We start from the raw sequence: 140,645 nt of genomic DNA, 5'->3' as shown, positions 1-140,645 counted from the left end.
ACTGAAAATGGATATGTTAAAAAAGAGGGGAAGTGGCAAAACACCAATTAAAAAAAAAAAAAAAAAAAAGTGGAATTGTTACACTTATTACATACCTGCGTTGAACTGCAAAAAGCATATGGATTAAAACAGCTAGTTGACGAGTCCGATCCCTATCAAGCTTCACTTCCATATTTTCATGTGATAGGGTCATTCAGGTTATCCAATGAACTATATTTATCTTGAAACAATTATTGACACATACAAGTAATATCTGAGGTCCAGATCAGATTCAAATGTAAGGTAGAATAATTTGACTAAAACCTGTGAGTCTGAAAATTAACAAAGTTGTTTAGTTCTGTTCAATCATCAAAGAGTCGTAAACATCTTGGGATTCCTACAATGCAGCGATCACTGTCATAAAAATAACATATTATTTTTCCCAGTAAGAGAAGCATTCAGACTTAGAGAGAGAGAGAGAGAGAGAGAGAGAGAGAGAGACGTATCTCAAACAACCTTTCGTATTTAAAAGAGGTATGATTTCAATCCCCATGATGATAATGATAAAAATTAGCAACCCCGCAGGTAGGAGAAATAAATTCAAAGAACCCAAGTGTTATTAAAAAGATAAGCTTCCCACTGAATGATAACAGAAACAATTTTTTATTGCTAACTATCTTAGAAATCACTGACAGCCAGAATAACATGCTAGTTTCTTCAGGTGGATAAATGATGAATTCATATATTGAATAGAAAAGCAGAAAGCCTAAAAATAAATCATTGGAAATCATATTTCGGTAATCAGTAATCCTTGAAAGATGATGGAACTCACGCATTATTGAAGAGGTATGCTTTTCCCCTGCGGCAATGAAAACCCTGACCAAATCACAAGGGAAAAATGAGACTAAAAAGAGTTTAACATCCTGCAAAGCATTTTGGAACAGATAATGCATGTGTGACATTGAACCAAGAAGAATCAATAATTTAGAAAAAAACCGATGCAACTGAAACGGATGAAGTGGATTATAAGTTGTTCCCCTAAAAGACTCAATTGATATTTCCTCTTTTCAACAAGTAATGATTCGATCAAATAGGATAACACAAAGGAATGCAGCCTCAGAACACGCAAAGTATAGGAGAGAAAACAATCCCCAGAAAAGGAGAAATCAAAACTTAAATAACAAGCCATCCAGAAAAACATGAGCAAGCCTGACTGCCAAAGTTTTTTAAACAGCACTTTAGCTCCATGTTATAATAAGTTATAAACAATGAAAGCAACTCAACATTATATCATTCCTGTAGGCGATAAATATACTCAAAAATTGTCTATCAAGCACTAAGCATAATCCATTTATAACAAGAAATTTGTCCATTTGTTATGTATACTGCTCCAAAGAGCCCTAGGAACTAATTTGCTATCTGATCAATGTATTATTCAATCCATATTCAGTGTAACATTGATAAGGTGAATTGGCACATATCCTTAATATACTAAGCCCCCTTGAGAATGATATATAATATTCATATGATAAGAAAGTGACTTCTTAAATTAGCCAGATAAAAGCAAGCCTCCAAACAATATAAACCTGACAATTTCATTTTCGAATCACAAGTACGAATCATTTTCTCATGTTAAATTGCTGATTACGAACACAAAGTATCTATTCCCCACTATCGTAATCGAAATACCCATACTATATTGAGGACCCATGATAGAAAACACAGTGATTTTTCACATACTTCCATCAACATAGCTTGAAGAACAATAGCATAAACTTGATAATATATCAACATATGACTACATACCACACAAGTCCAGGATCAATTTAGAAGCAACAGAAACTACTCTCATGTCTTATGATTATTAATTGCCAGAAATTAGCAACAAAAACAAAAAACAAAAAAGTTCTTTGTTAAAAAATGTGAAAAAAAAGAGGAAGAAGGGAATAAAAGTACCCGAGAGACAAGATCGTCAGCGAGAGCCAAGTGGGTCTTGCAGAATTTGCATCTGTATGACCTTCCTTCCAACTCCACCACAAATAGCCTACCCATTTCTCCCTCCGCCTCCTCCTCCTCCTTACCTGTTACCCACCTCCACAAGTGGCAAATCCAGTAAATTTTTTAGAGAGAGAGAAAGAGAGAGATAAAGAGAATGGATTAGCTCCAGCCTACAGAGAACAGTGCACTGCCACATATGCCTTCGCTTGGTAAGCCAGTTTCCCAGCGCCAAACGTGTACAATGGATGTCTGCCCCTCACCTCACGTGCTGTGTGTGTTTTAAAATTTTGCAAAGTGGACACCAAATTTTTTTATGTTAAAAAACTCCTAAGCCAAGCTAAGTGTACATATTTCATTCAAGTTGGAACTGTAAAATGAAAAGATATGGTAACTTTGGCTTTGTTTGTTGGAATTATTTGTGGGTTCGGTTTGTTTATCCAATTATTGATGATATACTTGCAATACAAATAATGTTGGTGCACATGATTGTTCACCATGGTGGATTTGTTCAACATAATCCATTTGCTTATATTGGGGGTCAAAAGGATGAGATTAGAGACTATGATGTGAACTTTCTTTTAGTGTGGAAGATTAAGGATATGGTTGGAGATCTAGGATATCTAAATGAGTTAGCATAATGGTATAAGCTTGATGAGGGTAATTTGGAGGAAGTGGTGAAACCATTAAGAGGTGATACTCCGAATGGTGAAACCATTAATAGGTAATGCAGATAAGATATGGTGGACTTAGTAGCCACGAGAGAATAGGCAGGATGTTCATATCTATGTTGAACATAGGGTTGATAAACCAATAGTAATTGGTCAAGACACTAATGGACCAAGTGATAATGTTGTGAGGGCTAGGGATGAGAAACCACGATTGACAAAAGATCATTTAGTGTCTGTTTTTTTTTTTTTTTTTTTTTTTCAAAGCGGGAGGGGAAAAGGGAAATTTTTATGGTATGTTTGAGTGTGCGTTTGAGAGGCATTTTAACACCCAACAAGTCTGTTTGAATAAAAAAGTATCTGTTTGGTTAAAAAAAAAAAAAAAATTGAAAGCACTTTTAAGGGTCCAAAAAGCCTCAAAATGCACTTTTGACAAAAACTTAAAAATGAAGTTTTTGTTAAAAAAACGTTTTTTTGACTTCAAAGCTCTATTTCTCAAACACAATCCAAAACATGCTATTAGTGGATCTAAAAAAAATCACCTAGGGTTGGTAAATGCAGCGACCTAGATTTTAAAACTCTTATTTAAATAATATTAAATAGATAAAAGAATAATAAATAAATTAGACAATGATATTGAATAACTATTTAGTGTTAAAGGTATATTACATTGATTTTTTACATTTTTTTGTATATCACTTTAATTCTACAATTAAGCTTCACAAATATGTTTATGGGCATAATTAAACCTAATTTAGTAAATAAATTATTTATATTGGTGTTTAGTGAAGTCGAAAATTAATTTGAAGCTTTTCAGTTTTTGGCCTAAAAAGCAGTATCTTAATATTGTCTGATGAAATTAAAACTGCTAAGGAAAGATACCAAAACTAGCCACATTTGTTCTGCACACGTAGCAGCTATGAAAGCTTAAAGCCATCTAGTATTGATGATTATGAAAATAATCATTTAATAAGGCAAGCGGGTATGGAAGTAGGTAAGGTCTAAATTGAATCGAAAACTTTGTACAGGCTAAAAATAGAGTCAAATGAACTCGGATGAAGTTGAACCAACTCAAAATTTCATGTCGATCGGAGTATGGTTGGACATCGAAAAATTGATTGGGATATATTGCCCATAATTTGGACGAAAATGCTAATTGGAATAGATCATGAAAGATGGACTAGGTTAACTCCTTTGGTTAAATATTAAAAAACGCTTAACAGATAATTATCATAGTTTTATGCGGAATTAAGGGATATTTAAATCTAAGCAAACAATCACCAAAAATAAGAACAATCACATTTTGGTGACGAAGAGGAAACCTTTTAGAAAACAATCTAAAAGTAAAACCTCTCCGGGACAGTCAAACTCAGGAAATCACTATCAAAAGTTGTTCAGAAATTACAGACACTAGGAACACTTACAAACCGATGCAAGACCTTGACTTTGTAAGATCGACAAGCCTCTAACTCGTCTCCTCGCTCACAATCTTCTTCAACGTGATTCTCCTTTACCGGATCCTTCCAATAGACTTCTCAATGAAGCGCACAATCAAACTAACAAAATCCTCTACGAGAAACAATTAGGCTCTCAACAAATATTCTCTCTCAGTATAGCCTCTCACGCCTCTAATTTCATACATCTCTCTCTTAAATTAGATGTATATATATCGCACACCAAAACGCTAGACAGCAACACACTTAAAATCACGTCTTAGGGCGTAACACTTACGGGGTGTCCGGACAGGTTAGTGGGTTGTTCGGACAGGGCCTTGCATATGACAGAAACTGAGTTTCTGGAACTTCTGTCCAGACAGGGGGAGGGCCTGTCCGGATAGGGCATGCAGTGGGTGAAACCTGCATTCTGGAAATGTTGTCCAACCTTTATTAACAGCTCCGATCGATGAGCGATTGTGGTCCGAATGAGCTGAAACTTTGTAAGGATGTTCATGACACGTGAATCCTCATTGTGAATGGTGGAAATTGGATTCTGAGCGTTATATATCAGTGTTTGAGCCCATAGGTAGTAGCCTTTGCATTTTGGAAGAGAATTAAGCCAATAAAAATACTAACAAATACATCTTAGCCCTTGGATCAAAAGTGTTAGAATGAATCACATCCATTCATTCTCTTATAAATAGAAGCCTAAGTTAATTCATTTTCACTTGAGCTCTTCATTTACAATCTTAGAACAAATGAAATTGCTTGCTCCTCCTTTCATTTTATTTCTTAGTTCTAAGTCAATACTATATGGCCTAGAGCTTACTTCTAGTGATCAAGTATTCTTGCTTTTCCAAACTAGCTACCTAGAAAAGATTTGGTAGAGTTTTAATTCTAAGGATTATCATGTATGTGTTTCTTGTATAAATATTATGAGTTATTGTTTGTATCATTTGTTCTCATCTAATTGTTTATGACCCAATAAGCTTATGATATAAAATAAATTAATGGATACAAGTGAATTAATAATAATGAGTTAGTGGCCAAAATCGATTAATAGACTTATGATACTATCTATATTTATTACATATAGTATTTACTTTACAGCTTTTACAATCAGTCATTTCTTTTATTGTCATTTAAATTGTAGTTCATATTTTTGGTGGTACGGACCATTGGTCTCATCCCCAAAACATGAATCATGCTTATTATATATATATATATATATATATATATATATATATATATATATACTGGTTTGTATCTAGTGGTATTGGCCATTAGCCTCGTCACCAAATACGAATTCGGGCATAAAACTATTTATAAGTGACCATCTCAGATTAATATAATAAAATGAGTAAGGAAAGATACCAAAGCTAGCCACCACATATAGAAGTTATGAAAGCTTAAAGACATCTAGTATTGATGATTATGAAAATAATCATTTAATAAAGCAAGTGGGAACGCAAGTGGGTAAGGTCTAAATTGAATTGAAAACTATGTACAGGCCAAAAACAGAGAAATGAACTCGGATGAAGTCGAACCAAAAATATAAAATGTTTGTCTCGGAGTCCTCTATCTACTCTCAAAATTTCATGTCAATCGGAGTACGTTTGGATATTGAAAAATGGATTGGGATATACTGCCCTTAATTTGGACGAAAATGCTAATTGGAATAGATGATGAAAGATGGACTAGGTTCATTCATTTGGTTAAATACATCTCAACCCTTGGATCAAAAGTGTATGAATGAATTCTAGCCATTCATTCTCTTATAAATAGAAGCTTAAGCTAATTCATTTTCACTTGAGCTCTTCATTTACAATCTTAGAATAAGTGAAATTGCTTGCTCCTCCTTTCATTTTATTTCTTAATTCAAATATCAGGGTGTTACAAAATGAAATAAAATAAACCCTAATATTTGAACTAAGAAATAAAATGAAAGGATAAGCAAACAATTTCACTTGTTCTAAGATTGTAAATGAAGAGCTCAAGTGAAAATGAATTAGCTTAAGCTTCTATTTATAAGAGAATGAATGGCTAGGATTCATTCATGCACTTTTGATCCAAGGGTTGAGATGTATTTAACCAAATGAATGAACCTAGTCCATCTTTCATCATCTATTCCAATTAGCATTTTCGTCCAAATTAAAGGCAGTATATCCCAATCCATTTTTCAATATCCAAACGTACTCCGATTGACATGAAATTTTGAGAGTAGATAGAGGACTCCGAGACAAACATTTTATATTTTTGGTTTGACTTCATCCAAGTTCGTTTGACTCTGTTTTTGGCTTGTACAAAGTTTTCAATTCAATTTAGACCTTACCCACTTGCATTCCCACTTGCTTTATTAAATGATTATTTTCATAATCATCAATACTAGATGTCTTTAAGCTTTCATAACTTCTATATGTGGTGGCTAGCTTTGGTATCTTTCCTTACTCATTTTATTATATTAATCTGAGATGGTCACTTATAAATAGTTTTATGCCTGAATTCGTATTTGGTGACGAGGCTAATGGCCAGTACCACTAGATACAAACCAGTATATATATATAATAAGCATGATTCATGTTTTGGGGATGAGACCAATGGTTTGTATCTAGTGGTACTGTCCATTAGCCTCGTCACCAAATATGAGTTCAGGCATAAAACTATTTATAAGTGACAATCTCAAATTAATATAATAAAATGACTAAGTAAAGATACCAAAGCTAGCCACCTTTGTTATGCACACATAGCAGCTATGAAAGCTTAAAGCCATCTAGTATTGATGATTATGAAAACAATCATTTAATAAGGCAAGTGGGAATGCAAGTGGGTAAGGTCTAAATTGAATCGAAAACTTTGTACATGCCAAAAACAGAGTCAAATGAACTCAGATGAAATCGAACCAAAAATATAAAATGTTTGACTCGGAGTCCTCTATCTACTCTCAAAATTTCATATCAATTGGAGTACATTTGGACATCGAAACATGGATTGGATATACAACCTTTAATTTGGACGAAAATGCTAATTGGAATAGATCATGAAAGATGGACTAGGTTCATTCCTTTGATTAAATACATTTCAACCTTTGGATCAAAAGTGGTAGAATGAATCCTAGCCATTCATTCTCTTATAAATAGAAAGCTAAGCTAATTCATTTTTACTTGAGCTCTTCATTTACAATCTTAGAACAAGTGAAATTGCTTGCTCCTCTTTTCATTTTATTTCTTAGTTTAAATATCAGGGTGTTACAAAATGAAATAAAATAAACCTTGATATTTGAACTAAGAAATAAAATGAAAGGATGAGCAAACAATTTCACTTGTTCTAAGATGGTAAATGAAGAGCTCAATTGAAAATGAATTAGCTTAGGCTTTTAGCTTAGGTTTCTATTTATAAGAGAATGAATGGCTAGGATTCATTCATACACTTTTGATCCAAGGGTTGAGATGTATTTAACCAAATGAATGAACCTAGTCAATCTTTCATGATCTATTCCAATTAGCATTTTCGTCCAAATTAAGGGCAGTATATCCTAATCCATTTTTCGATATCCAAACGTACTCCGATTGATATGAAATTTTGAAAGTAGATAGAGAACTCCGAGACAAACATTTTATATTTTTGGTTCGACTTCATCTGAGTTCGTTTGACTCTGTTTTTGGCTTGTACAAAGTTCTCAATTCAATTTAGACCTTACCCACTTGCTTTATTAAATGATTATTTTCATAATCATCAATACTAGATGTCTTTAAGCTTTCATAGCTTCTACGTGTGGTGGCTAGCTTTGGTATCTTTCCTTACTCATTTCATTATATTAATATGAGATGGTCACTTATAAATAGTTTTATGCCTAAATTTGTATTTGGTGACGAGGCTAATGGCCAGTACCACTAAATACAAACCAGTATATATATATATATATATATATATATAATAGGGTAATGATACAGGTTACGCGGCGTGCATGAACAGTAACGCACGCCACTGACGTGGCATGTGCCATGTCGTAACCTCTTTTTTTTTTAAAAAAAAAAAAAAATCCAAAATCCTGCGTCAAAAACCCCCACCCCCGTCCATTTGATTTCCCCCCAAAATTTTCCCCAAACCATTCTCCCTCCAAACCAACCATTTCTCCCCCCACCGGCACCGTCACCGGCGCCGTCATCTCCTCTCCCCACCGTTACTGCCGCTGACGACCCCAAACCCTTTCTCCCGAGAATCACATTTCATTTCCCCCCCTTTTTCTCCCCAACCCATTTTCTTCCCCCACCGGCACCGTGAGTCTTCTCCTCTCCCCACCGTCACTGCCGCCGATGAGCCCAAAACCACCCCACCGTGCGATGACCAGCTCTACCATGCCTGGGACCCTCACCGACCCGGCCCATTGGCACTGCCGTTAAGGTCAACAGCGCAGACTCCGATATCGCCTTCAATTGCGCCAGGCGACCTCCACCACGCCAAGAAGGTCAAGGCCTCTTGAGACCCTCGGGCTCTTTGAGACTTTTACAAGGTTGAAAAACCAAGGCAAAGTTAGAAAGCCATTTCATTTTGATTTTATTTCCACATCTGTCACTTTCTGCTTTGTCTATTACGTTTAATTTCGTTCTCAAATTTTTCATGGGTTATTTTCTATTTCAAATATAATGGTGAAATATCTGTCCTGGAGTTTTCTATTGCTTAGTTCTTCTTATCCTTTGCCCTTCCAGAAATCTCCTCTTCATCAATGTCTCTCTCAGGTACTCTCTCTTTATCTCTCTCTCACATTAGATTTGACTGATTGGTTAGCTTCTAGTGCTTGTTTTACTTAGTGACTTATGGAGCTTTGTTGGAAAAAGATTTGCTGAAGAAGAAAAGAAGTGGGTTTATCTCAGTGTTTTATTTCCTTTTTACCAACGCGATGATATGTTCGGCTTAGCATCTTGCGGACCCAGTTCATAATTTTCTGTTGTTTGCATTGTGATGGCTGATCAGATGGTTACAAATTGTAAATTTTAATGTATTTTCATTTATTGGGTGCTGGAATTTAGACTACTGGGCATACATTGAATAAGGTACAAATATGAGAAATTATCATTTTGCTAGAATTTTTTTTTTTTTTTTTGTGTTTCTATTTGGACCTTTGTAATTGGTCTCTGGGTTATTTTTTCTGCATAGGATGAGAAGGTCTATAGTAATTTATAATTAATCACTGAGAAGATAACTTTTATGATGTTGGAAAATTTTATTTCAGTACTAAAATCTTGCTTTCTTACTTCTAATTTTTAGTGGTGTTGTAGCTTAAAATCTTCTTGTGGTGTTGAATAAGGCCAATGTAATCAATATATGAATTTGTACCATAGAGTTCTTAAGGCCAGTTAAAACTTCTTAAGAGCTTTTTTGACCGAGGGGTTACTCGAGTAATGAGTGCTTTTATCAAGAGTAGAAGATGATTTAGCCTCTAATTTTGTGTCTCAAAAGTGCATGCTAGGATTTATCAATAAATTTTCTGGCATTTTCTTTTAAGAAGCAAAACTCTACATTTCTTCTATACTGGCTGAGGAGTGCTTGTAATTGGATAGTAAATGATATTATTATATCGATTTTGATGTTGAAATATGTTGTTCATATGATTGCTAAGATTTTATGCTAAGCTTTACTTTGTTAACCTAATTGATGATTGATACTTGATCCATATGTATGTGTGCTAGTGTGAGGGACTTTCCTAACGCAATTGCATTTCTTGATGACAGGCATTGCCTCTTTCCTGATGATGTTAAAAGATCATGTTCTACAATATGGTTGAGAAAAGACAGCAATTATTTCCTTCATGTGACTAAACATAAGATTCTTTTGTTCTTCTGTTTTTATCCCTCTTGATTCACTGTGTATTTGGTAGGTTGTAGGTACCTAGTGATTTGTACATAAAATTGATTATTGGAATGCTCCCAACTCTTGGCCTTATGTAAAATTAATTACTCTATGTGTAAGTTTGTTTCATCTCATTTGATTCTTTTAGCAAGTGTTGTTTGCAAGAATTTATGATGGAATTAAACATTCTCAAAAAATCGTGAAGGATTGGTTGTTTGTTTGACAAAAAATGGTTAAGCTGAAGGAAAATATTGAATTAAAAAACGGATGCAGTATAATCTTATGTCTTGATAGAGAAACATGCAGCCGATTGATGGCTAAATTTGCACATGTTTTGGCCACCTCACAATGCTAATGTGTGCTGAAGGTTGCAAGCATAGCAAGGGCATTGTTGATAACCATATAGCTTTATTCCTTTCTGTTTTGCAAGTGAAAGATATATTTGTTGTCAAAGTTTCAAGCTTGAAAAGCAAGTAGAAAATCACACAAGACTTTTTCGACAACACATCATGACTTCGACAAAACAAAACCAACAAAGTACATTTAATTTCCACGAACTAAAAGATTCTATGCTTCAATAGTATGAAAATATTGAAGGATGTAGCAAAACAGAACAAAGAGAATTTTACAAGCTTGCAACATTAGTTTACAGTTGACCCATAAAAGGAAAAATGTAACCTCTTCCTTTTGGCAAACATGCGAAATACTTGCAAAATAATAAAATAAGCCTATTTAGGGTATCACTTGAATACATTTTAGTAATGAATTTGTACACCAATAATTTACAATAAGCAACCAAGCAACTCATCATAGAAAACGTTGAGAACCTGCGATCCCATGAGTCTGATTACATTAAGGGGTTTTGTGCAACCAGAACATGCAAAGGGATATATTGAATATACAAGAAGTTGAGGCCCATCATGGCTATGCCGAAGACTACAACTGATGCAATACAGCATGAATGGCCTTCAGATGAAGCTACATCAAAATCAAGTAGTCAATAAGAAAAGGACCAATAAGTCAAACATTTAAAAACACATGCATTTTAGCGAAAGCAAATTTGGATATATTTTAGACAGCCATGTGAGAATGAACTAAATGGAAAGGTCGTAGTGGGCTAGTTTTAGTCAACCTGAGTGGTTCTTTCTTAATAGCATGGATTTATAAGAGTCAAGCATAATGTTAAAAATGTTCATGCTAAAAGAGGACTTCCTATTCTAAGTTAATCCCATTGTTCTTATGTGTCACAATTATCCAAACATGCTTTTGACTCTTCCTTCGTAGCACATCTACATATTGGAGATACTTTCTGCAACTGAAAGAAACAATTCACTTCACCTTCCCTAGGTTTAGAAGTGATGGTGGCATAATTGGAACAACAGTAGGTAACTATATGTTTCCTTTGGCTCCATTGAGGCCAGAACTTTGGTCTTGGTGTTGCATCACAATTCAAGAGAAGTTAGCAATGAGATGGTACAAAACAACCACCAGCCCTTCTTTCTAATTTTGTGCCAAAAATTCACCAAATTAAACTTCAAGAGGAGAATTTTATAAAAAAAATTGATGTCTTCTCAAGAGTTTTGTAGAATATCATCATATAAATTATAGACCAATTGCATGCCACCATTTTTTTTTTTTTTTGGATAGGTAATTACATGCCACCATTTACATAGTATTACCTACTAGGTAACGCATCTGAAATGTATAAAAAGATTGGAAGCACAAGTAGCAAGCCATGAAAACAGCATAACTTCAACTCATTTGGTGGCATCTTCAGTAATTTTGATGGTTCCAACTCTCCATTTAGAAGACGCTGGACTAATAATGCATTTTTCTACCAAGAAACAAAAGAAAGTGACTTCTTTTTTCTTTTTCTTTTTTTCTTTTTGAAAAAGGAAGTTAATAAAAGTAGCAAGACAAATGTGACTACTTTTGCAGCAAAATGTACTCATATCTAAAGCTACGTGCTGTTTCCTCAAACCAATTTAATATGCTTTGTTTATTATGGACCCTAAGAGCAACAAACCTTACATATTGAAGGACTCGAGTCCTCAACTATGAACACAAACTATGCCCAAAAAAAGTAAAGGATTCATCTCATCAAGCAAAGGCATAACACTGTCTCTCTTTCATTCAAATGCTTATAGCATTTGCTATTTACATGCTTGCAAATTCTTATAAAGAGAACCATGCCATCATTTTCTATTTACTCTCGCTTAGAATTTGATTGTTCAAAGATAACATACTTCATGCAATAAACTAAATTATCAACATCAAAAGAAGAGCAACTCACATAATGGTGGAACATCTCCACAACCTTCTCAGCTTCTTCTACAGTACTCATAGTGATAAACCCAAACCCTCTACTTTGATATGTTCCCCTCTTGTAATTCACCTATAACAAAATTAGTAAATTAGCAGAATTTCATGACAGAAAATTCCCCATCTTCCAGTTTTACTCTCTCACACACACAAAAACCAACAAAAATGCAAACTTTACCTCATCAATCTCAACAATTCCAACAAGATGATGTCATGTGAATGAATTCTCCAAAAAAAAAAAAAAAAAAGGCTTCTCACAAGCCCAAAGATCTGGAGAGCGCATTGGAAGATGTTCACCCCCAATGTTGCTGCATTCACTTATTTTTGTATTAATGGACACAAAATCAATTAATAGCTTACACAAGTTGAAAAACCATAAGCAACAAGTATGCATAAGAAGCTACGAATCAACAGCAATGAGGGAAAGGTTAAAAAGAGACCAAAAAGAAAGAAAGGAAAAAAAAAAAAAGAGTTGGGGATTTCAAAATTAAGCTCTAGCCTCAATTATAACATGTTGCAGGCCACTTTTGAATCAGCACAAGTTCATTATCCATTTTACATTGATGGTTCATTAAATCCGTACAAATTTCAACTTTGCAAACAAGTTTAAGGAGAGCTTAAGGTCTTAGGTCCATGGCGGGGACACTCTAAAAACAAAACATTTGACAACAACACAACTCCACTAGAATAGACAGCGATATCTTAGAATGGGAACTTGAGAGAGTTTATAGGTGCTCCAAATGAACCAATAGCTATTCATATACTTTTCTAATGACCACCAAATGGCTTTTTGCCTTCTTAATGAGGTGTATAAGAGAATGTGCTTTTTGGAAGGTATTCACATAGAATTGACCCACATAAACAAAACAAAGGTGTTCATATAGAATTAGTATTGGTGGGATCTTTTTTGGCTTTTTTCCTTCATATATTCAGAGGCGTCATAAAAGTTATCATCTGAGTGATGAAGTAGATTTTGCTAGAGACCTTATCATCATACGCAAATAACATTGAGACCAATTACAATGATCAAAAAAAAAAAAAAAAAAACTCAATTTTCTAACAATATTATTCTTCTCAGGTCTGTACCTTATTCAATGTATGCCCAGCAATATAAATTCCAGCACCCAACCAATGAAAATATATTGAAATTTACAATTTTTTAACCATCTAATCAGCCACCACAATGCAAACAACATAAAATCATGAATTGGGCCCGTAAGAAACTAAGCTGATCATGTCATCGCATTGGGCAAAAGGAAATAAAACAATGAGATAAACCCAGCAAATCTATTTCGAACAAAGCTCCATAAATCACTAAGTAAAACAAGCACTAGAAGCTAACCAATTAGTCAAATCTAAAGCGAGAGAGAGAGAGTACCTGAGAGAGACATTGATGAAGAGGAGATTTTTGGAACAGGTGAAAGGATAAGAAGAGCTAAGCACTAGAAAACTCCAGGACATATATTTTATCATTAATTCTCACTCGGTCTTTCTCAGAAACGAAGCTTCCTTTTCACAAAGAAAATACCAACAACCCATTTGAAATAGAGAATAAGCAATGAAAAATTTGAGAGCCCATGAAAAATTTGAGAACGAAATTGAAACGTAATAGACAAAGCAGAAAGTGACAGATGTGGAAATAAAATCAAAATGAAATGGCTCTCTAACTTTGCCTTGGTTTTTCAACCTTGTAAAAGTCTCAAAGAGCAAGAGGCCTTGGCCTTCTTGGCGTGGTGGAGGCCGCCTGGCGCAATTGAAGGCGATATCGGAGTCTGCGCTGTTGACCTTAACGGCAATGCCAATGGGCCGGGTCGGTGAGGGTCCCAGGCGTGGTAGAGCTGGTCATCGCACTGTGGGGTGGTTTTGGGCTCATCGGCGGCAGTGACGGTGGGGAGAGGAGAAGACTCACGGTGCCGGTGGGGGAAGAAAATGGGTTGGGGAGAAAAAGGGGGGGAAATGAAATGTGATTCTCGGGAGAAAGGGTTTGGGGTCGTCAGCGGCAGTAACGGTGGGGAGAGGAGATGACGGCGCCGGCGACGGCGACGGTGCCGGTGGGGGGAGAAATGGTTGGTTTGGAGGGAGAATGGGAGGGAGAATGGTTTGGGGAAAATTTTGGGGGGAAATCAAATGGACGGGGGTGGGGGTTTTTGACGCAGGATTTTAGATTTTTTTTTTAAATAGTGGTTACGACGTAGCACATGCCACGTCAGTGGCGTGCGTTACTGTTCACGTACGCCGCGTAACCTGTATCATTACTCTATATAATAAGCATGATTCATGTTTCAGGGATGAGACCAATAGTCCGTACCCCAAAAATATGAACTAAAATTTAAATGACAATAAAAGAAATATTATATATATATAATAAGCATGATTCATGTTTCGGGGATGAGACCAATGGTCCGTACCACCAAAAATATGAACTAAAATTTAAATGACAATAAAAGAAATGACTGAATGTAAAAGCTGTAAAGTAAATACTATATATAATAAATATAGATAATATCATAAGTCCATTAATCGATTTTGGCCACTAACTCATTATTATTCATTCACTTGTATCCATTAATTTATTTTATATCATAAGCTTATTGGGTCATAAACAGTTAAATGATAACAAATGATACAAACAATAACTCATAATATTTATACAAGAAACACATACCCGATAATCTTTAGAAGTAAAACTCCACAAAATCTCCTCTAGGTAGCTAGTTTGGAAAAGCAAGAATACTTGATCACTATAAGTAAGCTCTAAGCCATATAGTATTGGCTTAGAACTAAGAAATAAAATGAAAGGAGGAGCAAGCAATTTCACTTGTTCTAAGATTGTAAATGAAGAGCTCAAGTGAAAATGAATTAGCTTAGGCTTCTATTTATAAGAGAATGAATGGTTAGGATTCATTCTAACACTTTTGATCCAAGGGTTGAGATGTATTTAACGAAAGGAATGAACCTAGTCCATTTTTCATGATCTATTCCAATTAGCATTTTCGTCCAAATTAAGGGCAGTATATCCCAATCCATTTTTCAATGTCTAAAAATACTCTGATTGACATGAAATTTTGAGAGTAGATAGAGGACTCCGAGACAAACATTTTATATTTTTGGTTCGACTTCATCCGAGTTCGTTTGACTTTGTTTTTGGCCTGTACAAAGTTTTTGATTTAATTTAGACCTTACTCACTTGCATTCCCACTTGCCTTATTAAATGATTAGTTTCATAATCATCAATACTAGATGGCTTTAAGTTTTCAGAACTGCTACGTGTGCAGAACAAAGGTGGTTAGTTTTGGTATATTTCCTTACCAGTTTTAATTTCATCTAACTTTTATGCCAAAAACTGAAAAGTTTTAAATTAATTTCTGACTTTGCTAAACACCAATATAAATAATTTATTTACTAAATTAGGTTTAAGTATACCCATAAACATATTTGTTAAGCTCGATTTTAGAATTAAAGTGATATACAAAAAGATGTCAAAAATCAATGTAATATACCTTTAATACTAAATAGTTATTCAATATCATTCATCCACATATCATTGTTCTAATTTATTTATTATTCTTTTAATCTATTTAGTATAATTTAAATAAGAGTTTTAAAATCTAGATTGTTACAGTAAATCTTCTTCGGGTCAAAAATCACCTAGGGCTAGTAGAGGTTCTTCAAGGGTGAAAAATCCCATGTTGTTGCTTGTATGGTTCATGTTAATGTGTTAGTTGTGTAATTGTATCTTGTTAAGATTTAAATTTGAGGAATTCTGAGTTGTAATTCTTAGGATTAGATTTTGTATGTGTTAGCTTAATGAATGGACATAATTGATATCTAGGGCTGCTCAAACAACCGCCCCGCTAACCATTAACTACTAACCGCTAATCGCATAGAGCGGTTGCGGTTAGCGGTTTTAGGGGGTAGGGCAAGTCGGTTATAACCGCTAAACCGCCTTCATTTATATATAATAATATAAATATAAATATTAAATATTTTATATTAATAAAGTATATTAATTTTTTCATTTGTATTTGGATTAATGGATTTGGGTTATTTATGACTATGTACTTGAAATATATAATGTAGTATGTGATGTTTTGGGCTAAGCCTTATTCAAAAACATTGGCCGGCCCAAAAAACACATTTTTTTTTCATCTTTTTTTTTTTGAACAGTTTGGCCTTAAACCCTTAAAATAAGCTAAAAAGATAGGTCAATTAAAGGTCCAAAACATTTAAAAAGCCCAAAATCCCATATAAAAAAAAAAGGTTATAAAACCACAAATTATTGGATTGAATGACTGCTAACCGCCGGTTATAAAATAACCGCTAACTGCCTTGGCAATTGCGTTTACGGTTATTAAAAATCGATAACCACCCAAGACCATTGCGATTGCAATTATAACCAATAACTATGGATTATAACCATTTGAGCACCCATAATCAGTGCATTAAAAATGAGGGGCATACACCAAACCCGAATACCACTCAACAACGACCTCCCCTTCACTTTGTGACTTGTGAGGCTGTAAACACAAAGCACAACCAAATTGGTCGTCAAACAGTCACACCCTTTAATGTGTGTAATAGGTCTAATGAAAGAATCCCAACCCGACCAACTCTTTCATTCAATCCCCACCAAAATAAACGAGCATAAATAAGAATTTTTCTAACCTCAGAAAACTACACCAAACTGTGGATCCAAGCAAACCCAATTCAGATCAAACATGGGCATCGTTTGATAAACGATTTTGCCTGTTTTTGGCTCTACACTATTCAACACACTTTTTTATTTTTTTAATATTCTCTTACTTTTTTACATCATATTAATTATTTTTTTTTATTATTCAAATAAAAAAATTATTACAAAATAAATTTTTTTTATTTTTTTATACTAAATATTCTTATGTTTTCACTTTAAAAAAAAAAAAAAAAAAAATCTTACTTTTTTTTTACTTCAATCACTTTCTGCTGCTAGAGTATCGAACTAAAACTAAAACAAAATCGTTTATCAGGCCCGGCATAAATCGAGCCAACAAAGCTGATTTAGTTTTCAGTGTAGATTCAGAACCACCGATTTTCTTCCTCAATTAATGCCCGTATAGCTTTGACTTGACCCGGTTAGACCCTACTGAGCTTCACCCATATGTTTTCCCCCAAATAAAACAAAAAGGGGGTCATATTGTGCACCAAGACCAAGGCTGCATTTAATTGAAATTCACGATTATTATTTGTCCAAATTATATTAGAAGAGATCCGACTTTTGCCTGTTCATTTTAAGATAGGTAGTTCCCATTTAAAATCTATCTCATTATTTGTTTTAATTTTTAATTTTAAAAAACAATTTAACCTTTAAAATTATGCATTTTTAAAAAAAATAAAAACACTTTTTTTTTTTTTTACATATCCGCATTAGAATGAGAAGAAGAACTCGAACTATTGACCTCCGCTTCATTAAGCGTGGTCAAAATCAATTGAGCTATTTCTTAAAGACAAAAAATACACATACTAACCTGTGATTTAAAAATTCTAATTTTTTACGTTTAAAATTATAATTCCAAATAATCTATTTAAATTTACACTTTTATGTATGATAAATACATTTTAAATTACTAAAGAATTCAGAAAAATGATTACAATAAATACTTATTCCAAAACTAGAATATAAATATCCCAACAGCCAAAAAAGGCAGATTTAAAGGGAGGGGTGGGTGGGTACCGGGTACCCTGACAGACCAACAAACTGCGGCTTTAAAGGCCGTCAGAGAGCAGCCGCCCAAACCCTAACAACCCCTATAATATATTTTTTTATTATAGTATTGAATCAACTTCTTTTGGCGGTTGCTTTTAGCCTCTCGTTCCGATACCCCACACGTGGCTCGCAGCCGCGCACTCACGCACTCTTGCCCCCACCTCACCCGCGGGCCCCGCAATAGCGTCACGCACTCCTAAGCCAAAACCCCGCCGACGCGCTGGGTTAACTATTTGTCGTCTTTAAAACACGTCACCACCCACATCCGTCAGATCCGTACATTCCTCCACGTGAAGTTTAGCACGTGGAGATGCGCGAGTGGGTGGGGGTCGGTTTCATAGTGCAACTGCATGAGGGAGTAGCAGATCTCGGTTCACGAATCTCAGACAGCAAGACGACCGGGTCCCACCAAAAGCGGCCGCCGCTCCTCCATCCACCTACTAGGGCCGTATTCACACGTGGAGCGTTGCTGTCTCTCGAAACAAATTGAAGATAATAATTTAACAAATGAAAGAAAATGAAAACGACAAAGAAAGAGGGAATTGGTCTCAGCTTTTTCAACATCAGCCCAACTGTCTTTGCGTCTTCTCGCTTTTCCCTACTTTTTTCTCATCTTTTTCCAATTTTTATTGACATTATTTAAAAAAAAAAATCTAAGATACGAATCATGATTTTAGAATAATTAACTTAAAAGCAAGATTTAGAGCAATTCTTTACTTAAAGGGTCTTGCCGGCGGCTCACTGTGTATGTGGAAACTAATTCTAATTATGCGGATTATATTATAATTAATAATCAAAGCTCGTATATCACCTGGTTAGAATTTTTTTTTTTTTTTTTTTAATTCAGTACAATTATCATCTATTTATACAGCGTCTTCTTGTCACGAAGATTGGGTGGCCACAGATCATTCATTCAGCTAACACTATTTAATATTTATTAATGAAAAGGACCAATCAATCTATAGCTCTCTAGCATTAGAATTATCAAGGCTAAACGCGTAGAGTTTGACTCCGTTGTACTTGGTTGTAATCAGGTGCGGTTAATTTTCGTGAGTTCAGTTACGAGTTTCACGTGTTTTTTTTTTTTTTTAATGAATGAATAAATTAAGTAATTGATATTATACTCATTTTATCTTTATTTGGAATTAAATTCAACCGAACGATTCTTTAGATGTTGCGTGCTACTTTAAACTGACCCACTACTATTACTTCTTGGTGTCATCACCTTGCATGCTGAAACCAAACAACAAAAACAAAAAAAAAGGAAAAACCATAATTATCGGACGGTGGAGGTCCACGTGACGACACCCAGAATCCCGACATGTACCTCGTCAACACGGAATTAATCCGGGTGGGCCCCTACCTGTAAACCCGGCCGCGTCTGATTGGATCTCTTTTTAATTAAATCACCAGCGGTTTTCGCCGTCGGTGCCGCCTCTAATAATAATAAAGTGGGGAAGCAAAACCACATCTATCGCAACCCAGTGACCGAGTCGTCGCGGGACCCACCGGCCTAAGTCTCGGCCGTTGGATTTGACAGGTGACATCGAGATTGGCGCCCAGAAGGACAAACATGTACGCGAATCACGAGGAGGAGGTGGGAGGCCTGAGGCTCTGGGTTGATCGCGTAGTCAAAGACAGAGGGAGCCCCATGCCTTTCTCATCATGATGCCGCGCCGTGTGTGTCCACCGCTTTTTCTCCGCACAATATGTTTGATTTTAAAGCAATCCAATGAGTGCGCCTCCGTACGTTTTGTGGGGCCTCGGAAGGTGACGCAAGCATGGAGATTTTCCCATCTATATCTAATCCGTCTGAACCCATCCACACCACGCGACACAGTTCACCGAAGAAGTACCGGCGACATGTCCGTTGGTTGGATCTTAATTTGGTTAAACAAGTAACAGAGTGAATTTTAAAAAAAAAAAAAAGAAAAAGAAAAAGTAATAGCATGAGAAAGTGTTTGGTTACAGAGAATGAAGAAAGAAAAGGATTTTGTTTCTTTCTCTATTTTTTTTTTTTTTGGGAAGCTGGAAAACGAGAACTTCGCCATGCCTGTCGCGTCAAGTTGAATGAGTGCAGGTTTGTGATTTCGATTTGAGGTTTCCCGGTAGCCAAACAAATGAGAAAAAACAAATAGTTGGTTTTCATTTCAAAGATTTGAACATATGATACTAACAATAATGGTAGAAACAACGATGAGAGAGTCTAGATAGATTTCTCAGTTGCAAAAATAAGGAGATCTTGGTTATCTATGTACATATATGTCGTCATCATCAGAAAATCCGTACAACACGTCAGCTTAGCCTTCTCTTAAAGGATTCATTCTCAGTTTCGATCGGATCCACCCAAAAAAAAAAAAGGAAAAGAAAGGCCAACAGTGAAGCTAAACGATAGGGAAAACTCGGATCTTCGCCGGCGATCTTGAAAATCCGGCAAGATCAAGCAACCTCCGGACGGGGAGGGAGGTTGAGGTCAATATCCAGCAGTCCTCGAGCTGGAATACGATCACAATCAACTACAGAGGATGAATCGGAGTCGCTGTGGGCCCCAGCGCCCAGGATCTGGTGAAAATCTGCAACCGTCCGATCGAACCTGCAAAAATCGCGGTGGTTCCCGCTCATGTTCGCAAACCCGTTGAAGAAGTAAACCGGACGCGCAGCCGCAGCGACGACGGGGAACCCGAACTGGGCCGTGGGGGCGGTGAAATGAGAAGCGCCGCCGAGAGTGAGGTCGAGTGGCGGAGGCTGCGGTGGAGGCGGGGACGAGGAGTCCACGGTGCTGCTCTGGCTGGGGCTGCGAGTGGAGTTGTTAGCGATGGGGGCGAGTTGTGTGGAGGAAGAGGAAGGGTTTGGGAAGTTGGTCTTCGCCTTAGCGCCGCGGAACTCGCGGGCGGCGGTGTCGTAAGCACGCGCGGCCTCCTCAGCGGTGTCAAACGTGCCAAGCCAAACACGTGTCTTCTTCCCCGGGTCCCGGATCTCGGCAGCGTACCGGCCCCAGGGTCGCTTCCTCACGCCTCTGAATCGGATCTCCTTCGAGGCCGAGGTCGATGCCGGGTTAACGGGTCCGGGTCTTTCCCTGGGAGCCATAATCGGTTCGCTTGAGATGTTGGTTAATTTAAGGTTATGTCTGGAAAGTGGGAGAGTGGGAGGGTGGGGAGGGAGCCAAAGACGATGGATGTTTGAGGAGAGGAAAGTAACGAAGGTGCGGCTTTTATAGGGGTGGAAAGAGAGAGAGAAAAGGGAGAGTGTTTAAAGCTACGCTCCTTTTGGGCGCTTGTTGTGTACAGTCTAAGCAGGATGTGGCTTCTCTAGCACGAGCCACCATTCATATCTGGCCTAGACCCATTTCATCCACACCTTCTCTTCCATCTCTTTGTCTTTCATCAAAGTTTCAATTTAATCATTGTTTATCAATTTATTTTTATTAATAATTTCTGTTTTGAATGTTAAAGAATAGCCTAGCCTACCCTTGCCTATTTATTACAATTCCCAACTTACCTTTTGGTCCCGCTTATTTGGTTTTTTATTATTTACGTTGAGAAAAATATAATTATTATTTTTATTATTTTTTTGACATGTCCACATAAGAGGGGAGGAAGGATTTGAATTAGTGATTTTCACTTCATAAGGCGTGGTCTCTAATAAACTGTGTTATATAACTATTATTGTTAAATTTGTACGACAATTATATAATGGTATATTAAATATGAGGATAATGATGTTGACTTTGTACTCCGAACACTCTCAACGTTTCACATTTAAATGTAAAAATAAGAATTGTAGAGTAATGGGGAACATGAAAAGTATGGGTAAGATTAGTCGTCTAAAGCTTAGTTTACATAATAGAAGACTTTGCTCCTTAATTAATCATTATAGGTTTTCTTTCCGTCCGCAATTGTTTGAATGTGGTACGCCTTTGTGGGTCTTGCCGTTGAATCATTCTCTTATATTCAGATTCAATATGTTATTTCTCCCCTTGTATTGTGTACGAAAAAAAAAAAAAAATTACACCTACATGCTAATTAACTTGATTAACCCAATCAAATGATATCAATTACGATTCATTTTGATGGATTATGTGGATATAGAGATTCTTAGATTGTTAACAATTCAGATATTAAATATAAAAGAGTATTTTTATGGAGAATAAGTAGACGGTTGTTGGAAACTTATTTGGGCAGATAGGCCTCATAACAATTATCTCATGTTTGTTGTTATAATTAAAATTTATACAACAAAATTGAAAGATGTTTTCTCTTGTTCATATTTACCTTCATGCTGCTGCTATAATTGCTATTAATACAACGTTTTTTTAAAAAAATTATTATGGTAAGCAATTAACAACAAAAAAAAAAACCAACACGACTTGAACACAATCTTTCACTATTTGTTTCTCTGGGGGTGATCTTAAGGATATGCAAGGGACCTTATTAAATATTCAAGAGGCAGTTGAGGGACGTGTCCCGATGCCATACAAGTTATCTTATGCACCAGTTTCTATGACCTGAATTCAAGCCCAAATTTTGTTGTCATTTAAATAATGCTCAACTCTAATCATAACGTTATTATCAACTAAATTTTGTCCTTTTCCCATCATAAAATGAGCTTCAACGTAATGCTATAATTCCGTCCTATAACCGGACGATGATCATTTCTCGTTCATTTGGACTGAAAAATAGCACATCCTCTAAAATTAGAAGACAAAATTATCATTTCATAATTTTTGTTGGGACAATTTTACCCTCTAATTGTAGAGGATCCTATTGCCCAATAACGCCCATCTTTCTTAAAAGTTTATAATTATTTTAATGCTTTTAAAAAAATTATTTACTTGGGGATTTAATAAAAATAGTAGATAAACTATCTTGAGATTGACATTTATAAGACAGACATCAACTTGTAAGGTATTGATTCTTACTCTCCTACTAATATATTGAAATTAATATCAATAGGTATATTAAAATTCATCATTTAATAGCTTTCCCTTCAATTCTAACCATAAGATAGGGATTTGACATTACAACAAGTTATTAAAATGACTGGACATCTCCAAATATTCAACGGTTAAATTTAATTTTTATAAAATTAAGATCAAAATTCAACTATGCGACTTCCTATATAAATTGAATAAATTTTTGTTTTTTTCTCTAAAAACATTATAGTTAATTTAAGTTAATTTATATTAATTTTATTATAAATGAGCAAATCCAGTAAAATTACTTTTTATTACTTTATAAATACTAGTAGTACAAATTTGATATGTGATGTCCTACCACCGGCAACTCTTGAGTGAGGAGTCGAAACCGGGAGAGTTTGTTGAACAACACAAATACCCCACACACACATAAAAATAAAAATAAAAAATAATAATGATTGGTATAAAAAAGTAAAAAAAATGGTATTGAAAAGTGTAAATGTTTTTTTTTGTAGTGATTTTTTTATTTGCATAGTAGTAAAAAGTAAATGACGTGATATAAAAGTGAGAATGATTTGATATTTATTTTTTTATGAATGAAGTGAATAGTGTTTGAGGATGGTCAAACAACCCCCAAATCTAAATCCAATGTAAACTCTAAAGCCAGCCGCGACACCTACAACACACTGACAAAGAAGCGCATCAAGAGCGTGTATTCACCTCGACGCACACGCTCGAGTGCCTTGTACCACCTATTATTGAGCCTCATGATATTTGGCTCGATCAACAAGGCCATTGACCACTCTGTCATACACGCAACATGACAAAACTAGTTCCGCCGTCCAACAGTGATGGGGTGGAGCCCACATATTTATTTAAATTCTTGCAACGTGTCATGCGCATCGGAAGCCACACGGAGAGTGGTGGACCGAGGGGTGACGGAGGTAAGGTTGATGGAAATCAAGACTACGCGCTCTGTCGTTAAGCTTTTGTTGATTCCCATAAACCAAAACTTTTGCTGACAGCAAAGTTGCTTTATTATTATTATTATTATTAGGTTTACTTCGATAGTTATGCTTCCTTGCAGCGTGGGATGGCCCATTGCGTGCAAGGGCGGAACCATGAATTTTTGTATGGGGGTCCAAACTTATATAAATAAATAAATACGTAAATACATATACTTATATAAAAAAAAATGTGTACGCATGTATTTATGTAAATAAAAGCTAACAAGTTTTAGACTTAATTTCATACTAAGTCATAAGTTGATACAAAAATTATATGTCTATGAAATCATCTTTAAAAATAAATTGGCTTTCAAATATAAAAGTTTTCTAATTTTTTATAGACATAAAAACTAAAAATAAAAAATAAAAAACTTTGGCATCTCCATTGCTATGCCATGACATGAAATGAACCCATTCAATCTGTAAATCAAGGGCTCAGGGTGAGATTAGAGATTGCATAAAAAGGTTTGAGAATTGAGATTGAACAACCTATGCAAGTAGTATGCAAGTATGAAATTGCAAGTATAAAACAATAAAAATTTAAGAAAATTACGTATGTAGGTCCACTTTTGATAACATTAGATTTGTAAGAAGATGGACAAATTTGTCTTTACAAGCTCAATACCCATACATAAGTCAACTATTCCCCAACCCCCCAAGAAAAAGAAAAAGAAAATACAGCAAAGGAAAAGATTTCAGTTGAGAGTGACGTGAGGAGGGTAATTTGTCAGTGAGGTGGAAAGTTTTAGGGGTGCCATACTTATAAAAACCAAATTTTCATGGGGCTAAAAATCAAATTTTACAAAGCTTTGAGGCTGGCGAAGCCCCCCCTATGCATGCACACATGTCCGCCCCTGATTGCGTGCTAGCAAAAAATCTATTGGGAAGTGCCATTTTACGCTGAATTTGAAAAAATAAACAAATGAAATCAATATATTGTTTGTATTTAATCCATTTGAAATTTAATTATATATATTTTTATAATATAGCTAAAATATAAAATAATTATTACACGAGTTTCTACATTTTAAAGGATGAATCGAGTAATCGACCAAAAGTTAAGTAGATAAATCGTAAGTCCATGTATTCATATAAATCTTTCAGACGAAGCTGGATTTCACGTGTGAGACTTTAATAATTCTTTCCGCACGTGTGGAGTAGAAGTAATCATTCATTGATTCACATTTTTAACCGGATAATATTTCCATCGATTCCAGTCCAACAAAGAAAAATTTACTTTCCACGTGTAATTTTGGGTTTGGATTAAGTAGAAATGGAGTTAATTAATTAAGGAGAAATGCTAGAATCTAATAAAATTTCTATATTTTACTCATCAAAATCTTAGGTGGCAAAGTGTCAATTGCCCACGTTGATGGCAAATGACACTTTACCACCTAAGACTTTGATGGGCAAAATGTGGGAGTTTTATTAGATTTTAGAATATCTCTTAAGTAAGGACAAAACTCTTATCAATTGAAACAATTGGCAGCTAATAAATTCTTAAGAGCCTGTTTGAAATTACGTTTGAGAAATAGAATGTTTAAGTCAAAAAATACTTTTGGACAAAAGCTTCACTGAGACAATTGACAGCTACTAAATCCTTAAGAGCTTATCTGTGATTGCGTTTGAAAAATATAACTTTTAAGTCAAAAAATATTTTTTTGCCAATAGTTTCATTTTTAAGCTTTTTGGATCATTAAAAACGCTTTTAATTTTTTTACTAAATAAATACCTTTTTATTCAAATCGACTTTTTGATTATTAAAAGTACTTTTAAGCAACTCAAACGTAAAAGAGTTTGCCAAACACTCTCTTAAAATTTGACTTTGCTTTTTAACTTTTGTGGATTTCATTTCATTCCCCAGTTGGGACTCTTCAGATTAAATAAAATAGAATTCTTAAAAATGGTATGGATCATTATAATTATATGTGAGCCTCTTTTACTGATGGGCTGGAGAATATTCGGGCTTCTTTTGAAGCCGTTGGATTTGTCTTTGCCACCGCGAAAGATCACTAGTTTAGATTTGGTATATAGGCCCCCATATGGATCATTGGTCCAGTAAACATATTGTGTGTCATGACTCACCAACCCTCCTCCATGATGTGGACAATCGGTTCGATAAAAACAATAATCAGGCTATCAGTTTTCCATGATATGAACCATCGGCTTGATAAATATTGGCCGAACCATTAGCCTTTCCTGATATAGACCATCGGTTCGATAAAAAAATTTATTGGGCTATCAGTTCTTTATGATATGAAGCATCAGCTTGATAAATATCAGTCGAACCCTTAGCCCTCTATGATATAAATCATCGATTCGATAAAGACATTGATTGGGCTATCAGTTTTCCATGACATGAACCATCGGCTTGATAAATATCAGTTAGACCATTAGCTTTCCCTGATATAGACCATTGGTTCGATAAAAAAATTTATTGGGCTATCAGTTTTTTATGATATGAAGCATCAGCTTATAAATATCAGTCGGACCATTAGCCCTCTATGATATGAATCATTGATTCGATAAAAACATTGATTGGGCTATCAGTTCTCCATGATATGAACCATCGGCTTGATAAATATTGGTTGGACCATTAGCCCTCCATGATATAGACCATCGGTTCGATAAAATATTGGCTAGGCCATTAGAGGAGATCTTATGGCCCTTTTTTGTTGACATTTTGGCCTAAAATAGTGGCTCAATCAAGAATGAACGTTTTGATTGCATGTTCTATTGTAAGATTAGCAATCCAATCATTTAACTCTTTATGATTAAACTAAAAAATAAAAATAAAGCAATGAAAATAAGGATTGGTGTCTTAGCTTTTTGTAAAAAATAATAAAATAAAAATTATATGCATCCACACCAAGGAGTCAAAAAGAAAAAATTGTCGATAAGGAAACTCATGATTCACGTTATTTATATTAAATAACGTGAATCATGAAATATCAAATAGAATTTGTGAACACATAATGTGAAATTTTTTTTTTTTTTTATGATGTAATAAAAAAAAATATTACTTCAAAAATGAGATAAAATTATAAAGACTAAACCTCGAAACCATATTTTTATCACACCAATATCACATTCCACTAACGTGCCAATGCCAATCAATATTTGTAAAAAAAAAATAAAAATGAATTGACATTACCACGTAAGCTAAATAGAATAATAATAATAAGATAAAAATATAATTTATAATATTATTCAATTATAAATCTATCTCCTCCACCCATTTTCCTCCGTGTTTTTTTTTTTTTTTTGGAACAAAAATGATAGGCCAGGGAGGCCAATTATGGCTATTTTACCTGGGCGTGACCATAATAAAAACTATCAATTGGGAGCCGCATAGGAGGAATTTAAACTGTAAAAACCGCAAGCATTTCTTCAAATCCAACTGAACCATATCCTTCGTGCATGTTTTGCTTCATATAGGAATGGATTGAAAAGCGTGAACCCATGTGGAAACACCCTCATCCTCCTTCTCTCCTTCCACACATCTTTTATAACCAAAAGGAATAATAAAGTTCCATCCTCTCTATTTGAGGTGCAATAGGTTTTAATTGTCACTATCATTCTACAAATACCTACCGTAATCTTGTAGTATTATTGTTATTATTACTCTTATATGATCTTGTAGTATTAAGTTCTACTTTTAGATGTCACAGCACAAAAAAAAAAAAGGGTCCTACTTTTAGATGTACCTTTCATATTGCCATTAAATGTGATTGAACAAAATGAATTGACTGGTTGTGAGTTGGGAAAGTTTACATTACACCTACCAAAATAAAATCTTACTCATTTCACCATTCTAGCTCCCTATCAATGGCCTACCTATATAGGAATGAGAAAGTCTAATTGTCCTTCTCTTGTCATTTTCTTATATAGTATTTAGAAAAAAAAAAAAAAAAAAAAAAGCCGTTAAATTTGGACTCACATGACAAATTTAATGGTTAATTTTTAAAACCGTTGTATGAAAAAATGACAAATAGCAGTTCTCATTAGGTATACTTTTGAGGAATGGCAAATTAATCTGGTTTTTGTTATGTGGTTAGTAAATTGATTTTTTTTTTTTTTTTAATAAACGGGGTACATCTTAGATCTAATGCGTCATAAAATTCAAGGACCAACTGACCTACCACTTGAGCCAACTTCTTGAAGTTAGGAAATTGAAAATTTCTTATGACGCTTTTCAAATTCAAAACTGTCTTGTAGGGATCATAGGTCGAGGACTAGACGTGATGTACCAACAAAAACAAAACAAGCTAAACCCTTAATCTCAAGGCACCCGTGGTTCCTCGAGTATTATATGAAAATGAATGCCGGTGAAAAGTCTTATTGACGTTAAAAGAATTAATTGTAAAAAAGAAAAGAAAAGAGAATATAGAGCAAATAATATTGTTATTTTTTAACAAGTTATCTCTTCATTGATATAACAATCAAATGCGACAAAATACTCCGTACAATCCCAAAGATACAAAATACAAACAAGGTACATAAATTTTAGCCGAAGACAAGCACACCAAAGGTTTTTATATTCTAGCAGCTTGATTCCAATCTAGCTAGCCCACCAACGTTTTTGGGTAAATAAAGATTTTGCCCATCCATAAGCCCATTCTGAACGTATTGCTTCATTCATATGAGAAATCTTTATACTTTTTCAAAGATTTTCGAGCTTTGAAAGACTTGGAGCTTGATTAGGATATTTAGCCCATTAAGTGTTAAGTAGGCTGGGCTAGCTTCTCGACATTTCCTGACCCAAAAAGAAACATCAAACAAAACTTTACTTTGGGCTTGGGCTGGGTTCAAGCCCACCTCCCTCTGTCTCTCTCTGTCTCGGAATTTTAGCTTGCTCAAATGTTTCTATCTAACCTCATAGTGGTAAGTATTTTTGTGTAATTAAAATAATAGCTTACTAAATTATTAAAATATAACTAATTTCACATTCTAATCCAACTCAATACTCAATTAGTTGTTTTTGATATTATGATATTTTTCTGTATTTGCATTATTTATTTAGTTGAAAGGCTAAAAAAGTTTGTAGGAGTGCTAACTTTAGAGTACATTGTTTTGCTAAATGGGCCGCTTCCCTCCTAGTGTTTGAAAGTATTCTCATAGGATCATTTATTTTCTCATTCATCCGGATTAAGAGTGGAAAAAATCCCCTCGTAACCTTTTCCAACTTTCAATTAAAAAAAAAAATTAGCTCATGCTTTCGTTTGCAGAATGTTATGTTTAGCCCATAAGTGTTTTTTATTTTCTTTTTCTAATTAAATCGTGACCAATTCTTCTTTGCAAACGTAAGTTATTCATTTTTTTTTGTTTTTTTACAAAGTAAGATAAGATAAAAATTTATATCTGAAATTTGTGTTTTTGGTCAAAATGTGTGCAGCTTCAATAAATTATTATAATAAGACGGTTTTAAAAATAGGGGTGCTTATGTTTAGAAGATCTTTTGTGCTCCATTAGTATCCGATTAAGCAATAGTTAATTCAATTATTGTTTTTTTTTTTTTTTTCAAGGATAGAAGCGTAGAAGAAATTTAATTATAAAAGAAATAGATAGTTCCTAAGACTGCAAATAAGTCATATTATTGTCAACTTGGAAGGAGCAATTAGACTACGACAAGCTGAAAGGAATACTCCCCAAAGAGTGGTGATATAGAGTACACCAGCATGAGTGAACAGTGTTCACGTTAATGTATTTTTCGATAAAAAAAATATTAAAAATTTAATATTATAAAGTACACCAGTGTGAACACTGTTCACTCACGCTGGTGTACTCTATATCACCACTCCTCCCCAAATTATTTCTAGTATCAGCAATAAACCACTTATTCTTAAGCTACTCTCATTTGCTAGAAATTATACTTTTATCCTATTACTATTAATCTATTTCACTTTGTTAACACGACACTACCATTCAATCTTTAATTATTATTATTATTATTTTAACAATAACTAATTGGCATTGTCACGTCAGTATAATTAGATAATATATTGAATAAAAATCTAATTTTTAACAGTGGTGGAAATCGACATACAACTTGACATGATATGTGAAGGCCATAACTCATGGCCGTCTCAATTAAATGAAGAGTAAGCCTGAGTTCAAACAATAAAGATTTTCTCCAGTTTACTTGAAATTAATATTTTATTTTATTGCATTTAATAGTATATATTGTTAGTACAGTTTTCGGTACAATAAATATAGGGGCAGCTTCACGATCTTCTCCTAAGCTCTCCCGCCAATCTGCAACACAAACAAGCGTTAAGAGAATTCGCCGAGAGTGTTCCGATGGATCCTCTTCCGATTCTTAAGTTAGTTCATTCTCTTAATTCTAATTTCAATAATATAAATATATTGTGCACCTTCATACTTCGTGTGTGAGCATATTTATAGGCTGGGTTGCCTGGAGCCAAAGATGGTAAGTTGGTTGGAATTTCGGGATTCAGGAGTAATTTGAGCGCAATCAAATTAAGGATTCGATTATGTGATTGTTACAGGCAAATTGTATCCGCGTCGGTAGTTATTGTATATCCCGTGAATGACGCCCTGCATATCCCTTGAATAACGCGCCACATATCTTTTCATATTTGTTTTCAGAAATCTTTGTTTGATCGTCTTCCTGACAGGCTTGGTTGCAGTTTATCCTAAGCTGTCTTTCTATGTAATTAGAACTCTACGCCCAGGAAGTATGCGCTCCCAACCACATTTTCCTAAGGCAATACTGGCCTTTGACGGTGCCACCTCCCTTTAGGGTTTTGGGACCTCTAGGATGACTCAGGCCGAGCCCATGGGCTTGGGTTGTCATTTATATGTGTAACATATATGATGTTATATTATTTAAAACTTTTAAATAGCGTGACAATATATTCATTATGCAGCATTATATACACTACCAAATACATCAAAATAAAATATTCATCATAAAATTTGGACTTAGTTATCACTAATTTATGTCACGGGGAGGGAGTGTACAAGAGGAGTTTGAAGTTTGAAGATGGGCAAAAGGTAAAGCTGCACCGTTTTGTTTCTTTTGTGTGGGGGGGGGGAGGGGGGGTGTGTATGACCCCATCAGATTCCTTTCCTTTAAGGGGACTTATAGAATCGCTTTCGCTGGATGATCCACAGTAGGCACTTCCAAAAAGCATAAACGGCATTGGGAGATTGGAAGATGCACAACCCCACAAAAAGAGTAACAATCATACACACACCGTCTTTATCACGCTGAGCGGCGGAATTAGCCTATTTGTTGGTCAATAAGGCATGATGATTGATGAGAATGACGGTATTTTTTAATACATTCTTCCATAGTGCCTTTGTCTTTACTCCTTTCCTAAGTTTCCTTGGCTAAAGCCTAAAGCCTCTCCTCCAAAAGTCCTTATTACCCATACAGCTTGCAGCTACTTTTTGCCATTTTTCCTTCTCAACAAGGGCTTTTTATTTATTTTTTATATTTTAATATGGGGAGGGGAAAGGGTAATTACAGGATAAAATACAAAATGAATGGACCACCGGAACAACAACCCCATAAACAATGCTGACATGTTTTGTTGCCTTACATTATTATTTCGTTTAGAGTGCTCAATAGATAAAAAGGATATTTGAAGGCGATGTTTGTTAATCTTTTTATTTTAAACTATTTCAAGCACACAATGACACGCGTTTGATAAATAAGTGTGAACAGTAATATTATTATTTGTCTTTTGGTTAAGAGCTTCTTTCGTTTTTGGTTTGAAAGAAAAACGCTATAGCTGTCTTCGGTTTTGGTAAGATTGATATTTGAATTTTTTTTAAATTTTATTTTGTGGATACACTTGTTTACTTTGAAAAAACCAAACACATATAAAATTGGCTTTTTTACTTATAAAAAATAATCGTGTAGCTATTCTCAATGAAAAAGAGGGACGTGTAGCTTATTGTAATGGTTGTGTCATCCTTTTCTTACGACTATCCAATACCAATGTTTTTTTTAATAGTAAGTTAGTTTTATACTTAGAAAAATTAAGCACAATTTTGGTTAATAATATTTTAATTAAAACGAGTAAAAAATTGTTTAAAAAAGTATTATTATTTTGAGTTATTTATTAATATTATTAACAACAATTTCTATTCGTCCTAAAACAATTCCAAAACAACCTGTTTTGTTTTTGGTGTGGATGTGATTTGATTAATTCCCGCCGAGATTGGATAATATAAGCTGAGCCGAGCCGACCCAATTCCGAAGGGAATCCTATATCTTAAGCCACTGGACATAAATTCTAAACACCCGCTTAGATTAATATCTTTGTTCTAGTGTCAAAAAGGACGTTTAATAAAAGATATTCCAAATCTAAAAACCCTTTACTTCTTTTTCTCAGCACTCAGCAGTCTTTCACAGTTCACACTCTCCTTGCTTCTGCTCTACTACTGCTACTACAGTGCTTTTACACTAACCCTCTCTCTCTCTTTCTCTCTCTGTGTGTCTCTCTGTGAGTAAAGTTTTGTTCTTTTGAAGCTTGATAGAGTCAGGGTCGGTGGAAATGAGGGGTCCTTTGGGAGCGGTGATAGGGAGGTACCCATCAAGTGATGGGAATGCCCAAATGGGTGGGATCATAAGGCACAACAGGAAATGTAGAGATATTCCCTTTTTTGTGATCTTTATAGCCTTCTGGGTTGCTATGATTGTTAACTCCAGCTTTGGTTTCAACAAAGGAAACCCATTAAGGTAAAGAATCCAACGCTACCCACTTTATCTAGTTGTTCAGTCCTCAAATGGGTCTTCTTTGTTTTGGAATTTTTTTGTTTATGTTTGTTTGTTTATTTATTTTTTTATGTAAGGCTAAGAATCTCTCGAATGGGTTCTTTTTATAGCTCTCATTTGTAATACATGTTATGGGTTTGTCATTAGTTGCTTGTTTTTCTATGTTTGTCTCTTCCTTAGCCGTTGGAAGGAAATCAGAGCAAAGAGTGCATACATCATTTTAATTTTCATGCTTTTTATATATTTTATTGCTCTGCGTAGTAGTAATTTTTTAGGCAAATTAGCGTTTCTCTTCATTTATTTTGGATATACCTTTATACTACTTTTATCTTTGTGGGTTTCATTGCTGAAGAAATAGAGGAAAGACATTAAAAATGAAGTTCCTTTATTTTCTTGTTATTTGCCAGATTTTAAATTTGATGTTAGGAGAATGCGATATTTGTGTTATTTTGATTTTCTTAAGACAATGAATTCAACTCAACATAGTTGAGGAGTTGCTTTATGCAAAATTGGGTTGAGTTTCTTTCTTTCTGCATCACCAAGCTGTTCTGGTTGCTAAGAATAGAAGAGAAGAGGAAAAGTAAAACTCACTGAAACTGAGCTAAATAGTTGTATGAGCAACTTTTAAGGTGAGTTTAATATCAACTTAAGGCTGAGTCACATGTTCCTATTTATGGTTTTAGGAAGATGCTTCCCAATCGGTCATTGGCCTTCTTAGCTATTGAAGGCCTTTAAAAGCAATTAGATTTTTTTTTTCCCCAAATGGTACTGTAATATACGCAGGGCAATAAATGGTTTTCTGTAAAATCAATTCTGACAATCATTTTTACAGAATATCTATGTAGTTGTTAGTTCAACTGTCTGATAGTGGAATTTGTGCTGGTGATGGGGCTTGAAGATTTACCCATGGATCTCCCTATTGACCCAATCACCAAACACTTACTTTGTAGACTTCTCCATAGTCATGGTGAGCTATGTCATCTGTTGCAGTATCTGGCCTGCCTTGATGCTTGAGCATTAGCATGAGAAGAAACTAATTCCTTGGTTTAAAGATTCCCTTCTACTTTTATTAATGATTGTATTGCCTGGTGATGGTATATTCACAAGTGAAGATGACTTAGTCGTGTAAGATTCTCAAGTGATCTTCTTTATAAATGACAACTTAGTAATGTTATTTGGTGGCATCTGCTATTCACAGGTTCACCAAATATGTGTCCCAACATAATTCCCCACAGCAAACAGTCTGAAGGCTCCTTTTTTTTTTTTGGTTTTTTTGTTGGGCTTCAACCTTAGTTTTTATTGAATTTTGTTTTATTGATTGAGATTAATAGTCTATTTTCTCTCTTCAGTGGCCTGCCCATTACTTTTTTCTTTTTAATGATATGAATATGAAGTATCCATCCCACCCGTATTTGTGCAATGAAACAACTAATAAAAGAAGAAGAATGAGGTGTTCCAATTGAAATTTATTTATTGTAGTCCGTCAATAACCTTCTTGGCCCAAGTGGTGAAGGCCTTGGTCGTGAGGGTTTGCTCCCTTCAAGGTCCAAGGTTCAACACCTCATGGGTGCAAACAATCCCTTGGGGTCACACCCCCTGGTGAAAAGTCAGCGATTTAACTAGTTCTGTGTAGGGAAACTTCTGAGGGTGCGGTGCATGGGACCGGGGTTTACTCTACAGGGGTGGGTCCGAAGGGCCCTGCCTTGGAGAGGTTCCCCGACATAAAAAAAAAAAAAAAAAACCTTCTTGCTAGATGATACCCTGGTGGTGGTGTTTCTGTGTCATCCATGTGTCACCTTGCTTTAAATTAAACACTGCCAAATGCAAATTTTATAAGGAACGATTATGAGGACCTTAAACTTCGATTAAAAGTATGTTTATCATAGCATCTTCTAATCCTATTAAAACGCATTGATTAAAAATATATCTGAGTGAGTTCAAATTGACATTGTACTGTTGTATTTCTAACAGCATCCTTCTTGATAGACATTGCCTGGTGGTGATATGTTTGTGTTTTGCATGTAAAGAGACAAATTACTTGAGCAATGATGATAAGAACCTTACACTTTGATTAATCACTCCAAGTTCTATATTATATTTTGCTTTGATTAATATGCTATAAATCTAAACTTATGTATGGCCTTGTAAACTTCCTACAATCAGGAATTTATGTAACATTTGGCCCTACTGTCATTAAAAAGAGTTTTTGCGGACAAACATAGATTGATGCCATCATTACTTTTATAGATTGATGCCATCATTACTTTTCTATGATTCCAGTGTAGGGATCTTTTAATCTGCTCCTTCAGAATTATTATATTTATACCCCATGAAATTTACAAATATCACTAAAATAAAATTATGTCATTAGGTGCATAAAGTTGTAGATGATGCTGCTTCCTTGTTCGAATTTGTGCAGTAGCTTTGTATATATTTCCACATTATGTATTTTCTGTCTTCTTTTATTTATTTATTTATTTTTTATTATTATTTATTTTAATTTTTAAGTTTTGATTAATTGTTTTGTGGCTTAGCAGGCTTACATATGGGCTTGACTATAAAGGACATGTGTGTGGCGAAAAGCGTGAATTGGAACTTAGATATTGGTTAAATCCTAATCAGGTTTATCAAAGTGGTTTGAAAAGCAGCCAATTTAAGTTGGCCAATGCCCGGACTATATGCTTGCTGGATTGCCCTTACCCTTCTGAAGATCAACTAAATTGGGTCTGCGATTATCCAGAAGGAGATATCCATATCTCAATGGCTGATTGGATCGATAGGAGTTATGATTATTTTGAGTTCCTTACTCCTGAAATGAGGAACACCTCTCTTCAACTTCAGGGTCCTTGTTACCCTGTAATATTTCCAAGTGTAAATGGTTTGTGAACTTGATCCCGTTCTGATGCAATCTTGTGTTTCATTTCTTATTTAATGTGTGCATATCTTGTTTAATCACTTTATATTTTACAGTTTATTGGAGCTGCCAGTTTATCGCTCATGCATCAAACATGTCTTTGAGGCATTGGCAGCAGATGGGTGGAGTGAACATCAATGAGGACATCATTATAGACAAATCTATTCACAGGTCCATCAATTCTCGGTCATCTGTCTTGAAGGTTGAGGACCTTTTGTCTCATTAGTTTTTTATATTGACAATGGTTGTGGGATGGAAAGTATATAGATTAACCGTCTACATAGCTTTTTTTACCCTTTTTTTTTTTTTTTTTTTTTTTTTTCCGATTGATATGTTACTTTCGAAGAAAATAATAATGGTTGTGGAATGGAAAGTCTATAGATTAACTGTCTATATAGCTTTTTGCAATTTGTTTCCGGTTGACGTGTTACTTTTAAAAACTAAATCTTGGTATGATTTGTTTAGTTTTAGGACTTCAATACTTTTTGGGGTGACCATTAATGCCTGTTAGTTTGTAAATGGAATTATTAGCTCCCTCCTCTATGCATATTTAAAAGATTTTTTTATTTTATTTTTATTCTTGTATATTTTTTGTGACTTGAGCTTTGCCTCTTTTTTTTTTTTTTTTTTTTTTTTTGTTGGTCTCTTTTGAAACTTATAAAAAAATAGGTTATGAATTGTCCCTGAATAGTTCATTTTGGTATGTTATGCTAGCCATTTTATGATTGTAAGAAAGATTTTTATATGTATATCTGCACACACATACATTTAGTCACAACCAATGGCTATGGTACTTGGACATGTCCCATTCATTGGGCTAGCAGACCGGCCCTATGAACCTTATATTTAATATGTGGAACATAATTTTCTCATAATACCTTTGTGGTTAATATGTATCCTATGTCTTTCAATTGAGCATATATGCTTATTCTGCATCTTAGAATTCAGAACTCATCAATTATGGGCTTTTTGCAGAGATATATGGCTGATGTTGGAAAGGCATGGCCAGTATTGATTGTTTGTGGAGGAATCTTGCCATTGTTTTTATCAGTGATTTGGCTGCTGATGATTCGGCATTTTGTTGCTGCAATGCCTTGGATAACTGTTGCTCTCTTTAATGTTCTCATAGTATCAGTGACAATGTTTTACTACTTAAAAGGTCAGGAGATAATCTTTTAATGTTCTTTCCCAGTCTGTTTGGCAAAAAAAAATTTGTGGTTCATTTGGAAAGAAGCATTTGAAGAGAAGGTTTTGGATTTCAATTTGTAGTGCAAGTGGCTTGAAGTATGAAAAGTATTAAGTTTTTTCTATTGATGAAATTCATTGATGGATTTAGCCTTAAATAATATGTGAATTTGAAATGACTAAGTATGAGATGTTGTTTCAAATTCGTAACATAAGTGATTTGTTCAATCGAACTCTCTTGTTGTCTCATAACTCAAATCCATCATGCATTGCTGGAACTCGTATCAAGCAATTTATTCAAAAAATTACTACTCATCCCTTGATTTTGAATCCTCGCATCCAAATACAATGTTGGATGATTGTGTGTAATAACTTTGAGAGTTGGAATTTACCAGAGGCTTCTTTAGTGGTAAATATAAATTCAGATCTTTGACTATTGTTTGAGATTCATGCATATTTGAATATGGGGTCAAGCTATGAAATTAATTTGCTTGTGTAATTGTATGTTGATCATTTTTAATTGAATATAATGCTGAAGTTATTTTTTTCCGTCTTACTAGCTGGATGGATAGGGAATGATGCCATCTCCCCCATCATTGGTGAGCATGACCCATACATTCGTGTATTTGGAAGGGTTGGTATCATCATCAACTGAAGCCTTCATGCTGAAAGCTCTCTGTATATATATGTCTGTGACTTACTCATTAGTTTTCTTCTTTCAGGAGATTCATCATCTTCGTGCTGTGGCTGTTTTTATGACCTTTATTATGGTTGTTGCCATTCTTACATCCATTGCCATTATCCGCCGCATCCTTATGGCAACATCTGTTCTCAAGGCAAGTCTTATGTCTAAATTTTCATGTGAAATTTAAGATTTAGTAAGTTGCTGTTAAAAGCTACATATGGTGTCCAAAATGGTAGAGGCCTTTTGGTGCTTTAGCAACGATAAAGTTTCTCTAGTACAGTAGTAAAGTTCCAATGAAGCTGAGCTAGTTCAAGGAACTTTGTGGAAATGTACAGATATTTGAAAGGGATCCAACTGATTCCAGTCATACTAGGCTCCAAACTTTGACTTAGGCCAAAGATATGTTCACTTTTGGATTTTCCAGTTGACATTTGAGAAATACTCAAAATGAGAGAAAACCAAATAAGAGTAGCATATAATGGAAGCAGACATATTCTGACATGGTCTCGGTACTACTAAGCTGCAGCTTTTGGATCATAATGGCTTCTAATGCCTTGAAATGCTTCATATCCAGATCATTTTTCATACAAGCCGTAGTAATGTCTCTTTTGAATACTTTAGGTAGGATACCTCTTGTGCCATGACTTTTATAAAAAGATATCTCTTATTCTTTTTTATGACTTAAAAGAAAAGAAAAATCCCAGACTGTCAGGAGCCTGTGTGGAGCAGGATTGAGCTGCATCATCTGCATCAGAGGTTTCCACTAAATTGTGTTTCCTCCATTGTATACATGGATACTCTTATGCTAGGGAGAAAAAACAAATAAAAAAATAAATTGAAATTTAGTGCTGAAATTGCCAATGTTACATTTGATGCCTAAGTGGAGACTCCTTTTAAATGTGCATTTTCCATTCTTGGGCTCATATACTTGATCTTTTTTTCTTAATCAGCCACAGCTTTAGGTAAAATATCTATGAAATCCTGGTGCTCCAGTTTTTATTTTCTTATAAGTAGTTTTTACTTCTTATAAAAGTTAATTACTTTGATGGTTTAATATCTACGCAGGTTGCTGCAAAGGTCATAGGAGAAGTTCAAGCGCTCATAATTTTTCCAATCATACCATATACTGTCCTTGCAATTTTTTACATGTTCTGGTTTTCAGCTGCTCTCCATCTGTTCAGTTCTGGTGAGGTTGTCCAGAATGACTGCGACTCCAACTGCTGTGCTTATGATCTTGTATCAAAGCGGGTTAATTGTGATCGTTGCTGTGGTTATAGCATTCGTTACACTCCTCATATAGGAGTTGCCATCCTTTTCCACCTATTTGGCTGTTACTGGGCTACACAATTTTTAATAGCATGCTCATCAACAGTGATTGCAGGTTCTGTTGCTTCCTATTATTGGGCTCGTGGTGAAACATCAGTAAGTTTCTAAGCCATATGCAAGGATTACAAAACGTGGGATTTTTTTGTGTGTTTTTATGTGTATAAATTACTCTTAATTTTGATTACAAGAATGGAAATACTTTAAACAGGAGACAGACATTGAATTATTGTGTGGAATGATACATATGATTAAACTGAATGATCCTATGGCATTTGCTAATTTAACAAAGTAGGAAATAAAATAAGAAATTGTGTACTTGTAGCATTTGTTCTGTTATGCCTAGAACTAGAACTGTTAAATCCTCCGGATTAAACAGGAGTTTTGGACTCTTAGAGAATGGATTCAAGTCAAACTATTAAAGTTCCTAGTTTTATTCTCTTCGGCTCTTTTTTGGTATCAAAACATTATGCAAGATAGACTATTTGCTAAAACTAATTTTATTCATTTTCTACATGGAGCTTATCTTTTACAATCTGCATTTCAGTTACTTGAGATTTCATTTTTGGTTATTGTAAAATCCTTTGCAGTCCTTTTGTTCATAATTGCTAATTACTTTGCCAATGCAGCCAGAAATTCCATTTCTTCCAGTTTTTTCCTCTATGAAGCGGCTTTTGCGATATGGCCTTGGCTCTGTTGCTCTTGGCTCCCTGATCTTATCATTTGTGGAATCGATCCGCTTTATGCTTGAGTCAATTCGTCGCAAAATGAAAGTTGCTAATACCACACCTGATAGCTGTATAGGAAAAGCGACATCCCATTCGTCACGGTGTTGCCTCAGGGGTATTGAGTGGACTATCAAATCGGTGAACCGCAATGCCTACATTATGGTAATTCAAGCAACACTGGATTCAAACAAATTTACATGTGTGTATGCATGCATTTAATGGGGTTCATTTGCTAATTCGTAACTGTTCTATAATAAGACGAACACATTGGCTGGTATGGAAGGAAAGAAAAATGCATTCTCTGGTACTCTCTTCTAGGTGACTGGCAAGGCTGTCAAACATAATACCACTTGGGATATGTATTCCTAAAAATGATATATTGTAAGAGAGAATAATGCATTTTCAAATTTGTTCTCACTAGTCGTCGTGTGGGTCATTGAATATGACAATGGACCTGCATTTCAGTTGCCAAGTACTTTTAGTGAGAAGGCAGAAACTATAAGTAAAACGAAGAAGAAATAAATATGAAAACGAAAAGAAAGGATTGAAAAGGTTCAAGGAAAAGTGAAGCTAGAATGTAATAAACGTTCTCCATTTTGCTGCTTGTTTGTGGCACCACACGACTGCTAATCCTCATTCCATTAACTTTTCTTTGTCCTCAATTTATGAATTTTCTTTTGGGGTGTTTGGGGAACTCATTCTGGGTCAATGTTTAGAACTTCTCACAATTCATAATATGCTGAAGCCATAATTCTTTTGTGACTTGCAGATTGCTATCACAGGTAAAAGCTTCTGTAAGGCTTCTGCAATTGCAACAGAGCTGATCCTCAACAACATCCTTCGAATAGGGAGAGTAAATGTGATTGGAGATGTTATTCTATTTCTCGGAAAATTGTGTGTCAGCCTTGCTAGCGCTCTTTTTGCTTTCCTCATGTTGGATGTCCACAAGTACAGATCTGGCCATAACAAGATCTCTTCCCCGCTGTTTCCTGTATTGGTATGTTTCTTTTTTTTTTCCCCAATATGATTTACTGATTTAGTTCCATTGAGATACATAAACTGATTTCTGATTGGCAAGACTTATGGATAGGATAGGAGTTAGGGCCTACCTGAATTATGCAAAGCAGTTGAACAAAGTACTAAGTGGTTTTGATGGAGTGCAAGTTGATCATCACCTGGTAAAAACAGTAAAAGACAAAATGATTGGATAGGGAGGGGAGTAGATCTTTGTTACCCCTTACTTTCATTCTCGAGTAATTCGGAAACGAACACGTCTTTCTAGAACCACTTGCACAAATTTGGATGCATAGGTTTTTTGCCACATTGCCTAGCAGCAACGTGGGTATCCGCATCATTTGTTACTAGTGTTTTTGTATTCATGATTGGAAAATCTTCCTAAATAGTCATTGTACTAAATTTGTGCACTTTTATTTGTTTGTATGCAGGTTTCTGGGTGTCTTGGTTATGTTGTTGCCACTCTTTTCTTTGCAGTGGTGGAGATGTCAATTGATACCATCATCCTATCATTCTGCCAGGACTCTGAGGAGCACCAAGGGACAGCCCAATATGCGCCTCCCCTTCTCATTGAAACTCTTAATGACCAAAATGAGATGCAGAGACTCACTCAAGGACCCCAGTAAAAGATCTCAATGTTTAATTTTCCTTTTAAACATTTAGAATCCTTATGTATTATAAGGTGCTCTTATCCTTCCCTTTCCCCCCAGAATTTTGAGTTCCTCACTGTATATGCTTCATTGCTAGAGAAAAGCATGTGGGAAAGCAGCAAAATTCAATGCATCTGAATGCAAGAACTGATGAAAAAATGGGGTTTTGCAGAGAGTATAAAAGTAAATGCAACCTTATACAATGTCCTAGTATGAGAAACTGCTATTTAGGAATTGAAGATTGAGACCTCTTATGGACTGTAGACTACATAATCTAGGACCAGACACGTTGCATTTGACAACCTGATTTGATTCGGCGGTTGAAGATTTTTGCTTTTTGATGTATGTCGGGGCAGAAGTTGGAATTGTGTGTTTGGAAACCTGACATTCCAACACAATTCGACATTAAATTATTAAAGAAAAAGAAAACTCACTGATTAGGCTTAATATATGATGCCATGAAATGGTTCCATTACATAACCTTAAATATACAAGCCTAAAATGAAAAAAATTCCTAACACCCGATCAACCTGAATCGCTTGTCGTCAATTGTGTTAGGGTTTAAAGACTTGGTTCACACTTCACAGTCGTTAGCAATCTGCCGTCGCATATGTAACGATTCTCTCTTACCCTCTCTTCAGTCTCTTGTAGATCTTGTTGACTGACGGCTCCCATAATGAAGTAACTCTCCAATCGCTTCTGGACATTTTCTCTGTTTGTTCTCCTCCTTCACAGTTCACAGCTTTCATAGCTGTCCAACCCGACTTTTTGACTCTACTTTCGACTCCAGGCTATCGGTGTCGATTTGGCTTAAAAACAAAATTCTGCTTCTGACTAGTCGAGGGGAAATTTTCAACGTGATTGGATTGCCATGTGGTCCATGTGGGCCGACTATTGTCTGCTTGTCTAAACGTAACATGCAAATTGCATGCGTTCATTGCTGTTGTCAATTTTTGTAAACAAAATAATTATTCCAACTATGATGTCTGTTAATAGCAGTAGGTTACAAGTTTCGAAAATACTAAGGCCAAGAAGAAAGTAGAGTTAGGGAATAAAAAGTATGAATAAAAAAAAAAAAATTTAAATAGAGAATTTTCGCTTTTAATTAGGCATCTTACCTAACATTGCTGGAGATGCTCATTCATGCACTTTAATAATGCGTTTGGCATTGCAATTTTAAACCAAACCGTAAATAATGTATCGTTTGCAAGTGTTTTTTTTTTAAAAAAAAAAATTACAATTTAAAAACAAAAATAAAATAAAATTGTGTTTTCAAATACAATAGAGCGTTTTTAAAAATGTATGCTATTAAAGGCTAAACTAACTCAAACTGCAATTTTATCAAGCGCTTAATTGTGTTTTTAAAAATAGTACGTTTTGAAATCGTAAACCTAAACAAACCCTAAAGCACGCCAATAGTATCATACTGCATATACCAAAAATTCCAACTATACCATCAGTGACCTCAAACATTATAATTTGAGTGATACAATTGGCCAGTATTAACTATAACTATCACTGTTCAGCTCGAAAAGAAAAGAAAAGGAACTGGAACAAAATTCCACATTTGCCATTCTTCACCCAAGCAGACCAGGAACAATATTTTACTTATGAGAAATATGGTTGTAGAACGTCATATAAATTTCCCACAAGATTTAGTAGCTCAAAAACTTGTCTGACTTCAGTTTTAACACAACGCACACGAAGTTCAGCATCCACCCTTACCATTTTGTGTAAAGCATCTATCTTAACCATTCTTTTAATTCACAAAAGTTCACCTGCAAACTATGATATCCAGATCTCCACAAGCTATATAATGGTTGGACCTCTCTTTTAAGGCATCTCCTGGTTGTCTGCTACTCACTTTTTTGAGAAACTCAAACGTTTTGGGTTGATAACATCCACTCGGATCATAATTGCCCCACCATCATCTACCTCAGTCCATTTGATGGATTCCTTCTCCAGCTGCTTCAGAATCTGTGGAAAAAAATAAAAATAAATAAATGGCAGTTTTTTTTTTTTTTTCGTTACTAAGCAAGGTAATAAAACAATTCAAGAAGCACAAAAATAACTCCCAATCTGTGATCGGTTGCTGTTGAGTTACAAGAAGTTGATGTTATGTGATCAGACAATATGACTGATATGGTAGATGTAAATTTCTAGATTCCTTGCTATAATTCAATATATTCATTTCATATATAAATATAGGAATGTAATGTAAAAGTATCTCGAGCCAAGAAGCCTTCAAAAAACAAAAAAAAAACCTCGAGCCAAGAAAAAAAAAATTGCAGGGATATAGTCCTTTTGATATATTTTTTCAGTCAAAACAAATAAATATTAAAACATGATTACAGCAATGAGTAAAAGAGGAAGCATATCATCTGCAATTCAAACGAGAATCGCATGGATATAGTCCAACAATGAAATAAGTGTCCGAGCCAGAGGGTCCTACACACTTCTATATTTGTTGGGCTTAAATAGCAATTAATTAAAATTTGCTTTGTCTTTCTAGTATCTCCACTCTTGTAAATTTTGAGGAATAATTCTAGAATCCAATTGAATAAAATATATGGAATAAAGCTATTTAGTAGACTTCTATATACCTGCCATACAACTAGGTGACGTGTCATCAGTTATATAGGGGTCTGCCAAATAGAATTACTCAAAAAATATTAGTTGAATTATGTCACGGGAGAAAGACATGTACATGTGATATTGAATATTAATTATTTATATATGAACTAAAGATACATCTCCACTCTATTACTGTGAATTAGATTAGGGATTAGAATATTCCAGAAGTAAGTTCCCCATTTCCTTCACATTCCTAATTCCATTCTTTGCGAGCCAAAAAAACAGAACCATTCTATTAAATAGTGCAAATGAAATGCAACACAAGCTCATTGATAAAAATTGTATATTAGACATGCATGTTGGCATGTCCCATTATGCCTAGCAATACTAAAATATAAGAAATGCTGTTTCAGGGTTTCCAGGAGATGGTATATGCTTTTAACTGAACTTTTACTGATGTCATGTAAATATAAAAAACATTGCCCCAAAAGCAAATAAGAAAGACTTAAATTACTTATATTTGCTTGATAATTTAGTCATACCAGTCGTTTGCGGGCCCCTTTGGTGGTATCTTCATCGCTGGTCCCCACTATGACCCTAAGGTACTTAAAAGCTGATAAGAAGTAAAATACAAAGTATGTCATCCCCTTTTTGTCTTTATTCTTGGCAACTTAACAAATACCTTGAACCAAAGGACTAAGGGGCAAGTCTGAAAATTAGATAACACATGGAGGAAAACATTAACCTACCTAAGATGCCAGAAAAAGAAGTTAAATGAATCCTAAGTAGATGTAGAGCTTCCTTGCGTTCATGGCCACGCAAGTCAAGAGACACTTCATCACCTTGGCTGTCAAATTGAAACTTTTTATGAGATTTACAAGGCAATAAATAGAACGTGCAACTTAAAGAAGAAAAGAATTACACCCTGCACCAACCTGACTTCAAGAAGCATTTGAGCAGATTTCTCGTCTGCTTCCCGGGCCTTTCTGTTAAAAAAGTGTCCCTAGAATTTTCAAACAATTAATAAAACATAAGGGACAAAATTTCTTAAGAATAAATTTCACAGAGGGCACATCAATTTGTAATAATGTTGCCAATGATGAATATTATTCAGACTTGTCTTCTTAGGCATCTGTCAACATACTAGATCATTTCTCATGTATATTCCTAACTTCCATCCGTCTAAGAAAGATGTCACATCCAGGAATAAAATTGCCTCCAATCACAATACCCACAAAACCACCACACTTGTTCCCAAGGGCTGGTACGGAGGCAGAGATTGGTATGGGTAGGGGCTAAGGGTCAAAAATTTTAGTGGATAAGGGTCAATGGGCAAATTTTTTTTTTTTTTTTATATGGACATATAAATCTCCTTCCTTGACTAGTTCGAATCTCCCTCCTTCTTTCTCTCTCCTTGTGCAGACATGTAAAATAAAATAAAAACCACCACCTGCTTACAAGCTTCAGGATGGAGAAAGCAAGTTCGTGTATATAACCATAATGCCATAAGTTATGATCTGGAAAAAAGAAAAAAAAAAAAAATCTTACAACAGTTATTAAATATTGTCAGAGTTTGAATCTAGCATCTTATATTAACATATGTACCTTGTACTGATGACTACTTATTACAGCCTACAGCACCTTAAGCCTTGGTACACAACCGGGGAAGGGTTCAGTATTGGGGACATCCCCCTAAAAATTTGAAAACCCCCTTGCCTTTCTGTAGAAGTATAAATATGGCCCTCCCCAAAAATTATAAAAAACTACCTGCTACTCTAAAAAATATGAAAATACACCATTTGACTCACCCAAATATTAAAAAATTTTCCTTGGCCTTTTCTAAAAATTTCAAAAACTCCTTTAATCTCTTCAATTAAAAAAGAAAAACCACTTTACCTTCCATGGCCCTCCCAAAAAATTTAAAAACCCCCTACCCTGCTCTACAAATATCAAAATACCGTATTTGTCTCTCCCAAATTTTAAGAAAATCCCTCACGCCTCTCTAAAAATATAAAAAACCCTTTAATCTCTTAAAAAAATTGAAAAAGAAGATAAAACTTTGACCTTCCTTAAAAATATGAGAAAAAATATATTTACTTTTTTTTTTTTGTTGGTAAAATCTAAAAATCCTTTCCTCAAAAATATGAAATAATAATAATAATAATAATCCCTAAAAAGTTTTTATAAAGCAAAATGTTTCTTTTTACAAAACCAAGGACATGTGACTTTCCTTCATCCTTCCCTCAATTCTCTTGTCCCTTCTACTTTCTCTCCTCTCCTCAACTTTCAAGCTGTCTTCCAAATCTCCTGCCTCCTCCTTGCAACAATGTTTGGCCCCCAAGTAAAAATTCGCTCTGCCATTGATTGGTACAGGTGGTAAAAGGGTGGGTTGAAGTAGGTCCTAAGTTTTTATATTGTGGATATGAACAATATAGAAAAGGTTTATTGATTTTGGATCTGATAAATACCAATACAACAAATTGTTTTCAAGACTGAACCTAATTGAATTCCCATCCATCACCAATTCAACATGGATCTAAGATATTTCATTGAATCATTGATGAAAAGGTTTTGCTTGTCCCCTAATCTCATTCTTAGAAAATAATGATTTTCAGTAACTTCTTGATCACTATCCCCCTTCTCAGTTTTCCAGGTTTATCATTTCTATAAACCCTTAATTTCTGGGCTGAGTGTAAGCTAGAAGTATGCCTAAAAAAAAGTAACTAATAAAATAAAAGTTGCAGCCTAAGGTTTCTTCAAATTTTTAAACTCAATATTCTTAGCAAAAGTATAATGCCAAAGCCCCAAAGAGGACTTGACAAGAATGCTAAAGCAATTGGCAGTAACAACGTCCCCAAGGGGTAGTTCAATTGGTTGGAGACCACGCCTCATGAAACGGAGGACACTAGTTCGAATCCTCCTCCCCTCTGTCCCTCCCCTTGTGTGGACATATCAATAAAAAAAAAGAAAAGGGAAGGGGTAGTAATAAGCACAATAGATCTTTAACATTCCGACCTTAAGGGAGCCAAAGTTCTATACAATGTATAGTTACAACCAACTCTAAGAAATTAAGAGGTGGAAATCAAATTTAGAGGAATTAAAAAGAAGGGGAAAATACACTTAATACCCCCAAATTATCACCTCTTTGGAACTTGTAAGTACCACCTCTTTGGTACTTCAAACTTTAAAATGTGACACTTGACCTTCTAAATTTTCATGTTACAAGTTACACCCTCTATTAGCATTTGGCATTAAAATTGTCGAAAATGCCACACGTGCGCTACACGTAAATATTTTTTACTTGTACTTCCCAAAATCATCATCAAAATTATAAAAAAGAAAAAAAAAAAAACCTGAAGCAGTGGCTGAACCAAACCACTCCTTAGCCGAACCACCCCTCAAGTGTTTTTTTAATAAGAATTTTTAGGGGCATTTTGAGAATTTCAAGTAAAATATTCACATGTGGTGCATGTACGACAATTTCTGGCCACATTAACACCAAATGCTAATGGATGGTGTAATTTGTAATGGGGTGGTAGTTAGAGGGGGTCCAACATCACATTTTAAAATTTGGTGTTCTAAGTGCAAAAAAGGTGATAATTTGGAGGTGCTAAGTGTATTTTCCCCTAAAAAGAAAGTTTCAAAGCCAAATGAGAATTACTGAAAAATAGGTGAGAACATTTGCAATTATTTATATCTCTAAGCATCAATATCACTGATATGAAATAAAGATATTATACCTGCTCCCTTAGTTTGTTTGCCCGTGCATGATCACCCTTAACATATGCATCAACAGCCTGCAAGCAACTGAAGCTGTTACTAGTAATGACCAAAGCCCAAAGGTGACTGTAGCGATCAACGTAGCAGGTAATTTGCAGACCCAAAAAAGTGCATATCAAACAAAACCATCAGCAAGTAGAGGTTCATGGTCATGCTATACAAGTAGAAAAATTGTGCAGAAAGTAATTGTATTTCTAATATCACCCTTTCATTCTTAAAGAAACATGACCACTAAAAATAATCCCCTTGCCATATCATCCTGTGATATTCTACAGAAATATTCGAAGCAAGACATTATCCAAGAGCAAAAGAAGAATTGAAATAGGAAAAAAGAAAAAAAGAAAAAAGAAGAGGATCTTACAGCTTCGTAGTACTGTTTCATTGTAATCCAATATTCCTTCACAGCTTTGCGTAGGACCTCAAAGCTATTCACATCATCTTCATCTTCTATATGCAAAAGAATGTGTCATAAGCATTAACATTAAAAAAGCTATTTGAGCAAGAAGTTGCAGAGGAAGAAACAATACATATCACAAACATAAATCAAGTATACAAGAAGTAAACACGAGAGACACTTAGCTAGAAGCAAAAAAAAAGATCTTTTAATATTATGAACTTTTATGTTTTTTGTGAAAGCATTGCATAGTGTTAAAATATGAATTAAATAATTATATTCACTATTTCTTATTAACTTAAGTTTTTTTGATACAATTAGTGATTTTTTTTTTTGTTAAGATACAATTAATAATTTAACATAGTATCAAAAGCAAAGGTTTTGAGTTCAAACTCTTTGTCCATGGTATACCCCTATTTTAGTTAAATATTATGTGTAGAATTTAGTTAAACGATTAATTCACCATTTCCTATGAGTTTAAACTTTTGGGACTATCAGTGATTTAACACATGGATATATTAAGTCTCACATTAATTGTATACAACATGGAACTAGATAATATAAGTGATTCTAGAGAGCTCCAATAGTAACTAGTTCTTTTGGGATATCGTGCAGCAAGACTAGTACTTCCTTGTGTCATGGACTAATTGCTTTCCAATATTGTGTTCATGGTTTTAAAAATAATCTTGGAGATAAATTACCCTCATAAAGAAAAATAAAGATAAAATTTCATACCATCTCTTGCAACTTCTAGTGATTTTGCCGTAACAATCTTATGCTCTATGGTTGTGTCTGTCAAAGGTTCAACCTCCAATTTACCAAATTGTCTCCATTTTGATCTCCTAACTTCCCTTGCTTGGGGCCTTCTTTTGGGTGATTCCTCAGATCTGTCAGGAACATTGAACAAGGCTTCTATAACTTCTTTCTGAAGAGCAAATCTGTCTCTGTCTCTTTTAGGTGATTCTGGTAAATGTTTTGTCATGAATCTAGCTCCATCACTGCATGGGTGTAAGCAATAACAGTAATGAGTTTTTGTGCCATGCAAAATGAAAAGGATGACCTAATATAACGTGACCTTTCCAAATCAGATCCTCTCCTTAGTTATCTCTGGTAAGCTAGTATATCATAGAAATGGCAAGAACGCACCTGCCAGCAGAATCTAGGTCTTGGTGCTTCTCTGAAGACTGTTAAAAGAACTTGGATGAGAAGAGAGAACAAGAAAATTAAGAGGTCATTGATGGTAATTTTGTCTTTTCTGTCCAGGTTTAAGTAACCTTTAAAAAGATCTTATCATTGTACAAAGAAGGTAACCATATAAATCTATGCTTAACAAAAAAAAAGGTGCATTGCATTGCATCACAAAGAGAAAAGGAAAGAAACACGAGCAGAGATGCAAATTAGTTGTCCTATCAATGAATTTCAGTATAAGCAATCAGTAAAAGTCACAACCTCATTAGTTAATTATCATACGACTAAACACTGTCATGCTCAAAACAGAAAAATCTGACCTCAACTTTTAAAAATCCAATATCACTTACCAAGAATGACTTTCAAAAAGATTAATGAGTTGGGGGCATTTAACCACTCAACTTAACTAAATTGGTCCTCTTTTCTCACTCTTCTCCCCCAAGGACCATCACATCACATAAGAAATGAAGCTCACAATATTAGATAAACCAAAGTCAAGAATATTGGTCCATCATAAAAATATGCATAGACTAGCTGATAGCGATTATACAGGTCACAGAATAAATAATCTTAGGATTCAAATTTCACAATAGAAAGTTTCCATTGATTTCTTGTTGATTGATGGTACTATTTCTACCAACCGGGCTGAGATCAATGAGCACATTGTCCGGTTTTATCAGAAGTTATAAACCAAAAAATTTAGTTGGAGGCTGATGGTGGATGGCCTTTCCTTTGATTCCATTTATGAGGCCGAGGTTAGTTGGTTGGAAAGAGTTTTTGAGGAAGAGGAACTGACGGGGGTAGTGAAAGATATGAATGGTGACAAGGCGCCACGCCCTGACTATATCTCTATGGCATTCTTCCAAGCTTGTTGGGATGTTTTAAAAGAAGATATCATGAAGGTTTTTTGTGTGCCTTTCATGCTAGAGGCAAGTTTGAGAGGAGCCTTAATACTACGTTTATTGTCCTCATTCCGAAGATTCTAGGGGCTGGTGACCTCAAGGATTTTCACTTGATTAGTCATGCGGGGAGCATTTACAAAATTAGTGCTAAGATTCTAGCAAAAAGGCTTAAGATAGTGTTGGAGAAGATTTTCTCTAAGTAACAAAATGCATTCATAAGAGGTAGGCAAATTCTAGATCTCATTCTTATCGCCAATGAATGCCTTAATAGTAGATCAAGGTCTGATGAGCCGGGTGTTATTTGTAAAATGGATCTAAAAAAAGCCTATAATCACGTCAATTGTGAATTTTTGTTGTATATGCTGAGGAGGAGTGGCTTTGAGGGGAAATAGTGCTCTTATATAGCTCACTGCATTTCTCTGGTGCGTCTCTCAATTTTGGTGAACGACACTCTTTTAGTAGTTCCCATTGCTTGAGACAATGGGACCCTTTGTCCCCTTTGTTGTTTGTCCTTGTGATAGAGGCATTGGGTAAAATGATTTCTACTACTGTGAGCGGGAGTTTGTTGTTTGGCTTCTCTGAGGGTAATGTTGGTAGGTTTCACTTCTCTCATCTTTTGTTTGTTGATAATACTTTGATCTTTTGTGGTGCTAATCTAGATCATCTTCGTCATCTGATGTGCTTATTTTTATGCTTTGAAGTTACTTCAGGCTTGAAGATTGACTTGGCTAAGTCAAAACTGGCTATTGTGGGAAATTTTGATTATGTGGAAGAGTTGGCTGGTATTCTAGGTGGTGGTGTCTCATCTTTTCCTATGAAGTATCTCGACCGACTGCTGGGGACCTCCTGTAAGGCTAAACATATTTAGGACAGTGTTATTTAGAAGATAGAGCAACTGTTGGCTAGTTGGAAATGATGTACTTGTCAGAGGGTTGTAAGGTTACCCTTATTAATAGAACACTTTCCAATTTACCTATGTACTTCATGTCCCTCTTCCTATCCCTACAAGTGTTGCAAACCGTATTGAGAAGCTCCGACCTGATTTTTTATGGGGTAGGCTAGGCAAAGAGTTCAAAAATCACCTGGTTAGTTGCATCCGTTCAATCTTACTCTCTTAAGTAAATGGTTTTGGTACTATGTGCATGAAAGAGAGGCTTGGTGGAGAGTGCTGGGTGGACGCTAAAATTGGCACTTCGTGGGGTGGGTGGTGTTCTATTGATCCTTCTGGTGCATTTGGGGTTGGAGAATTTTTCGTGCCACACCAGATTTGAGGTGGGAGATGACTCCAAGATTAGATTCTAGCATGATCAGGGGTGTGGGGATGTGGCCCTTAAAAAATCCTTTCCAGTTTTATTTGGTATTGCCTACTCAAAGGATGCCTATGATGCGGCTCACTTGGAGTTTTTTGGTAGTTCCAATCAATGAATGCGAGCTTTGCAAGAACGACTCATAGGAGGTGGACGTCTTTGCCTCATTCTTTAGAATGTTGTATTCAACTAGAGTGAGTCAAGGAAGTAAAGTTAAGTTGCGGTGGGTCCCCTCCAAAAGAGGGTTATTTAAAGTTAGATCCTTCTATTGTTCTTTGGTTTGTAGTGAAGGCTATAGCTTCGCTTCAAAGAGTATGGCAGACTAAGGCCCTTGAGGGCAGCATTTTTCGCTTGGTTAGCAACTCTGGGTAAGATTCTTACCATAGATAACCTCAAAAAGCGGCATGTCATTGTGGTGGACCAATGATGCATGTGTAAGAGGAATAGGGAGTCCATGGACAATCTTTTTCTTCATTGTAACGTGGCTTATGCCATTTGGATTGCCTTTTTCAGTTGTTTTAGTTTGACTTGGGTTATGCCTAGGCGTGTAGTCGACATGTATGCTTGTTGGTGGACTACCCACAGTAAACAAAGTGTGACTGTGTGGAAGATGGTGTCTACGTGCCTTCTATGGTCTTTATGGAAGGAAATGAACGACATAAGTTTTGAGGATTGTGAGAGAACCTTAGAAGTCAATTTTATTCAAAACTTTGTATCTTTGAATAGTTGCTTATGTTTCTCCTTTTTCACTTAATTATAGTGATTTTCTTGTCATTTTTGCTCCTTCTAGCTAAGTACTTCCTCTTGTATACTTCATGTGTACTTAGAGACGCATTTACTCTTTAATGATATTTATCGATTACTTATATAAAAAATAAAAAATAGAAGTTTGCATGCAGTACAAATATAAAAAGGCACCAGTCACAACAGAAACAAAAGATGGATCATTATTGCATGCAAATGTTATATGTTATTTGAAAACGAATTATATATGTAGATTGCAACCGGTTAGAGGCATAAGTTAAGCCTAAGCTTACTCTTTTGCCAACCAAATCAACAACATCATCACACTTCTCCAAAGTTGAAGCTGACAGGACAAGAAGTTTCTCCATGCTCTACATGATCAGCAAAATCAATTCTTCAAGATCAACGATGAAGGAAAAATATTAAACAACCTAGATACTAATAGTAACAATTTACCATCTAGAAAAAATCAAAACGTTGGTCTTCTAAATAAGATCTGCAATTTGTATGTGGAGCAGAAAAAGGTGAAGATTGAATTTATTGTGTGGACTAGACATGGGTAAAAATGAAAGTTATTTCTCATGGGGCATCCTGCAGAGAATATTTTATTGGTAATAACATTAAGAAAAAAATTACTCACAAGATATACCATAGATTGACATTTTAACTCAACACAGCTCTTAACACAGACAAATTTGGGGTGGCATAACACCACATGCGAACCACGGAAACTGATTGTTTTACCAACACCAAAAATGACATAATATCATATTTGCTAGCCACATCATAAATCAGAGATAAAGTAATGAGGATGTGAATATCTTTCTTTTTTGCATTTAATTAAGCATGCGCTAAAGTTTGATAGACATCTCCCCTTCCCCCTCCCCTTTGGGTCAATTACTTGTAAAAAAAAAAGTTCTCCAACTCATGTTAATTTTAAGTGATGCACCAATTTTTGGTACACTTTATGTTGGTCTATAATCTGCTATCATACGAATAATACCAAGAAATTTCCACAGGATCCAGTTAAAGTTGAGAGTCATAACAAACATAAAGCGCGCGCGGGGGGGGGGGTGGGGTTGAACATGTGACCACCAATACAGGCCAATACTTCCTGATGAATTCATATACCATTTCTTTCATTGTGTAAGAGAGCAAATATTCATTGTAGTGAATGTGAACTATACCTTTTGCACATCATAACCACAAAGGCCTGCAAAACAAAAATTGCCAGATTAACATCTTACTAACAACTTATTAAGGAAAATGGCAATGCCTACATTATAATCCGAAGCAAAGAAGAAAATGGTCATGTGTTTTTTACTTGTTTTAGTCATCTTTTAACAAACAAAAAAAAAAAGAGGTTTTTTTAACCCGAAAAAAAAAGGAGTAATTTTTAAGCAGGACAATCTGGTTTTAAAAATATAATAAATAAATAAGTAAATAAATAAAAAGCTTAAACCTTCTCTGACGCTACTTCAGACGCGCATCCAAAATTCCATATCGAAATGCTAGTTATCTAACAGGAGTAATGAACAGCATAAATGGCTAAAGTGATAAGGAAATTTACCAAGAACTTTTCGGATAACATTCATATCTAGTTGGAAGCCATCTCCAAGCATTTTATACATAAATTCCTCAACATCAACATGCACAGTGCCCTTTCTTGCTGCCGTACTTGGTGGGACTTCTTCACTCCGTATGTCAGCGAATGGCAATGCTTTAAAATCTATTTTCAGTGGTTTTGTTGCTTCAGGATAGTCATTAGTTACTGGCCTGTGCCTAGAATAATCTTTTGCAATGAAACCTGAAACGGTACCAATTGATACAGGACATACTTTTGACTTCAATGCTCTGGTATTTCTTCCTCCATAAGAGCTCTGAAGAACATTATCAGATGACACCTCTGAAGGCATTGCACTTGCACCATCCAATTCATATGACAGTTCTGAAGATGTTGAACTTGCACACTCTAATTTATCTTTTGATATGTGAGTATCACTGTGAGAGGTGCTTCCATGTGATGCCCAAAGGATTTCACCAGCCATATCTACATTGCGCCTTGCCTTGCAATAAGCAGAGGCTATGTCCTCAAGAGAAAATGCAGAGCCAAAAGCTTCAAGCAACTCCTTTAAGTCCCTTTTTTCAACATCACAAGGGGTAGTACATGAAGTAACTGCTTCCATTTCTGTAATCTTCACAATTATTAAAAAAAAAATGTCAGTAAAGACATTGATTGAAGTAGTTCTATACTTGCATAACTGTAATTCCAGGAAATTTCAACAAAAATCCCATCTCCATGAAAAGTCAAGATATTTACTAGACTGCAGACACCATACTCATCAGTCAAGAGATAGTCTTAACATCAAAAGAGTTTTATCCAATGATTTAGTTCAAAATATTCTTTGCCACTAGCTTCTTCCATTCTCTCGATTCTGTCCACAACAAAACAACGCCTTCAAAACTTTCAAATTCAAAATATGAATATAAATATGTTGAATGCATTTAGCTTAGAACAAATTCCAATCATTGATACTCTTTTTAGAACCAGTCGAGCCAATTTCGTGTTTAAAGGATTAAATTAACATTTGTTTGGCGATGGATAGATTGAGATAATGTTTCTATTCTTTCCCTACATTATTCTCAACAGCAAGCCAAAAGAGCAATCAGTGCGCAAATAAGAATATTAAATTGTGTGCAACTGCTTTGAAAATAAGAAGAGTTTTCCTTATCTTCATTTCATTCAAGATTCCTACAAGCAGAATATGATGAACTAGAAATTTTATTTCATTTTCTATCCTTTTCCTTCAATTTCTCACCAGCCAAACAGAGCACTAAAGTTCTTGAAAACTTAAACGTGGTTAGAAATTGTGCATTACTAAAATAACTACGAATTATGTCCATTTTATTTAGCATGACAAGCTCAAGTATCAATAAGACAATTCAGAGGAAGAGATTGAACATTCCCAAGGTTTTCTTTCTTCTCTCTCTGTACATTTTCTCATTAACCATACACATAATGAAGGGGACTCAGAATCAATAAAAATAAATAAAAAATAAATTGCAATAAACGCAGGGAGTAAGAAACTTCAATCATCAGTTACTGTTTTTCGACATGACCTGATCTATCTCCTTTTTTTTTTTTCACAATTCTGTCGGAAGTACACATCTGCGGCAAACAATGGACCAATAATTTCCATTCCATTTCTTTATATTACTATTTTTTTCCTCCATTTTCTTGCCAACCAAACACCATTACAGAGACGCTTAAAATTGAAATGAGATAAAAAATTTAAGCATTTATATAGCTTAGAACATAGTCCAACCATCAGCGTTGTTGTTAGCAATGCTTGATCATTGCTAATACTCAAACTGAACAGATTAAGCAACCAATGGTGATGAAAAAAGGCAATGTAGATAAGTAAAATGACAGAGTGCTTAAACCTAATACTCAAAGTTCCACACAAGATCGAAAGGCGAGCAAAAAGAAAAGCGGTAGACGCACAGATGGAATGCGTTTTTATCGACTTTGTTGAAACATACACACAAAAGACAAAAACACACAAAGAAACGAGTTTTCTTGCCTTCTTTCTCCTTTCCTCCATTTTCTCGCCAACCAAACATACCAGTCAAACACACTTACATTCAAAACGTGATGAAGAAGTTAATGAGTCTTGGACGAAATTTAATCAACACTAAAGCAATCGAACTGATATCAACCTCATTTGATAAGATTAAGCGGCCGATGAAGTTGAAAATGCAATGCAGAGGAAATGAACGAGAGATTGCTTACTTTGATATTGAGCGTTGAGAGAGCAATTTTGCGCACACAAAAAGCTTCGTGGAGAAGGAAAAGGGTCTTATAGCGTGAGTGTGTACATGATGAGTACCGTGAGTGTATGAGAAAGAGAGAGGAGGGGGGTATTTATAGAGTTTGCTTGCTTGGTGATCATGAGGGAAGTGCGAAAAGGAAAAGTAAATGAAATAAACAAATGAGTTGAAAGAGTGAGATTTCAGCAGCCTGGGGTCATCCCAGCGTCTGCCAAAAGTCTGACGTGGCTAAGAATTTTTTTTTTAAAAAAAAAAAAAAAAAATTGGTCAGAAATCTTAGTGGAGATTTTTGGCTGAAAAATTGAGACAGCTAGCTTTTTTTTTTTTTTTTTTTTTTAATTCTTATTTTTTAAATTGAAAAAGAGACATTAAATAGAAATTTAAATTTGAAGTATTAGCACTAAATTTAAAGTATTAGTATCAAATTTGAGACATTAACACTAAATTTATGATGATCGAATTCTTTTTAGGTAATACCATCCTTAAAGATTAACATTACACCCTAGATTTTAATTTTAAATATAAAAACAAATTTTGAGACATTATAAACTAAATATTAACTCATAAAAATTTAAATTTATTATTATTTTTTTTAATATATGTCCAAGCAGGACGAAGAGAGAGATTTCTACAAAAAAAAAATTTTGTTTTAAATAAAGTCACGTTAAACTTGGACAAACTTATGTGACTCTTAACTGCGGAAAAGCAAGACTCGAGTTGCAAATTAAAAAGCCGGAAGGCGAATAACTTTTGGCGCTGTCCACGCGATACCAAAGGAGGTGGTGCTGCTTGCAAAACCTCTTTCGTTGTGTTTTCTTCTCTGTAGAGACTGGAGAGGACAAAAGAATGGGAAAAAAAATTAATTTAAAAAAAAAAAAAAGTGGGATTATGAAGACTCAATCTAAAAAACTTCTTTTACGGTTTTCTAAGCAAATAGCATTTATTAAAGAAAAATTGGAAGATTACGTATTGTTAAGAGCATCCCATGCTCTTATAAAAATAAAATTTCTTTTTTTTTTTTAAAAAAAAAAAAGAGCATCCCATGCCCAAGTGGTCAAAGACAACATATCCTCTTCAGCTTAAATGAATTTGAGAATATTCAGTTAGTTATACTTAAGAGGTATTGTTATCTTTTTACTTTTGGAGGAGACAAAAATACCCTTCAATATAACTAACTGAATATTTTTCTAATTGAAATAAATTAAAGAGCAGCCTAATTCATATCTGTATGAAATTGCGAACTGGGGAGGAGCCTAATTCGTATCCGTATGGAATTGTGTTAAGAGTTAAATTTTTATTTTTAGTATATGAAAAATTGTGCCAAGAAAAATTGGTTCGTTTAGTTAAGAAAAAAAAAAAAAAAAACTCTAAAAATCCTAAAATTGCGTTTTTTTATCCACTGCTCCAGCTTTATGGTTTATGTATTTTATTATGTTTTATGTTGCAAAATGATAGATCAGCATATTTAAAAGTATGGGTGAAAGACTATTATAATTAATGGTTATTGGCTAAAACTTCTAATCGCAATTAGTTAGGCAGTTAATAAAATCAACTAACCGCTAACATCCTAGGCAGTTAGTAGTTTTCCAAATTTTAAAACTTAGGTGGTTAGACGATTAGGGCTATTTTAGTCCTAGTTAAAAGAGCAAGGTATCCAATATTAATTTATTGAGTAATCCTAGGTACCATTTTTTTTTATCTTTTAAAAATCTTCCAAAAGTTGACTTGACTTCAAAAATTACCATTAAATTTTATATGAAGCATACTTGAATTTTGATTCAATGATGATTTTGAAAGTCACATCAGCTTTAGAAAGATTTTAGGAAGATAAAAATATAGTACCTAGCATTACTCTAATTTATGAAGAATGCTATAAGTCTTCCTATAGTCAAGTCGTTCAAAATGTGACGTGACTTTTAAATCTTATATAAATTATAATTGGGTGCTAGAGGTAAGAAAACAACCATTCTTTATTACGATTCTCTACCATTTTATTTCCCTCTGAACTTGAGAAGAACAACCAAGGCAAAGATAAATGAGGTGGACAGACACAAACCCAATAGGCCCATCTATGGTTTTTTATTATTATTATTTTTTTAATCAATGGAAATAATCAGTTACATGAGATCCAATAACAATAAAAGGGTAGGTACTCCAACAATAAAGCCAAAACGAAAAATAGAGTACAGAAGCACGAAAAATATAGTACAGAAACAATAATAAAGTATAGACAATGATTTTTTTCATGATACCTGAGGAACCATAAATATAAACTGAACCTTTTCAAGGGCTACACTAAGCGGATAAATGGTAAAAAGACTCAGTTAAGGTAAAAGCAACAAACACAGTGAAGTGATTGTTGTAGGAGAGGTATTGTAGGAGAGGTATGCAGTAAACTAAAAGGGGGTTCGTTGAAGGCCAAACACCCGCCTATGGTTTGAAGTTGAGAAAAAAAACTCTAATGAACTAGATTTAGCATCTGACAAATGTTAATAAGAGACTCCAATATCACCCGGGGTTCAGTTTAATGGTTTCAAAACATGTGGTTTTTTAAAAAAAAATTAGTAATTTTAAGGCGCATTTAATAAAAATATAACTTTTAAAAATACAATCAATTGTTTGATAAAACTACGGTCAATACACTCAATTCCCTTGCTTGTTCCATGAAAACTGATTTTTTTTTTTTTTTTTTTTTTCATGTTTTTAGAATATTGTTTTTTTAGGGAAAACTTCACTAAGGACCCTCAAATTTTCACCCATTTTGAAATACCCCTCATGAATTTCAAAATCTCTTAATTTAGTCTCCTGAACTTTCAATTGCTTTCAATTTGGACCCCTCCGTCAGATTTTAAAAGTCACATGACGTTTATACCCCTGACTTTTGTATAAAATTCAAACTTCTAAAACTTTTTTTATTTAAGAAAAAAAAACAAAAATCGGGGATATTTTAGTTTTTTTTTTTAATTTTTAACGGCTAAAATTAATGGAATGGTTCAAATTGAGAGCAATTGAAAGTTCATGAGACGAAATTGAGAGATTTTAAAGTTCAAGGGAGTATTTCAAAACTTGTAAAAATTTGAGAATCCTTAGTGAAGTTTCTCTTTTTTTTAACATATTCCAAAACGAAATACTTTTTACAATTTTATTTTAAAATGCGCATTTGGTCCACGAAAGTGGGGCCAAGCACACTCTAAGATGTTCTGAAAATAATTTTAAGTTCTTTGTTATTAGGTAATTTGTTAGTTTTTTGTTTTAGAAAAAAAGAAAAAAAAACAAAGAAGCAAAACAAAGAAGAAAAAAGTCTTGACGAGGAGTTGTTTACAATAGTTTGACAATATGAAATAGAGATAAATTAATATACCAATTGATTTAATTTAAGAATATTAAGTGACAAAAAAAAAAAAGTAGAAAAATACCTAAAATAACATCAACATTGTTGGGAATAGTGAAAAAAAAATATTAAATAAGGATATAACAGTAGGTATAATTTTTTTAGTTTGGTAGCATAATTGGTTGAAAACTAACACTAATTCGAATCTCCACCTTCCTTTTGTTCAGAAATGTTATATATATAATTTTTTTTTTTAATTATATATGTGAATAATTCCCCTTGCCCATAACCGAGCCCAAATTGTGAAAAAGTAAAAGTAAAAGAAAAAAGAAAAAAACCCAACATTTTCAAGCTAAGCAAATTTAGGGAACTGTAGAGACAAAGCTGCATGTAATCCAACCTCACTACAGAACATGGTGCGTGAATTTAAATTTTTGCAATGGAGAATTCTCACATATGTTTGGCTAATATTAACCATTTTGAATTTCTATTGATGCCTTAGTAGGGCTGTATTAGGTTATGGCTAATGCTTGTGATTTTCACTGTCTAGACCTTTCATGTGTGACTCTTAACGGATAAATATTACTATGATCACGCCCAGATAAAATAGCTGCAATTGGTTTATACTACACTTTTTGCTTAAAAAAAAAAAACCCCACTTCACCGTTCACAAATCAATCAAGGATCCGGCTACAGAGCTACTTCTTAAACCTTCGACTCAAAAACCCACTCTCCTAATCGATCCTCTCTCTTCAGCTTGTGTCACCCTCCTAAAGGTACTCTCTCTCTCTCTCTCTCTCTCTCTCTCTCTCGTTAATTGATCTGTGAGTGTTGAAGATAAAGATCGGTCTCATTTGAATTCAAATAAGTGCCCAGATCCTTGGTAATATCTGAATTCAAATGAGTGCCGATCTTTATCTTCAACAGTGAGGAAGGTGTAGAATGGTTGAAAATGATTTGGGTAGTTTATATTTTGTTTCGTATTTCTGGGTTTCTTTGATATTTTCTCTGTAACTTTCTATGGGCTTTAGCTATGTTATTTGGTGGCTCAATTTGGTGTTTATCTTTGTAAAATGCAACTCATTTCTTGAACTTCATTGGTCTTTTGAAGTTGGGTTTGGCTTCGTTTCGGTTTCCAAAGAATTTGCTATAGAATTAATGCTATATCATGCTGTTGGTTCTTGAGTATCTACAGTTGAATAATCGATTGTTGCTTTCTTTATTGTCCTACGAAAACAAACGAATTATTTTGATTGTGACTAAATTGTTCGGCTTTGTATTTGATGATGAAAATACGCCCAAAAAAGAAACCTCAGAAAAGGGAATAAAGAAAGCGATGGTAAAATTTTCAGACATAGTCAGTTTGGAGAGTAGGAAAATAAGATGGGAACAATACCTTAATTGCGGTGTGGCTTCCATTTTCTTGCTTGGGTAGATACATGATGTTTCTGCAGCCTCAAAACAGCAGTGTAAAACAGAGTTAAACCATTCGTTCCTCTTAGTATGAATGGTTCTTTACTTCTTTACTTGAATTGTGGGTTATTTTAAATAAGAAGATTGTGAACTAAAAGTAAAAGATTTACGCTTTTCTTTCTCAGCGGTTCTTTTTTCCCTTAGAAAGAAATTGTTGGAAACCTTTCATCTGTGCAAATGAAACAAAAACTCTTCAGTGATTTTCTTGCGCGTTTTCTTATTACTATGCACAAGGAAGATGATTGGAGTTGAGTGTAAAAGGGCTCCTTTTTAAAGTAAAAGTGTGTGGCAATCGTTGATCTGGTTTAGTCTTAGTATTAGCTACTAGATTTGGGTTGTTTTATTTACTTGAGTTGGATAAATTTATGTTATATTCACATTATCTTATCTCTTTTCAAATTTACCCTTATGTTTAAAGTTGCTGAAAATTTGATCATGATACATTATTTTTGTTAATTGTAAATTTGGTTTATGAAATATATTTCTTTAATATTTTATTGAAGATAAATTATCGAATATAATACTAGCTGCCTTGGCTTGTAGTATGATAGGTATATTATGATATATATTGTGATAGATATCAACGCCAGCCACAAGTTTTGACTTTTATAATAATGGAGAAGAGATTGTACAAAAATAAAGCTCAACAAGATCAAGATAATTAGTTTACAAAGGTATTCAAAACTTTTTTTAAATATTAATTTGGCATTATATTTTCTTTGCTTGAACTAACATCTTTGGTGCTATGTTTGCTTCTTCTTCTTTTTGGAGGGGGAGAACTTAGTCGGTACTAGTTCATAGGGTCCAATATGATATCTCTTCCTTTGAATGTTAGATATGTGTTTAATGTCATTAGTGTTCATGTTTGTAAGGAAAAAAAAAATTTATACGAGATTGAAGAAAAATGAGATACATTTTATTAAGTCATGAAGTGAGGTTTTTTTATGGACCTCCTAATAGTTGATTTTTTTTTTTCTTTCTACATTAATATGAGTTATTGGTTGGCCATCTATATTTAATATATAAGCATTCACCTGAAAGCATAGATTTGCTGACATTTAACAAGTTCGGAGCTTGCAGAAAGCTTAGAGGGGAACAAAGAGTAAAATGTGTAATGTGAACTTTATTTTATTTTATTTTTTTATATGAGAAAACGGAAAACTCGTTTTAAATTTAACATGGGTCAGTGCTTAGCCTAGTTGAATTGAGCTTCTAATTTTTTCTTCAATAACTGAATGTTTAAATTTCCTTTTTACCCATCAATTGTTTGGCATTCAGATTAAGCCTTATTTAACTTTTTTGGTCGTGAAACTTTGTTTTAGCTTGCTTTGGTGTTTATTGTTTAAAAGATGTTTTTTTAGGAGTTCATAAACTATGACTTCAGCCATAAAAAGAAGGAAATATTTCATGAATTCTGATTTGATTTACGTTGGCAGTCTTGCATGCTCCAGAGAGAGTTTTCTTTTCTGATTTGTGGTTTAGAAGGCATGTAATGTTTCATAAAGGCATGTATGTCATGTATATACAAGTATTGTATTTTTTTTCCCCCTCTTTTTTGTTTTTTACCGTAGCAAAATCATGGCAAAACCTCCCCCTTAAAATTCCTTCGGTTCTTTTGGTAAAAAGTAACAGCTAATCATGCTTTATTTTTACCACACAGTACAAAGAAACAGAACACACTAGTTGCAAATTCTGTGTAAAGAAAAACTAAAGACATGGTCTGTCATAGTTTGAGTTGACAGACTATTGTGTTGGGTGTCATAGTTTCTGTATTCTCGCGGTTCGGTTTGTGTTGGGTGATGCCTGGGAGCGTCAGGGGTTTGTATGCTTCCTGGTGGGCGGGTGGCAAGTCCCGTAGCGCTATTGTGTGGAAGATGGTTCCTCTGTGCCTTATGTGGTGCATCTGGATCGAGAGAAATGCTAGATGTTTCGAGGATTCGTCTAGAAATATTGAGGATCTTCTACACTTTTTCTTGTATACCCTTTTCACTTGGACCGCTGGATGGCTAGCGCCCTTAGTGATTAGCTTCCCTGATTTCCTTTTTATGTTCTCTTCTTCTTTTTCTTCCTCTTAGTCGCTCTCTTGTATACTCCCTGTGTACTAGGGTTGCGCCCCTTTGCGCCTTGTTAATATATCTTTACTTATCAAAAAAAAAATAGTTTGAGTTGATTTTAGAACCATCATTTACCACCATTGGGGTTTGCTTTTGATATTGATTGTTTTTATATGGAGGGCCTTCAGGGTGAAGCTTGGCGTGTCAGCTTCTTTACCTTTAGTGGAGCAATTGCATTTTGCACCCTTTTCACATCTTTTTTTTTTTTTTTTTTTTTGTTTTTTTTCATATGATGAAATATAATGTTATGGAAACTGGTTAGTTTTATGTACCTTTGGCTATGAATTTAATTTATGAATTCACATGTAAAAAATATGTTTCAAGAGAATGGTACAAGACATGTGAATGAATTGTGGAATTTGTATTCTGTGAAAGTAGCATGTAAATATTTTGTAATGAGGAATTGTATTCCTCCTAGAAAATTATGAACCAATAAGAAAGATGATAGTGGTAGTTACCGGGTTTGTTAAAATGATAATGTAGCGGTAACTACCAGGGATTGTAAATTGTTGATTGAATGCGATATCATTGGGATTGGTAGTGGTAGCAGTAGCTACCGGGATTGGAAGCGGTGCCACTTGGATTGATAGCGATAGTAGTAGCTATTGGGGAAATGTGAACATTATGAAAGCAGTATAACCGGGAATGATGACAGTAGTAGTAGCTACTGCCTACTGGGATGGAAAGCAATATTACTGGGATTGATAGCAGTAGCAGTAGCTACTGGCGAAATGTGAAAATTATGATAGCGGTATACCAGGATTGCTAGTAGTAGTAGTAGCTACCGGGGAATGTGAAATTTTGATAGCGGTATACTGGGATTGTTAGAGGTAGCAGTAACTAATGAGAGGTGTGAAAATTATGGGTATACTGGGATGGTTAGTGGTAGCGGTAGCAGTAGCTACCGAGGAATATGAAGATTATGATAGCGGTAGCAACAACTACCGGGAAATAGACAATGGCATAATTGCCTCGAGATTTTAAAAGAAGAAAGAAAACATATTTTATTTTGAAAAACTAATGATTTCTAGAAAGAAATGAGTAATTTGGTCACAGGGTTGTGTTATTGATGTATTTATTTACTTGTTTATTTATCATGTTGAAATTATTGATATTGTTGTTTACTTACTGAGTCGTGTACTCACCATTCAACCTGTAAATTTTATTTATAGAGAAAATAAAGTGTGGTGTTAACCCGCAGGATTAGAGGGAATTACTAAGACAAAGGCCTCGACTTGACGCTCTAGACATCAACAGAAGATAAGATAAATTTTTATATGATTGAGGTTTTAGTGCTCTGGTTTATTGGACAGTGGATTGAAAGTTTAAAATTTTCCACTGTTCTAGCTTTGTCAAATATTTCTCTCTTTTCCGCTGTGAATTTGAAACAAGTTTAGTTTACACCTTGAGGTTTCATCTTTATTGTAGATTAGAAGTCGGGAGTGACATGTTTATACTAGAGTGTGGCAAAGCTTGGAATTATTTTTGTGCTCCTTTTCCACAAGAGACTACTTATCAAAAAGATCACTTTTGCCCCCATTCTAACCCATGATAAAGTGTTGTTTTTCTTCTTTTAGTTTGCGTAACTGTTGAAGCAGTGTTGATGATTGTTAAATCACTAATTGCCCTAAAAGTTTAAGTTGATAGGAAGATGTAAATTTAATCATTTAATTAACATTTTAACAATCCTCCTCATGTGTGGGCTTAAAGTCCAACATGTAGAATATTTAATTGAAATGAGGGATGAATTGATGCAGACAGTGTTTGAACTCAAGACTTCTGTTATGATACCATGTTAAATCACTACTTGTTCCAAAAGTTTAAGCCGATAATAAGAGGTAAATTTAATAATTTAATTAACACTTTAACAATGATGGTTATAGCTACAAGTTGCTAACTTCTCCTTAATGTAATCAACAGTTCGCATTATGAAACTATCTGCCACTATCCTCACTGCCTTTAGAACTAGGCTCATATTATAACCTTTTGAGGGTTATCTAGTTCATTAGCACATCATTACGTTTCATTGATGCATATCTTTGTGACACTTCTTCTTGGTAATTGCAATTTGAATTCAGGCCAGCTATACCAAAAAAGAAACTACTCTGTTGATTAGATAACAAATTCTGAAGTGATAAATTTGATCATTCAGATTCCATTACCTTACAGTTTTTTTGATCCTAAAGCATCTGGGTAGCTTTTGGTACTCTGTTAGACCAACAATGGTGTCTAGTATTTAGAATGCTCCAATAATTGAAGCAGTTTAATGGGCTTTGGCAGCAACATATGGGAACCAGGGGAGTCATTGGGGATAAGTGGTCTATGAGGGTTCTGTGGCTCTGTGCAATTGGAAGTGCGGTCGGTATGCATCCCTAACTCCTTTTTTGTCAAAGTTTTATTCAAGTTATCCTATTTGGTTGCCAAAACAACATATTCTGAGTTTATTTGGAATAATTTCATTACTCTTCTCTGTTGGTGGTGATTACTACTTGTTTAGGCCTGTACATGGTCGCCGTAGAAAGACAAACACAGAACAGGAATCGCATGTTGGCTGAGAATTTGAAGGCTATGGAAAGTGAAGGCAGTACCGAGCATGAGCATGCTTAAAATACAGACATATTAACATGACGAAGAGTTTGTATAAACATTTTTTTTCTTTCTTATCCTTCTTTTTGCCTGCTTGTTGATATCGCTGGCTTTTGTCTCTGATAATAAGCTGTTTATTTTCAAGTTTTGGGGGATGATAGTGTCTTAACAAGTCAGATGGTATCTTCTAACCAGGCGAAAATAAAGAATGACTCAAAAATTTGGTGGCTTGAACATTTTACATTTTCACCTGCTGCCCTTCTCCTTATTTGATGCCAATAATTGATCATGCGCTTAAAAAATTGGTGCTTGAAGGGTATATTATTGGAAATACCAGTAGAAAGTGTAATATTATTGGGTTCACGCTAAGTTCCGTAAGTGCAACCCATGCCAGCAACGATTGCCATTAGACTTTCATGCAAATCACCGGAAATGCGTTTTCCAATGCAGTTAGTAGTATTTGTTCGTTAGGAGTGCATTACGCATGGCTACTATAGGCTTTGATGACAAAATCACTAGTATGGTAGTACCCATTCGCTGGAATTATTTTATCAATAATATTTTTAGATGTAATAAAATAAAATTTTAATTATGAAATGAAGAGGATTTTTGTTCCCAGTTGCGAGGGGGAATGGGATTTGAAATGGAAACGAGTAATTTCGTAGTCGATATTTTATTTTATTTCAATATTATAATGAAATGACTTAGTTTCATTTCATATTATATTAATCATTAACTGGGCATGTCAGATAATCTCCCGCCTTCGAAGTTAAATAAGTAATTTCATTATTGGAAACACAAAAAAGGGTTACTAAGTAATACATGTAAGTTAGATCCATAATGTAAAAATGTTGATACGAGTTTGTAGCTTATAGAGTAGAGGCCATGAATTCGACTGGTTCCATTGGGAACTTTTGATCTTACAATATGTAGAAATGTAATGGTGGTGTTTGATAGTTTTGATGTGACATAAAAATAAAAAATAATTTTTAGTGTTTTTGTGTGAAAAAAATTGTTTATTAATGTTTTAGTTTTTTTGGGTAGAAATAAAAAAAGAAAAAATAGAAGATGTTAGCATAAAAGGCTATTGAAAATGACTAAGAAGGGGAGAAGGAGCACGTACTCCCCCACTTATGCGACTCACACAGCACACATGACTCCGGATTCCGGGAACAAACAGCTGCGAGGCTTTTGGTGCTTTGTATTGCCATTTCCCGCAAAAACTTACTCTCTATATCGACAAAACCCATGAAGACCTCTGATGAGTATAAGTAACCCAAGACCTGATCTTCAGAGCCATAGCACTTAAAAAGTACTGAATCAAGATGGCCCCACTAAGATGTGGTTTCGTGGGTTTGTTGGTATTGCTTTGCTTAAGCTTCAGCAGTGGCAGGGAGCTGTTGCAGACTGAAGGTGACAAAAAACTTGAAGCAGAAAAATGTCGCACCGGCTCTACTGGTCTGGGGATAGGAACTGGCATTGGCTTTGGTATTGGTACTGGCAGTGGCTCCGTTGGTGAGGGGATAGGAGCTGGCATTGGCTTTGGTAGTGGCAGCGGCAGTGGCTCTGTTGGTCAGGGGGTAGGAACTGGCACTGGCTTTGGTAGTGGCCGCGGCAGTGGCTCTGTTGGTCAAGGTGTAGGCACTGGCTTTGGCTCTGGCTCTGGCTCTGGCGGTGGCACGGGTGGTGGGGGTGGCACTACTAGTCAAGCGTTTGGTGGCTGCCCAGGATATCCAGGAGTTGTATTTTGGCCTGGTTCTTGCCCCCCACCATCCGGAATTGGTGGTAGTCAAGGGTTTGGTGGCTGCCCAGGATATCAAGGAATTGTATTTTGGCCTGGTCCTTGCCCCCCACCACCCGGGATGGGTGTTGGATCTGGTTATGGCACAGGAGTCGGAACTGGATATGGCTCTGGTAGTGGAGTTGGAATGGGATACGGTTCAGGTAGCGGAACTGGATACGGCCCAGGTAGTGGAGTTGGAACTGGATATGGCTCAGGTAGCGGAACGGGATACGGCCCAGGTAGCGGAGTCGGATTGCTTGAAAATAAAAGCGCTAGAGACATGAAACACTTCCCTGGAGAAAATCCTCAACCATACGGTGGCTATCAGCCGCCTATTTCTGCACAAATTTGTCAACGGTGTCTTCAATATGGCGCACAACTTTGTCAACGGTGTCTTCAGTATGGATATCCTCCAAAATCGAACATTTTGGACGGAAATAAGCCTGCTCAATACGGGGCCCGTAAGCCCATCAAGGAAGATGCTAAACCCAGCTCACCAAAATTGTCAAATTAGCAAGCCAATGAAGCCCACTATTAGTTCGAGCATGACACGTGTCAACGTCTAATTAAGAAAATACCTAGCAATAAAAGCTTATGAGAAGATGTTTATTTATTTATTTTTTTCTGATTCAACGCATAGTCTCTTGACATAATAACTTTTTTTTTTTAAAAAGTAAATCTTTCAGACTTCCATTAAAATTTAAGAAGAAATATTTTGCTAAGCAAATACAATATTTTAAATAAAGACTTGACACTTCTCCATTCAAACTTGCTCCAATATTTGGTGAAGAGCGAGCTGCTTTCGTTAAATAGTGAGCTACTTTGCTGACTTTACTATTAGTATGCTCCACATACTATTAATTCATATGGTTTACATTGATTTACAATTAACTTCCTATGATATTAAAATAAATTCATATGTTTTTAGGATATGTCAAAAAAATAATTTAATCCTTATGGTCAAATTTCATCAAAACATTTGATGGATTCTGTTAGGTGTCACGTTAGTGCAATAAAATGACATGGGTTACCCTTAATAAAAAATATATATAAATATTAAAAATATTATTTAAAAAAATTAAAGAAATTAAAAAATTAAAATTTTAATTTTTTTTTTTTTAAAAAAAAAAAACAAATGAAAGGGTGTGGCTTGTGAGCCACCTCTGGGTTGGCTCGTAGGCCACCTCTTCAGCAATTATCCCTTTTCTTTTTTTTCTTTTTTTTTTAAAAAAAAATTAAGTTTTTAATTTCTCTAATTTTTATTTTTATTTTTTTATATTTTTATTAAGAGTGACACATGTTATTTTATTGGCTCGGATATATCACTTAACATAATTTATCAAATGTTTTCACAGAATTTGACTACACAAACTAAATTACTTTTTTAACATACCACATCGACATTTAAGTATATTTTGATATAGAACTAATTGTAAATTAGGTAAATCACATGAACTAATTTTGCATTTTTTTTTTCTTTCCATATTTTGAATAAAGACTCGACTCTTTTCCATCCAAACTTGCTCCAATGATTGGCGAAGAGCTGCTTTCACTAAATAGTGAGATGCTTAATTGACTTTCCTATTAATGTGCTTTCCTATACCATGACTGAAAACTATTTAACATAATTTTCATGTTATCAATTAATTGACTATACCAACAACATCCATCCCGCCGCAATGCAATTAAGCATAGTTGAGAGGGTTGTTGCTGTCCAAAGCGGCAGCACCGAGAGTAAAAAAAATTATAAGCCGGTAGCGGTTTGTAATTTTTTCAAAACTTAAAATCGCTAACCTTAATTACCTAGACGGTTAGTAATTTTTCTTAACCGCCTTAAAAAACGGTTAGCAATTAGTGCGGTTAGCAGGTAATTATTAACCGCTAGTCTTTTCACACCTGCACCTTAGCACATACACACGGCCATGTAACAAATATTATTCTTCCTAACAAAGAAACATTTTTATGCTGCAGAAGTGTCTTTTCCTTCTACGTTTGTTGTTGCTGCGCTCCACTATTAAAGGGATGAATTTTTTTAGGATAAAAAGCTGAGAAACTAGAATCTGATATCATCACTATTTTCTAAGTATACGAATCTGTTACATGGAAAGCTCGTATAGTTGACATGTACTTAATCATGAAAAGCTCGTATATAGACTCTCTAAATTTTTTTTTTTTTTTTTTTACTGTAATCCAAATAAGACCTAAACTTATCAAACACGATATATATATATATTTTTTTTTATCACCATTGTTACTTCATTCTCCTCTGGTTGGCATAGAGAAAGATCTTGGAATACCATCCGCCTTAATCGTCAAGGTGACTGATGAAGAAATTGACGCGGAGGGTCGAAGCAGAGGTGTACCTATCCTGCTTGAGGTTTCATTAGCAACTGGTGAAGGACTGGTTGCAATAGCAGAAGCTGGCTGTAACTCGATTTCAGTACATGAAACATCGCCAGTTTCGGGGGCATCGAGCAATTCATGATCATCTTCCTCAATTGACATTACTGTGCTTGTGTCAGTGTGTATAGTAGAGTCATCAGTGAAAAAACCATGCCGCCGCCGCCTCCTCCTGGCTGCCTTCCCCCATCCATGTATAGTCTCCCTTATCCTCTGAGGAATTAAGGCTGCCTTATAGTTTGTTCCCATCTGAAAAGAAGTGCAAAAAAAAAAAAAAAAACCCATTACTTTAAAGAATCTTAGTAGATGAAATGTGAAGGCACCAAGCATTTGCCTTAATGTGATCCATATTAAATGCTTCATTGATGCATCTTTATTGCGTACTGTATACAATCTTGCACACATAGCTTATCTTCGAGTAATACTATAAGTCTTCCTAAAGTCCTCCTAGAATCATCACAAATGTGATGTGGCTTTTAAAATTACCGTTGAATTTGAGATGTGATTTATTGACTTTTGATCTATTGGTGATTTTAAAAGCCACATCACATTTGTGATGGCTCTAGGAGGACTCTAGGAAGACTTGTAGCATTACTTTTTATCTTCAACAACAATAGACAGCAAAATAAGGCAAACCCACTATACTACCCGTAACGCAGTGTCGGGATTTACTGCTACAAAATAACATGGAAAGACCAGAAATAAATTTAGTAACTATGTCCAGTTAAGTTTTTTGTTATTCATAGGTGTTCAAAAATTATCTGCAAAGCAATATAACTAGCAAACATTAATTGTACACCCTAAAATTTCAAGCAAGTCAATAGAAAGTTTTGTACTAGGTTTTAGACTTCAAAAATCCAAAAGTACATCACAAATGCCCATCAAGTTCGAAAGAAGCTTCATCGTCCAATTAAATTTTTTTTTTAAAAAAATAAATAAATTGCAGAGCAGGTTATAGTTGAGGTTTAAAGCAGGCTAAGAGACAAAACATATGTATCTCAGAGTGTGAGTTGTATTGACCTATAAAAATAGAAGTTTATCAGTCAAACTCTGACCATCAAAATGAGCATGTTCTCAAAGATCAGTTCCCACCAAGAATTATAATTAGTTTGCTTTTGTTGCAGAAGTAAATTCCTCAATAAATCACATTTCCTATCGAATTTATAAATATGTAATCTCAAGCATATGCTATATTTCAACTCTAACTGTTTACACGTAATAATACCTGAGTAACCAGTGCATATAGTGGCAAGGTGCTGTAGCTGCAGACGAACTGTCCAGCAAACCTACAAGATAATGACAGTTAAAAAGTGCCCATGAAAGATAACATGTCCTGAACAGGATCATCACAGCTAGTTCAAAGTATGCCTACCCCAAAATCAGCCTTAGGTACACCAGAAAATGATTCCTAATAAAGCAAGAACCATACCCAAACTGCCACTGTAAGCATATAAAAAAGAGATAGTTTAGTTGAACTGCATAGATCCTCCATCCTTGGATATTTAAGTAAAGGAGAAAAAATCATTTTCCCCTTTCTGTATCTTTGAGGTCTATGATCTTGTAACCTCTTAAATGTTTCTATATATATATTTTAAACAGCTTAGTCAAAATCAAATCATTTTCTCAAACTAATCTTTGTAAAATGATGAACAGGAAACACAGGAGAGAGAAAGAGTACAGAGAAGATGAGCAATTAAAAAATAGAAATAAATTTCCAAGTTAATATGAGATTGGTCAATATTGAGTTGAAAAAGTCATCTCGAGCACTCCAAATACCAATCTAGTCAAGGAAGAGAAAGTACCCAGAACCAAAAGAATGAAGCCAATTCAAATGCATTCTGCAAAGATAGGTAAAATAAAGAAAAAAACATACTCATCAGTTTTACTTACCAGATTGAAAAGTAAAGAACAGATCATTCAAAAAAGAAAAAGAAAATAACTTTGCAACTATCTGCAGATGCATCATAATAACTTTTGCCAACCTGGAACAGAATAAAATGGATCAAGGACAACAATAGTTCTGGCTTCTTAAACCAGAAAAGATCATTCCGAGGCCTCAGCTTTGCTCCTGGGAAGAATCCAGTTAGGCCTGCATTCTCTAATGCCAAGGTTGCAATAACATGCTGCAGCTTTGTGCCCACTAGAAGAACAAGCTGCATGCAAACATGTAGAACCAAATTACATGACATGTACGCCGGGGAACTTGCAGCCATGTAACAAATCTTTAGATAGATGAAGGTCCCAGCAACTGGAGATTTAATTTTAAGGTGTAATATGTTGATTTCTTATGTATATGTAAGTTTGTCAACAAACATCTATGCTGCCACTTTAGAATGTACAATGCATTCAATCAGCACAGAAGTACTGCGAAAGCTACAAATGGAAAAAGAAAGAAAAAGAAAACTTACTGAAACAGGAATGATCGCTATCCAGAAATATAGATTAGACCCTGTATCAAGCACCAGAAAAAAAATGAGTTCAGATTACCAATATGATCAGATCAGACAACAATCTTCAGATGGGATAGACCAAATGAGGATTAAAGTACCAGAAGTATAATAATTCGAGCACAAGTAATATTTTCCTTCATTTAACCCAAGAAATCATAAAACTATTTATGGCCTCCTTTTCCATAATGTGCAATACCTTTTACATTAAACAGCATGAAAGCAACAACGAATCCCCACAATGGGCCACTGCAAGAGATTAAACAGACAATTTAGATGCCAATTTCACAAAGAAAATCGATAATGCAAAATAATATTAATACCCAGGAAAAATAATTAGCGACCCAGAAAAGCTGGCCGAGGGTCTCAGAGGCAAGTACAACTCAGTGTCCTTAAACTCCTGCTTATCCTAGACTAAACAGCAAATTTATTGATGCATCAAATGCATATATATATATATATATAATGAAAACTAAAAGGAAACAAGTATTCACACATAAATTATATTCCCTCATCCAGCTGTTATACCCCGGACTGTGAAAGTTAAATCTCATATTGAGTGGGTACTAGGTGAAACAGCTGGAGCTCTACTTGTAACATTGACTAGTCATTTTGGATATAGTGTAGATATGACTAGAACTTCTCTAGACCTAGACCTATATGCATTATTAGGTATTATAAAAGAGTCCTTCAATGTACGCCAGTGACATGGACCTCCACCTCACCCTCAGTAAGAGTTCAATGTTCTTTACACCATTTTCACCACAAATTGATTTTATTCAAGGAATTTTTAAATAGAGTAATCTTTTAAGATAAAGAAGGCAGAATTGTATGATTACTATATGAACCCATAAGGTAAATATAAATGATGCTATTTTGGTAATCAGGAAGTATGTAACCAACAGAATGGAATAATATTGGATTTTGATCTCATTAGCAAAAATAATTCCAAAAGTGATGCTTATAGCTCAATAAACTGGAGATAAGAGGTCCTCATATATGAACAGAAATTAATACCAAAGCTTTGAACATGATGCAATGAAATAGTGGCTTTAAAAAATTAGTCACCTCACACCAACTATCATTTGGAATTCTTCTTCCATGGAGCGAATCATATAGCTGTGAAAATCATATTTCAGTGTGAGGTTGTGATTCTGCCATGAATAAGGAAAAGAAGGAATTATTCATAATGCAGTATGAATAATAGAATTCCTAATATATCATCAGAAGACAACTTTTACAATGCAAAATGCCTCTACAATTTAAATATCAGGAGTGGAGACATGAGAAGAAACCAGATTTTAGAGTCTTGTAAACATAACAGATAGGACTCTGCATAAAACCATCACTATAGAAGATCCATAATAGAGTTCCACAGTAGAAGCCAAGACAAGTTCAAGATTGCGAAGACTTACCAAGATGATAAAGCATGCAAAATTTTTAAAAGACATACAACCTGAAAATGGATTGAAAATACTTGCTAAAACAATTCAAAGATGATATGTAGGGTTTGCTATGTATTACTATGAGAGGTGCACTAGTTTAACAGATAGTGGTCATAAGATTATCATTCAAAACTATCCAACGAATCCATAGATAGATATCATCTTCCTCTATATTACAAGAAAAGTCTTCAAATAACTGTTTTTCCAGCAAAATATTTGAACATCACATAAGTTTGTCTTCAGCATGATTTAATGTGTTTTTTTCCCAGCACAACAGACATGCAAACCCAATTGACGATATTAAGATTGACTCACATTTCTGGATATAATTAATAACTCAAAGGTGTAATCCAAACCAAATGGAGATTGTAAAAAACAAAGAAGGGAAAACTACATTTACCCCCATGAACAAACACCTGAGTTGCAATCACCCCACCAAAATTTAAAAATGACAATCAACCTCTCAAACTATCAACACTTTCAGTTTGCCCCTCCATTAGTTTTTTCTATTAACTTAGACAAAAAATGCATCACGCGACTCAAAAATCTGTTATATCCCCAATTAGATTTGTGAAAATACAATTATGCCCTTGGGTGCAAACAATCCCTTGGGGCCACACCCCCTAGTGAAAAATCAGCGACTTACCCAGTTTTGTGTAGGAAAACTTTCGAGGGTGCAGTACACGGGACCGAGGTTTACTCTGCAGGGGTGGGTCCGAAGGACCCTGCCTCGTAAAGGTTCCCAATATAAAAAAAATACAATTATGCCCTTGGAAAAAACCTCCCCTAGCCTTGGAGACCACGAACTAGCCGTGGGTGGTATTTTTAGTTTTTTTGTATATTTTTTTATCAAATGCAAGGGTATAATGGACGTTTTGAGTCACGTGATGCATTTTCCATCCAAGTTAACAAAAAATGCTAACACAGGGGGCAAATTGAAAGTGCTTGGTAATTTGAGAGGATTGATTGTTACTTTTTAAAGTTTGGTGGGGTGATTGCAAATCGGGCGTCAGTTCGAAGGGCAAGTGTAGTTTCTCCTAAAAAAACATTTGTATGTTTGAAAGTAAAATCATCATATGCCGGACTAAAGCTATGCCTTGCATGTGTAAGAATATCACCTACCATGATGAAGCCCTTACGAAGTGTAAGGTAATCAGCACGAACAACCGAACGTCCAAATTGCCTAAAGAAACATGTCTGCATGCAATATAACAAAATCGTAAACCTTAATATAAATATTATACCAACACAACAACTTCAAAAGTAGAATAAATATAGATGCTCTTTCAATTGGAAATATAAAAAAAGTAATACTTCATAAAGAGCACACACACACTGACTTCGCTAAAAGGCAATATATGAAAAATTAGAAGAAAGTAAGATATAAACAAGGGAAAATCAAGTAGGTCAACAAGAATAAAAGAAATTGAAAACAGCATGGTTGGTGGAGAAGAGAAAGTATAAATTCTCCTAGCAATTACCATAAGGTGGCTCACTTATTGCACATGAAATACAATACAAATTCTTCGCCGAAATTTTGCAGATATTAAGAAATGAACCCCTGATGCCTTTACAACAGAACTATGGCAAAGTTGGCAATTATAGTGTTTAAATTACATCTCATCCTTTCAACTTACAGCAATATATTGTCAGAATTTATTTTCCCCACTCCCACTAACACTCTAATTATCTCTCTCGCATAGATAATTTAAAAGAAGGAGAAAAGACAATAGATGAGAAGCCAAGTCTAGGCACCCAAATCAAATACAGTAAGCAATTGGAATTCTCTACAGCTAAACAATGTTTTCCTAATGCTGCTTATCAATTTCATATTACTAGCCTATAATTATTATTTTTTTCTTTTTTGCTTTTAAGCACTACACTATTCTTAACAATACAGTATAACACAACAAATAAAAGAAAGTCATGTACCTACCACCCAGACAAGGAAACTATTCCTGACGACCAAAGGATTTGATGTATGAAGCTTGACAAATGTTGATTGCCTTCGCAATGTCTCCTCTCTTGTGATTTCTGTTACAAAATAAATATATTCAAAGTACATCTTTGAAAAAGAATTAGACATACAATGGCAATGCTAAAACACATCAACTTAAATAAATAACCCTATCAATCATAAGCAAGGCTGAACAACATAACTGATCGCTCAACAACCAGTAGTATACTTTCAAAACTATGTCTGCAGATTTAGAATAGTTCCTTGGATATTGTTAAAATTTGGAAAGAAACATCAATTCTCATCTCCTTTTTTTCTTTTAATAAGATTGAAAAATAATTAAAAGCACAAAGGGGTTCACCCCATGCATCCCAAGACCAAAACAAGGAAATTCTAAAAGGAAAAGAAAAACTAGCTTCAAGAACCTTAAAAGTCTCAAAAAAGGGGATAAACAATGCAAAAACAGTCTCTTGGTTCTACCGATTTGCAATAAACTCCTCAAGGTTTAAAAAGTGGCTTATAACTCCCTGTGGTAAGCATAAATGGCAAATAACTCCCCATCTTGAACTTCAGTTTGAAATTTTGACAAAAACCCAATATATATATATAAAGACAAAGAAAAAAAATAAAATAAAAATTCTTTGGGAGTGGTTGAACCACCCCCAAGCTTTTTGGTGTGGTTTAGCCACCCTCTCTGGCCAATCTGGGGGTGATTAGAGCACCCCCATAGAATTTATTTTATTTTATTTTATTTTTTATATTTATATATTTTTTGTTTTTTGATTATTATAGGGGACACGTGCAATATTACTGGTGGCTGATGTGGCACTCTGACGGTTTCAGTCAAAATTGCACACAGAAGTTTGGGGTGGGAAGTTATAAATCCTGAGGGGCTTATTGCAAATCGGTGCAACCATCAAGACTGATTTTGCATTTTTCACACAAAGGAAGAAGAATAAAAATCAAAGTAGCAACTTTGTGCAAACATTCAATTAAAAAGCAATCGTAAAAGGAGCAACTAAATCCTGAGCTGAGGAAGCTCAACATCATCAAATGTCCTATTGTTTAGGGTGTATAAGGCATTAAGGAAACATATTTCAAATCAGCTAGCACCTATTCTTACCAAAGTGCTTCATCAATACTCTTACAACTCTACAACTGCTCTAGGCATTATCAGTATACCAACTAGTACAAAAACAAGTGACCAAAGCTATCTGGGAACATCAAATTGATGTAAAAGGTGATCCACAGTCTCTCTGCTCCAACCTTGTCAGTCACTCACAATCTATTTCCACGTAAGAAGATTATCCACTATAATTATCTTCCCCTGAGCTTTAGGCCAAAGAAGCCAATCTTATGGGGCAGCTTTGCCCATCAAACACTTTTCACCAAAAAAGAAAAGGTTAAAGATATGATGTGGGAATGAGTAAAGGGTACTTGGACCAAATAGCATTAACCTATGCCTACAATCCTTATGTACCAAGTTCCCAGCAGATAAAGAGAGAATTAACCTATACCTATAATTGCTCTTAGGTTTAATTGTACCAGATGTAAAATTTGCCTGGGTATGGGAGTGTAATTACTTTGCTGGCTAGAACAAAAGAATATACCTAAATTATGAAAAAGAATGATAGTAACACTAGTTTCTGCCTCATTTGAGCTTTCATGGTATGTAACTTCTGTAGTTTCAGAACCCAGAAAGCCTCACTCACCATATGTTCTTGAAAGGCAAACTTACACCATGCAGGTTTGCACTGCAATGTATCTGAGAAGGAGAAAGTTACCAAGAGTTTTGGATTGGTAAGAGTACTTAATATTATACAGAAATCTTTATAGCTGGAAAACTTAATGGATGGGTAAGGATGTTGAGAAAATCTTTGACTAGATGGCAAAGCATCTCCTTCAGCACCAGAAACATAGATCTCAATTTTTCATTTATGGCAGGGAACTATTCTCTGCCAAGTTACTAAAACCTAAATCATCTCACCTTCACTTGCTCTCTAAGTTTTTTCTTAACTTCTTAAAATCCTCTCCTATAATTAGCAAAAAGATGTTATATGGGTGTTCATTTTCTTTTGTTGTGGAATTGTGAACACCCTCGAATGAGATACAAAATATGTGTAGCGTATTAGACTTTAACTGGCTGCAGAACTACCAAAGATGAGTTTTATTCAATTATTACTCACAACCACCTTAGAGCTTACCAGTTAATGAATCGTGCCGGTCCAGGTGAGCCTCATCCTCCCATACCCTCCAACTGTGAATCTGGTGACATTGTTACAATGTTAAACATATGCCAATACAAGAAAGACACTTGTCTTCTATTTCATTGTTTCAAATTAAATAACCCAGTATATCAAGAGTATGAGTAAACTTCAGAGAAGGATGAATGTATGTAAACTAAATAATGTACCATTTCCTTCAAAAGCTGTAAATGAAATCACACCAAAACAATAAATCAATATTTCTCTGACACTCTGCAGCTCCTACAACAACTAAATAAAAAAATGAACAATGAACTTCTCAATTACGTTCAGGGTAAGTACAACACAGAATGTCTAACCTTTACAATGGCCAGCAACATTGTTAAGCAGCTGTAAGATATGTGAGTTATTGCCATTACAAAGATAAAGCGGTGCAATTGCTCAAGACCTTCATATGAAACAAATGGCTCATGATCCTGTGGGACAGAAGAAATTCTGAATGACTTCAAGATTGGTCAGAAAGTAAGCAGGATCTAAAATATACTACATAGACACTCATAAATATCCAAACGCATGTAACTATGTAAGTATGTACGTGTGTATGCATACAAGAAAAAAGAAATTGATCGTTTATTTTTTATGGAGAAGTCACATACTTTTCCACAGGTATTCTGATTCAACCCATTCAACGTCCTCCTAAACAAGTGAGGTAGAACAGAAACCATCAAGAGTTTACGGTCCTGGGTTAAATTCTTTTCAAGTTCTTCATGGATCTCTGATCTGGAGCATGGAGCAAAAGTGCTATTATAGAACTTTGATGGGATGCAAATATTGGCTATCATGCTCGAGGTAGCTGTTAAAAGGAGGGAAATAAATCCAAGCAGCATCAACTCTGAGGACAGAAATCCACAAAATGAAAGTTTATAAATAGCACAATGAACAAAAACATAAATAAGAGACGCTCATAACCAAAACATAGAACTGTAACGCAAAATACCTTCTTTCATTTTCTCTACAGCTGCAAGAAGGGGTTTTCGGTTAGTTTTCCGCAACCACTGAAACAACAGAAAAACCACAACCTCAGATAGACTAGATGCATAAGTTGTATAGATTATTGCAGGTAATGCAATAAGGCAAATCAATATACTTTCAGGTAAGGAGAAAATGTGTAAGGCTCAGATATTATGTAGTAATTCTTAGCTTCAAAATATCATGTAATTGAAAGCTTTCACAATGACTCGCTCTATATAGCAAGCTGCCCGGATTTTAGCTTCAAACCCTAATTACATGTCTTAAGTAAATCTAGAAGAACATGTGAACATCTTGTGTGGTATGAGGCCCACTAAAAGATAACCTCTGCCCATATAATAGTAAATGATATTATGAATCAACATGGAACATTCTAGTACACAACACAACTCAATAAGGCTTCCTCCCAAAATGGTTCAGCAACCGAAATGCATTAATCAAACCGGAAGCTTCTCACCAGAGTTGCCCAACAAATTTGAAGTTACTAAGTGGAAACAAGGCAAGGCTGTATATAAAAGCATGAGAATCTCGGTGTGCTTCAGGCCTAGACAAACAAAATAAGTTCAAGTAATACTGTAATAGGGCGGAGCATTTCAAGGTTGTGTAATCAGGGCTTATCCACCTAAATAAATTATATATAAAGCAGCTTATCTGATGCTCAGAAAATAAATAAATAAATATCTGACAAATTCTATTTTGGCAGTTCACAGGAAACTGTCAGGTGCAATGCTATTTGCCACCAAAGACTTTGTCTATGCATAAATCTCAAGCATGGTGTTTCTAATTATCAAAATAGATCATTTAGAGCAGCTGAGAACTTCAAGGGGGTTGATCACTTTGATTCGTGCTGATAGTCACCAAAGCACCTAGGCAAGCCTAGGAGTAAGCCCATTCAATGGGAAAATCAAATAGCGTCACATAGAACATTCAAATATAAGAAATTTGAATCTATTATACACAAATGAGTTAAATATAATACATATCCAAGCAAGTTGCCTTAGCAGAAGTTACTTATCAAAATAGTTGCCTTCACAGAAATTTTACATCCAATCATCAACAATGTAAAATTGTCTCACCATCATGCACAAACAAATATAGAAAGAACTGTAGAATAGTCTAAAATTTCATGCAAGAATAACTGTCCCAGTCCCAGATTGTCCTTGGTAGATACAAGCAGAAGTATATATACTGCAACACTTTATTACTCAAGCAGCATAGGAATTACAGAATATTACTCACATGGCTTAACCGGTGAATTGATCGTTCCACAAGAAAAGAAACGGCAACAAAGATCGTCAGCACAGTAGCAACAGACCACGTCGGAGTCAAGGCCAAGGATCGCATTTCTTGTTCATTTTCCGCCATTCTGAACAATTCTACCTACAGGCCTAAACCTTTATCACAAAATACACCCAAAAAATTCGCATCCTACACCAATCCCATCAGAATTTTGTCGAAAATCCACTATAAAACAGAACCCATATTACAAATACACAATCAGAATCATTCCCTGATGCTCTAAAAACACACACACTAGTATAGCATAGTGCGAATCACAGTAGTAAGTTCCAATATCTGATCCCTTACTTCAAGAATGACACACAGTTCCACTCACCTAAATAGAAATACATACATAAAGGAGCCAACAGAAAAAAGATATCCCTCAAATCTTATTTCAAGCTAAAACACACCCAAAAATGACAAATGCGAAAATGGGTCTGTAAAAGAACCTGTAATCCTTCCAATCTCTTGGTTCCCAGAATCAGATAAAGCTTCAATAACCTTTCAAACTGGAAATTATCACTAACATTTACTCAAAGACGCGGTTTTTCATAAAACAAAGACTAAATCTTTCTATACTGGAAAAAAAAAAAATGTCGACTTGAAGAGTAAACCCCAAATGAAACGCTTCTTTCTCTCTCTCTCTAGAAAGTTGGTCGTTTTCTTGCTTAAAAGCCTCTGGAGTCTGGACTGTCTTTTTCTGCAGCTTCTCTTTTCCTTTTCATGGGCAACTTCTTTCCCCACAATTCACAAAGCCTTGTAGATTCTGTGTCACATTCTGGAAAATACACCACCGAGATTTTCTCTAAAGCACCCACATTCAACCGGATCTATTTCAACATAAACAACAGAGCCTATAATTTGACACCCATCTGAGAAAGTGACAGCTGGTCCTTTGCGAAATCCAAGAATTCATTTTGCATGAACTTGTTGTGTTTGGAGAACCGCCATTCGGTACACTAACCCACACTACTATTTAGTAATAAAACAAAAAAAAAAACAAGTACACATTTATTTTATTACCAAAGAACCTTCACCAGGAAGATCTCAAATGATCTTTACAACGTTGTTCGCGTAAGATTGCTGACTGTGCACAGTGGGTTTCTTTTTTCTTCTATTTTCTCTTTTCTCCTCCCGCTAATTAAGGAAATACAGTATAAAATTATTTGATTGTTTATTTTCTCATGTTGAATAAGAAAAAAAAAATGGTTTTTATGTACAAACGCCAAGATTTGGGTTTTTTTTTTTTTTTTAACATGTCCACATAAAATGGAGAGGGAAATTCAAACTAGTGATCTCCGCTTTATGAGACGTAATCTTCAGTCGATCAAATTATCCCTTAAAAACAACCTCGAGATATTTGGAAGTGATTGTAATCCGACGATGTTACATTTTTTTTAAGCACATGCAAATGCATGTGAATCTACATAAAATATGACTTTGGCTTATAGTTGATTTAATTATTTTATCCTTTCAACCAAGATTATTTTAAAAGAAACCAAATCAAGATGCTCCAAATGTTTCTTAATAATTTCACATTATAAAATTGAAAGAAACAAAAATCTTTGCCATTTCTTTTGAATAAAACGGTCAAAATGGACAAACAATTATATACAAGTGTAATTACAAATAAATATATATTAACTCAGAGAAAAAGTAAAGGATTTTCTTCCTCTTTTTCTTCCCTGTATCTTTTTTTCTTTCTTCCCACTGAGATTTTGGTTGTATTCGGCTTTTGAACGCCCCCCATCATGGCGGAAGTTGGCTTCAAGTCGTTTTCAAGTGTATCGGTTGGAGACAATGACGCAACTTTTAAGGACTTTTGAAGAGGCAAGTTGGGTTCCACCCACATGACACCTCAAAAGCCTTCAAACATCTTTAATTATAAACATCAACAACTAGTTTTTGTTAATGAAAACAAAAAACAAAAACAAAAAAAACCCACACACTATTCTATTTTGTTTAATTAATGAACAGTCCCAACACATATATTGTTGCGTGAAGGGTCATATAGTAATTTACATTTTACGTGAATCATTTATATTCTCTTTTGAGGGTTCGGATAGGATTAAAGGGTATTGCGAGAGTCATGACAATCTGTGACAAATCCAACAAAATTATTGTTGAAGGGCCGGACTAAAAATATTATAAACACAATTTAAAACAAAAATAAAGTAATTTATCACCAATATTTAATTTCATAAATATGTTCCAAAATTGATATATGAGCAACATAACATATTGGTACTAGTAAAAAAAAATACAAAAAGTATCTAAAAGGAAAATGTTATGTGTTTTCCTGATCCTATGTGGATATTATTTTATAAATATGCAAAAAATAAATTAACCTTTATTTCTCTCACCCGGTTTATATGGGAATGCTAGCATTTCCCTTATAAAATAGTATTCACCTAAAATCAGGAGAACACCTATCATTTCACTATCTAAAATTGCAGTTGCACTCTTTTAGAGAAACAAAATCATAAAGTATCGAATCTGAATTAAAGTTCTTCACAATTTTCCTTTTAATATAGACAAATAAATTATTTGTAAGGAATTTATTCTTTATTTTGTTTTGAAATTTTTAATTTTAAAAATTTTCACAGTTGAACACGCTCATTCGATAATACACATTTATTATGAAAATCTTCACGAATTTCACATGCAAAGTGCCGTCGCATCATTATGTAAAATAATGTTGCATAACTTTTTTTTTCATGATCATTAATGGAGTAGTGTTTGCTAAATGTTGTTGTTGTTAATCTTTAGTTTGAATAATAATAATAAGTGATTAAAATGATGTAAGTGTGAAATAAAATGTTGATTTTTTGAGAGAAAAGTGAAAAAATAATTAGTAATTTAAAAAAAAAAAAAAAAAAAAAAAAAAAAAAAAAGAAAGGGAAAGGGATATTTGGCAAACGGTGCCAAACTTTTCCACGCACAATCACATCACCCTATGAAAAAATGTTGCACAAATAGTCCATTTGTATAGCTCGAGAGAAAAAGATTGCATTAATATTGGAGGATTGAGTAATTAAAAGCCGTTATAATAAATAGCTAACCCAGTCATGGAAATTAATTAATTTTGACCCTCTTTCTCTTTACGTCCACCAGAATAATAAAAGGCATTAATTAATTGCCACCGGCCTTCAAGGCTTCAACCTAATATTTTCAAACCTACATTAAGTACTAAGCAGCTACAGCCTTGTGGTAGATAAATTTAGGTATCCCATTATCCCAAATGCCATGATGGATAATCGACTTCAAATAAAATAAATAAATAAAAGACAATCTGCTTTTAGGTGCTGTATGCATGCATCATTTGGATGTTGTAGCTTTAACCGTTTGAAAATGACTTGTTCATCTAGGAATGACTAAGTGATTTCCTATGAACTTAAGTTTTTTGGATAATTGATAATTTAATAATTATAAATTAAACGCTTCCATTTATTTGTGACACTATGTTATTAATAGATTGTGTATATAGCAGTTTACTAAATAATATTATTCTTAGTACTTAGTAGGATAAATTATTAGGTGAAGCCTTTAGGACCCAAATGAAATGACATAAATTTCTTCCAAATTAAGTTGGAGAAAATATATAAATTTATTATCTATCTCTTATTATGTGAGAAACATATGATTTTTTTTAAATAACTATTCAACAAACATGTACTTTTTACATGATTAGACACCCGACACATAGCATGTGCTCCTAACATGTTAATTAGAGAAATCATGTGTTAGTCGCAATTGGATAGGAATAATATAGGACATAAGAACTCTACAAGGCCATATGACATTGATTGGTTGCATATACACAACAGATCAATGTCATGTGGCCTTGTATAGTTTTTATGCTACATACCAACATATCCTATCCATGTACCAAATCCTTATTATGCAGCTTCCAAATTGGCGTTATTGTTGTAAAAAAAAATACCTAATTGGAGTAAAATGAACATATCTTTTGATTTAGACATCAAATGAAGATAAGTTTTGTAGAAAGCTAATTCAAAGGGATACAACTTTGTTGTCACAAACATTTTTCAATTTTAATGTTTACTAGGTTAAAATGTGACGTCAACAAAGTCAAGAATTGAAATTTGGAAGAGTCCTTCGGTCGATAGCTCAATCGAAGCTCGGTTGATTGAACTAGTGCATGAAGACCCAAGTTCGCGTTCGAATGAGTATAAGTCCTGTTCAAACGAGACGACTGCTAGTGGTTTAATTGTTAGTTAACTTTGCTTAAAATTTTTTTTTTCCCCACCTATGTAAGCCTAATAATCTATGACTTTCATAACATCCAAATACTATTTTTCATTGTTCTTGGAGAGGTTCGTGAACAATTTTTGAGCCTAAATATGTTTGGTTTCTCTCTTTGTCTTTCATCCAAAAAATAAAAACCAGTCACTAGAGTTTTGAGTTGTAGCGGATCATGTTTATTCATGAATGTAATCCTAGTAGAAGAAGACTAGAAGTTGTGGAGCTTCTGCAATGGAAGGTAAATAAGTCGTTTGTCGAGGTTACAAATTCAGGCTTTGAAGTTACAAAGATTTTGCAAGTAAAATCAATTTGTAACACAAGGCTTCTATAATGAATGCCTTTTGAGATTGATCAAGCTTCTGAGTGGTTTTTTATTTTGAAAGGTTCTTCCAAAATGTTTTCACTTCATTAACAAAATCTCAGCTAATTTTCTTTTATGCTTGTTTTAATTTTGGTATTGATATATGTGCCATGTGGTATTTGGATTGAAAATTAATAGTCTTAATAATTTGAATAGTACAATAAAATTAATATTTATTTATTTATTTTTAAATTAAACTTGGGGTGTAAATCATATTTTTCAGTTTGCACTTGAAAACTGGCATGGTTAAGGCAAAGGCTTACCCAATAGCTATGGCATTAAATATTGCAAGACTTGATTATAGTTGATGACAAAAAAAACCTACCAACTAAATGGCCGTGATTGTTTTAAGTTTTGGCCTTTTTTTTTTTTTTTTTTTTTTTTAATTTAATTTAATTTTGTTTTATTTTTATATATATGTCCATACAAGAAAATGAGAGATAATTTGAACTAGTGACTCCCGCTTCATAAGACGTGGTCTATTACTGATTGAGTTATCCCTTAGAGACAATTTTGGCTTTCCTTGTTAAGTAAGAAACTTATTAGACGATACAATCAGCATTTATTGAATTGAATGCCTTTGAGAGTTGCAATTGCAACCTAAGACCACCATACTATCAAGTTGTTGGGAAATTTTGTGTCCAATGCCATCCTGGAGACGTCCCACAGCATTGATTGGGATGTCATGGCTATTGCCTATTGGGGATGGCTTTTGAAAGACATATTCATCTAGAACAAAAAATTATTGACCAAAGGGGACAATTATTTTCAACAACGTATATTAGTAGCCTAGTAGGTTGTATTCCTCCTCCTCTTGGCCGAAGGCTAGTGAGATGGGTCTAACATAGGACTTTTTAGGTTGGCCGATCATTAACTGTCATGCACTGCTTGATATATATATATATATATATATATATATATAGCATTAAAAACAAATATGTTTAAAAAAAAAAAAAAAAAGGGGTCTAAAAATAGGCCAAAAACATCAAAATATGTTCAAAAGGCCCATACTTGATACTGGCTGATAGCAGTTGCTTAGAGCATATATAACTGCACCGCCCTAACTGACAATTAGGAGGCAAAAACAGCCCATCTAGGGCGGTGTACACCCCTAGTCTAACATATTCATCTCACACACACACACATATATATATATATATATATATATATTCTGAAGTACATTATGTTGGAAGAGTGGCTTTATGCATTTGCCAATTCCATATGGTAATTTTTAATTTTTTAATTTTTTATTCAATAATGAGACAAGGGTTACATGAGAGAAAACAAACAAATCGGGGTGAGCTCTCCAACGACAAAAACCAAACGAAAAATGTAAATGAAAACAAATAGTAAGCAATGAAACCTAAGCCTTTTTAAGGGCCGCATTAGGCGGTTCACAAAGGTAAAATAACTCGGTTAGAAGCCCCATGCGGTAAATACAATTTCCACAGTTAAGTAGTGGTTGCAGGGAAAATATTGCAACGAACCGAACAGAATCCGTCGACCAAAGAACAAATGCCGGTTGCAGCTCATGCCCCCATCGAGTATTCTCCATTGGAAATCTTTATACTTCTAAGTGGTGATAGTCTAATACGTCGGCAATTTTAACTGTTTCGTCACTGAAGAAACTTTCTTCTGTCGGAAGTCGCCCTTACAGATCCTTCATAAAAACATCCATGAAAACAACGACTGTCGTTTAGTGCTCCAATAGAAATGCTCTCACACGCACAAATATCCTACAAAGCGCTCTCTGTCTCTCTCTGTTTTATCTTTTAGCTCTTGCAAAGACCAACAATGGAGCTCTGCATCAGTAGCTCTACGAAGCTCCTCAACAAGAACCCATGTCGACCACCTCACGCCCTTATCTGTTCAACCTCTGCTTCTTCTCTCAGAAACCCAATTCTCCAATTCAATCACAGACCAATCGGTTCTCTCAAGCTTCTATCTCCTTCCCGCCTAATCCACCATCTTCAACCACTTCCATTTCCTCGAAACCCGTGTCAATTTGTTGCTTCAGCGTCTTCTTCCTCTTCTTCTTCTTCTTCTTCTTCTTCGGTCGCTCTTGGCAATGAAAAAGATCGGCTTCCGGCGGATATCGAGGTCAAGGAGACCGAAGAACCCAATAGCAGCGTGAGTCTTTCGCTACTTAATTGTCTAAGATATTTTTATTTTTATTATTTCTTTATATTAATATCATTGCTTTGAGTTTTACTTGGTTAATTCAATTGGGTTTCTTCATCAGCTAAAAAGCTTATCTCCTCTCTCTGGTTTGTGGCTGAATTTGAATGGGCCTTTTTCTAGCACTTTCGAGTAGATTATTGGTTACTTAATCCAACTGGGTCTTCAAGATGTTAATGGATGTTTCTTTTTCTTTTAAAGAAAATTATAACTTTCAAGTACTTCAAAAGTACGGCATTTATGTTTTTGCGTTAATGTGACACGAATTTTGGTTATTGTTATTTTATAGAGAATGGGTATGAATGAAATCTCTATTCCTATATTCTCTTCGTGCAGGTTAGATTGAGTGTACAAGTTCCACCAGCTGTATGCGAGGATTGCTACGAGAGAGTCATGAATGAGTTCATGAAGCAAGCGAAGGTGCTTGTGGGAGGAAAGATGTTTTAGCCTGTGCAAAAAGGAAATTTATTTTATGTTTTATTATTGGTTTTTCATGTACTTAGGTCCCTGGATTTCGCCCCGGAAAGAAAGTTCCCGAAAGTATTCTTTTGAGTTATGTTGGGAAGAAAAATGTCCAAAAGGCAACCGTTGAATCTATTCTAAAGAGGACCCTTCCACATGCCATGTCCTCGGTACGTTGAAAGTAACATTCAGTTACTCTCATTTTTTTTTTTCTCTGTTTATGTTTTGAAACATTATTAGATTGCTATTTTACATATAGCCGGATTCACTTCATTTCATTATATTTACATCCATATATATGCTTGAATTAAGTGTGGTATTTGGGAGTTCTGATTTATTGTTTCAAGTTCTGTGTAATAGCATTTAAAGGGTCCATGCTGCCATATTTAAATTAAATAAGTTAGATGGTTAATGATCTCTAACTTATTTGCAACAGTTCAAAAGTTCGTTTTCTGTAAAATATATGCAGTACATTGTTTGATTATACTTTCCCCGAACCTCAAAGAAAACCAATTGTTGCTCACCAAAGCCTATCGAAGTTGCATCAGCTGTCAAAAGCAGAAATCTTTTTTGGCTGTGAATTGCCTTTCAGTGAGGATTTGAACTGATATATAGCTCAGTTCTTCTGGAAGAAAGAACTTTGCACCATTTATTTCAAAATGAGTGTTGATTTTGTAGATTATTTAGGCCAAAGACCCTATCTTGATGCGTATCGATTGTTTTCTTGACACACATTTATTCTATAGGTAACAGGAACGGCTTTGAGAGATTCAGTCCGCATTGTAACCAAATTTTCTGAGATGGAGCAGACCTATTCTTCTCTGAACTCTCTCAGGTTTGTCATGTATACATCTTATAAGCTACAGTTCACTTGCATGATCTTATTTTCTTTATTCGTTGTATACTAGAAGGAAGGAGAGGCATTTATTTTATATATGCGTGTTTGTTATATATGTGTGTTTGTGAATCATGCTTATTTATTGACTTGTGTTCCAGATATGATGTCATTGTTGATGTGGTACCTCAAGTAAAATGGATTCCAGAGAATGGATACAAGAACATGAACATTGTTGTTGAAATAGATAGTGACATAGATGCTCAGAGAGCTACCGAACAAGAACTGAGACGTCGTCACAAGTCCCTTGGTTCGATGAGAATTGTAACTGATAGAGGATTGCAGGTAAGTCAAGTTACTTTAGTCTGATAATCATATTACTGGTTGCTTTTCCCTTTTCACTTCATTTTTTATCGTTTTTTAATAAAATAAATATTTTAAATTCAAACCTTCATAGTTTATTTAGTTTAAAGGAAGATGAGCTCTTCTAGACCCTGTCATAAAGTGCATGGAAAAAGTTTGGCCAGCATAAACTGTTCAACTTTCTTTTGCAGTAGTCATGCCGTAATCAACAGATTACCGCACTTGATGCCATACAAAGAATTCATTGATCAATTCTTATATTCTTTGACCATAATTTCCTCTTCTTTTTTTCTCCTGATTTTTGTTTGTTTTATTTTCATATGATTTTGGCAAATCATAAAAACTTGAATCTTCCACAGATAGGTGATGTTGCTGTCCTTGACATATCAGCAACAACAATTAATCAAGATGAGGTTCAAAAGATTCCATCTGCAGAGAGTAAAGGTCTGCCTGTATGCACTGAAGATTATACACATTCTGTCAATTTTTTCATGCGTAATGTAAACATTTCCTTGCTCTACTGTACATTCTGCCTGCAGGTTTTCATTTTGATACAGAAGATGGAGGTAAAGTACTTCCTGGTTTTCTTGATTCCATTATAGGAATTCAACGAGGTGAAACGAAGACCTTTCCTCTTGTATTTCCTGAATCATGGAAACAAGAAAATCTCCGTGGTGTTCTTGCTCAATTTACTGTGAGTGCCTTCATTTCAAAAAGGTCTGATTATAATATAAAGACATACACATACATGAAACATCATTACACTCTTAAGTTGTTTTCTATGATAATCCATCTATGCCCATAGTACTGAGCTTTGCAAAATGTTTATACTAATTCCATACTCTTTTCTAGGTTGAATGCAAAGAACTATTTTACAGAGACTTGCTTGAGTTGGATGACTCTCTTGCTGACAGGCTTCTTCATGGATGCACCACTCTGAAGCAGGTAACTGCCGTGAATTCACACATACTTGAAAACTAAGCATCCTATCCAATCAACTCTGAAATGAATTTTTTTGTGCTTTTCAAACATGCAGGTTAAGGAATCATTATTACAGAGATTTCTAGAAATGGAGCAAACGGCTAGAGAACAAGCAACAGATAACGCAATTCTAGACCAACTTCAAAAGGTGTATTATTCTTCAGAAATAACATCATCAAAATTGAATTCGTTTCTTGTGGTTTAATTCATGCCTGTGTTGCATGAACTTATGATGGAAAACTCTTTTTCTTTTTTTCTTTTTTTAATATTTACGTATTAACAAAAAGGGGAAGAAAAAAAAAACCTTATCAGATAAGGTTTCTTGATTATCCGTGTGGGCACATAAACATTATCCAAATGCATATTAAAACACTTGCATTCGCATGAATGTAAGTGACATGACCCACTTTTCTAGTGGATCCACAGAGTCCATGCATGAGCCTTGACATGATTTAGAAATCATGAATATCACGGAGAAAGATTATGTACTATTGAACTTTCTTTTGGTATTATGATCCTCTCTCTTGACGGGATCTATATTTCTGATGGATCATGTAGCCAGCCTCTAGCTAATGACTTGAATTGATGTTGATCAAATCTATCATTTAGTTCATCCTGTCAGAGGAAATATGAAATATCAATCACGAGCATTATAGTGAAAAAACTATGATCCCCACTTGAAAACAGTCCTCCCTTTCCTAATAATTTTGAATTTTCATAATATATATTGTACATGTGTATTGTGATTTTCAGATGGTAGAGGTTGATGTTCCTCAATCTTTGTTTGAGGAACAAGGTAGACAGCTTTATGGAGCCAAACTTCTAGAGATACAGGTTAGTACTTGGAAAATATGTATTATTTCAGGGTACCCAATTCAGTGTCACAGGGTTTCAAAATTCCACCAATATGCATGTTTTGGTTTCAACCGTCTCTCATTTCCTTAGTTGATGTGTATCTCAGTTCTCATTCTAGTGTTATGGTGGCACAGGCGAATGTGAAACTAAATGAACAACAGTTGGCTTCTCTATCAAGCCCAAAGGCAGTAAACGAGTTTCTCGAACACCAGAAGGACAACATATTGAATGTAATAAAACAGAATTTGGCAGTTGGGGATATATATAAACGTGAAAATTTGCAGGTAAATAACTACATTTAGAGATAATTCAATAAATATCATTTGCTGGTTAAAAAAGAAAAACGAAGAAGCATCACTTGCTTTACTGAAAACTAAATTTGAAAACATGTTGCAGTTTTCCACGGATGAGCTAGTGAAAGAGGTTGAGAATTCCATTACTGAATTTAAACGACAAAGACAAGAATATGATGAGGAGAGGATCAGGGAACAGGTATGTGTACACTGTCCTTAATGTCACTGCTTTCCTTTTGGCTAAACCTTCATATAAGCCAATTGTGTTATCTTTTAAGTCATTCAGAAGGGCTTGTCTGGGGATTCCAGGACAGGTTGAGGGGCATCATAGAACATTTTTGTTGAACAACAAGATACATGAAGCACTTCTAGTCTCATCTTATTGATAAACTATACATAATAACCTTTAGTCCGAAATTACTTGTTCCCGTCGTGTCTCTCTTGGTCAGATAACGTAAGGGCTGTTGACAATGAACTAATTTATGCTCTGAAATTGTGTAGGTACAAGAGATACTGGAGGGAGCAAAGGTGCTTGAATGGTTGAGAGAACATGCAGAGATTCAGTACATAACCGGATGAGAGAGAGAGAGAGAGAGAGAGAGCAGAACAGAAGCTTTAAAGAAGCACCGCCGGTAGTCAAATTTTTGTCTCTCCGTTTATGACATTCTCAATAGAAAAGATGTTTTTTTAACAGATTTTTATAAGAAAAAAAAAATGTTAAATACAATTCAAGATTGCTAGAGAGGGTATGCTGTCAGTGTTTTTTTTTTTTTTTTTTTTTTTTTTTCAATAAACACAAATATAACCCAACGATTTTAAGTTCTGGACGCCCGAGTACACAAGTTGGATTGATGAAGACAAAGGTGGTCGGTCATTGGAAGAGCGAGTAAGATGAACAATTCATTTGCGAATTAACCTTGAATGCTCTATACTCATAAACAAAAAAAAAAAAAAATCCTTGAATGCTCTATCGTGTGACTATACGGTGCATTGGTTCTTGATTAAATCGGCTTGAGTTTAAGATTGAGTTATTAGCCTTTCAAGAAATTTTAAATGTTAATCATTTCATATTTTCGGGTGCAAAGCAAGCAGCAAAAAAAGATTTCAAAAAATACACTTTTAGGTCGAGTAAAAAACCAAAAAAATCGGTGGTTTTTCCAACACAGTTTTTAACTAAAAACATTTTATATAAAAAAATATTTTACACTGAACCAAGTGGAACCTTGATGTAATTTCCATTTTCAGTGATAACAGCCGCCCAATTTTTCGGGGGCTTATGGCTTTTAAAATTGTCAATCGAATTTCTTGTACATGATGTTAGGAAAAACAAAAAAACTTGTGATAGAATATAATTAAACGAGCTCGCAATTTTATACTCTGCAATCAAAACGAATCTGGCAGGCAATATTTGAAAAGGACTAGACATCTAAAACTTCCCACACTACAAAAAGTGACTTCCTCCCCGGTATAAATTATGGCTCACTAGTCACTACCAGGAAGTTCGTCAGCACTCTCGTCCTCAGATGCTGAAAGAAGCACAGGTGAATCACTCTCGGCAGCTGGGAGCTGCTCGGATGTCTCACCCTCAGCAGCCGGAAGCTGCGCATCTGTATCACCCTCTAACTCATTCTCACTAAAGAGATCTCTTTGAACAGGGACAGATTTTAGCTGCTGGGATGAAATAACACTTGCAATGGCTTTAAAAGCAGCAGCTGCTTGACTGCTCTCCACACCTTCAACTTTGTCAGCGCCAAAAGCATTGGGTTCCTCCGATGACTTGGCTTCTTGTCGTGGAGGGGGCACAAAAAAGGGTATCTTACCCCTCTGCCAGTCATGAAGGATCATCTTTCCCGCCGTCATCAAGTCAGGTTCTCCACCCTACACAGCCACACAACAAAAAGTCGGTCATGAATGAAGCACATTGTTTATTTCAAAAGCAAAAGCAAAACATTAAGATATAGAGAGCTAAGTCGCAATATATTGTTTAGAAAAAGCATAATTAGGCAAGGGATTTGCTGGCTGGAATTAAATCATATTTATAGGCAATTGCCTTATTTTTGGGGAAAAGAAGGAAAAAATATAACGCATTATCCAAGGCCAGGAGAAGTAATGGCTTGAAAGTTGAGTTTTATCAAGTCATCTCGGTCTCTGAGTCATACCCAAATGTGTTCAATCCAATGTCTAGTTTCAATTTACCCAGCCAGCTAAAGAGAATCTACTACCACATTCCCAGCAGCCATTCATCTCTCACCACTGAAAGTTAACGCCCTTTTCTCACATTAACCTTGTCCAAATTAACTGTCAGCTTGCATCTGCTCATTTCCTCCTAAAGTCTCATGAATCATCATCTCATGCAAACTTTCCACTATTTCAACACCAAATGACTGATAACATATAAATTGCACCACACAAGACATGTAGACAAATTTCCAGCTTCCACAATATTTAATCTCAATATACTAAGTGACCTTATTGCTACCTTTGCTAAGTAAAATATCACTGCTACAGTGAACAGGGGTTTCTTGTCTTGCTTTTCCGTGAGGTCTAGAAGTGTGGTGGGCTTGACATTTCCCATCTTTTTACGGATGACACTTTGATATTCTGCAGGGCAAATCCGGAATACCCCCGTCATTTGCGTTGCTTGTTCTTATGTTTTGAGGTAGTTTCAGGTTTGAAGATTAATTTGGCTAAATCAAAACTGGTCTCTATTGGTAATATTAATAATGTAGAAGATCTGGCGCGTATCCTGGGTTGCAGGGTGTCTTCCTTGCCTTTGAATATCGTGGTGCTCCTTTGGGAGCTTCTTATAAGGCTAAATCAATGTAAACATGCCACCCTTCGAGAAGATCAAGTGTTGTTTATAAGAGCACCCTCTCTAATGTGCCTACATTTTTTTTTTTTTTCCACTCTCTTTGGGCTTTGCCAATCGTATAAAGAAACTTCAACGAGATTTCCAGTGCAGTGGTATTGATGAAGAGTTCAAATTTCATTTGGTAGGTTGGAACATGGTTTGTTCTCCGATTTCTAAGGGGGGTTGGATGTCCAAAATTTACTCCTATTTAATTGAGCTCTTTAGGAAGTGGCTATAGTGCTATGCTTTAGAGAGTGAGACTCTATGGAGAGTGCTAATGGATTCTAAACATGGTAGAATGCAGGGAGGGTCCAGTTCTAATGAGGTAAATGGGTTGCATGTGGTTGGTCTCTGGAAAGAGTAATGCAACACAATCCCACTTCTCCACACCCATTTTCCCCACTCTTGTAAGTGGCTTTTAAAATCACCATTGAAATTTTTATGAATCTTTATTGGACTTAATCCAATGGTGAGTTTAAAAGCCACCTATAGGTGTGGAGAAATGAGTGTCGGAAAGTGAAAGTGCGTGTAGCATTACTCTTCTAGAAAAATATCATGAGGAGATGGGGGGTGTGTTTTCTAGATTTACTAGTTTTGCAGTAAGGGATAATTCCAAGATTAGATTTTGGCATGACGTATAATGTGAGGTCCAAGGCCTTAAGGTAGCACACCCAAAGTTATTTAGTATAGCTCCCTTTAAGGATGCTTCTATTGCTGATCGCTTACAGTTTTCTAGTGACTCATTAGGGGAATGTTAGTTTTATTATAGCAACGCATGATTGGGAGGATTCCTTCTCGTTTTTCAATTTGTTGTATTCTATCTGGATGAGGGGGGAGTGGAAGATAAACTTGTTTGAACCCCCTGCAAGAGAGGGTTGTTTGAGGTCAAATCTTTCTATTTTGCCCTTAGCCCCCATGACAATGCTCCCTTATCCTAGAGGAGTATATGGCAGAGTAATGTTCCTTCAAGAGAGGCTTTCTTCGCCAGGTTGACCGCCTTGGGGAAGATCTTTGCTACAGATAACTTAAGAAAGCGGAATCTCATAGTCGTAGATTGGTATTGTGTGTGTAAGAAGAGTAGAGAAATTGTAGATCACCTTCTACACTGTGAGGGTGCAAAGCCCTTATGGAATTCTGTCTTCGGTCTTTGTGGAAGTGGGTTATGGCTCAATGGGTAGTGGATCTCTATACAAGTTGGAGAGGGCATTTTGGTAGCTTTTGGAGTCTAGCAGCGTGGAAGATGATTCCACCATGCTTTATGTGGTTCATTTGGAGAGAGAAACACTACAAGTTTTGAAAATTGCAAGAAGACGGTGGTGAAACTAAAGGCCTTCTTATTCAAAACTCTTCACTAATAATGGACAGCTGCCTATGATTTTTACTTTTTCCTAATTTTATCAACTCTCTTGATCTCGTCTTCTTCTGGTTAGGCGTTTCTTGTGTAAATGGGTAGAGCCCTTTCACTCTTAATAAAATTTCAATTACTTATCCTTAAAATAAAAAAATTAAAAAACAAAAAAAAACAAAAAAAAAACCCATTAAGCATGGAAGTTAAAACAAGTACCTTCAAAAGCTTGCCTGACAATTTGCATAGCTGAACCAAAAAGTCATTTTCATCAACCCTGAGAACATTACCATGAGAAAGTATTTAAGTTGTGAAAACAGTGTCGGATAAAGGAATTAGGAGTCTCATACAGAAACTTAGACAAAAGCAAGCAAAATAAAGTACTGGAACTAAGTAATTGCAGTTTACAGCACTTGTTAGAGAATTCCTAGATTAGAAAACAAGGCCAATATTGAACTACACCAATTTCAAATTCACTAGAGCCAGACATAAAGATGAGTATCACCTAAAATCAATTAAAAGCAAGCAGTGATCCATGCAAGTTTATATCTAATATCCCATAATTGGGATATTGACATCAAGGAGACCAAATATATGAGCATGAATATAAAAGGTAGCATGAATTTTGCATTGTGAAGATTTGAAACTTTGCTAATAGCTGCAGTTTCTAAAACTAAGGAGAGTTAGGGCATGGAAATTGGGAGACCTATTCATAAAAATAAATAAAAAAAGAAAACAAAAATTGGGAAGAGACCACTGGGCAAGACATCTGGGAAGTCAGGATGCTCTAAAAGGTTCCATTTTGAATCATGACATGACGTTACAATTCCAACTAGAGAGAGTTGACACACCAGTCTTTTATCTTATATGCTCTTTCCAAGTGCTCCTTCTTCACACGTTTCAAAACTTCTCCAATGTGTTCTGAGGCATCCTGCAAGTTTGTGACACGTACCTAGAAGCACGGGAAAAATCATTATTTTAAAACGATATAGATGATTCATAAAAGATTGATTTGTCTAATAAAACATAGGAAGACATTGATAAGAAATAAACCGGCACACAATAAAACTCTACTTCAAAAGAATTAGGAGAGCACAAGACAGGATTTAATAATACTACAGATCTAGTACTGCAATCATTGGGTGAGAAAAAAGGGGGAAGGGACCGTATATAACAATTTATTTACAAGATATGAGGTACAATTTATTTACTGATTTTATTTTTAATAAGCAATCGCGATATCATTAAAAGCGTAAGGCGACAATATATTTATTGGTATGATAAGGGGATTCTCATATGGTAAGTACAACATATGCAAACTTTTTAAAAAGTTCAGACATGGGAACCCAAAAAATAAAATAAATTTGGCAAGCCAAAATACGACTAAATTCAACAGTTTTAGAAATTTCTGGGCATTGTTACACAAGGCTGAGAATAAATAATTAGGAAGAATAGCAACTGAAACATACATTCCAGCATAAAAATATTCTGCAGAACTGGAACATCAACATGCAGAAGAGATGTTTCTTATGGTTTGCATGGGCTTGTATGAGCTTCTGGTTTTATGATACACTAAATTAACCTTTGTCTTATGTGGAAGATGATCCCTCTTTGTCTTATATGGTTGTATTTGGAATGAAAGAAACGCTAGATGTTTTGAGAATTCTACTAGGACTGTAGAGGAACTGACTCATCTTTTCTTCTTTACTCTTTACTCTTGGATAGCCGCTTGGCTAGGTCCTGATTAGTTTTTCTGACTTCCTCTTTCATTTCTCTCCCTCTTAGGCGCTTTCTCTTTATACTTCCCGTGTATGTGGGTTGTGCCCCTCTACGCTTTTGCTTTATATCATTATTACTTATCAAAAAAAAAAAAAAAAAATACACTAAATTAACCTTGTACCATTTTAATTCAAACATCAAGACACTTTAAACACGAGGCCTTATAACACACATACAGTAGAAGTTTGACTATGACATTCTCACATAATGCAACTCTATCATGCTAGTATGCACCCTCCACAAACTACCACCCTATTGTTAATTTCCCCACCCAATGACAAAAATACCTTTCATAATTTTTTTTTTTTTAAAAGAAAGGGTTCTTCCAGGGGTGGCTCCAAAATGGGGGTTGCCTCGAATTTATAAGAATTTGCGAGTGCCATCAAATTCATTTCAAGCAATCCTAGGAACTGCCTGCAGACCAAGGAGTGTTGTATCTCCGATGAAAGTTTGAGGAACTCAGACAAGTCGACAGTACCATGATCAGAAGGCATCCAATTGAAGCTCTGGAGCAACTGTGCAAGCCAGAGCTCAAACAGTTGAAAGCCCCAAGGCCTTGCCAGGACAGACCCTTGTTCCAGAACCAAATGAAGCCAACCTAAGATCAGACCCCATAATGGCTACATCTTCCAACATAATTGCTCTGGCTTGAATTCTCTGGGCTTGGACCAGACCTGCTCGTCATGAGTTATCGCCCACATATTAACAATGGCAGTCGTGCCGGCCAGAATTATCACCCCATTTTGGCCAAGGCCCAAGGGGGGTGGCCAAACCCCTTTTTTTTTAAAAAAAAAAAATTTAAGGTTATTTTTGACTTGCTTAAAAAATTAAGGTCATTTTTGATTTTTTTTTTCTGGCCTTAAGGGGACATTGACATTTTTTGATGGTTTGGGAGAGGGAGGGGGGGTTGATAATGAGGTGGTAGTTCGAGGGGGGAGGGGGGGGTGTTGATAATGAAGCGGTAGTTCAAGGGAGTATGCATGTGTACTTCTCACGGAAAAAAAAAAAAAACTAGGATACTTTCAACAATAGCATTAGCAAATCAATGTTTCAAAAAGTGTTACAGAACTTTTACCATGGAAGCATAAAATTAGAACATACCACACCCTTCAGTACAATATCTGTTTCGGAATCCTTGTTCTGGTAAACAACTCCAGGGCAGTCAATCAAGAAGATCCTCTTTGTGAGAGTTATGTACTGCCACACTTTAGTCTCACCTGGAATAGGAGCAACCTTGCAAACCTTGAGAGGAAAAGAAACACACAAGTATGTCAGCTAAACTAAACCACTAGAGTAGCAAGCTTCATCAACAACTTTGTTATACAAAAGCAACAAAAGTCACTAAAATTGAACACTAAGATAGAAAATCCTAAGAATGTGACTCTCTACCAATATGTCCTTTGCAGGCAAGCTTCTTAGTAGTGACAGTAATAATAGAATGTACACGATATGTATAATTTGAAGCACTCAAAGACTTCCACTTGCAAATAAGATTGAGATTTAAGCAGAAAAGACAGCACCATAATTGCATAGATATCACATGACAAAATAACTTCTGCTGGCAGACAACTAAGAGAAAATTCCTACAACAATTGCACAACCATGAAGCTTGCTGCATGGATTTAATAATGCTTTCTTGTATTTAGCCCTCAAAAGCTCCCAACTTTTGCATGTGCAAAGAAAATTCATACAGTAGGTTGATCGACAACCTGACATAATGCCACCGCAAGCACAAGAGGCTGAGAATGTTGTAAAATAAGCTACGTCTTATGTCAGCTAAAAAAAGGGCAAACTGACCACAAAACTACCACTCAGGTAATCTGAAATGAGAAGTATGCTGTGTATGTATCCACACATGTGCAAAGGATAAAGAAAGTTGCTCAATTTTTTTTTCTAACTCCAACAGTCAAATTACTATAAAATATCAAATACAACATATATGTATATTTCTGTATATTGCATGTGCATGTGACTATTAAATTAATCGTGCCCAAGAACTACAAAATCAGAGGCAGCAAAGGAGAAAGAGAAATATTACATTCTTCGTACGTAGTGTGTTAATGACCGAAGACTTTCCAACATTAGGATACCCAATAAATCCGACAGATATAGCTTGCTTGTCGCTTTTTAACCGAGCAAATTGTCTCAATACTGATAGAAGAGAACCCTGAGTCCAACAAAAAGACAAATTTGAAAAACTTGCATTAGAACTACAATTTAGTTAATTCAACTAAATCAAGCTAATTTTTTTAGTTGTCTGCCAACATAGGTGCTTTTTTTTTTTTTTCTTCAAGGCCCAGCTAAATCAAGCTGTTTTTTTTCTTCTTAAAACCTATTTAGTTAATAATCCTATAAATGCATGTTCTGTTTATAAGGTGCGATGCATCCATTAATGGCCCTTTTAACATGGAAATTCGCACAACCTCTAGACCTAAAACTATAATAAATTCTTTTCTAAATGCAAGGAGACTGAAATTTGAAAGTGGCCAGTATAGTAGAGTAAATACAAGGTAGGAAATATGATAAAAAAAAATTTAATCGAGATAACCAGAATTAATATGCAAAGCATATGAAAGTTTGTTAGAATTCAAGAACTCAACAGTTACCTTCATGACCACAAAGTTAAATGAGCAGAGAGGGTACCTTGCCAAATGACTTGTTGATGCTCGCATGGAATGCAAGAGTTGGATATTCCTTAGATAACACTCTAAGCCACCCTTTAGTTGCCCAAGCAGGAACCAAATCACACTGGGAAAACCAGGTATTAAAATGTTCAAGCAGTTTAATAGGAAACATGGAAGAATAAGGAAATCCTTAATGATCCCACATAACTCTCAATGTGTAAATCACAACAAACCTTGTTTATCAAAAGGATCAAGTGTTTATGCTTGCAATGCTCTTTCAAATGTCTCTCTAGATGGTAACATCTTGTACCTTGTGGGTCCCTCGCATCCAAAACCTGTAATGCATAACAAATTGAGAGAAACAAAAGAAAATAATTGGGGAAGGGCGTATGTTCAATTACACAAAATATGTCCATTGTCCTACCAGCAGTATGTTGGCAAGGACAAGTATGGCAAGCAAGAATAACAAAATCAATCACAAAATGGGAAACTATACAAAATATCTAATTATTCCAACCATGTAACAAGCTCCATCTACAATATACGGTCACAGATTTTTAACTATCTAAAATAATGTCTTGGAGGATGAAGCAAGCACTGTCATAAAACCAGGGAAAGATGTGCATGAACCAACTAAGGTACATGAATTTGGAGAATAGGAAGAAGCACAAGAGTTCAATCTCATCCTATATATTTCCTGAACCTAACCCATGTATGAGAATAGTATTATACTTTTCAACCAAGTAAAAAAGAAACACTAACCTGGACAACCACATCTGAAGAGTCTATTACTTTATAGAGCTCACCCCATATACGTTTACTTTGACCCTTCTCAAACATTGTATGCCGAACCAGGTCCCTAAGTCCATCTTCTTCATCTCCTTCTGCAGAGGCATTGGCAGCATGCTTCTCCTCAAAGACATCTAAGCAATTGAAAAAAAAAAAATCAAGTAAATAACCATTAGTAAGAAAAAGTTTACTTTTTACTACAAGTCTACAACCATGACCAACTAAATGGAAAGAAGAAGGAGAACAGGAGAAGAGGGAGAAAAGAACATTTATATACCCTGAGAACCATCGGCTTTCTTAGCCCATGACTCATAATCTGCTGCCAAGAGCTTTGGACGCTTCCTCTTTGCCTTTGGTCCAAATGCATCCTCAAAAGGCTCAGTATCAAGAAGATGAACTCTGGCTTGCTTCAAGATATAAAAAAGCACTCTGTTAGTAAATACAAATACATAATGCTTGCAGCAACAAGATAAAATTCTGCCTTCAACAGTTGTTTGAAGGATAAACGTGTTACTATTTCCACCGTCAATTCTTAATAACCATCCAAAAAGACCCACGCTTTTCATATATTATATGAGATGCTCTAACATAACTAGGATTAAAAAAGTTCCACATGGGAGAATGGAGAAATCTTAGATTCCCAACAAGGTAGGAAAATTTTCAATCCCCAAGTGAGGCTTGGCAGATCATATGTGAAGATGATAATATTGGAAACTTGAACAAAAATGTGAACAAGCATGTTTGGTAGCAAAGAATAAAGATCATATTTTGATGAGTTTACTTAAAATTAATCCAAGCTCCAAACAAGCATTACACCGCCTGTACGCATCTAAATCAGGTAACTTTATTAAACTAAATTGATTAACGTCTAACAATTTAATTATCCATGCACTGCCAAACTGATATTGATCAAACGTCATTTTAGTAGTAATCTAGATATTTCCAAGAAACGGTGAGCATGGAAGATAACTATGCAACACTCAACGCAGAGGAACAAACAACAATAGTTCAGCTAAAAATGACACAAGTGATTTCCCTTTTCTCCTTCGGTGTACAAGGTGTAATTAAATTTCTTGCTCTGCCTTAAAATGGAAAAGCTTTGCCTGTGGGGGAGGTAGGGCCTCTAACAGCTCCTGCAGAGCTACTGGCCACCCTCCCATTGGTAGTACTGAGTGCACTAAAGCTCAAATTTAGAAAGGCCGCATACCTTTTGGCGATCATTCAAGAGGGACAAGGGCAGTTTCCTCTCCTTCAAAATGACATTATAGCTACTAGACATCCGATTTTGAAGCTCTTCACGGAAAAATTCAAGCTCTTTCTGATTCACAACTCGAGTATTCCCTGCATATTCAGCCAACAAAAAATCAATAAATTGCAACTTTGTTAATCATCCCCAAATTAGAGACCAGTAGCATTTTTCCACCTCTTGGTGAGGAAAACTGCTGCAGCACTCAACATTTCCTTCGCATAAAAAATTATCTACACAAAAGTAGCTACTTGAAATATGTTTTCAAGGATTGATTATCACTGAAAAAAAAAATTATTTCAAAATGAACTTATTATATAAGATGTACAAGAACCAGGGTGTAAAATCTTGTTTCTTCAATTACAAATGTAATAAAGCTTCCAGAACGATTAGGGCAAAATAATATATAACTATAAAGTACTTTTCCAAACTTCTAATGTATTCTCTATTAAAATTCCATTGTTTTCTCCACAATACTTACAAATTCCAACACAGGCACTCTTCAATCCAGCCATAAGCAGACATTAAACCCTACCAATTCAACTAGCTACCCAATTGCATTCATTGCAATCCAATTCAACTATTGATCACTACTAAGCCCTTCAACTCACAAACTCACAAATACATAAAGATGTGTGTGTGCACACATATAGGTATCTCTTACCGAACCAGCGGCGGTCAGGTTGGATTCGAGTGTTCGGAAGCTCCTTGGACTGAAAGTCGTGCTTGAGGATCTTGCCTGATCGGTCCCGCTTGGGCCTCGTGTTGTACATTTGAAGCCGCCGAACTGTGGCGGCGCTACGCGAACCATTGCTCTTGTCCGTACGGTTCGCGTCCAGCGAGTGCTTCGGCTTTCCCGAGATGTTTACGCTCTTCTCCTTCATCTTCTTCTTCGTCATCTTGGATCCTGAAAGTGTAGGAAAAATTAGGGGCAGATTATTCTTTTCTTTTGTTTATCTTCCTCAGTTGATGGGCAACTACAAATGTAACCTAGGGTTTAAGGCGGGGCATAGATGGGTCGGTTCTCTCTCTTCGTTCGAGAATACAGTACTTTTTGTTTGATTGTAAAATGACCCTTTTGCCCTCTACTGATTTTCTGAAGCGTGTGTTTGGGGTTCTTATTTTCGTACTAGAAGTGTTAGCGAACCAAACAAATATATTAAAAAAAAATTTTAAACTGAGGTAACAAACTGTGAATGGCAGACAAGACAAGGGAGAATGAATTATATAATTTAAAAACCCTTGTATCGTCAGTTTAAAATTTTTTCTAAGTTCATTTATTTGGTTTCTTACCACTTATCTTTTCGTTTGGGTATGAGAATTACTAAGAAGCCAAACAAATAAAATCAAAAAAAATTTTAAACTAACATGACAGACCGTGAATGGTAGATAAGAAAGAGATAATTACATTTTTTTTAATTTAAAAACCATTGTTACTTCTGTTTGAAATTTTTTATGGGTTTATTTATTTTACTCTTTAGTACTTTTCTTTTGGATATTGAAATAAGGGAAATCTTAGATGCCTAGTTTTTTTCTAATGTTTTTTTAAATGTAATGTGATTTTAAAATCATCGTTAAATTTCATATTTTCATTACTAACCTTTAATCTATCGAAAATTTTAAAAGCTATATCGGTAGGACACAAGAGAATGCCTGACATTTCCCTTCAAATAAAGGCCGCCTCCCTCTTTCCCCCTTCTATCTCGTCTCTCCCCGAACCCTCCCCACCCGCCGGCCAATCTCTCCTCCCTCAATCTTCTCCAACTCCCAACCCATCTTTCTCGCTTAAATCTCTTCCTTTCTCTCTCTAAACCCATTCTTTCACTCTTCAAAATCCATCACCAAACCAACACTAATACCCATTACACCCGAACGGGAGAAAACAAAATCAAAAAAAGAAAACAAGAAATTTCTTTACCTTCTTTCTCCTTTTCACCTCCTCTCTGAAATGGGTTTTTGCAGGAGAGACGGCGTGAAAGAGTTAGTCTTGTTTAGATCATAAATGATAAAGTTAAATCTCAGCCGTTGGTTTTTTTTTTTTTTTCTTCTTTTTGTTACGGTATATATATGATTATTCTAGCTACAGACAGAGCTAGAGAGCAAGAGAGAGTACAGAGGAAACAGAACTCGATTGTTTTTTAGATGGAGAGACGATGAGACAGAGAAACGGACACAGCTAGGTTTTCTCCCGAAAATTTAAACATTTTTTCAAAGCATAAATATTTTTTAAAACATTTGAAATATATAAACTTAAAAAAATAAAAAAAATAAAAAATAAAAACATTTTTTGTACTTATATCACATTAAAAACGCTTTTAAAACTAAAATAAAAAAAAATGTTTATAATATAATTATATTGATCATTTATTCAACAATATTGATGTAGTATTCTAATTAATTATTGATTTTTTTAATAAAGATTATTTCAATAATTAGTTGAAAACATCATTATTCTCGTAAAATTATACTATCTAGCATTACTTAGGGTTCCTTTATGTTTACGATTTTAAAAAAGTGCAATTTAAAAATAATAATTTTAAAATCTGTGATTTGAAAACGTGATTTTTAAAAGAACATTTAAGCGTGCATTTTCAAACTGTTTAACCTTTAAAACTGTGCATTTTCAAAAAAACACATCACTTACCTTTGATTTGAAAACACAGATTTTTTAGGTTTTCAATCACAATTTTTTTAAAACACAATCCTAACTATCATTTTTTTGCAATTTAGTTTAAAATTACATTTTTTGTCTATTAAATCACAATACCAAACGTACCCTTAATGAAAAGGGGAATGTTATGTGTTTTCTGGTCTTACTTAAATATTATTTTCTAAAAAAAAAATAAATAAAAACTAATCCTTATTTTTCTCAACTATTTTAAAAAAAATAATATCTACATAGAATTAGAAGCTCTTAGACCTTGTTTGAGATTGCATTTAAGAAGTAGACTTTTTAAGTCAAAAATAGCTTTTAAGCAAAAGCTTTATTTTTAAGCTTACCAAAAGTGTTTTTTTGCTATTATTAGGCTTTTTGGATCCTTAAAAGTACTTTTAATATTTTTACTAAACGAGTATTTTTTTCTTCAAACGGACTTTTTGAGTGTTAAAAACACTTTTAGGCCATTCAAACGCAATCTTAGTGTTCTCATAGTCCTACGTGGATATACACATAAATTTTCTCCAAACTGGTTTTGAAAAAATTTCCTTCTACTTATTTTAATAAGTGCAAGTACTTATATCTCGTATGTTTTCTTTAATATTTTTAACATCATTTATTGTCATTTTATTAATATACGAAGTCAAACATTAATTTTTTAGAAACCCAAATATATTATATGACACTTGGCACTTATTATAATAGGTTGAAGAAAATTTCATTTAAATCGATTTAGAGGAAATTTGTTTCCTGTATATATTATTTTCTAAGAAATTAAAAAAAAAAAATCATTATTTTTCTCTTTTATCCGACCATTTCCCATTAAAAAAAAAAAAAAAAACCTTTTAGAATCATTATCAAATATACCAAAAGTAATTTGTGAAACGCATGCTTTAAGAAAAAGCCATCTTTAGAAAAGAATTTAAAGAAAAAGCCCAACCAACACTACGAACTGAGATCTGAAAGCAAAACTGAAGCTGCAGACTGCAGTACATGTCCGAGGAAGCGTATCGCGATGGATAGGGTGCTCAAAGCTGCAAGAAGCTCCGGTTCTCTCAACCTATCAAATCGCTCCCTCAGGCGAGCCCCCACCCCAAAAACTATTTCTCCAATAATCACATTCAACTAGTTCTTCACATTTCTGTCCCTCCAAAATCTGGACAAATCTTTATCTATTCATAGCTGATATATGCCTAATTCTTTCATTTTGCTTATAAATCCAACTGGTATATGATTGTTGTTTTGTTAAATTTGTTGTATCAATTGCATTATGAAGATAATTGATTAATGCTAGAAGGAAATGCGTCACGATAAGTGCATAGCAGATTAGTACGTTGATAGATATCTGTTTGATATTGAGGTTGATTAGATAGCATTTCTGAATTGGGAATGGATTTGCATTTGTCGATACGAAGTTCTTGAAAAATGTTCGTGCTGTTAAAATATGTTCTTAGCATCGTTTATACATTTACGGATGTCAACTTGACACATCTTATTTGTTTGTATTGAAATACCCGGGAGTAGATCTACTTTCTTTCTGCATTTTGCATTTGAACATGTTTGGTGTTTAGTTCTTATGACATGTATGAAAACTGCAATAATTTTATTCTCAAAAGATAGGCTAATGGTTCATTATATCCTTAAGTATTTAAGTTTTTTTACTGTTTCTGGAATGACAAGAATCAAGAATGGCACAAATTTAGGAAAACTTGTTAATTGCTAATTCACAGTGGTTCACTTTATTCGTAATTCATCCTAGTAAAGCATGATGAAGTTAACTCTCTATTTTATTTACTCGTGTTTGTACTCCCAGCGATGTGCCCGATGAGGTGTACAAAAGTGTGGAGGCAGTTGGAACGGATGAAAAGTGGTGGGAGGTAATTTATTTTAACTTTTTTTTACCTTTGTTCTCCCTTAATGTGCCTTATGAAATGTTAGCTAGAATAGATGGAGTTGCATATAATTAAGAAAGACGTATAAAAGTGGATTTATGGCTTCATTGCTCGTATTGCAGGCTGTGGAGCTACAAAAGCTCATTTTGGCTCATAATAGTATCGAATCATTGAAGGAAGACCTTAGGAATTTACCTCAACTGACTGTATTGAATGTTACCCACAATAGACTTTCCAAACTTCCAGCTGCGATAGGAGAGTGGGTTTTGTGAACATATATAACTATCATCATTTTGAAGAATGTTTTCCCATATATTTTTTTTTTTATGTTGTCTATGCATGTTTAATGTGTGATTTTGTATTTTCTTGACCTATTTGACAGGCTTCCTATGCTAAAATCATTAGACGTGTCCTTCAACTCAATACTAAAAGTACCTGAGGAAATTGGATCGGCATCTTCTCTTGTCAAGTATTCTTATTCTTTTTTTCTTCCTCTTCTTCTTCTCAACTTCCCTTGTCAACTTCTTCTGCTTTTTCTTCTTCTTTTGTTTTGTCCATACCTCTTCCCTTTAATTTTATCAAAATCTAGTAGATTTTATTCATCATTGTTGCTGTTTCTGTATGTTTCTGTGTGGTTTGCTTCTTCTTTTTTGTTCTTAGTGTTTGAAACATCTGAGAAATAAACAAGAAATATATTGAGCTTCATTGGTATTATGAGCATTGTATATAGCCTTGGCCTCCAGTTGATTGAATTTGAGGAAGCTACATGTCTTCCATCTCTATCTCCTTTTTTTCTTTTTTTGGTTGGGTGGGGGGGATGATCACCGATCTGCTCTGTAAAGGTTTATATCCTCAACATTATTGGTCATGACTGCTCTTCTGTGCACGTGATCTTTTTGGCTTGTCCTGTTATCATTTAAGTGCCTTAAACTTGAATTATATTACATTTTCTTAGTATTGCATTTATTGGTCTTCGCTGCACATCTAGGACCCCCCGTCCTTGGTGAATTCCACTCTCTTCTAATCTTAAATTAACACAACCTCTTGCTTCTTACCGAAGCATAATTTTCTTATTTTATCTTTTCTTGTATTGAAAATGCTAATGAAAGGAAAGAAGAATAATAACTTGTATAACGAGTGTCAGAAATGATTGAGAATTCTTTTGGTAGCTCTTTTTGGATTGGACTAAACATAAGAAGTCTTAAATTGAAATGAAAATTTACTTGTAAGAAATAATAATAAAAAATACAAATAATTAAGATACAGCCACTATTTTCCTTTGGAAGGAAGACAATCTTAGGTCTTAGAGTTGTTGATGCTTTGGTACCAAGTTGAAAGATGAAGGAAGCTCATCTTTTTACCTTGTTTCATCAAAACAAATCATGTTTTGGCTTAAGTGAAAGACATTGACATGAAATTGAGATCCAATCACTTGTCATGATTTATTTTTCTAACAAATCTAATTTAGACTATTCATTCATAATCAATGTAACATTTTAGCGATTTCAAGATGAGATTGTGATGACACTCATAGGTCACCATCGATTGTTACTATTTTTTTTCCTGAGCACCATCCATTGTTACTCAAAAACCCACTTTACTACATATACATGGTGTTCTCAATTTTGTGGTAGCCATATATAACAAAATCATTTTGTTTTCAATATGTAGTATTTTGTTCCTTTGTTTATTTGTGCACGACTGTTTTTCTTCTTCTTCTTCCTTTTTTTTTTTTTTTTTTTTTCCTGCAATGATATGTCCAGATTTTATATGATCATTCCAGGTTTGATTGTTCTTCCAATCAGCTTAAGGAACTTCCAAGCTCCATTGGACGATGTTTAGAGTTATCTGATTTGAAGGTAATGCTTTACCATGATTTTTTTTTTTTGGTAAGTAATGTAAAACTTTATTGAAAAAGCGTAAGGCACCCATAGCTACACATGCCATATACACAGGGGCTCTCTAAAGCCCAAAACCCAAAAAATAGTAAGAGCACCCACAACCCAACCAACCCAAAACGCCCGCCAACCCAACTCACAAGGCATCAAAGCCCAAAACCCTCAAACGCTAACAAGCATGAGCCTTGCCCATTCCATGCCTAGATGATGCTCTCTTTGCATCATAGTTAATGGAGCATTCCAAATTCAGAAGCTCCTTTCTACCCTTAACCTTCTGAGGGTTGTCCTTTATTGAGTCTACATTCCCCTCATCCCCCAACAAAGCCTAATCCAATAAAGTGGCAGGGGGAAAATCACCCAAAGGGTACGGAAAGTCTTCATCCTCCCCATCCTCACCCCAAAAATCTTCATCCTCCCCATCACTTACCACCAACTCCAAAGGTGGATCAAAACCAAACAGCCACTTTAGAGGTTGACCCAAACTTGGCACCTTCTCCCTCGCTACAGACGGGGCACTGAAATTTGACAATGACTCGGCAATCAGGCTTTCCTTCATATTCAAAAATCTGCTATCCCTCAACTTGCGGTTATAGCGCCTCACAGGTTTAGGGGTTGGAAATGTAACGCCTCACGGTAATGCTTTACCATGATGGAATGACAAACATCAGAGAGTGGCTATGTGGTTGGTAAAATTTAACGCAACTATTTAGTTGCCTGCTTGTGGCATGTGATTTATTTGAAGTTTAACCTCGGGACAGTGCCAGGTTGAGTATTCTAGATGTAGATAAATCAGCATTTGGTTAAAGAACCCATACATTGTACCATAATGCAATCAGTAGATGTTAATTTTTTGTAATTAATAAATTATATATTGCTATGTTAATCAAATAGAAACAAAATGTCATTTATATTCGATGATTCCTTCTATTAATATGATCATAGAATTTTGTTTTTTATTCAAGATATATGTATCTGAAATGGAGAATGTTATATATGTATTCATAGAGTAGAGGATATTAGGTTTATCAACTTATATTGATTAAAGAGCTGAGACTCCTGATTTTGTGAACAGCGTGCTAGTTGTCTCCTCTCAGTGCTTGTACTTATTATTTTTGGAATTTTTATGATTACTTGTTGATAGTAGGAACCCCCTTTTTCCTCTTCTCCAAGCTCCTTCCCCTGTAGGCGCGTGTTGACACTGGCTTCTTTTGTGTTTCTATTGTCTTTACCCTTTGGGGCTGAGTGATTGTTGTGTTTGGTGGAATTGTGGACAATGGGCTATGTGAGTTGGTTTTATGTCGAGCCTAAAGCTTTTGAGCTCTCCATGGACAAAGGGGGATCGTTCCTTCAGTTGGTTGAGAGAAGAAGAGGGCTAGCCAGTGTTGTGCTGTTGGGTAAATGGAGTATTGCCTGGCTTAAAAACACAGTGGAGTAGCTGGTGGATAAGCCAAAGGTCACAGAGTTCATCAATTCATGTAGGGAGGGGAATAAGGCTTTTATTGTCTAGAGAGGGGCTAATAGATCAGGCAGGTTTCTAGAGTTGGTGAAGTATGCGGTGGAGGCCGAAGAGGTCTCATCGAAATTTTGGAGGAGCAAGAAGGGCGGAGATGGAAAATATTTGCCACTGAGATGTAAAGGTGGTGGCTTTCTTCGGGTCCTCTCCCGAGGCTGTTATGAGACGTTGCTCTGGTGGCTTGCCGTCTGTTGAGGCGGGAGGCTCTTCTTCAGGGTCCATGGGTAAGGAGTTGGTGTTAGGGGGCAACAAATTCGAAGGTGGTGAGAAAGACAGCGATAGCAGTGAGAGTTCCTCAGCCCCTTGGACCTCTGGGTAATGCAAGGTCTGAGCCCCTTGCAAGGACTGTTGGTTCTGATTTCTCAGGTCTGAAGACCTCTGCTCGAGGTGCTGCTTCTGGTTTCCCTTTCGGTGATGAAGCAGATGACGAGGAGGAAAGAATGTGGGGATGATTAATTGTGGTGTTGCAGGTGTAGGAAGAATGGGGAGTTAGTAGACCAACTTCTACTCCATTGTAAGATCCCAGGTGCTCTTTAGAATACTATTTTCAGCAGTGTATGGCTGATTTGGGCTATGCCTAGAAGGATAGTAGATCTCTTGGCCTGTTGGAGAATGCCAAGGGTTAGGTTTCAGCTTGATGCGGTTTGAAAGATGATTCCGCCTTGCCTAATGTGGTTTATGGAGGGAATGAAACAATCGTAGCTTTGAGGACTGTACAGGACCTTAGTGGAATTAAGGACTTCATTCTTTAAGACTCTCTTTCTTTGGGCTGCTGTCTCATATTGTAGTATTTTGAACTTTCATGCTTTCTTAGATCTCTTCTCCGCTACTTGCTAGGCTTCTCTCTTGTATACTTTCTATGTACATGAGTTGCGCTTTTTAATCAATTTGCGATTACTTATAAAAAAAATGTGTGCACTTTGCTATTTTGGCGATCTGGTAAACCCTCTTGACATAAAAGCAATTTTTTATTTGTTTTCTGCGTCGCATGCGTTCTTTGATAACATTTGGCTTATGACACTTTTTCCCCAGGCATCAAACAATGTTATTACCAGCTTGCCAGAAGAACTAGCAAACTGTTCAAAATTGACAAAACTAGATGTGGAGGTATTAGTGAGATCTTTACTTTGAGTACTTGATGATGGCTGGTCTGCTTGTATATATACTGGAAAGCAATTATTTTTGACCTATTTGTGGCTACAAATGGGTATTGCATCTTATATCTGTCCCAGGGAAACAAGCTAACTACGCTACCCGAGAATTTGATTCCATCGTGGACCCTGCTTACTGAACTCAATGCATGTAATTATCTATAGCTTTGTTGAGTATTAGGTCCTACTTGTATATCTGCAGATATATTCAAGTTGTGTTGTTACTTTAATTGGTGCAGCAAAAAATGTATTGGGGGGTATACCAGAGAACATTGGGAATCTTTCACGTCTCATTCGTCTTGACCTTCACCAAAACAGTGAGTCAATTAAGCAAAGGGTTGACTTTTTGTTTTAAAAAAAAAAAAAAAAAAAATTATTTTTGGTGTTATTTAAGCCCATTTCTACCACCTCTTCTCAAAAATTTTCTTTGTAACGAGTTCTGCAGGAATTTCATCAATCCCACCATCAATAATGGGTTGCTCTTCTCTTGTGGAGTTCTATATGGGGTCATTTTCTCATTTATTCTTTCTTGATAATTATGTGGGGTTTCTTCTACTTGAAATATCAGCACCTTTGATATTTATATGGCTTTGGTGGCATCACATTTCAGGAATAACACACTGTCTTCATTGCCGGCGGAGATTGGGGTGCTTTCGCATTTAGGGACTTTTGATCTTCACTCAAATCAGGTAGCTATAATTATCTATTTGTCTTTGGTAGAAATATGGTGATATTATTTGGGAAGATCTTGTTTCTATTAGTTGGTTAAGATAGATAGGCTAGGCTAGAATGATATTTTTGTGTGATCCTTATGTTCAGCCTTTTCAGTTATTACCTCTTGAATTCTGTTGATCAGATCTGATTATAATAACTTTTCATGTAAATTCTCTTAGGCCTGTAGATTTGATTGTGTGAGCAAACTTGTATGTACCCGATCCGTGTGGAGGGGGTGCTTTACACAGGTCCAAGGTCTACTTGACAGGGGTGGGTACACGAAATGCCCCTGCCTTGGATGGGTTCCTCATTTAAAAAAAAAAAAAAAAAAAAAAAACATTAAATAAATTCAGTAGCAATGGTGGAGTCAATTTCCATTAGTATTGAGTGGTACTAAACAAAATGTTATGGATGTATGAGTTTTTGTTCTAGTGATATGTTTGAGTAAATGCATGAAAAGGGGTCCTTGCTACTTCTTGTCCACTGTTCTTCGAGTTTTGAGCCGCAGGGTAAATGGTTATTCCTTAACATGTTATTTTTTTAGTTGTTCAACATATTTTTGTCTGCCAAATTGCAAAATAAACTCTATTTCAAGTAATTCAATCTCATTAGAAATGCGCATAGGGTTGCAACTTTAGTACACAAGAAATATACAAGAGAACTCCCTAATTAGGAAAAAAAGATGAACAGAAGTTCAAAAAATCAGAAAAACTAGAAAAAAGCAAGCTATTATGTGCTGCCATCCATGTGTATAAAGGGTTGAACATAATCATTTTCAGCTCTACAACTGAAGTCTCTATATCTTCAAAGCTTCGTGCATTCCGCTCTATTTCATGTGATGCTTCCTCCATTTGTAAGATGAAGGTTGAGGTTGAGCTCATGGATTCAAAACTCACTAGATGCATGTCTAACTTACTAATCTGCCAAATATTTTATTTTGCTTTTTTTTTTTTTTTTTTTTTGGGGGGGGGGTGTCTAGAATACTCAGGTGTAAGATCTGCTAAATATAAACTTAGTCTGCTAATCACTTCATATGCATGCAGTTGAAGGAATATCCAGTGGAGGCATGCAAATTGCATCTTTCAGTCCTGGATCTTTCAAATAATTCATTGACTGGATTGCCCCCTGAAATGGGTAAGGTTTGCACGTTATAGAGTAGTATCAAGTCATCTGTTATGTTTTTGTAGGAATTTCAGGTTCCTGAATAGCTTATGATACATTGAAGAAATCTTGCATCAATCATTTAAACAAATATGATCAGATCGATCCAGTTTGTCCACACAGGAAGATCTTGTAGGCCAAGATAAATTTTTACTTATCAAAAAAAAAGATAAATCTTGGTTTAACTTTTGGCAAAGGAATCTTATCATTCTAATGCTGAATCTAAGCTCTCTCTCACTTCCTTTCTTTTTTTTTTTTTTACTTCTAATTTTCTTTTTTAACTCAACTGAAATCAACAAAGCCTTAACCCCTTTTCTCTCAGATTTTCTTTATGAATGTTAGATTTATAAATTTAAGCATTGAAAAACAATGCAAAAATTGGGAATTAATATGATTAATAGATAGTGGATAACCTAACTTCTTATTGTTTGTCTAGGCAAGATGACTACCCTGCGAAAACTTTTGCTTGCTGGCAATCCTTTGCGAACTCTTCGAAGGTGAGAGTCATTAGCCCTTAGCATGTTCAATGTGTCTTTTGATTAAGGGATTATCCAACTGATTCATTTCCTTCTGTAGTTCATTGGTTTCTGGACCAACGACTGTATTACTGAAGTATCTTCAAAGTAGACTTTCTGAAGGTGAAGGTATATCGGTTCTTGTTAATCATGCTTCAATTTTATGATCTTTAACATACTAGGTCAATTGTCTCTGTTGTTGAAAGAGTACTAGATTTTCCATGCAACACCAAATTTCATGGTTTACAGATTTAAGTTATTTTCTGTTTTGAGTAATTAGATTCAAGTGTCTCTCGTAGATTCCGAAACTAAGACAACAACAAAAGAGGATGTAATTGCCATGGCAGCTAGATTATCTATCACTTCAAAGGTATCACTCATTGTAATTCTAACAGATTTTTTTTATCGTCCGTTTTTTGAAGATAATAAGCTTTTTCTGTGGTTAATCTGTCAATAGTTTTAGTGTTGTTGATGTAAGCTTACTTTGCTTATTGGATGTTACCAAGAAAATGACTATTTTACGGGTTTGTATGATCTGATTATGCAGTCAACTTGTCACTTCTATTATCTGCTTTATCTAGAGAACTTGCTGCATATTTTTCTGCTGGTAGAGAGGAAGTGATATTGTGTGATAGATAGAACCCACAAAAATTGAACATGTTGAAGGATGCACCTTCTAAGACTAGGAGAAAAGGTGTTGGGGGGGGCGGTGTGGGGCTCTTGTTCTGGACATCATGCAAAACTCCTTTCTTAACAGCTCCCCCACCCAAAAAGGACTTCCCATATATACATGCCATGTGATCCCGTAAATTGGTTATGTAATATGTTAGAAGAGTGTATTAGGGTTTGGAGGGTATTTTGGTCATTGTTATATTTCTCAAAGCCTATATAATAAGATGTGTGAGGTAGGCTATGTAAGTTGGACCAGCCTCCTCGTTCTATCTAATATTTCCATGCAAACCTCTTAACATGGTATCAAAGCCTAGCGTTTAATCCTTTTCGTAATACTGTGTGTTCCTCCCTTTCCTTCTCTCTGTTCCTTTCTTTCCCTTCCCCCCTCTCCCTTTTTTATTCTCTCTCTCTCTCGCCCACTCGTCTTCCTGTTGATTGAAGGAAACTAAATTATTGGGCTTAATTCCCGTGTTAGGAGAGTGATGGCGCCGAGATCACTGTCATCAATAGTGTGATGTCGCCGTCATTACCATGGTTGGCTCTGTCGTCATGGGTGGGTTTAGTGTAGCCAGCAGAACCTTACTCATGGCTACTAGAGTTTAAGTTGTGCCCTGTTTTAAACAAATGCATCAGGGTGGTTGGTTGGTGTAGTCGGTCAGTCAATTCTGTGGTGGTTGGTACCATCCGTGGTGGCCGAAGGCAAGTGTAGTGGTGGTTTGGTAATTTCAGTGAGTGGGTCTCGGTGGATATTACGTGGTTGTGATCTGCGGTGGTTCCTTTCGTCGCCATCAGAGTGGTCACTGACGACTTTCCGATGGCTTTGGGAGAAGACGAATTCTGTTTGGTTATAGGTGCTCCCTGTCTCCTATTCTGGCTAAGGCTATCCACATTTTAGTTTGGGCCGGGTCCGGCGCAACCCAAAAACTGATCATGCCATTTCAGCCCAAATCCAAGTTATGTTAGACTGGTTCCCATATCGGGCAACCTGGTTCATCAGCCCGACCCACTTCGATTTACTGCATTTGGCCAGTCCATTCTGGTTCAATTCATTTATCGGCCGGTCCAATTTTATTTGATTCACTTTACCGCTGGTTCAGTCCGGTTCAGGCCAGTTTGATTCATTTTGCTGCCAGTTCAGGTCAGTTTTTGTCTATTTCATTCAGTTTTGACAAGGTTTGAGTAGTTTTCAGCTGATTCAGGTCTATTTTAGCCGCTTTCTATTCATTTTATGCACTGTCTTTGTTGTTTTGCTTCGGTTTGTGGCTGTTTCATGTGAATTTTGGCCTATTTCAACATTGTCAGTGGTTCTTTGGCTAGTTGTTGTAGTTATTTGGCATTGTTCAGCACTGCCAACACATTATGGCCACTAAATCAGATTTACTCAGTTCAGCTTCTATGGGTAATGCTCCTATGAAATTTGTGAAACTAAATGGAAAAAATTATGTTTGTTGGTCGCATTCTATGTAGGTATTTCTTAGAGGGAAAAGTTTGTATCCTCATTTGCAATTAGGGAAACCTTCAGACTCTTAACTCCACAAGCCTTTGGGACTAGAAGGACAATCAAATTATATCTCTTATGTTGAACAGTATTGAGCCTCACATTGGGTCTTCATGTATTTATCTTCCTACTGCCAAAGATATTTGGGATCATCTCAAACATATGTACTTTAGTATTGGGAATATCACTCGGATTTATGAGGTGTGTAAGCAATATTTTGGGCAAGTACTACAATCAAGTTGTGGTTGGACTCTATTATGGATTTCTAACCACATTTCCATAGGGCCCTCTTATCTCTTCATCTGCAGTTACATAAACCGCTTGAATATAGGTTATGGATCCTGCTTTGGTAGAAGTACTTCTTTCTTGTAAAGAACCCATTTTGGTACTAATAGTGGGTTGATAACCCATAGCGGAAGGCATTCTGCCCAATAAGGCAGATAACAAGAATATTTCTAGTGGAACATCTTTCACAATCCTTGGAGAGAGAAACCGTTTCAACATAAAAAACCAACAAAAACTAGAGCAAATATATAATACCGAAATCGAAATTGTCGTGATCCTAGAGCCGGATGGCTAGCTGATCCCAAGTAGCAAGGTGTAAACTCCATTGAGTTGAATAATTGACACTTTTATTTTTCTAAATCATTCTATTAGTATTTGAAGTTTTGGTTGTGTTGGATGATTTTGGTTTGTTTCTCACTTTTTGGGTATAGAATTGAAAATTGCAAATTTGGGCCCTGGCTAGGCTTTGGTACTAAAGGATGGGGTGGGATTCAGATTCATCTTGGGTTCAAAACATCAAAAACAACAAAAACTAGAGCAAACATATAATACCGAAATCGAAATTGCCGTGATCCTAGAGCCGGATGGCTAGCTAATCCCAAGTAGCAAGGTGTAAACTCTGTTGAGTTGAATAATTGATACTTTTATTTTTAAAAATCCTTCTATTCATATTTGAAGTTTTGGTTGTGTTGGATGATTTTAGTTTGTTTCTCCCTTTTTGGGTATAGAATTGAAAATTGCAAATTTAGGCCCTGGCCAGGCTTTGGTACTAAAGGATGGAGTGGGATTCAGATTCATCTCGGGTTCAATCTACCACTTTTGGGTATTAAATGTTGTGTCACTATGGCTGCATGTGATTCATTTATCGTGTTGTTTTGTTACTCTGCCCACTTCTTCCTCCACTGTGATTTCAGTTATTTTAGCCAGAGAGCTTGTGATTCACCTTTCATTTATTTTTTCTGTCTACAAATAGGAAACTTCACCTATAATAAATGTTGTAATTTCAGGAACTTTCTTTGGAAGGGCTTGGTTTGAGTGCTGTTCCATCAGAAGTATGGGAATCAGGTGATGTTATAAAAGTAGATCTTTCTAGGAATGTCATCCAAGAGCTGCCGGTTGAACTTTCCTCATGTGTTTCTCTCCAGGTAAATTTCTTAGCTGTCCTCTGTTTGCTCATTAGATGTTAATGGGAAATAATGATAAAGTGAAATGCTATTTGTATTGGTCATCCTAAGTGACTCTACTGATCTCTTAAAAAGTAATGGAGGCTTCAACATCTTTTGGTTAAATCCAGAACTGGTTTCTATCACAGTCCAAGTCAGTGTATCCGTTGATAAATAGAAAGATATGTCTGCTTCAGATTCTTTGAATGGTAAGCAGTAAAATTTGAAATTAAAGCAGTCATTTTGTTGCAATAAGGTCCAGCAAGATAATAAATTATATGGACATGCTTTTTAGAAGCCCAGTTGCTTTGATGTTTATGCAAGGTTGCTGTCAAAGCCTTAATGTGTATCCATGTGCTTTAAGTATTGAGATTCCTATCAGTTTCAACATATTATGTGCTCCACCCAATTCAACTAAGCCTTACTCCCAATTTTTAACATTTTGTATGTAAGTCAAAATCTTATGCCTTTCTATGTATCAAGTTAATATCCTTGACTATGATTTGAAGTAAGATCCTTTTATCACATGTTATCCATTCCTGTTGGCTCCTCATTTTCTTGGAAAAGCATTTGAAGGGGTTAGGCTCTGTCAAAAGTGGTGTTCTTTATGTGGATGGCAGTATTAAGGAAGATCTTTACTTTGGATAACTTGAGGAAGAGGAATGTCATTGCGGTAGATTGGTGTTGTATGTGTAAGAGGAGCGAGGAGGCCATAGATTATCTTTTTCTTTATTGTGAAGTGGTGAGAGAATTATGGGTTGCGTTCTTTCGTCTTTTTGATGTTGAGTGGGTCATGCCTAAAAGGGTAATAGAGTTGTTGGCTAGTTGGAGAGGTCAATTGGGAAGCCATAATATTTTAGAAGTTTGAAGGATGGCTAATTTGTGCTCAATGTGGTGCATTTGAAGATTGCGAGATTTGGGTGGTAAAGCTAAAGTTTGTTATGTTCAAATCCCTTTATGCATTGCATGGATAGTGGCGTGCAATAGTCCTTACTTTTCTAGTTTTACTAAATTTTTGGACTTTTGTACATCTTTTTCTCCCTACTAGGGGGTCTCTCCTATCTTGTATACTTGGGTTACACCTGTCTGCACTTTTTAATGAGATTGAATTACTTACAAAAAAAAATTAATCACACTTTTTTTTAATGTGACTAAAAGATTGCATGACCACATACATTGCAGACTGAGTGGTTCACCGGTGAGATTTAGTTCAAGTTGATGGAGTGAGATAAAGGTAGGCCTAAAATAACATGGGTAGAAGTAGTGACAAAGAATATGTTTAATAGGAAGGCAATAGAACAGAATGGCAAAAATAAAACTACATGTCTCTAATTAGTTGATGAGGATCCATAGCCAACCCTAATTTCATTTTGATTAAGGCTTAGTTGAATTCAGTTGAAAAGTTTGTTTCCATGAAATATATTGTTGCTTCTTGGGTGTGTAGAAAATAGTCTGTTGTTCAGGCCATTTTTTTTATTGGTAAGTTACACGCACCCGATGGGATTCGAACCTACAACCTCACCCTCCACCTTGCTTCAAAGGGAGGAAGTACCATTTGAGCTAAAACTCATTGGTTGTTCAAGCCAGTTTACCAAAGGTATCATGCTAGGTCAAGTTGAATAGAACTTCCTTGTCAAATACTTTGTCCATCCTATTCCAGGAGTTTTTCATAATGATAAATTGGTTTGTTGGAATCTGAAACTGTCTATTAATACATCAACTTCTTTTCCAAATTTGCAGACTTTGATTTTATCCAGGAACCAGATTAAAGACTGGCCAGGTTCAATTTTAAAGTCACTTCCTAATCTTTCATGTTTGAAGCTGGACAATAATCCACTCAGACAGGTAAAACAGATCTATTTATGATTGACAGTTTCAAAGAGTCTTTTTGCATATTCTACTTGTCAATGAATGAGATCAAAATTTATTAAGAGCTCTTATGGGAACATACAGGGGACATAATTTTTCCGGTTATTGTGATATTCAAGGCCAAGTTTTTTATTCTTTTAATGAAATTAATTTCCAGAAGTTCTCATCTCTCTCTGTCTCCCCCCCAAACCAAATACAAAAGTGCATGCATGAACACACACACACACACAAAAACAGGAATCACACAAAGGTAGATTGATAAATTAGAAATCTCCGCCATTATTGCCCCCCCCCCCCCCCCCCCCCCCCCAAACCAAATAAAAAAGTGCATGCATGAACACACACACAAACAACAAATGTGTTAAGTGTATGCGAAAACAGGAACCACATAAAGGTAGATTGATAAATTAGAAACCTCTGCCATTTCCTAGTAGATAAAGCACTTTTTTTTTTTTAAGTAATTAATATCATTAAAAGTGTAAGGCGTTCCTAGGTACACTGGAAGTATACAAGAGAAATTACCTAACTAGTAGAAGCAAAAAGATTTAAAAGAACAAGGAAAGCATAATAACTAATCACAAAAAAAGAAACAAAATCAGTTGGCTAAAGATACAAAGTATTGAAAAATAAAGACTTAAATCTCCTCCACAGTTCTCCCACAATCCTCACTATTTAATGTGCTTTATCCACTGGACTTCCCTACATGGATATAGATGGTATGCTCCTAGATCTGTGGCATAACTGTCTGGCAAGAAGGTTAGGACTTACAATAGAATTAAAACCTTTCCTTAATAATAGACATGCACACAGATACACTTTTTTTGTTTTTAGTCTGTTGCCAATCTAGAGGCTTCACGTTGTATGACAATTGTCATGAGATTTGTCTTGTTAGAAGTTAAGAATCACTGCAGTCAGTTCCACATCGTAAAAATTTCTGGAGTTGTTTTTTTGCATGTCCATATTTTGAGACCTAGTGATGAGAGGGTGGTGGGATTTCAAATCTATGCGGATATTTTTCCTCGTGTGCACTACAATGTGTTTGTGTACCTCTGTCACCACTATAATCTGACTACCTTCTTGCTACTTCACCTTCAGATTCCATCTGTTGGATTTCAAGCAGTCTCTAGGGTTCAGGTTCTAGATCTAAGTGGTAATGCTGCTTCATTACCAGAGCATCCTGTATTTTCCAGCATTCCTCATCTGCAAGAGCTTTACCTGAGGTCAGTCAGCTGGAAATTACAATACTATCTCGCAGATAGATGCATATACACAAACATTTTATGCATATGTTTGCTTATATTCCTGCATGTTCCTTGTGCTTCTATGCTTGTAAATGTTGGTATTTTCTCCAATGTCTCAGTTATTTCTCTTGCATCTTATTTGACTTGACAGAAGAATGCAACTATGTGAAGTCCCATTGGATATATGTAGCTTACAGCAACTGCGGATCCTTGACTTGAGCCAAAATTCCCTTCAATCGATTCCAAGGGTAATATATTCGACATGTAATAATGCCACTATTTAATTGAGGACTTGTTAAAGTCAAGGTCTTGGCTCTAATGTTTATTGAAGAAGGAAATTTTGTGATATGTAGCTGATTTTATTTTATTCTCATTATTTCGCATTAATTACTTTCCATGTAAGATTGCAATTTTTTCCTATTTTGGGCGCATCAACTGCCAAGTTTGTGAGTGTGTTTGTTAATATTGGCATGCAGGGGTTCCAAAATCTTACTTCTCTTACTGAGCTTGACCTATCTGACAACAACATCTCAGTGCTTCCCCCCGAGCTGGTCAGGATATGGAATCCTTTCACCGCTATTTTGATTTTATGGGTTATGAAGTATGGTTTTAATAAGATATGATGCTACATAGAATCTGTGTGGTCTACCTAGTGATTAATTTCAGCAGCACTTATCATATTATTTTTTGAAATTTGGAGAAACTGGAGCCATCATTTTCTGAAAAGTCAAATCTAAAAATAACTGGTTTTGATAGATACTTTTTTCTATTTGGTTAATGGGGTCGTGAAGTTGGGTGTACTTCTAGCATAATGACTTAGTTTTTATTTATCTTTTTTCGTAATTTTTTCAGAAGCAAACTGAATGACGGAAAGCATTTTTGGGGGGCATAATTCTGACTATATATTCTCATATCACCAAAGAATCGTCCTATAATGGTTTTTGTTCAAATTCACATGACATTTAGCCTAAACAAGTCTAATCAATTTTTTCTTAGCTTAACTAATTTAAACTTCTATCCTTGTCTTTTCCTTTCTTGATTTTAAAGTATTAAGAACCTGTTCCCCAACCAATAGATCACATTAATATGGATTGAACAATAAGCATTTGACTTGGGGAGATACCTACTCTGCATGATACATTTGTCTGACTAATTTCAGTGATTTGTTACGTTATCCAAGTTAAAAACTAAAGAGTTCTTTGCTCAGGGTTTACTTGAACCAAGCCTACAGGCGTTAAGACTTGACGGAAATTCATTGAGAAGGTATGCTACATATTTCTGTTTCTCCTGCTTTTTTTTTTTTTTTTTGGGTTAGCATTATTTAGATTCTGTTGGAAGCTTCATAAGCTTTGCTGTGATTTTGTGGTTTGGTGGGATTGTAGCCTAAGAAATTCCCAGAAGATAGTTAATAAACATCAAATCCTTCCACTTTTCTCTAGCTTAGTGATCTGAACTTCTTGATTTTAGTGAAACTTGAGGGCAATCTGTTTATGGTACCTGTGATATCAATGGACATTATTATATTATTACTAATATTGTTATCTTTCTCAGATAATATTGATGCACTAGTGCACAAAAATGCAAGGTTACCAAATCGATTTTTGCAGAACTGAAATATTATTGATTACTGGAAATTTATATTCTAGATCTAGCTTAGCAGAGAAAAGAACTAACAATTGAGGAAGGAAGGCAGACTTGTGTAAATTTATTAATGCCATGTAGGAGGCAATTGTGTGATGTGAGGGACAGGATTGGAACCTATTGCATTAGCTCTGCAGGGTTTGCTGCTTAATACTAGGTCAAGATGCTTACCGGCGCGCATGTGGAGTTCAAGAACCTTTTTTATGTGAATCATGCAATCTTCATTAACTGTTTTGGAGTCATATTTTGTATCCCATTTTGTGTACTCTGTATATACAAACATTTTAGTACTGCTCATGTTGCTTGAAATAGTTTGCTGGTAATTAAGATAGAAGTATGATCTGATTATAAGGGTACACGATGCTCTTTTTTTCTTTTTACAGCATCCGGAGGGCAATTTTAGACCGAGGAACCAAAGCTGTTCTGAATTACTTGAAGGACAGAATTCCTGAGTAGTAGTTTCTTCACATGATTCTCCTCCTCCTGGCTGGGGTAAATTTTCACTCCTTTTCTACGGTTTGTGTTTGAAAGCTTGATGTTAAAGACTACATTGTTTGTACATCTCTTGATTGTGATAATATGTATTTATGTATAATGCACGACTATCGTTTATCATTCTGGTATTCAATATCAATATACTTCTGGGTTACACTGTTCATTGAGAAATGCTAGGTTTTTCAATTTTTTTCTCAAATATTTGGTTCCAAGATGATGTTTCACCATTCTATCACCTTATATCTCTATTTATTAAAACAATAGATCACGTAGAATGGTAACACATCATTTTGGAACCAAATTTTTGGAAAACCTAACATTTGTCCTGTTTATTTTCCTAAATTTGCTTTTCGGTTGTTGTACTTCTTTCTCTTTCCATTGTGGTCTAATACAATTTTCATGGTACCCGAGTTTTCAATTTTTCTAATCACATCTGTTTTGTATCCAATTATTATGGTCACTACTTTTAAAGCTCCTTAATGAACTCTAAAAATGAAGTTTTTTTTTTTTCTAAAAAAAAAAAAAAAACTCATTTTGGCTTTAAAAGCTTGATTTTCCAACCCAATTTCAAGCATGCTCTAAGAACTTGTTTGTGAATTTTATTAAGGAGCTTAAAAAATGTTTTTAATACATAAAACAAGAAAATTAACTTAGAAAACACTTTTTTAATAATAAAAATAAAAATAAAATAAAAAAATTGCTCCAAAAACGTCGAAAAGGAATTTGTCTTTTTCTAGCTTTTTATTTTTATTTTTTTTTAGACAATACCTATATGTTCTAACGCAATCTCGAACAGGCTTCAAGTTCTTTGGAATTAGCTTATTACCCCTTGGCACTTAATAGCAATTTGGTCATTTATTTTTATTTATTTTTGGGGAAGCTTGAAAGTAAATAGACTGGTAAGAGTTTATTTGGAATTGTGATTTTAAAAAGTGCGATTTTAAAACGCAGTTTATGATTTATGGTGATAGCTGTTGTAGAGTTCTGATATATGATGATAGCTGTTGTCAAGAACAAATTAAGTTATTAATGTTAAGGTCCCAAGGAGTAACTCAATCGGCTGGAGACCATGCCTTATGAAGCGGAGGTCGAGAGAAATCTCCAATGAAATCTACAACATTAAAAAGACAAAAATGACCAATGAAATCTCCAAATCCTTACCATTCATGAAGGGTAAAACAGTCATATAACAGAAAACAAAAATTCACTGTCCAAAAGGTCGAGAGACTCTTTTTATATATATTAGTTGGGAGGGCACGTCCAAGGCTCGTGCTTGATTCCTTGTGTTACTTAACATTAAAAATTCAAATTCAAAACCATGTATAAAAAGTGTTTATAACAGTTAATTTTTAATTCCTGCACAAGCGCATACTTAATTTTTTTCTTAACTGAATTGATAATATAGCATTACAAAAGTTAATAAATATAAGGTACAAGAAAAGATTAAAGTTAATCCAAATGGCACACATTGTAACATAAGAGAGCATATGTTATTGTTTTTTATTTACTAATATTGGAAGACAAATTAATACACTGTAGAGTAAAAATGTATTTGTTTGTCTTCCTTATGTGCCATTCATTGATACCAAAAATAGTTTTTTTAAAAAAAACTTTTCAATCTATTAATAGTGAGAAAATAAATTCATTCAACCTGCTCTTGGGGCCAGCCACCCAGGCCGAAGGCCTACGACTCAAAGCTCAATATTTTGAGTAGCGCGGAGTATTGGCTAGGGATTAATTTGGTGGATCCTGACTAGACCTTTATTTTCAGTAAAAATTCTCGCCTTGGTGGGGAAAAGCCTGAAGTATTGTCTGATCTATAAGTGAACCTAGGATACTTATCCTTTTCCATAAAGCCTTCAAAAATGAAATTGAATTGGCCATGGCATACTATCAATTCTAATTCAGAAAATCAAATTCATCGAATGTGGCTAATCTAATACATTAATTGTAATCACTTATCCACATTCACTCTTGACTAACCATTAACACTCAGAATATCAACAATGTTAAGTCTCAGTCAAAGAAACATAAACACAACTAATATCCAATAAAATAAAAGAAGATACACATTACAAATCTCTATTTACAACTGGAGAATTACCACAATACAGACACATATACATGCTTCTGATACCATTGATGGGTGCCAATCATGATAAACACTAAAGAACTCCACTTTGGGTGGGAGTCAAAAAACAATACAACTCCAATTCGGGGTAGGAGCTTTACCACAACTCAAGTGCAGTCCTTACCTTAAATACAATCACTGATAACTGATAATAACTAATAGTAACTTATCTATCACAAGCCACATCTCATGTTTCTTAATAACCTCTCAAAAACTCATCAATCGCCATATCAATTAACTGCATTGGACGTTGCATTACATGGAAAGTTTATCTACTTATCAAACAACTTTTTCTTGTTTCTTAATAACCTCATACCACATCCCATGTTCACAATGTTAACTGCGCTAGACATCGCTAACTGCACTGGACATCGCATCACATGGCTAGTTTCTCTGTCCATCGAACAACTTTGACAACTTTTTTTCTTTTCTTTGGGGCTGTGGATGATTCTTTCAATCATGAGGATCATAAAGTTGACTCGATTTTCAATGTACATATCAAAACAAAACAAGTGAAATCAATCCTACAAGTGAAGTTGAATAGGATGAAAAAGCCAATAACTATTGATTTATTTCACAAATATGTGGACTTAAAAACTGTTGCTGTTGCAGACAATTTAAAAACAACAATATCGTAAAACAGTTTGAAAACAATTCAAAACTTGATTGTCTTTTTTTTTTTACCTTTAAGATTTATTGCTTTAAGATTTAGGATAAGATATATATTTAGTTTCCTCCAATTTCCTAATCATAGTAAAAAAGAAGAATAAATTTAAGGAGGTTTGGTTGCCATCCTTCATTTGTCGTGTATTCAAGAGAACGCAATAACTTGGGGTTAGCTCAACGTACTTTATCCACCGATTTATAGTCTAACATCATTTATAGAGGATCACACAAAGTACATGTTGAAGTGGTTTAGGGACTTGGGCATGAATTAGCTGCTAGTATTGTGCAGTCATGAAATTGCTTAAACCTGCCTAAATAACTCTTGTATGATGTCCTAGTAGTTGGGATTTTTTTTTTTTTTAAATTTTTTTTATTCAAATAAAAAATTAATTTCAAAACAAATTTTTTTCACTTTTTAATATTATTTTTTTACTTTTAAATACCAATCATTATTATATATAAACAAAAAGTGTATATATAAAAAGTGTGAACCGTGCCTTGGTGTTTGACAAACACCACCCATACTTTACACAAAATTATGAGTTTGGAAACAGATTCAATCTCGAAAGGACATAAATTTCTTTAAAATTGGTTTGGAAAAAATTTTCTTCAACCTAATCTAATAAGTGTCAAGTGTCATGTCTTACATGTTTTTTTTTTTTAATATTTTAACAATAATTTATTATCATTCTACTAATTTAGGAACTCAAACATTAATTTTTTTAAAACCCAAAATGTTGAAAGACACTTGTCACTTATTAAGGTAGGTTAAAGGAAATTTCCTTAATCTCAAAATCGTGTGTTCCAAACATGATTACAAGCCAATACAGCTTTCTCTTTTACTTTAGTAGTGGGCTGACAAAACGGGTTAACATTTTGTGGGTTTGGGTCAACTTACTTGACTCGTTAACCCATTAAAGGTAAATTTAAACACGACTCATTTAAATAACGAATTGAAACAATACAAGTTGTTTGATCCATTTGATAAACAAGTTGGGCTGGATTGATACTACCCGCATAATCCATCCCTTTATACTTATCATTTGGATTATGGATATGCCTTGGCTGTTTTCTGATGGAACAGATCATATATTATGCGGGCATCAATGTTAAGGTGTTCTTTTGACTCAATTTTGGTGGCTATCACGAAAAACATCCTGCTTAGGTCTCACCAAAAATAAATTTATACTTTTAACTAATATTTTTCCAAACACATTTTATGTTACTCTTTATTTTATTAAAATTTTATTTATTGTTTTATTTTCTTTCTCCCACCACAAGCTACTAGCCCCGCAATCGCAGCCGTCTGTTACTATTTTTTTTTTTTTTTAAGTTTCTTTTGTATATTTGATGATGATGATGGAATTGTGATGAATTGGAGGATGAACGAATTTGTTAGAATAATGGATTAAAATGGGAATGTGTATTGTAGGAATGAAATGTTGACAAGAATTGGCCAATTTGGAGGATTAGGATGGGCTTTTAATTTTTATAGGGCCTAGTTATTATTTTTATGACCCACAACGTATTGGATCCCATTACTATTTTATGGGCCTAATTATTATTAGGATGGGCTTTTTATTTTTTCTGTTACACCAGCCGTTAAAGAGATACGAGAGTGTGAGACTGAGAAGAGTGACCGAGACAAATCACCAAGAGGAAGACACAGAGAGAGGAAGCCGGTGGGCTGAGCGACGCTGTTGGTGACGGTGAAACACCAGCTCCGGAAGCTTCCATGCTCAAGTTCTTCTTTGATAGGTAATTCCTTCCTTAAGTTTGATTTAAGCTCTGATTTTGGGATTTTTTTTTTTTTTTTTTTTTTTGCGATTGAATGTTAGGTTTGGTAGGTTGGTTTTATGGGTATTTGGCTGCGGTGGGAATGGCCGAATAGGGAGGTTTTTCGGCGGAAGTTTCTGGGTTTGATTTTGGTCGAGTCCTTTGGGCTTGGCTGGAAGTTGAAGGGCGGTGGCTAATCATGGAGGTTCTTGGGTTTCCTTTTTGTTTTGAGCGAAGTTAGAGTGGTGTTTCACTGGGTGATTCTCGGTTGGTTCCGATTGGGAGTATGATCAACGTGGTGTTTTTTTTAATGTTTTGGTTTTAGCCGAATTTGAGGTGTATTGGTTTGGTTGCTTTTAGGTTGCTTGTGGCCGAATGGTGTAGTGGTTGTGTTTTGATGGCCTTGCATTGCACCATCTGAATTGTATGAAATTAGCTTTGTTGTTGGAGGTTTGGCTATCCTCTAAATAACCAGAAGTTTATTTTCGTTTTTCTCATATCATTCCATAGTTTTCCATTTACATCAATACAATCCATTCATCCAATTACAATAGACGTCCATTACAACAGAAATTTTTAAACAACAGATTCTTTAACCCTAGGTCTGTTGCGGTTGGGTGCTTTGCATGGAAGGTTGTCTGAAAACTATTCTCCTTTCCCTTCTCTATTTCCTTATGCTATGTGTGATTATTGTTTTGAATGGTGAACACAATTCTATACGTGTCTCTCTGACTTCCTTTTTACCTTTTTTTGTTGGTGTGTTTAGGATATGGAGGTGAATTCGGTGCAACAAGATCACGAGGACGAAGAAGAATTTGTATTGCTTGATCTCAACTGTCTTGCTGGGATACTTGACATCCCACCAAATTTACCATATGTTCTATCTGTAGGTTCCAGACTAGAGATATACAATTCCTTGAGATTTATCAAATTAAGTAAACAAATTTAACATGCACACAGACATGCATATGTATATGGAGTATTGCTTGGATAAACCAAATTACTTTCTTTAGTAGTAGAGGATACCAAGTTTTTAATATTGATGGTGTAAAAGAAACTTTGGTCCTCTGAATTTTTTTTGGGTATGCATATTTTTTGGTAGTGGGACATTTTGTTTTGAAGTTTTTGCTTCAATTTTGTTAATTTATGGCTTGAAGATGATGGCCTCTTTGTCATCACTGGTTTGTCTAACATCTCAGAAATGAATTTTTTTTCCCCTTCAAATCAAATCTATTACCTTAATTTTTTTTTTTTTTTTTTTAATTGCAGGGTCTGGACACATTGAATCCAGTGTTAGTTATAGATGACAAGGTGAAGCTGGTGAGTTAATTGCCTGTGATAATCCTGTATTTCCTTTTAGTGTGACAGTTCATTATCTAAACAGGTTTTCTTTTTATTATTTTTGCTTCTTTTTTCCTCAATCAGATTCTGAATTTATCTGTGCCTTGGGACACACATTAGTGTGTTTTCTTTATATGTTCTGTCCCCTCTTCATTCAAAAATTGAAGTTGTTTTGCGATCTGTCCAACTTTATTCTTTTGGTAGAGCACTATTGTGATAAGATGCTCCCATTTGATTCCCTTGCTCCTTAATTAAAGTTGATACTGTAATAGGATATATATATATATATATAACATTTATTCTATTTCATGATTTGAATGCAGCATTTAAATTGAGTTCATACAACTTGGCTTTTGTTGATTTTGTTGCATTTGACATTGTGTTCATCCTATCTCGGTGAATGAGGGTTTTTTTTCCCCTTTTGCTTTTCAATATGTTCATCCCAAGATTTCGAAAAATAATTTTTTCTACTCATTTTTTTGATGTTTCCCTTGTACACCTCCCTCCCGCATGCAGACTATACTAATGTTCTCCCTTTTGCTCTTTTCATAAAAATTTATTTCCTATAGGCGATAGAGAAACTTTATTCGATCCTTGTACTAGTGTTCGTGCTGGGAGTTACCTTGTTCAATGATAATCAACTAGGACCATTTTGGTAGGTCTAAGTGGTGATAATTTGGGACTTATGTATTATTGAATAATTTATACTTCAGGCAACATGGAATGTCAGGAAGGCAGCAGGTGTTGGGGATAAATGGTGAGAGTTAGTAGAAATAAACAAGATAAAACTTGAAGAGTTATTTTTATTTTTGAGAAAAAAACTTTTGGGGAGATTAACATCTTGGAAAGTCCTACAGTAAAACCATAATACAATATATTGAGACATAACTCAATTTAAAAGCTTAAATCTATAGGTTTGAATTTAATTAGATTATATTATATTAATTACTGGCACTTGTAACAATTATCCAATGTGGGATTGAACATTTTTTATACTCGTGTTTGTGTACTGGGAAAAAACAATGTAACACGTGAAGATGTTTAGGGTATGAATTAAAAAACAATTACAAGGAGTTTTAAAAACTGAAAGTCGGTGGGATTTGACAAATTAAAACTTATTGGAGATTTAATCATAAAACAAAAATTTTTAAAAATATTATTGGAGAAGAACGACAAGGTTAATAATGAATGAAAATTCAGGATAGAATGTAAATGGGAACTATCACTGTATGTGCGAAGAGCGACTTAGTCGAATATGGTGGGAAAATAGCTTGAGAATAATGTCAGAAGTCATAGCAATATATTGGAATAAATGGAATATCATATCCTATATATTTCTATGTTCTGGAATGTCAAGAATTTTCAGAAATATAGCAGTGTAGGGGACTATATTTTATCAGTTGTTGGGGTAAGGTCATGGATATAATGTATAATTTCGTTATTATGGGCTTTTCTTGAATAATTCAATATTCTTGATTTAAACTTATCAGGTTATGCATCCTTTAACCACTCAATTTTGTGGAGATGTCTATATCTTCATAAACCATGGCCTGACCTTTATATTTAGTCTTTCAGCTAGAAATAGTCAGAAATTACTTAACCTACCATTCATTCTCTTTACTTCCTCCATGATATTCCGAGTGGAAATTTTAGCTTTGATCTATTCATTCTATTGTTAGTTAATAGTTAGTATATCCTTCAGGATGAAGAAATAACTTCAGAATTTAGCATTTTGGTTTCATTAAGTCCTATTGCTCTGCTTTTGTTTTTCTCATGGAGTCTAATGTTAAGTTGTGGGGCCTGACTCATGGTTCCCTTCAGGCCTTTGCTGATTCTGGTCTTCTTACAGATCGGAGAATATGAAGAAACAATTGGCACAGGCTTGGTTTTCAAAGAAGAAGGTGAGCTTGTTTTGTGTCACACTCAATTTGTGCTTAATATTCTCTTGTGGAAGGCATGTGATCAATATCACTTGAATGATCACTGAAGCTGTGTTGAGCCACCCATATGACAGAAGTCATATTGACCATTTAATCCATGATTGTATCATCTTTAGGTTTGTGTGCTAAATTGGGTTCTTTTGCAGATGGTACCCCAGTGGTTCATGAAGAGACTGGGCCGTCTGAAGCAAACCTTTTCTCAGGAAAATGTATAATAGATCCAAATCAAACTCCAAGCAAGAATGTGAGGCCGGTAGCGCAGCTTCATAAGATTCTAAAGTTCAGATTGGCACCTGATACTGACATTCAAATTCCAACAGCTGAGCAGCAGGCTAAATGAGTAAGTTCACAATGAAATTCCCTCCGGCATTTCCAAAATCCATTGAGAATCTTAAACTTGGAATCGGAGCCATTGCTTAAGTTTCTTGACCACATTATAGGAATGGAGAGTAGCAATACAAGCTTTGGGTCTGATCAAACTAGTTCAAAAATTGTTTTATGTTTTTTAAACACTAAAAGAAAAGAGATGTGAGTACTTTTTGAACCTTCCTGATTTTGTAAATGAGTAGTGATTTATATACAACTGGCATGCATAAAGAGTGTGCATGCCAGTGTTATAATATTATAAAATATAATTAAAATAATATTTAAACAGTAATATATATATATATATATATATATATATATATATATATGGGGACGGAGCTAGGAAATTTTATGGGAGGGGGCCAACCAAAATTTTTTCGGTTCTTTAGAATTTTTTTATTAAAAAAAATTATTTTGGTTGTTTTTTATGAACTTTACCATAAGGGTCAAAAAAAGTGAGCATTTGAAAGTAAGGGTAAAAAAAATGGACATTTGAAAGTAAGGACCAAAAAAAAAAAAAAAAAAAAACCTTAATGGGCATGACCCAAAAAAATTAAGAATATGCCAAAAGTTTTTATTGGATATGGCCAAAAAATTTAAAAATAGTGCCAAATTTTTTTTGGGAGGATGATTAAAATTAAAACATTACTTTACTTTTTTTTTTTTTTTACTTATAATTTTTTCCTTATTTTGGGGGGGACCATGGCCTACCCCGGTCCCCCTCCCTCCGTCTATATATATATATATATATATATATATGTAACACTGGCATGCATATTGTTCATGCACGCAAGTGTTATATAAATCACTACTATTTGTAAATGAGTAGTGACTTATATAACACTAGCATGCATGAACAGTGTGCACGCCAGTGTTATAATTTTAATTATATTTTATAATATTATAATACTGGCGTGCACACTGTTCATGCACGCCAGTGTTATAATATTATAAAATATAATTTAAATTATATATATATATATATATATATATATATATATATATATATATATAAAATACTGGCGTGCACACTATTCATGCACGTCAGTGTTATATAAATCACTACTCATTTACAAATAGTAGTGATTTATATAATACTGGCGTGCATGAACAGTGTGCATGCCAGTGTTATAATATTATAAAATATAATTAAAATAATATTTAAATAGTAAAAAAAAAAACCTTTTCGGTCAGTTGGGGAGTGCCCTTGTTTAGGATGCTTATTAAAACATTAGATGCCAAGTGATGTAGAAATGCAACTTCAAGGCAAAGTCCAATACTTTGGGTTTTTTTCTCACCGAGAACTAGAGTCGGTGGATTTGAGAAATGTTAGAAATCATATTTTTATTCCACAACTATTCTACAATGTTAATGTTGCAGTTTCAATCAATTCTTGAATTATTCGGTTAATTTCCCTTGAAAGTAAAATCTAAGTTAGTAATAACATGATATAATGGAATCCTGTGCAGTATTTCCTTGCATCTTAAGCAAAGTTTGAATTCAATTGCTGATTTAATTAGTTTTAGCTTTATAATAATGGTTTGACAACAAAATAATAATTAATGCAAAATGGAGAAGACAAAAAGGTTAGTGGTCAAGGCATGAGCAGTTGACCTGGCCACCATTGGGTCATTTGGGTGTCTCTATCTCTTTTATTATGTGTTTATTTATATTTTGGTATTTTAAAAAAATAAATAAATTATATTTTGGTATAAGCAGTCTACCAACCCCTTGCTTAACGCGGGAGATGACTCCAAATTTACAATAAACAAGCGAATGTCAAAAAAAATAAATAAGCGAAGCTAGCGCGTGCACTGACACGAAGAATAGACCACGCGCTCTAACCTTTTTTTTCTTGGCTTTTTTTTTTTTTTTTTTTTTTTTTTTGAAAATTTTTAGAAAGCTCGAGTGAAAATAGTAGTTTATTTTTTCTAAAAATCTAACAAAACTCATGAAAATATCCATTTAACATGCTCCTTTCTTTACTTTAATATTTAACTCTTGTTGTAGATGTTCTTTATATTTCAAGAGCCAAAAAACTTAAGTTTTTTTTTTTTTTTTTAAGCTTATTTTTTACCCTTCTCTCTCTTAATTGGTTTAAAATTAATAATATTTAACTAAAGTAGAGAAAAGTATATAGAGTTTTGATGTTTGATTATTTTTAAAAGTGGTTCTCTAAATTTGATAAAGTGAATTTTTCTCTTCAAATTTAGCTTTTATTTGAGGAGTCAATTGTGAATGTTCTTATGCAAGTATTTTCTGTTTTGAGATGTTTATTAATATTTTTATTTTTTTAAAAAGTGAACAACAATTTTTTACCAAACAAAGTCTTTTTATAGTCTAAAATAGAGTTCAGCAGCGTTTAAAACTTTTAGAAATGTTATTTAATAGATTGTTATATGATAGTCTTATAATTGAGGTGACATAGTAGTAAAAATGAACTATTGTTTTCTTTTTAACAAAGGGAAATCTAATAACTGATTTTTATTGCTACTTCATCAAGTTGTATTGTAGTTTATAACAATAGTCTATTAAATAACATTATCAGTTTCTATTGCTTACTTACTGAATAAAAAAGAAATGCTACATTCTATAGGTAAAAGAAAATTGTGATAATTCTATCCGACATTCTCCTAATAAGGTTGCTTAAATTTAACAAAAAAAAAAATAATGGTTAATTTGGAGTGCCATGTCACCAAAGTATTCTCTCTCATACTCTGGGTCTTGGACGCGTGTTCCCCAGAGAGCGCGAGTTTGGTGTCTAGAGCAACCGCGAGACCAGATTTCGTAAATCCTCAGTCCCGTAACAACACCAATAATAGTGCCGTCTGACGCAAAGGTACCATCATTCTGCTCACGTGGCACAATCAAAAACCTCCACGTGTAAAACCACACACAAAAAACAAAATCCGACAAAGAACGAAAGTCGAATCCAGGAGTAGGACAGACCATGAAATTCCACGCACGGAGATTCCTTAAGAGTGAGCCATAGAGAAAAGAAAAAGTCACAGACATAGAGAGAGAGAGAGAGAGAGCGTGAGAAAGCCATGACAGCGAGGAAATTTCGCCATAAAGAGAGCTCTAAACCCTAACTTCTCTCTCTCTCTCTCTCTCTCTACAGTGGAAAACTTTGTCTCCAATCGCACTCGCACAATTGCTTCTTTTTCCACTTTCTTTTTTCAGTTTCTAGAATTTTCTAATTTGGAGCTTAGTTTACCAATTTTTCGGGGAACAAGTCAGGGATCGGCACCGAAAAGCTTCTCTAATTTCATTTTTTTTCTCGGTATGATTTCGTCAATTTATGTTGCTTTTTTTTAGCTATTTATGGAAATTCTTTCTTCAAAACCCACATTCTCGATCACCTACAATTACCAAGTAAGAGCCAATTTCTGTATCTTTAGCTATTAATCTGTTCGTTGTTGTTGTTGTTGTTATAATTCTCTATTGTTTGATTGGTTTTTTTCAGATGATTATTTTTTGATTTCTTTTGTGCTGAATTTGCAGGTAAACCTTCGCATTTATTCGAATTTACGGAAGTCCGGTGTGTGGATTTGACTCTTCTGATGATTTATTTCCGAACACTGTTTCAACCACTAGTGAATTTTTCATCTAGGCCCCCATTATCCTACTCAATTTCCTATATTTTTCTTCCCTCTGATGTCTTTTTTATATGCTGCTTTAATTGCCTTAGATATCGCCTAAAAATTTGATATTTCGTGTGCGTTCGGTTGGTAAATTGCTTGCTTAGTCTGAATTAAGCTTAAAAGGGAAGTACTTGAGGAGAAATATAATTTGGGTTCCAACTTGTGGGGTTGAGAGACTGAGAATTTAGTTAAATGGGGGATCGCTTTAGGTCGGTTTCGATTGAGGACTTGCCATCCCATTTGATATTGGAGATTTTGACGGCGGGCCGGCTCAGATCAGTTGATCTTGTCTGTTTAGAGTTGACTTCTAGGACTTTTGGTGGGAGTCATGGATTGTACCCTCAGAAGTTCCGATCATTGGTGGACTTTGCGGCGTTTCAGTTGTGTGTGTCCAATAGTATATATGCTTGGATGAGTTGGAATGCTCAGAGAGAGTTGTTTGATCGGTGTAATGGTAACTGGAAGCGGGTTTTGAGGTTCTTGCAGTCAGTGGAGCAATCGTCTGAGATGGTCGAGACCACATCAGGCAATGTACTACTTCTTTTATACTTGCTGCCGCTTTTAAATGATTGAACTGTTGTATGCACATTATTGGGAGGTGGGCTTCGAAGATAAATAAAGTAATAGTATCTGACTAATTGGAATTTAGGTGGAGGTCGCATTTGCTTATTATTGAATTTTTACTTGATATAGAACCTCAAATATGTGAAAAAAAGATACATTTTTTTTTTCTTCTTTCTTTTGTCTGAGGTGCCTTTGCTTTGTTTTTAAATGAATTTGCATGTAAGACAGGATCATTTAAGGGCATTGCTACCCTCCCCCCCTCCCCCTCCTCTACTTTTTGCATGTTAAATAACTTATAGGTCCCAGTCAGTGTCAATAAAAATAAATTGATAATCTCCGCTTGGGGTGGGAGTAACCACAATACAAATCTCCACTTAGGGCTGGAGGATTCCATAATAGAAACACTTTCTTCTATACCCTTCCTATTCTAATGACACACATATATATAAACTTAATACAACAATGGTTACTACTTTTACTAAAGGAAACTACCTACATAACTAAAGATAACTACTCACAATCTAAGTAAACTACCCAACTACCCATGTTAACGAATATTGACAATAAAGGATAAAGTTTACAACTGAAGCTAATAACTACCACCCATGTCTTATCCCAAGATGATGAGGTGGGTGTTGAGTCCTATGATACACTATCAATAATGGTTTTCATTGTTACAAATTGTTTGCTCTGGAATGAATATCATGTGCGATTACATTGACCAGTCAGGAATTGCACCCCAACAACCCTTCAAATGTTGAGCCTGGAATCATGAGAATATTGTTTGAGCATCTCTTTAAAAAAAACATAATACTAATCTGCAAGATAGTGGACTGATTTTTTTAATTGTAATGTTATCATTATGCTCCTCCTTTTTTTGGTGAAGACTTGTAGGCTAGCAGTAATTTATTTTTAACTTTTCTGAGCAGATGCAGATTACCACTGGAAGGTATCACACATTGCTGATCAAGAATTCATTAGTTTACTCTTGTGGTTCCAGCTTGTGTGGTGTTCTTGGTCATGGTCCTGAAACAACACAATGTGTAGCATTTACCCGGATTGATTTCCCATCTTTGGCTCATGTCAGGCAAGTTTCAGCCTCCCAAAATCATGCTGCTTTTGTCACGGGGTCTGGAGAGGTTAGTCACTGCTCACATTTTTTCAAGCCATTTTATTCTGAACAAAATACTGATATTAGCAGGTTCAAGGTGGTTTAGTTTAGGGCACCATATCTGCCAATGAGTTCTTGCTCAAATGGCACCTTTGCACATGTAGGAATATGATTGAGGGCAACTGCGAATATAGGGGCAGGCGGGGGCCATGGCCCCAAAAATATTGAAAAATGAAATAGCAGGCCATGGACCCCTAACCAATTATTATAACATTAATTGAAAAGTGCTTAATCGCTTAGGGTATCATATCTGATTTTCTTCAAGATTATTATCCAGGGAAGTGGCTAAAATGAAGCTTACATGTTGGTGATAAGAACTGTTTGATATATTTTTTTTCTCTTTTTTGTTGCATAAATTCCCAAACCGTGCTGCATGATATTTAGTGACAAGTTTTCAGATATATTTTACTTTGCTCTGTGTAGCATTGAGATACATAGTTTAAATTTGCGTTCGAATTTGATGAAGCCGCTGCCATAATCATGTGATATTGGCTGTTATTGATGCAGGTTTTCACATGTGGAGATAATTCATCATTTTGCTGTGGGCATAGAGATACAAGCCGCCCCATTTTTAGGCCTAGGCTTGTTGAAGCATTGAAGGGAGTTCCTTGCAAGCAGGTATTTGCATATATACCACCATTCTTATATTTTAAAATAATGATTTGTGGAGGAAGGACCACTCTTCATGAAACGGAAATCACTAATTTGAGTCTCTCCTTTCCCCTCGAGGACAAAATTATTTCTCAAAAAAAAAAAAATTGTGGAGAATTTAGTTAATTGGATTCCAGGTTTAAGTATATATAATATACTTGATGCAGATTGGCATGCTAATGTGTGTTTTAACTTTCACATACCGTAGCATAATTTCTTTTTCCTTCAATCTTAATAGTGAACAAGGAAGTTTTTGAATTGGAGTTATTGGTTATCGTCTGGTATTATGATTATTTAGTTGTCATCCAAACTGTAACCTTCCTTCTCAAGACTAATTTTGTCTTTCTTTGTAAGCTCAGTGGTTTTCTGCTGCACTTAAGAGGTATATGTTGTGGTTGGGAAATGAAATATATGCATGAAGTCCAGAAATGAACCCTCAGTGAAACTTATAATTTATTAATTAGCTTATTCTGGCTGGTTCTGACGTTCTAAGCCATGTCTAAATGTGTGTTTTCTTCCAATAATATGGTTGTCTTTATCATCCTCAAGTGTTAAATAAGAAGGGTTCATTATGAATCTAGCAATAAGTTGTAAAATTAAGTAGTTAGAACTTGTTTCAGGTTGCTGCAGGGCTTAATTTTACAGTGTTCCTCACAAGACAAGGCCAGGTTTATACATGTGGGTCCAACACACATGGCCAGCTTGGTCATGGTGACACCTTAGACAGACCAACTCCCAAAATCATTGAAGTGCTTGAGGGAGTCGGTACTGTAGTTCAGATTGCTGCAGGTCCAAGTTATGTCTTAGCTGTTACTGACAATGGGGCAGCCTACTCTTTTGGATCGGGTTCTAATTTCTGTCTTGGCCATGGAGAGCAGCATGATGAGTTCCAGCCACGTGCAATCCAGACATTTCGGAGAAAGGCTATTCATGTGGTTCATGTCTCTGCTGGTGATGAGCATGCTGTGGCACTTGATTCCAATGGGCTTGTAAGTCTCCGTGTCCAAGATATTATTATTCTTAGTATGTGCTAAGAGCTTTCCTTTTCTTATTGATTGAAATTGATTATGCATGGTTTTGGTTGAGTTTCAGTTCTTGCAATATCTAACTTTCTGCTATGGTGGTTGCAGGTATATACTTGGGGAAAAGGCTACTGTGGTGCATTAGGACATGGAGATGAGGTTGATAAGACTACTCCAGCGCTATTGAACAGCCTTCAGAGCCATCTTGCTGTGCAGGTTGTTTCGTCCATATACTTTTATCATTTATGATTAAATTTGTCATTACATATCAAGTTGTTCAGCATCTCTTTTGGTCAGTCAAAAAAGATGCCGCAGTATTTTATTAACAAGGAAATAGAACCTTTGTTGTTGCAAAACCATTGATAGCGCGCGTCAAGCAAGAACCATTTTTGTCCGACTCCTGCTTTACTCATTTCTTGTGACTGGACTGCTGATTGCCACCCATGACAATGCTTGATGCTTATATGATGTAGGTCTGTGCAAGAAAGAGGAAAACCTTTGTTCTTGTTGATGATGGTTCAGTTTATGGCTTTGGGTGGATGGGCTTTGGTAGCCTTGGATTCCCAGACCGGGGAGTATCCGATAAAGTAATGAGGCCTCAAATCCTTGAATGCTTAAGAGCTCACCATGTTTCTCAAATTAGTACTGGATTGTACCACACTGTTGTAGTCACTAACCGTGGACTACTCTTTGGGTTTGGAGACAATGAAAGAGCCCAACTTGGGCATGACACATTGAGAGGATGCCTTGAGCCCACCGAAATTTTTATCCAAGAAATGGCAGATGACACACAAGTTGTTTTAGAAAGCGGATGACGCTCAGGGAGCTCCCGTCACCTTTCTGCTGGTTAGTTGTTTTAGTTTTGTATCAGTAAGTGAGAAACCATAAGATTTTTCCCCCCCTCATTCCTGTAGATTTGCATAAAGTTGTAATTTTGAATTGAATGTTTGATAAATTATTGTTGTTTTTTTAAGATGAACTTGCAGCATGCTGTACCATCTAAATATCAAGTTCTGAACAGACTTCATCTATCAAAAACATTCACCATCTGTATGTCAAATGCCTCGTTAGTTCTATTGAATCCATACTTTTTGGCACATTTTCTTTGAAATAATAAAAATAGGAAGAGAGAGAGCTAGTGTTCATGTCATGAAAAGTAGGCCCTGTTGCATGCGATTGCCAAAGGCATAATTAGATGAAAGGTAAAATCTGCAGTGGGTTGGATTGTTCAGGGACTTTCTGGTCTTATGAATGAAATTTGAACAGGCTATTGAGCTTTGCAGCATGAGTAAGGATTGGTTTGTACTACCATCGATCACAAGTGGTCTTCCTAGTTTCTAGGGTGTAGGCATCAATTTTAATTCCTTACTTTGTAAATTCGTCACTTGTTATAAGATGAAGAAATTTGAGATGATTGAAGAAAGAAACTCCAACTGACTTGAAGAGAGATTATGAAGAAATCAAACAAAAAATAGGGTTATTTGCAGTTGTTCTTTTAATTTTGTTTGAAGCTGATTATTCATCATCTAAGATGTAGGTGGGTGTTGGAACTTCAAACTCCAACTTTAGAGGAACACACTTTACTACTGTGTTGGGGTTAGAGCCTTTACACCCAGCCAGCCTAGATGCAAATTTGGGTGAAAAATCACTTATTTCCGGCTACTACTTTAGTTAAAAATTTGGCGAGCGTTGTTTATTCACTAAATGTTTTTTTCTTTTAATAATAATAATAAAAAAAAAAAAAAAAAAAAAAAAAACTAGCATTCCCTTTCCTCTCAATTTTTTTTTTTTTCTTGCAAAGGATAAATAAATTCTTGAAATTTTTTTTTTTAATGGAATAGTAAAAGTTGATAACTAAAATAAAGTGGTGGAATGTGTATGCTTTGAAAAAGTTGTTTGTTTAAAAAAAAAATGATTTCTTTAGCTAAAATGGAGAGAAAAATTTGTTGAGTTGGATATAAATACTCAAAAATAAAATTACAACATCAAACAAAGAAATAAAATTACATATAATCAAAACAAAGACAAAAAAAAAAAAGAAAAAGAAAAAGAAAAAGAAAAAGAAGAATATTCATTGCATCAATTCATTCTACAACCTTGGAGAGGATTCTCAACATGGAATGAGTAAACGGAAAGGTGCAATCCTCTCATCATGGAATGAGTAAACGGAAAGCTACCAGCAGTGTTGATGATAGTGGTCTATGGTAGTATTTTTTAGTGTAAAAGGCTTCCGATAAATTCTTAGTTTTAATTCAACTACAAAAAGAGTTGCAAAAATTAAGAGATAAATATTATTGTATGGGTACAATCCACTCCAAAATCATTAGAAAAAAGTTCATCTTTGGGTTCGATTATTGATGGAACTAAAAAAGAAAAAAGCAAGTAGGTAAATCGGGTAAGCAATGTTTTTCAGGGATTATCCATACGAAAGAAAATCCCCTCTACACCAGGCCTAAAGAAACCTATATATATATATATATATATATATATATATATATATATATGAACTAAAAAAGAAAAAAGCAAGTAGGTAAATCGGGTAAGCAATCTTTTTCAGGGATTATCCATACGAAAGAAAATCTCCTCTACACCAGACCAGGCCTAAAGAAACCTATATATATATATATATATGATAAAGTAGTGTTTGGCGAGGGGATAGTGGGAGCGAGCAGGAAAGATAAAGAAATAAATATAATAGATTTATTTATTGGTCCTTTTATTTATGAGTTATGGGAAGTTGGCTCCACTCGGCGGGGATTCGTCTCGTCCCCATTCTTCATAAAAAGCTGCAGAGGGGATAGGGTTAATAAGCCCCACCCCCACCCTGCAATCTGCATCACTTTAATAAAAAAAAAAAAATTAATAGCTAGCTGTCAACAATCTTTAGGGTTCGCAGGAGGAGCACTGGCCTGGTCTTGTGCTTTTCAGTCAGAGTTATCAGATATGTTTGTGGGTGGTCTGGGTTTAGGTCAAATTTTCAGAAGCTGTGCAGAATTTGGACCTGTTTTTGTTCCTGACATTTGTAGAATCATCAAGCTGGTGACTCCATTTTGATGCTAAAGCAGACAAGGAGAAGAAGGAAAAAAAATAAAAAAATTGAAACTTAAGAGCACTCACAACATGGCTTAGCGATTTCTTACTTTTATCTAAAATAGATATACAAAAACTTAAAAAATTATTTACATCGAATTATGCATCTTAAATATAAAATATATTTTTGTTGCATTTGTGAATAGTGTATCACTACATGTAGCGGACACCATTCACACATCCATTTCATTAATATACTATTTTTCTTTCCACATCTTTTTTTTTCCAAAATTTTTTCCTACTATTTTTTTCTCCACGTCTCTTTTTATTTTCCAAAAGTTGAAAAATATGATATTTACGAAAAAATACAATCCTTCTAAAAAAAAAGATAATCGGATGTATAATGTTTTTTAAAACTCATTAGCTAAACTAAATAAATTAGGTTTTGATTAATCATTTTGCATAAAAATATACATAAACCGATGTGAATGTTCTTATATTATATTATATGTTCTTTTGTTTCCTAAATGCAAAGATACTTTCCTTAATTGGCTGTGGAAAACAATGCCTACTAATGGATGAGGGAAGACTAACAAAATAGGATATCATAATTTATTCATAAATAATAATAAAAAAAAAATGTTTATTTTATGGGTTTCTTGTCAAAGGATATTTAATTATTTATGGGTTAAAGTTTTTAGTCAGTCAAGGGCAGGTTCAGCAAAAAAATGCTAATTATATTTATGTTATCCTCTCAGAAGGACTAATTAATTTAAAATTTCTCTGCAATATAAAATGGGGGGTGTTGCAGCCAATGTGAA

The 140,645-nt window shown here is 34.9% G+C and overlaps 12 protein-coding genes and 2 long non-coding RNA genes across 25 annotated transcripts in view; 8 read left to right on the top strand and 6 right to left on the bottom strand.

Moving 5' to 3' along the window:
• Positions 1–2,180, bottom strand: part of LOC132175064 (Yippee family putative zinc-binding protein) — a 4,171-nt gene extending 1,991 nt beyond the window's left edge. Inside the window, exons 1-3 of one of the 2 annotated variants that reach the window (XM_059586878.2) lie at positions 1,936–1,983; positions 812–855; positions 96–393 (exon numbers count right to left, since the gene is read on the bottom strand). In XM_059586878.2, coding sequence (XP_059442861.1) covers positions 96–193 — 98 coding nt within the window. In that variant the 5' untranslated portion in view covers positions 194–393; positions 812–855; positions 1,936–1,983. Of the gene's footprint in view, positions 1–95; positions 394–811; positions 856–1,935 lie in introns of both variants that reach the window. The other variant, XM_059586877.2, reaches the window with a different exon arrangement.
• A 5,903-nt stretch (positions 2,181–8,083) lies between these two features.
• Positions 8,084–10,059, top strand: LOC148586709 (uncharacterized). The gene is made up of 2 exons (XR_015911713.1): positions 8,084–8,934; positions 9,808–10,059. It is a non-coding gene; the product is annotated as an uncharacterized LOC148586709 (long non-coding RNA).
• Positions 10,060–10,530: 471 nt separating this feature from the next.
• Positions 10,531–14,379, bottom strand: LOC132172066 (uncharacterized). Of its 4 annotated transcripts, none has more exons than XR_009439108.2 (5): positions 13,935–14,379; positions 13,626–13,756; positions 12,426–12,564; positions 12,219–12,320; positions 10,531–10,903 (listed from the first exon to the last, which is right to left on the bottom strand). It is a non-coding gene; the product is annotated as an uncharacterized LOC132172066 (long non-coding RNA). The 4 variants fall into 4 exon arrangements; XR_015911712.1 differs by having other exon boundaries at positions 13,626–14,097; positions 14,162–14,379; XR_009439106.2 differs by having other exon boundaries at positions 13,626–14,379.
• Positions 14,380–20,116: 5,737 nt separating this feature from the next.
• Positions 20,117–21,196, bottom strand: ERF4 (ethylene responsive element binding factor 4). Its single transcript, XM_059586879.2, has one exon. The coding sequence runs from the start codon at positions 21,075–21,077 to the stop codon at positions 20,430–20,432; it is 648 nt and encodes a 215-aa protein (XP_059442862.1). The 5' UTR covers positions 21,078–21,196; the 3' UTR covers positions 20,117–20,429.
• Positions 21,197–32,253: 11,057 nt separating this feature from the next.
• On the top strand, positions 32,254–41,293 carry LOC132175066 (Plasma-membrane choline transporter family protein). The gene is made up of 10 exons (XM_059586881.2): positions 32,254–32,625; positions 35,199–35,539; positions 35,632–35,777; positions 36,551–36,734; positions 37,321–37,394; positions 37,483–37,596; positions 38,511–38,867; positions 39,398–39,658; positions 40,266–40,493; positions 40,942–41,293. The coding sequence occupies exons 1-10, from the start codon at positions 32,441–32,443 to the stop codon at positions 41,134–41,136; spliced, it is 2,085 nt and encodes a 694-aa protein (XP_059442864.2). The 5' UTR covers positions 32,254–32,440; the 3' UTR covers positions 41,137–41,293.
• Positions 41,294–42,577: 1,284 nt separating this feature from the next.
• On the bottom strand, positions 42,578–55,987 carry SDE5 (silencing defective 5). 3 transcript variants are annotated; one of them, XM_059587646.2, is made up of 12 exons: positions 55,843–55,987; positions 53,620–54,244; positions 53,237–53,262; positions 52,343–52,420; positions 49,055–49,092; positions 48,644–48,906; positions 47,876–47,961; positions 47,475–47,531; positions 44,670–44,737; positions 44,484–44,581; positions 44,277–44,347; positions 42,578–43,137 (listed from the first exon to the last, which is right to left on the bottom strand). In XM_059587646.2, the coding sequence occupies exons 2-12, from the start codon at positions 54,233–54,235 to the stop codon at positions 43,021–43,023; spliced, it is 1,518 nt and encodes a 505-aa protein (XP_059443629.2). In that variant the 5' UTR covers positions 54,236–54,244; positions 55,843–55,987; the 3' UTR covers positions 42,578–43,020. The 3 variants fall into 3 exon arrangements, with proteins under 3 accessions (XP_059443629.2, XP_059443631.2, XP_059443630.2); XM_059587648.2 differs by having other exon boundaries at positions 47,876–47,958; XM_059587647.2 differs by lacking the exon at positions 55,843–55,987 and adding an exon at positions 54,370–54,458.
• Positions 55,988–59,875: 3,888 nt separating this feature from the next.
• Positions 59,876–65,627, top strand: LOC132175332 (HrpN-interacting protein from malus protein). 2 transcript variants are annotated; one of them, XM_088514694.1, is made up of 3 exons: positions 59,876–59,987; positions 65,079–65,160; positions 65,296–65,627. In XM_088514694.1, the coding sequence occupies exons 2-3, from the start codon at positions 65,085–65,087 to the stop codon at positions 65,403–65,405; spliced, it is 186 nt and encodes a 61-aa protein (XP_088370820.1). In that variant the 5' UTR covers positions 59,876–59,987; positions 65,079–65,084; the 3' UTR covers positions 65,406–65,627. The 2 variants fall into 2 exon arrangements, with proteins under 2 accessions (XP_088370820.1, XP_088370821.1); XM_088514695.1 differs by having other exon boundaries at positions 65,061–65,160.
• A 1,082-nt stretch (positions 65,628–66,709) lies between these two features.
• LOC148586708 (uncharacterized) lies at positions 66,710–67,681 on the top strand. Its single transcript, XM_088514147.1, has one exon. The coding sequence runs from the start codon at positions 66,710–66,712 to the stop codon at positions 67,679–67,681; it is 972 nt and encodes a 323-aa protein (XP_088370273.1).
• A 1,455-nt stretch (positions 67,682–69,136) lies between these two features.
• LOC132176430 (MLO-like protein 11) lies at positions 69,137–80,933 on the bottom strand. 2 transcript variants are annotated; one of them, XM_059588631.2, is made up of 16 exons: positions 80,380–80,933; positions 79,889–80,113; positions 78,618–78,675; positions 78,277–78,512; positions 77,980–78,096; positions 77,621–77,681; positions 75,396–75,493; positions 74,582–74,656; positions 73,083–73,168; positions 72,214–72,263; positions 71,976–72,016; positions 71,550–71,720; positions 71,370–71,405; positions 70,940–71,007; positions 70,793–70,853; positions 69,137–69,816 (listed from the first exon to the last, which is right to left on the bottom strand). In XM_059588631.2, the coding sequence occupies exons 2-16, from the start codon at positions 80,012–80,014 to the stop codon at positions 69,424–69,426; spliced, it is 1,677 nt and encodes a 558-aa protein (XP_059444614.2). In that variant the 5' UTR covers positions 80,015–80,113; positions 80,380–80,933; the 3' UTR covers positions 69,137–69,423. The 2 variants fall into 2 exon arrangements, with proteins under 2 accessions (XP_059444614.2, XP_059444613.2); XM_059588630.2 differs by having other exon boundaries at positions 79,889–80,933.
• Positions 80,934–86,286: 5,353 nt separating this feature from the next.
• LOC132174990 (trigger factor type chaperone family protein) lies at positions 86,287–91,268 on the top strand. Its single transcript, XM_059586776.2, has 13 exons — positions 86,287–86,687; positions 87,072–87,155; positions 87,239–87,367; positions 87,944–88,032; positions 88,194–88,377; positions 88,755–88,839; positions 88,935–89,089; positions 89,248–89,340; positions 89,432–89,524; positions 90,130–90,210; positions 90,366–90,515; positions 90,628–90,723; positions 91,026–91,268. The coding sequence occupies exons 1-13, from the start codon at positions 86,352–86,354 to the stop codon at positions 91,101–91,103; spliced, it is 1,653 nt and encodes a 550-aa protein (XP_059442759.2). The 5' UTR covers positions 86,287–86,351; the 3' UTR covers positions 91,104–91,268.
• A 578-nt stretch (positions 91,269–91,846) lies between these two features.
• On the bottom strand, positions 91,847–102,220 carry ATNUG2 (GTP-binding family protein). The gene is made up of 11 exons (XM_088514716.1): positions 101,823–102,220; positions 101,120–101,253; positions 100,190–100,319; positions 99,886–100,046; positions 99,357–99,458; positions 99,143–99,247; positions 98,538–98,666; positions 97,601–97,741; positions 95,572–95,672; positions 94,940–94,997; positions 91,847–92,402 (listed from the first exon to the last, which is right to left on the bottom strand). The coding sequence occupies exons 1-11, from the start codon at positions 102,055–102,057 to the stop codon at positions 92,007–92,009; spliced, it is 1,692 nt and encodes a 563-aa protein (XP_088370842.1). The 5' UTR covers positions 102,058–102,220; the 3' UTR covers positions 91,847–92,006.
• Positions 102,221–104,721: 2,501 nt separating this feature from the next.
• Positions 104,722–121,685, top strand: LOC132175172 (Leucine-rich repeat (LRR) family protein). Of its 3 annotated transcripts, none has more exons than XM_088514678.1 (21): positions 104,722–104,894; positions 105,628–105,691; positions 105,829–105,965; positions 106,089–106,175; positions 107,490–107,565; positions 110,150–110,224; positions 110,350–110,419; positions 110,508–110,585; positions 110,714–110,774; positions 110,879–110,957; positions 112,026–112,116; positions 112,580–112,640; positions 112,720–112,781; positions 112,958–113,028; positions 116,121–116,258; positions 118,017–118,121; positions 119,241–119,365; positions 119,538–119,634; positions 119,863–119,937; positions 120,594–120,649; positions 121,411–121,685. In XM_088514678.1, the coding sequence occupies exons 1-21, from the start codon at positions 104,830–104,832 to the stop codon at positions 121,481–121,483; spliced, it is 1,746 nt and encodes a 581-aa protein (XP_088370804.1). In that variant the 5' UTR covers positions 104,722–104,829; the 3' UTR covers positions 121,484–121,685. The 3 variants fall into 3 exon arrangements, with proteins under 3 accessions (XP_088370804.1, XP_088370803.1, XP_088370805.1); XM_088514677.1 differs by having other exon boundaries at positions 104,723–104,894; positions 112,720–112,787; XM_088514679.1 differs by lacking the exon at positions 105,829–105,965 and having other exon boundaries at positions 104,732–104,894; positions 112,720–112,787.
• A 4,248-nt stretch (positions 121,686–125,933) lies between these two features.
• On the top strand, positions 125,934–133,333 carry LOC132173812 (Transcription factor TFIIIC, tau55-related protein). 2 transcript variants are annotated; one of them, XM_088514738.1, is made up of 6 exons: positions 125,934–126,077; positions 126,862–126,981; positions 127,365–127,415; positions 129,286–129,337; positions 129,523–129,716; positions 133,247–133,333. In XM_088514738.1, exons 2-5 carry the CDS (start codon positions 126,865–126,867, stop codon positions 129,714–129,716), a joined length of 414 nt encoding a protein of 137 aa, XP_088370864.1. In that variant the 5' UTR covers positions 125,934–126,077; positions 126,862–126,864; the 3' UTR covers positions 133,247–133,333. The 2 variants fall into 2 exon arrangements, with proteins under 2 accessions (XP_088370864.1, XP_059441406.2); XM_059585423.2 differs by lacking the exon at positions 133,247–133,333 and having other exon boundaries at positions 129,523–129,923.
• A 245-nt stretch (positions 133,334–133,578) lies between these two features.
• On the top strand, positions 133,579–137,868 carry LOC132173811 (Regulator of chromosome condensation (RCC1) family protein). The gene is made up of 6 exons (XM_088514737.1): positions 133,579–133,917; positions 134,880–135,089; positions 135,629–135,739; positions 136,393–136,761; positions 136,903–137,010; positions 137,268–137,868. Exons 1-6 carry the CDS (start codon positions 133,579–133,581, stop codon positions 137,607–137,609), a joined length of 1,479 nt encoding a protein of 492 aa, XP_088370863.1. The 3' UTR covers positions 137,610–137,868.
• Positions 137,869–140,645: the final 2,777 nt, after the last annotated feature.

The sequence above is a fragment of the Corylus avellana genome, chromosome 3 (genome assembly GCF_965113065.1).
Source record: "Corylus avellana chromosome 3, dhCorAvel1.hap1.2, whole genome shotgun sequence".
In the NCBI taxonomy this organism is placed as follows: Eukaryota; Viridiplantae; Streptophyta; class Magnoliopsida; order Fagales; family Betulaceae; genus Corylus; species Corylus avellana.
The sequence above is the reverse complement of the archived record's forward strand: the minus strand, read 5'-3'. Positions and strand labels throughout refer to the sequence as shown.

What these genes read in the sequence shown, in the direction of transcription:
- LOC132175066 (XM_059586881.2), top strand. Translation starts at nt 32,441, where the DNA reads ATGAGGGGTCCTTTGGGAGCGGTGATAGGGAGGTACCCATCAAGTGAT. An exon ending in AATGTTTTACTACTTAAAAG is followed by an intron (nt 36,735 to 37,320) that starts GTCAGGAGATAA and finishes CCGTCTTACTAG; the next exon opens with CTGGATGGATAGGGAATGAT. An exon ending in ACATTCGTGTATTTGGAAGG is followed by an intron (nt 37,395 to 37,482) that starts GTTGGTATCATC and finishes TTCTTCTTTCAG; the next exon opens with GAGATTCATCATCTTCGTGC.
- ATNUG2 (XM_088514716.1), bottom strand. Translation starts at nt 102,057, where the DNA reads ATGACGAAGAAGAAGATGAAGGAGAAGAGCGTAAACATCTCGGGAAAG. An exon ending in TCTTGAATGATCGCCAAAAG is followed by an intron (nt 100,320 to 101,119) that starts GTATGCGGCCTT and finishes TATATCTTGAAG; the next exon opens with CAAGCCAGAGTTCATCTTCT. An exon ending in ATATTGTACTGAAGGGTGTG is followed by an intron (nt 95,673 to 97,600) that starts GTATGTTCTAAT and finishes CCGTGCTTCTAG; the next exon opens with GTACGTGTCACAAACTTGCA.
- LOC148586708 (XM_088514147.1), top strand. Translation starts at nt 66,710, where the DNA reads ATGGCCCCACTAAGATGTGGTTTCGTGGGTTTGTTGGTATTGCTTTGC.
- ERF4 (XM_059586879.2), bottom strand. Translation starts at nt 21,077, where the DNA reads ATGGCTCCCAGGGAAAGACCCGGACCCGTTAACCCGGCATCGACCTCG.
- LOC132174990 (XM_059586776.2), top strand. Translation starts at nt 86,352, where the DNA reads ATGGAGCTCTGCATCAGTAGCTCTACGAAGCTCCTCAACAAGAACCCA. An exon ending in AGTTCATGAAGCAAGCGAAG is followed by an intron (nt 87,156 to 87,238) that starts GTGCTTGTGGGA and finishes TCATGTACTTAG; the next exon opens with GTCCCTGGATTTCGCCCCGG. An exon ending in GTGTTCTTGCTCAATTTACT is followed by an intron (nt 89,090 to 89,247) that starts GTGAGTGCCTTC and finishes ACTCTTTTCTAG; the next exon opens with GTTGAATGCAAAGAACTATT.
- LOC132176430 (XM_059588630.2), bottom strand. Translation starts at nt 80,014, where the DNA reads ATGGCGGAAAATGAACAAGAAATGCGATCCTTGGCCTTGACTCCGACG. An exon ending in CAATTCACCGGTTAAGCCAT is followed by an intron (nt 78,676 to 79,888) that starts GTGAGTAATATT and finishes CTGTTGTTTCAG; the next exon opens with TGGTTGCGGAAAACTAACCG. An exon ending in TTCGTAAGGGCTTCATCATG is followed by an intron (nt 73,169 to 74,581) that starts GTAGGTGATATT and finishes TATTCATGGCAG; the next exon opens with AATCACAACCTCACACTGAA.
- LOC132175332 (XM_088514694.1), top strand. Translation starts at nt 65,085, where the DNA reads ATGGGAACCAGGGGAGTCATTGGGGATAAGTGGTCTATGAGGGTTCTG. An exon ending in TGCAATTGGAAGTGCGGTCG is followed by an intron (nt 65,161 to 65,295) that starts GTATGCATCCCT and finishes CTACTTGTTTAG; the next exon opens with GCCTGTACATGGTCGCCGTA.
- LOC132173811 (XM_088514737.1), top strand. Translation starts at nt 133,579, where the DNA reads ATGGGGGATCGCTTTAGGTCGGTTTCGATTGAGGACTTGCCATCCCAT. An exon ending in TCGAGACCACATCAGGCAAT is followed by an intron (nt 133,918 to 134,879) that starts GTACTACTTCTT and finishes TTTTCTGAGCAG; the next exon opens with ATGCAGATTACCACTGGAAG. An exon ending in CACTTGATTCCAATGGGCTT is followed by an intron (nt 136,762 to 136,902) that starts GTAAGTCTCCGT and finishes TGGTGGTTGCAG; the next exon opens with GTATATACTTGGGGAAAAGG.
- LOC132175172 (XM_088514677.1), top strand. Translation starts at nt 104,830, where the DNA reads ATGGATAGGGTGCTCAAAGCTGCAAGAAGCTCCGGTTCTCTCAACCTA. An exon ending in ACAATAATCCACTCAGACAG is followed by an intron (nt 118,122 to 119,240) that starts GTAAAACAGATC and finishes CTTCACCTTCAG; the next exon opens with ATTCCATCTGTTGGATTTCA. An exon ending in CTGCAAGAGCTTTACCTGAG is followed by an intron (nt 119,366 to 119,537) that starts GTCAGTCAGCTG and finishes TTGACTTGACAG; the next exon opens with AAGAATGCAACTATGTGAAG.
- LOC132173812 (XM_088514738.1), top strand. Translation starts at nt 126,865, where the DNA reads ATGGAGGTGAATTCGGTGCAACAAGATCACGAGGACGAAGAAGAATTT. An exon ending in ATTTACCATATGTTCTATCT is followed by an intron (nt 126,982 to 127,364) that starts GTAGGTTCCAGA and finishes TTTTAATTGCAG; the next exon opens with GGTCTGGACACATTGAATCC. An exon ending in TAGATGACAAGGTGAAGCTG is followed by an intron (nt 127,416 to 129,285) that starts GTGAGTTAATTG and finishes GTCTTCTTACAG; the next exon opens with ATCGGAGAATATGAAGAAAC.
- SDE5 (XM_059587646.2), bottom strand. Translation starts at nt 54,235, where the DNA reads ATGGAAGCAGTTACTTCATGTACTACCCCTTGTGATGTTGAAAAAAGG. An exon ending in GTGGTTATGATGTGCAAAAG is followed by an intron (nt 52,421 to 53,236) that starts GTATAGTTCACA and finishes CTGATCATGTAG; the next exon opens with AGCATGGAGAAACTTCTTGT. An exon ending in CAAACAAACTAAGGGAGCAG is followed by an intron (nt 44,738 to 47,474) that starts GTATAATATCTT and finishes TGAAAATTCTAG; the next exon opens with GGACACTTTTTTAACAGAAA.